General features: G+C 40.9%; 1 long non-coding RNA gene and 1 other non-coding gene across 5 annotated transcripts; both read right to left on the bottom strand.

Annotated features, from left to right (window-relative positions):
• Window positions 1-61,530: 61,530 nt before the first annotated feature.
• Window positions 61,531-110,723, bottom strand: LOC103168902. 4 transcript variants are annotated; one of them, XR_003758775.2, is made up of 5 exons: window positions 110,648-110,723; window positions 75,185-75,266; window positions 71,664-71,766; window positions 70,860-71,081; window positions 61,531-61,820 (listed from the first exon to the last, which is right to left on the bottom strand). It is a non-coding gene; the product is annotated as an uncharacterized LOC103168902 (long non-coding RNA). The 4 variants fall into 4 exon arrangements; XR_485561.3 differs by having other exon boundaries at window positions 71,664-71,763; XR_001604252.3 differs by lacking the exon at window positions 70,860-71,081 and having other exon boundaries at window positions 71,664-71,763.
• Window positions 110,724-124,741: 14,018 nt separating this feature from the next.
• Window positions 124,742-124,878, bottom strand: LOC114811548. The gene has a single exon (XR_003759244.1). It is a non-coding gene; the product is annotated as a small nucleolar RNA SNORA7 (small nucleolar RNA).
• Window positions 124,879-144,179: the final 19,301 nt, after the last annotated feature.

The raw sequence follows: 144,179 nt of genomic DNA, 5'->3' as shown, positions 1-144,179 counted from the left end.
TCTAACCTGATTATCTTTGTATCTACTCTAACATTTAGTACAGTACTTGTTACATATTAGGTGCTTAACAAATTCCATTATTATCACAAAGGGTTTTTTTTAACAGTTTGAGTGCTTTGACCATGATTTTTCAGCTGTAAAATGGCATTTTGCTCTCCGAAAACATTCTTTGTCATGTATTGGAGAGTTAATAGCACTTGAGTCTAGTTCAGTTACTTTTACCTTTCTGAAGTCTAATCCTTTCAAATTTTCCCATCTTACAACACCTTGCCTTGCCAGGAACATTTTGAAGTCTAGAATTAGTCGTGGTATTTACTGTCATTCATACAGTATTATCACCAATCAATTTCTCCTCTTGGTTCAATTTTTTCATAATTTTCTTTTTACATTTTTGTATTAAATTGACCTTTCTCTCACTCATTTATTTGTTTCCTTACTCACATACCAAAACAGTAGCTTTTGATGGATGGCCATATGGTTCACTTTCTATTAAGGAGTGGTTGAAGTAGCATTCATTGAGTACCCACTTGGTGTGGGGCACTGTGCTATTTGGGAAGTACACAATAACAGATCAATCCTATTAAATATAAAGCACCTTAATGATTATTCTACAGGAAAGCTGCCTCCAATATGGGAAAAGTCACTGAAATCTAAATTAAAAATCGGCTCCAGCACTCTTGGCAGGCTATATTTGATTGGAACAATTTCCTACAGGTATTCATAATCCTTGGTGATGAAATTATGTAATATTAATAATTATGACATTTGTTAAGTACTTCTGCTCCAAGCAGTGTTCTCGGTGCTGGGATAGATAACAATGTAAGTAGATCAGACAAAGTCCCTATCCCACATGAGACTCACAGTCTAGAGGGGAAGGAGATGAGGTAGTTAATCCCCATTTTAGAGATGAGGAAACGGAGTCACAGGACATTTCATAATAATAAAGGTATTTCTTAAGCACTTACTACATGTAAAACACTGTATTAAGTGCTGGGGTGGATGTAAGTAAATTGGGTTGGACAAAATCCCTGTCACATGTGGGCCTCAGTCTCAATCCTATTTCACAGATGAGGTAACTGAGGCACAGAGAAGCAAAGTGACTTGTACAAGGTCACACAGCAGATAAGTGGCAGAGGCAGAATTAGAACCCATGACCTTTTGACTTCCAGGCCTGTGCTTTATCCACTATGCCATGCTGCATCTCTTACGGTCAAGGAGCAGATAAGTGGGAGAGCCAGGATAAGAACCCATAGTTGCCATTGTTTTTACGAGATGTTCTTCCCCTCGACTCTGTTTATTGCCATTGTTCTTGTCTGTCAATCTCCCCCGATTAGACTGTAAGCCCGTCAAACGGTAGGGACTGTCTCTATCTGTTGCCGACTTGTTCATCCCAAGCGCTTAGTACAGTGCTCTGCACATAGTAAGCGCTCAATAAATACTATTGAATGAATGAATGAATGAACCCAGGTCCTCTGACTCCCAGGTCTGTAATTTTTTCAGTAGGCCATGGCTGCTTCTACACTGCTTTTTTGTTGTAATGACACCTGTTAAGTCAATACTCTGTGTCAGATACTGTCCTAAACACTGGAGTAGATATAAGACAATCAGGTTTGAAAAGGTCCCTGGTCCAAATGGAGCTCAAATTCTAATGACTGATTTTATACCTGACCAAGCCATAGTGGTGTTTTGGGGGGCATATTTAGATTAGACCCAGAGGCATCCAGTCTAGCTTGGACATGTGCAAAATCCATTATTTAATTGTGAAGGGAGAAAGAAAAACAAAAGGATCCCATAATTCCCTATGACAATGATAAGTAAATATTAAGAATTCCATCATAACTCTGGGTTGAAAGCAATCATTAGAATTATTTCTGACAAGAAATCCATCCATTGAAAAATATGTTTTCAAGAATAATTTCAGAAGTTAATCTTCTCTAAAATGCTATTTGCTACACAAAGTATACTTTAAATGAATAGTTTAGTATCTAAAACTGTTGACTGAGTTTGGGCCATTAACAAGAGTGGTGTCATCTTTCATCAGTGGTATGAATGTCCATTTCATTCTATGAAAACATATAATTACAAAGTCTGGAAATTTATCCCTTATAACCTGAAGGAAGCCAAATCATTGTAAAATTCAGAAGAAAGAACTGCATTTGTGCAGTCTTAATTCTCTGTTAACACTCAAACACTATATATTCCTTCTACAATAAGGGTTGTGTCAAAATGTCACCCACTCTTTAGGAGGCAGAGCTATTTAATATAGGGCTAGGCATTCTACCCTGGAGATAGTTCTGTCAGGAAAATGATGAGAGATGAAATGAAACCTCCACAAAGCAGGAACCCTATTTGAAAGGCCGGGCTGCTTCCATGAACTGCAGTGAACATCACCCTGGAGGTGATTCTTTATCATTGTAATATTGGAATTTCAGTGTTGGAGGTATAAATGTATCATTATGATGGTGTCATTTCTGTTTGGTAGACAATTCCCCTTCATATCTTACCCTTGACCTGCTATACAATATGCAATATCTCATTATCTCACTCTGATCCTGGGAAAATGTAAGTAAATGCTGAAAGTCTCTTTCTCACATGTTATTAATTGGGTTGAAAAATCAGAACTATTGTAAACAACATTGATATAGGCTTAAAAACTTTCTTCAAATAAGTTAAACTTCATAATTAAGCATTAATTATTACAATTCTGAAGACCCTTGTAGGTCATTTTAAGAAAAATTATTACATCTTTCTTGGCATCTTTTTGGAGATATCAAAAGAATTACATTAATTATGAACAACAGAATATGTATTAAAGGAAGAGGATGTAAGTACAGGGAATTATTAATACAACTGCTTCACTGGAATTAATGGCAGTGCTGAAGGGATATAAGGGAAAAAATATCTGATGCAGAAAATTCTGATTTTTCTTACTTGTTGGGCAGGTCCATATTGAAGATGTTCTCACAAATACAATGGAAAGGAAAATGTAATGCCAATTGATATTAGTAATGAACCTCACTGTGCTGTAAGAATGGACTCCATAATTGCATTTACAGTGACTTTCTGGGCCTTAACACATTTCTACTTCATATTCATTTAGCCCTGCACAGCATAAACATGGTCATATAGAGGCTTCCGACACATTGACACCACCTTGAGATATTTCCTTAACATAATCTAAAGTTTACCACGAAAGGAAGAAGAGTGGACAGCAATTATCTGCTTCTAACTCAAATAGCAGTGTGTCCCGGTGAAAAAAATATCAGGCCTGTAAGTTTGAGGAACTGGATTCTAACCCCAGTTCTGTTATTTTCTGTGGAGTGACCTTTGCAAAGCCATTTCATTTAATAATGTTGGTATTTGTTAAGCGCTTACTATGTGCAGAGCACTGTTCTAAGCGCTGGGGTAGACATAGGGGAATCAGGTTGTCCCACGTAAGGCTCACAGTTAATCCCCATTTTACAGATGAGGTAACTGAGGCACAGAGAAGTGAAGTGACTTGCCGACAGTCACACAGCTGACAAGTGGCAGAGCCGGGAGTCGAACTCATGACCTCTGACTCCAAAGCCCAGGCTCTTTTCCACTGAGCCACGCTGATTTCTCTGTGCCTCAGTTTCCTCATCTGTAAAATTGGTATTCACTAGCTCTACTTAGAGGCCCTCTCCTAGTTAGAGGCCCATAAGGGGCAGGGACTACGTTTGACACGATGATTTTGGGTCTACCTCATCATTTATTGCAGTTCTTGGCTCATAAATGACAGTAATTATGGTATTTGTTAAGCATTTAGTATGTGCCAGGCACTGTACTAAGTACTGTATAGATACAAGCTAATCAGGTTCCAAATGGGGTTTACATACTAAGTAGGAGGTAGAACAGGTATTGGATCCCCATTTTGCAGATGAGGAAGTGATTTGGCCAAGTTCCCACATCAGACAAGTGGCAGAGCTGAGATTAGAACTGAGGAACTCTGACTCCCAGGCCCAGGCTCTTTTCACTAAGTCATACTGCTTCCCATAATAAGAGATAAACATAATAAGAGCTTAACAAATACAGCTCTTTTTTAACGGTATTTACTAAGCACTTACTATGTGCCAGGCACTATGCATGGCTTAGGGGAAACGACATGGGCTTCAAAACCAGAGGACATGGGTTCTAATACCCATCCCACCACTTGTCTGCTGTGTGACCTTGGGCAAGTCACTTCACTTCTCTGTGCTTCAGTTGCCTCATCTCTAAAATGTGAATTAAGACTGTGAGCCCCATGTGGGAGACAATCTGATTACCTTGTAATTACCCCAGCACTTAGAACAGTGCTTGGCACATAGTAAGTGCTTAACAAATACCATTATCATTATTATTATTATTATTATTACTAAGCATTGAGAGATCTACAAGATAATCAGGTTGGACACAGTCCCTTGTCCCACATGGAACTCACAGTCTTAATCCCCTTTTAACAGATGAGGGAACTGAGGCATAAAGAAGTAAAGTGATTTGCCCAAGGTCACACAGCACATAAATGACAGAGCTGGGATTAGAACAAAAGTCCTCTGACTCCCAGGCCCATGCTCTTACCATTAGGCCATGTTGCTTCCCAGTTATCAATCGCATTTAATGAGTGTTTAGTAAATTCAGAGCACTGTGCAAAGTGCTTGAGAGAGTAAAATATAATGATAAACAGACACATTCTCTGCCCACAACGAGCTTACAGTCTACCAAATGTTGAATAAGGATAGGCACCTCCAGTGAAAGTGACTAGCTCTACACTGATACTGATCTTAGAAGTATTAATGATAATTTTATATTCTGGGGATTCAAACCCAGAACAGTAGGACTGGAAGCAATGCAAGTTGCCCAGTTTGGGAAATTCACAAACTCTGCTAGATCACATTAACTCTGAAAAAGCAGGGGTAAATGACTTGCCTAAGGACACATAATAAGTTCCTGGAAGAACTAGGAATGGAATGGAAACAAGGCTCAGAATATTCTCAGTCAATTAACCTGGACTGCCTCTCCAAATGAAATAAATGGTATATTTAAACCAATCTTGTCTAATTTCTAAACTTGAATTTCCAAACCTTTATTTTAAACAGAAACTCTTCTCTATGATATTTCTCTATCATCTAATTTAATTCACTAAAGCAAGTCAGGAGAGCTGAATATTCTTATATTATGAATTATATTTGTTATTTAAAAGTACTTGTAAGTAATGATGCCTAGGAGAAGGAACATGCTTAGAACTCTAATTTTTTCATATGAATGATCTCAAATACATTCTCTGTCAATCAGTTATATTTTAGATTTAGCTTTCAAATAGGAAGAAATTTAATCATTATCAATGTAATTTATTGAACACCTTTTTGTGCAGAACCATTTACTGAAGTGCTTGAGAGAGAGCAAAAAGCTTAGAAGACATAATCCCTGCCCACAGGTTGCTTACAATCTAGTATAAATTACTGAAAATTACAATTCAATGCATGGTCTTATGTGCTATGGCATTTTCTGTAAATTTAATGCTTAGATGGTGAAGAACTAGAGGGTTGGCAGTTGGGGATTCCAGGAAGGAGGATAAAAGATTGCTCAGGGAAGATCACCTGGGGATGCTATCTCAGAAATCTTTGGAGGGGGGAGAACTGTAGCCTGTTACTGTTATATTGAAGCAGCATGGTTCAGTGGATAGAGCACAGCCCTGGGAGTCAGAAGAAACTGGGTTCTAATCCTAGCTCAGCCACCTGTCTGCTGTGTGACCTGGGGCAAGTCACTTAACTTCTCTGGGACTCAGTTACCTCATCTGTAAAATGAGGATTAAGAATGGGAGGCCTATGTGGGATAGGGACTGTACCCAACCTGATTACCTTGTGTCTATCCCAATGCTTAGAACTGGGCTCGTAATAAGTGCTTCAAAAGTACCATAATTATTAAATCATATTTTCCTAAGCACTTAATGCAGTGCTCTGCAAATGATAAGTGCTCAGTAAATGCAACTGAATGTTGAGAGGAACTAATGTAAGTAAGCAGTAGAGAGTTGATTGCTTGTTTTCAAGCTAATGGTCAGGAGTTTCTGCTTGAGGTGAAGGTTTTTGAGAAGTGAGGGGATGTGTGAAAATTTCCAGTAAAAACAGCAATGATAATAATATCATTTCATTAAATAATAATTCATTAAAGAAATGTTTTTTCTAAGAAACCACAGAACTCTGATCATTTTATCTCCTTCTTTAATGGGAAAATGAATGTAAACTAATTTGAATCACAGTTTTTCCATGGGCAATCTAGTTATAATTCAAGATCATTTAAAAAAAAGTATGATTTTTGAAATTATATTTCATTAATTTATAAACAAAGTATATATGAAATTCTGAATGTCTATCTCATCTACTTTGCCGCTAACTCCTGCTCACATTCCTAACTCTTCCCCACATTCTCCCTTTTGCCTGGAATCCCTCTTTCTTCATATCTAACAGACCATCAATCTTCCTACCTTCAAAGCCTAGCGCATTTCCCTAACCATGCCCCTCATTTCCTCTTCTTCTACTTCCTTCTGTGTCTCCTTTGCGCTGGGATTTGCACATTTTATTCCCTCAGTCCCATAGAATTTATGTACTTATCCATAATGTGTTTATTCATATTAGCTGCATTTATTCATTCTAAACTATAAGCTCACTGTGGATTGAGAATGTAGCTCCCAACTCTGTTGTCCTGTACTCTCCCAAGCACTTAGTACTGTGCTCTATTTTGGGAGGGACAGGGCCCACACTTTTACCTCCAATTTTCCTGGAGCTAGAAGCCTGGATTCCAGACGGCTTCTCTCCCTCTAACCTCCCTCTTCTTTCCACCAACAAGAAAGAAAGCTGCAAAAGTAGCTAGCCAGCCTGGAATTTACAGAGGATTTAGGGGGACCAGGGAGAAAGTTCTGTTGGGAGGAGGAAGGAATCACTCTGGAGACCACCCATTAACCCTTAATTTTTCTGAAGCTAAAAACCTGGATCCTGAGCAAGTGCGACTCAGCTCGGACCCCCTCTTCTGCCCGAGGAAGCAGGATCTGGGGGTTACCTAGTATGATAGAGGGTCAACCAGGAAACAGTTCCTGGTATGTGTGGTTGAGGGAGGAAGATTGGCTGGTTGTTTAGGGGATTCTAATGTGAGAGTGAACACAAGAGGACACAAGAAAAAATGGTGCCATTTACCCTATCTGTAATTTATTACACCTCTTTCTCCATTTGGACTCTAAGATCCTTGTGAACATAATAATAATAATGTTGGTATTTGTTAAGCGCTTACTATGTGCAGAGCGCTGCTGTAAGCACTGGGGTAGATACAGGGTGATCAGGGTGTCCCACGTGGGGCTCACAGTTTTAATCCCCATTTTACAGATGAGGTAACTGAGGCCCAGAGAAGTTAAGTGACTTGCCCACAGTCACAGATGACAAGTGGCAGAACCCGGTGTATTATGTCTATTAACTTTATGGTACTGTTCTCTCCCAAGAACTCAGTACAGTGTTCCACACACAGTAAGCACTCAATACCATTGATTCATTGGAATACACTCACTCATTCCCATGACATGTCCTCCACTACTCAACCAGAGGGGATTACTTTAGTGGCTCAGGAGAATCAACAACTAGAATATACCACAAATTTGATCTGGCCTTAGTAATGGCAAACACTCAAAGGGCAGATTTGCTCACCAATTAGATCTTCCCTACGGGAAACAAACAGAGGGAATGGAAGGGTGGATCATGAGCCAATTATTAATCGGAAGAATCTGAACAGCCAAGGTTTTTTAGAAGATTCATTTGTCCTGGAAGTCACATATTACAAAGGTGCAAACCTGTGTCCATGCCTTCATCACTTCAAACTTCCAGATTTATTGCTCTGAGCTGTTTTATAAGGAGTCTAAAACTGTGTTTTTTTATGACCTCCAGGGTTGTTGTCAGGCACTTGTAATTTTAGCTAATTCTTTCAGCTTCCTCCTTTATAAAACCAACATTTTTTTCATTGTCCCCTATTCTAAAATTAAATATACATTTGAGTTTTATTTTGGCCATCCTTTGTCTTGCTCCCTAGCAGAACATAAGAGTTTCTTGAATTGTGTCACCACCTTAAAATGAATAGCTGACTGATGTTCTTTACCGCTTGGGAACATGTAGGACAAATATATCAGTGCATGAGCAAATAGAATGAGAAAAGGAGTTAGGGTCTTCTGTTCACAGAAATATGATACCCTCAGACAGGATCTTTAGAAATCATTTGTGATGTTACAAGCCTAATGCCTATAAACTATAGTAGAGTTACTGCCTGAAAAAACTGGTACCCAATTTAAAGGTAAAGTGAAAGTCCTGCTGTTGTGTTGAAGAAAAGAGTGTACTCTACAGTTATCTGCATGCTGATACATATTTTTAAAAAAGTAGTTGCCAAAGTAAGTTACCTATTTTTACAATTGTTTGCCACATTCTATGGGATGTTAAAATTAAAATTAAACTCTAAAATATGCAAATTCAAACTAGCTAGAGACATTTTACAGTATTATGTCCTTCAACAGAAGTTATAGTGAAAATGTTTTCAAAATACAGACTTCTAATTATGACTCTAAATGCAAGGTAGGGAACTATAGAGAAAAGAGAGCAAATATGATATGTATTTAAAATTGCGATTAATAGAATGTAAACAAAAGGGAGGTGGTGATTATGAATTTAAAGACAAAAACAGGGCCTCAAGAATGATCAAGAAGTTCTAACAAAAGAACCTTAAATAACAATAATTGTGGTATGGTGGTATTTGTTAAGTGTTTACTATATGCCCAAAACCATAGTAAGCACTATGGTTGAGGCAAGATAATTGGGTTAGACCCAATCTCTGCCCCACACTAGTTTCACTGGAGAAGCAGAATGGCCTAGTGGCAAGTGCATGGGCTTGGGAGTCAGAGGTGTTGAGTTTTAATCCCAGCTCTGTCACTAGTCTGCTATGTGACCTTGGGCAAGTCACTTAACTTCTCTGTGCCTCATTTACCTCATCTGTAAAATGGGGATTGAGACTGTGAGCCCCATGTGGGACAACTTGATTACCTTGCATTTACCCCAGAGCTTAGAACAGTACTTGGCACATAGTAAGTGCTTAACAAATACCATGCCATAAGTATTATTCACAGTGTAAGAGGGAAAACAATTATTGGAGCCCCATTTTTCAGTTGAGAAAACTGAGGCACAGAGAAGTTAAGTGACTTGCTCAAGGACACACAGCAGACAAGTGAAGGAGCCTAGATTAGAAATCATATCGTCCAACTCCCAGGACCCTGCTCTTTCCATTGGGCCATGCTATTAAACAAAATAAACAAAATAAACAAAATAAAGTGTTGTAAAAAAGAAAGAGCTCAGCATTTAATAATAGCTAATAATAACTAATAATAACTAATAATAGTTTCTCTAAATAGATATTATCATTGTGTTAGACTAAGGCACAGATACTTGACATACAAGAAAGTTAAAAATATGTGCCATTTCTCAGGTTCCTTTCAGGCATATGAAGGAATTGGAATCCCAGAGCCAAAATATTATATAATTGATCACATCTCAATGATTCCCCTCTTTCCCATTTGATTTTTCCATGCCTTTCACTAGATTCTTGTTTTTATTTTCTTAGTTAAGCATTTCCTCCTTGAAAGTACAGCTTGGTGGAAAGAACATCAAAGTGGGAATTGGAAAATCTGATTTCTAATCCCGGGATTGCTACTGATCTAGTCCATGACTTTGGGAAAGCCAATCTCCATACATCATTTTGACATCTGTGAAATGAGGATACATACCTTTGCTTCCTAACTCCTAGATTGAAAACTCCATATGGAACTGTCAGCTTAGTGAAAAGGGAACATTCTTCCTCACCAAATCCTCCAACCAGCCCTTACCAGCATGGATGTGAACCAGCTGGAAGGAGCAGGGCTGTCACAAGGGGAAAGCAAAATGGATGAACACTTACCTGGTGTGACAAACTAGAAGGGCCAAAAGTGTAACCACTTGTTTCCTTAATGAGCAAAGATGTACTGAAGGATGTTTCACCTGCTTCTCACCTAAGATGACCTTGGAAGAGAATATATTTCCTCCCAGTTAAATGCTTCTTACATCCTGATTACCTTCTGTATGTCCTACTGATGGTCATAACTGGGAAGGAAAAGCCTATCCTTTTAGGGAAGGACTTTCTATGGAAGAAGCTGGCAATTGGAAGTCATCATCCAACCAGGAGGCAGCCAATTCAACCAGACATTTGAGAGCCCACTCGGCCTCAACAGGCTGCTTGTCTTCATGTCCAGTCAACCAAAGAATGTGGGAAACACAGGACCTTCAATTAAATCAAAATACATGAGCCACAGCAGGAGAGAATGGAAGAAGGAAGACTTATAAGAAGCTTAAAATTCTACCCTGGATAAAGTCTTGGTTGTAAATACCAACTTGTCCTTTTCTACTTAAACTGCTTAAGAAGAACAGCTGATCAGAGGAGATATTTTACAATGTTATTTTCCAAAACAAAAAAAATGTACATTCTGGTAAAATACTGTTTAGTTATTCTAGTGAAATTTCAGACAATTTTTCATATGTCTCTCTAAACATTAATCCAAGGCATTTTTCAGAAGAACATATTTGAGTTCTCATATAGTTCATGATAAAAATCAAAATCAAGTATCCTTTGTCCTATTCATATTCAGGTATGAAGAAATTTGTCCTTTGAATATTTTTGATAGGGCTGTCTTGCAGAATTATTTCAACTATTAGATAGTACTTCAAAGTTCCTCTCAGCAATCAGTATTTTTGTCACAGACACACTCCATAAACCAAGTTCGTATAATCCATTTTATTATCCCTTCTCCCTCAAACTAATGAAAACCAAGGCTCTGCCAAGTTGATACACTCTGTCTTTCTTAGGCTGGTTTTACCTACTTTAATCATAGAACAAGCAGCTTCCAGTCTTCAGTAAGAATGAGGGGGGCTTCACCTGCCAATTTCAACAATATCAATGGGTAGGGCCATTATTTCAGTAACCCAGCAACTTGCATACTAAATAACCTGAGAATGATTCTTTTGTCTAGGAAATGATTCTTTTAAATATGCATTCCTGGTGAATCTCTCTTTAACTATTTCAGTGAATAATAAAGCATGTGGAAGTCTGCAAGGATTTTCAAAAATTCAAAAAATAATTAATGAAAAATTAAATAAGGCAAACACCCCTAAAAATGTCATAGAAACACAAAGTTGAAGCAGAAGAGTTTCATAATATCCTGGTCCCTTAACATTTTAGAGAGATTCATTTCAGTAAATAATCTAAGTGCTTTGCTGAGCCACTACTAGAAGAGTTGACTATTATTTAAAACAGATTGTGCTTGGGAGGACTCAATTGGACATCATCCACGTAGATTCTTTCATCTGCTTGGGCTCCCATTCTTTCCAGTTGATATATAATCTTACAGAAACTCCTTAAGCATTACCACAATCTTTTATGGCATCCAAAAAAGGATATAAGCCAGTGGTTGAAGCAGGTTTTGGGGCAGTGGGGAAAGAAAAAAGTCAAGATATAGTATAGTAACAGTGATACAGAAATACATCCAGAGGGATATGAGAGAAGCTGTGATAAAGTAGATATAGAAAAATACCATGTATTTAGAGTATGTAGAGCTACCTGTGTGGAGCTCTGTATGAGCACCAACTGAGATCCTTTCAGGCACTCAAAACAAAACTTAAGTGAAAATTATCCTCATTGCCATTTTATGGCACAAACCCAGGCCCTGCTCTATAGATTCCAAACCAACACCTCCATCTGAGCTAGGAAAGCACCAGGTCCTGCTCTGTGGGTTGCAAACCTGCCCCCCTACCAGAACTGGAAAAATTCCTTATCCTACCTGACCTCAGTGGTTGGAAGTATACTAACAGGTCCAGTACATCTAAGGTGGATCCCAATCAAACTACCAGCCAGGAATTTGCTAAACTGAGCATCTGTGACAAGTTCAAAGTGAAACCAAACCACCACTGTATACGGCAGAAAACTGTATTCGATTCTTCATAGTCTAATTGAAGGGGTGAACGCATACACACACACTCACACTCATACACAGATTAGATACCCATATGGCTGTTTTCCCAAAGTTCATACAGATGGACCCACATCGGAGGTGTTCAAGGAGCCTGGCTGCCTCCATCACATCATCCTGGATCGAGTCTTAATGTTCCCGATGACTGCTGTAGACATGTAGAATGTAGAAGTGAATTTCTAAGATGGTTTTGCTGCACCCTTTTTATCCACTCACAGCAGTTTTTTTGGGGGGTTGCTGCAGGGGTCCTGATTTGTTGCTCTGATTTCCTGCTGTCTCAAGCTTGTTACCCGGTAAAGACAAGGGGGATGGCTACCCCTCTCCCATGCAACCACCCCATGTGTTATCTTTGCAAAAAGCATCCAGTAGTCTTTCTCCTGTCCAACAGCAAGGCAATTCAGTTCCTCCTCAAATTTCTCATCAAAACAATTCTGTTTCTTTTCAAATTCCTCAGCAATTTAAGTCCTCCTTAAAGTTCTCAACAAGACAGTTGAGTTTCTCCTCAAATTCCTATTTTGATATTGTTGCTTACGGGTCAAAGAACAGTCTCTTATGAGATGGCTTCGGCGCTACAAGATGGATTCACTCTGGCTCCCCACAGTGAGCATGAGAAACAATGTGGCTCAGTGGGAAGAACAGGGCTTGGGAGCCAGTGGTCATGGATTTGAATCCTGGCTATGCCACTTAGCTCTGTGGCTGTGGACAAGTCACTTCACTTCTCTGGGCCTCAGTTCCCTCATCTTTAAAATGAAGATTAAGACTGTGAGCCTCATGTGGGTCAACCTGATTATCCTGTATCTACCCCAGCACTTAGAACAGTGCTCTGCACATAGTAAGTGCTTAACAAATACCAACATTATTATTATTACTATTATTATTAACCTCCTGGGAGAGTGCAATATAATAGAGTTGAATGCAATATAATAAAGTTGATAGACATGTTCCCTGCCCACAAGGTGCTTAGGAGTTTAGAGGACTGCAAAGTGTGGGTCCCCGCTTTGGAAAACTTACAGTCTAATGTGAAGAAAACCTTAAGTGTACTGGTGAAACAATAGTTGCAAGGGTAAAATAGATATGAATCTAGGCTGGGAAAGATAGGAACTAGGCAAGATAGGGATTACAGTAAGATACAATTCACACACCAACATCAGCACCTGCATCTAATTCTGTAGATTTTTTAAACTCCTCTGTAGATTGGAAACTCCTAGTGGGCAGGATTAGTGTATACCAACTGCCGTCCTGTACTTTCCTAAGTGCTTAATATTGTGGTATGCATACTAAAAATGACCAGTAAATGTCATTGATATATTGATTGTTTGATTTATTTGAAAACTGCAACAAACACTGCAAGAAGCCAAAGCATCAGCATGCTACGGTCATTTCTTAAGGTACCCAGTGTGGCTTGAATAATGAATAAGGAATGGCAAATAGAGTCCTTACAGTTGTGCCACACCCACTAAAATGAATAGTGTTTCTAGACTATAATAATAATAATGATGGAATTTGTTAAGCTCTTATTATGTGCCAAGCACTGTTCTAAGTCTCCTCCCCCCCTCCCCTCTCCCACCCTAGAACCCCACTTTACCAGCGCTACCCCTCTTCCCCCTCCCCCTACTCTTCCCCCCACCAAACCCCCTCTTCACCCCCTCCCCCCTTCTCTCTTCCCCACCCATGCCCCATCCCAGTCCTCTTGTCCCACCGCTACCCCTCTCACCTTGCCCCTACCTACCTCTCCTCCCTTCTCTCTTTCTACCGCCCACCCCGCACGCTCCGCTCCTCTGCCGCCCACCTCCTCACCGTCCCTCGGTCTCGCCTATCCCGCCATCGACCCCTGGGTCACGTCCTCCCGCGGTCCTGGAACGCCCTGCCTCCTCACCTCCGCAAAACTGATTCTCTTTCCCTCTTCAAAACCCTACTTAAAACTCACCTCCTCCAAGAGGCATTCCCAGACTGAGCTCCTCTTCTCCCTCTACTCCCTCTGCCATCCCCCCTTTACCTCTCCGCAGCTAAACCCTCATTTTCCCCTTTTCCCTCTGCTCCTCCACCTCTCCATTCCCATCCCCACAGCACTGTACTCGTCCGCTCAACTGTATATATTTTCGTTACCCTATTTATTTTGTTAATGAATTGTACATCGCCTTGATTCTATTTAGTTGCCATTGTTTTTACAAGATGTTCTTCCCCTCGACTCTGTTTATTGCCATTGTTCTTGTCTGTCAATCTCCCCCGATTAGACTGTAAGCCCGTCAAACGGCAGGGACTGTCTCTATCTGTTGCCGACTTGTTCATCCCAAGCGCTTAGTACAGTGCTCTGCACATAGTAAGCGCTCAATAAATACTATTGAATGAAAAGTGCTGAGGGAGATACAAGATAATCAGCTTGTCCCACATGGGGCTCACAGTCTGAATCCCCATTTTACAGATGAGGTAACTGAGAAACAGAGAAGTTAAGTAACTTGCCCAAAGTCACACAGCTGACAAGTGTGGAGCCAGGATTAGAATTTGTAATCTCTGACTCCTAAGCCCGTGCTCTTTCCAATACAAACAGAACTCCATAATGAAAGAACTGGGAACTGCTGCTAGAGAGTATAAGACTGACTGATACCTGAAACAGGGACTGTTATTTAACTCCACAAAATGAGCATTCTAGTATAACCATGGACAGAGCTATGGGGATCCCAAGAGCCCCCAGTTTTCCTTCTCCATCCTATTATTCCTTATCCTATGCAAACCCATCTCTACTCTCTTCCTTCCATGTGTGATTATAAACGTGCCTACTTGGAGCCTTTCTCTTAACTGTAAGTAAACTCCTCTCTAGACTGTAGGGCCCTTGTGGGCAGGGGCCATGTCTCTATTTTCAAAAAAAGTAATCAAAATGACAAAGAAATGACACATTTCCTACCCACATTTCCTTGGTACAGTACCTTCTGCACAATACATGTTCAATAAATACCATTGATTTATGGAGCGGGTAGCCATTTTCCAACAGAAAATGAGCTCTTTAAGGGAACTTTCCCCACTTGTATCTTCCTTTCTGACTTCTGAGTTTTGATTGTTGTGTCAAAAGAGTGGAGGCTGTCCCAGTAACAAATAGGAACTCATTAACAATATAGTCAACTTCAAAGCCAAGTCAATTCATGTACATAAGTGCATATACATATATAGGTATACACACATACACACACTTTCACACATGCATACCTCAAATCTCAGTCCCCTCCACTTGTTTCCCAAACTCTCTTTCTTTTTCCCCTCCCAGTTCCTCTTCCTCAACCACATATATGCTCTCTCAATCACTTGTTTATTTACTTAACCAGATACACAGAGCACTGGCACACATGTACACAATATTTATCCACAAAGAATCTCTCATCCAGAAAGAATTGGAAAATATCTGAAAAAAAAGAAGCTGAGGACTTACTTATCAGCTCTATTGATAGGCAGTGCTTCTGGGCCTACTAAATTATAAGTTCCCTGAGGGCAGAGAGTATGTCTTCTACTTATGTGTTTTCAAGCATTTGATATGGAGCTCTGAACACAGTAAGCACTCTAATGCTGCTGCTGCTGCTGCTAACTGGGTTAAATCACAGCACAGATCCCATTCGAACAAGTGTAACAACCCAGCCAGCCAGAAGTGAGGTCTGGACAGCAGCTGTGGTAGCGGGAACAACAGCAGCAGCAAAAACAATACAGACACATTTCCAATCCTGAGAACTCATGTTAACTTCTGGATCTGTCTCAGCTGTACTCCTTCACAGCCATTCATTTTCTAACTTTCAGTTATGTAATTTTTTTCTCTATGTTACTATCCAGCCCTGGTTTTATTGGACATTTTCAGTATATTTTCTGGGTCCCCTTCTTGACCCATTTGAATGAGCAAAACCTTGGGAACCAGAAAACGTTTGTTCTAGTGCTGGTCCTGCCTATAGTGGATACTATAATATTACCATCAGTAATACTAAATGTGGTATTTGTTAAGCACTTACTAAGTGCTAAGCTTAGTGCTTAATTCGAGGTAGATGTAATGCAGTCATGTTGGACACAGGCCTTATCCTGCAGTTTAGAGGAAAGGGAGGGCAAACATTTCATTCCCATTTTACAAATGGAAAAACTGAGACACTATGAAGTTAAGTGACTTCCCCGAGATCCCATAACCAGTAAGTGGTGAAGCCAGAATTACAACCCAGATCCTCTTACTCCCAGTCAATCAATCAATAAATCAGTGCTATTTTGGGGGCCCTTACTGTGTTAAACACCATACTAAAGCACTTGGGAAAATGATACATTAGAGTTGGTAAGCAGGAACCCTACCCATGAGGAGCTTGCAGTCTAGAGGGGAGGATAGACATAAACTTTACAGATAGGGGAAATGGCAAGGATATACACCTGAGTGTTGTGAAACTGAGGGTGGGTTGAGTATCAAAATTGTTAAGGAGTACATAGGTGAGTTGAGTATCAATATTGTTAAGGAGTACATACCCGAACGCAAAGACAATGAGAATAGTATGGGGAAATGAGCATTAATCAAACAATCAAAGGTATTTATTGAGAGCATACTATGTACAGAGCACTGAATTGTGTGCTTGAGAGAATATAACAGAATTAAAAGACATGGTCCCTGACCATAATTAGTTTACAATCTAGAAGTTTAGTAAGACAAGATCTCTTGGAGAAGCCCAAGGCTGTGCTCCTTCCATCAGCCCCTGCTCCTCTATTTCAGCAAGCCTGTCCTTGCACACACTATGAGCTGTAACGTAGCTCATTTATTTACTCATCACAAACTGTGTCCCAGCAAGAATGTACTAAAAGGAATTATGAGAGTTTAAGTGGTGTTGTTCAAGCCATTAGCAGTGTAATCAATTCCCCAGCCCATGTTCTGAGTCATCAAGTCCCAAGACTGAGGCTTATCTGGAGATCCAGGCAGAAGTCTCCCTCAGATTGACTTCTTCCTATGCTAATTTATCAAGGTCATCTGGAATGCTACTCTTATCCTGTAAAACTCCATCCGGCTTGGGTGATCTTTGGGTGAATCAATATTTTCCAGTAAAGGATATAGAGGATGAAAAAGTAAAAATTCAAATTGTCCTTCCGGTTCACAGATGATGCTACCAAAGGTGCGCTACATCAATGTGTATGTGTGTTGCTGATGATTCCCAACATTGCATTATTGACAATCCCTTCCACTCTGTGTGCACAGAAACATTGCCCCTGTGCTGCAGTGTTGCCTGTTTTATCTCCAGTGCTGGCAGCGCTTTCATTTCTTCCTCTAGGTATCAGACCCTGTCCAGTGCCCATGTTCTTCGGCAGCCATCCCATTTAAACATATCTAAAACTGAACACCATATCCTTCCATCCAAACTCTGTCCTCCCCTGTCTTTCCCATCACTGTAGACAACACCACTACCTTCCCTATCTCACAAGCCCATAACTTGGCACCATCCTGGACTCAGAACTCTCATTCCACCCACATATTCAATCTGTCACCAAATCCTTCAGGTTATACCTCCACAATATTGCTAAAATCTACCCTTTACTCTCCATCCAAAATGCTATCAAAGTGATAATAATAATGATAATGCTGGTATTTGTTAAGGGCTTAATATGTGCCAAGCACTGTTCTAAGTGCTAGGGTAGATAAGGTGTTATCAGGTTGTCCCATGTAGGGCTCATAGTCTTTATCCCCATTTTACAGATGAGGTAACTGAGGCACAGAGAAGTTAAGTGACTTGGCCAAGGTTATAGCTGACAAGTGGCGTAGCCAAGATTAGAACCCATGACCTCTGACTCACAAGCCCATGCTCTTTTCACTCAGCTATGCTGCTTCTCTTGATCAAAGCACTTATCCTATTCTGCCTTACTTACTGCATCTGCCTCTTTGCTGACCTCCAGGCCTCCTGTCTGTCCACACTCCAGTCTTTAATTCACTCCGGTGCATGGATATTACATCACCAAAAGCGTTGATAACAGTCTGTGTTTAACCACTCCTCAAGAACCTCCAATGGCTGCCCATACACCTCTGCATCAAACAGATTTGGCTTTAAAGAACTTAGTCAGCTTGTCCCAACCCACCTCTCCTCACTGATCTCCTACTACAACCAGCCTGCACACTCCACTTCTCTAGTGCCATCTTACTCACTGTTCACCTATATCATCTAGCTCACTGCCAACCCCTTTTCCATGTACTACCCATAGCTTGAAAATCCTTCCCTCTCCATATACATCAGTCCACCACTGTCTCCATCTTCAAAGCATTATTAAGGCCACATCTCCTCCAAGAGGCCTTCCTCAATTAAGTCCTCATTTCCACAGCTCTCTCTTTGAACTTGGATATGCTTCATTTACGCACTTGGATATGTGACCTTTGGAGATTTGATATTCACCCCATTCTGAACCCCACAGCACTTGCGTACATATCTTTAAATTATATATTACAAATTACTTACTTATTCATATTAATGTCTGTCTCCCCCTCTAGACTGTAAACTTATTTGGGGCAGGGAATGGTTCTGCTAATTCTATTGTAATAATAATTATAATGATGGTATTTGTTAACTGTTTATTATGTGCCAAGCACTGTTCTAAATGCTGGAATGAATACAAGGTAATTAGGTTGTCCCACTTGGGCTCATGGTCTTAATCCCCATTTTATGGATGAGGTAACTGAGGCACAGAGAAGTTTAGTGACTTGCCCAAAGTCACACAGGTGATAACTGGCAGACCTGGGATTAGAACCATGACCTCTGACTCCCAAGCCTGTGCTCTTTCCACTAAGCCACGTTTGTACTCTCCCAAGCACTTAGTACAGTGCTTTGCATATGGTAAGCATTCAGTAAATACACTGATTGATGGATTTCTGACTACTTCACATCAAAGTGATGTCCTCTGTGGCAGTCTCCCATGTATCCACTATTGCCCTACATCATTTAAAGTTTTGTTTCATCGTATCTTTAAATATTTCTACCCTCATTTTATATCACTATTCCATTTCAGCTCACCATAGTAATTGTTTGGTTATCCTGCTATCTTCACAGCTCTCTCTCAGGGAAGGAGTGATATACATGAATGATATGCTGGAATGCTGATGGCCAAAATGTTCTACAATATTTAACAGTGATCCTGTCTTTCAACCTTACTGATAAGTTTTTGGCTTTTGTGTTGTATTTTTGTTTTATGCTGGGGTAGAAACAAGTTTATGATCTTGGAATCAGTCCCTGTCCCACATGGGGTTCAGTGGCTAATTTAGAGGCTGGAGGATTTAATCCCCATTTTAAGAAGTAATTGAAGCACAAAACAGTTAAATGACTTGCCCAAGTTCTCACAGCAGAGAAGTGGCTGAGCTAGAATTAGAACTCAGGACCTCTAGCTCCCAGGCCCATGCTCTTTCTCCTAGGCCACACTGTTTCTCTAAAAGTTTTCTATGAAGGTGGCTTTGGGGGACCTTATCTGGAAGTCAAATGTGGTATCTCTAGTACCTCCAAGTCTTCCAACCAAAAATGAAGTTGAACCCTACAGTTCTAGTACTTCTCACCACTTCTAACTGAATCACGGCACCATGTCGACACCTAACTCCGACTTCGAATGTCCCGAAGGACAAGCTATCCTTCCTGATGGAAATAAGCAAATGTGTGCTTTAATTCAACATTTTTCCCTAGCATAGAGTAAGCTGGTGGTAATAAAAGCAGCTCTTCATGGAACCTGTGGATGTATGAGTGTACATATAAAATAGACAGATAGATGATAGGTAGGAAGATAGATGATAGATCTGTAGATAGATAATAGAAAGCGTTATGCAGTGCTAATCCATGATCTTTTGCCACATGAGGCTATTATTATTGAGGCTCCATCTGCGAGAAGAGCTGTCATTAGACATCCAGTGCACATTGTGAGTGCTGATCTATGACAGAGTACTAAGAAGCCACTTTATTTTTAATGGCTCTACTGATTCCAGGCCATTTTCCTGATTAATGCTGTTTCTTGGCACATGCTGGATCCCAGGTGTTGATAATGAATGTAGCCCAAAATCTTAGCCTTCTGAACTGGGTATGACAGTGAATGTGGCGTGAATGATCAGACCCCCAAAAAACTCAGCCAGCTATACAACACGGAAAAAAACATTTGGCAACTGCATTATTTACCTAATGATAGTTGGCTAACCCTATGTAATACCCTGCAGAACATGTTTTAATTATCTTTCCCTGCTAATGTTGTAGCTTATTCTAATGCCTGAACCTTTACTGACTACTATTTGTGTTGGATTTATTCTTTATCAGTCATTTCTCATCTGCAGTATCTCTCCATTTATGGCCAGTTAGTATCTGCATTGCTAAAATGTGCACACAGTTCTTCCAGGATGCATTTTGGCTAGATTAGAGAATGAGGGAGTGTTCATCTGACATTGTGAGCCTGTTTGGATTTAGGATGCTATGGTGATGGGAAACAATGGCTTGTGAGCATTGACATCACCTTGGACATCAGAATGTTTTCCATAGCACAGGGTTTTGCATTTTAGGTAAACTGGGTTTCTGTCAAAAGCAATTTTTAAATAAGTGTTGGTACCTAGTCTTCCTTGATTGTTCAGGTTGCTGACTTGAACAAAATGAATTCTCTAATTTTGTATTTTAATCTACATTTGTATAATGCTTCAAACACTCTCAGTCCTGCCTCATTTTAACATGGATCAAACAAAATGGCTCTCTGAAAACAATCCAAACTAAGCCTTCAATTAAGTTCACTCATCTATGTATCTGCCTATTCACGGAAGTTATTACTATTCATGAAATATATGCAACAAAACTGTGAAAGTAGCATTTTATTTTTAGTAACACATACTTTAAATTATAGAATCACAGTTTTGGAAGGGACCATGAAAGAACATGTGGATCAAAGAAGCTCCTGCTTCTGACAGGTGAAGCGTGTATTAATTGAGTGCTTACTGTGTGCAGAGCACTGTACCAAGCACTTGGGAGAGTACCATACAACAAAGTCAGTAGGCACATTCCCTACACTCAATGAGTTTACAGTCCATAGATCTTAAAAAAAAGATCTCCTGAGTTGAAGTATTTTTTTTTCTGGTTATATTTTATCCTCATAGTCACCAGTTCGCCTGACAGGGAATACTTGGCAAGCAGCTAGTTGTGACTTTTCCTTGGGAAGTGCAAGTCAAATAATTTTTTATGGTATTTTGTAAGTACTCACTATAAACTCAGGTACTGTACTAACCTAATCAGGTGTATCTACACCGTCCATGTCCCATGTGAGGTTCAGTCTTAATCCCCATTTTACAGCTGAGGTAATGGAGGCACAGGGAAGTTAAGTGACTTGCCCAAGATCACACATCAGACAAGTGATGGAGCTGGTATTAGAACCCAGGTACTTCTGACTTCCAGACCCATGCTGTATCCACTTAGAAATGCTACTTTTCTTTTGGAGACTGTACAATACTTCTGGTTGGATGCTACAACTTTGTAGTTCTTCAGTTTATTTTCAAACCTGATGCCTCTTTGATATCACAACATGTTAGCCAAAAAAAAGCATGTGCTGGCTTTGTAAGTCAATATATGATTTCCTAGTTCCTTTTCTATTTATCGAATATTTAAAAAATGCTATATAAATTGCAGGGGCTGATGTCTATATTCAACTTAATCACTGATGGAATTCTTAGGTCGTATTTATGTGTTGCCAAGAACAGATGGATGCATAACCTCAGTTTTCTTCAGACTGATTACCGATGCATGACAGTAAGCTCAACGAGATCAGGGAACCTGCCTACCAACTCCATTGTTTTGACCTTTCCCAAGAGCTTAGTACAGCACTGTACACACAGTGATCACTTAAAAAATACCACTGATTGACTGATGCTAAGAGTATAGAAGGGCCTATCGGTTTCACACTGACCTTGTCAGCCACAGGCATAGACTCAGGCACAGACATAGACATACAATGAAAGAAAGTTAAATATAAAAAAGCTATCTTTAATAGTCAAAAAAGGCTCCGGGGATGGAAAAAAGGCTACCTTCCTTGTACTTATACTAGGGCCTCCTATGCCCTATTCCCTATAGCTGTAAGTGCCAGATACTAGGTAAAAGAGGAAGAACAGTGACTATTCTGCATCCTGATAGCACTCCTCTTGGTGTAAGGGAAAATCAGGGTAGTAAAGGCTAGGATAGGATTGGTGTCAAGAGTTATTGCCAAGGGGGTGGTGCATGCTAAAAACAGAAAATTGAGAAAGACTGTTTGGGATTTGGTGAATTCCAAGGATGGGATTAGGGAAGTTTTCCACAGTGCCACAGAGATGGGGACACAGATTTAATGGTGGGAAAAGAAAGTGGCTCACCTGATGAGAGCCGGAAGTGACCAGATAATATCTGATGCTATGGCTGACAACCACAGGTAAAATACACCTATCAGACACTTGTCTGCTGTGTGAACTTGGACAGGTCACTTCAATTCTCTGTGCCTCAGTTTCCTCATAAGTCGATTAGGGATTCAATACCTCTTTTCCCTCCTACCTGTGAACTCCATGTAAGACAGGGACCATGTCTTATCTGATTATTTTGTATCTATCCCAACTACTGGTTATAGTGCTTGGCACATTGTAAGCACTAAACAAATATCATAATAAGACATTATTATTATTATTATTTTGTCACTGACACATCAATTCATCAATCAAGGTATTTGTTGTACACTTGTGTGCAGAGTACAGTTGGAAGAGTATAATACAGTTGATAGATACAATCCTCTTTGAAAATTGGTTGGTAACATTAAGAAAGGTCCATCAATAAATGGTATTTATTGAGCTCTTTCTGTGTGTAGAGCACTATACTAAGCACTTGGGAGAGTGTAAAATAGCAGAGTTGGCAGACACATTCCCTGTCCACTATGAGCTTACAGTCTAGAGGGGAAGACAGACATTAACATGATTAAATAAATTGCAAATAGATATATAAGTTTTGTGGGGCTGAGGAAGAGGAAAATTTACCTGTCAATGGACTTTTCTTCTCATACAAAGCATAGCAATTGATCTCTCTACCAAAGACTTGTTGGTTAAAAAAGATCTGTAAGCCAGGAGATATATATCGAGAGCATATCAAGGTGACACCGAAGGGAATGGTAGAAGAAGAAATGAGAGCTTAGTCAGTGAAGGCTTCTTGGAGGAGACGTGCCTTCAGTTATGCTTTGAAAGTTGGGAAAGTAATTGTCTGCTGGATATGAAGGGAGAAGGCATTCCAAGCAAGAGTCAGGATGTGGGCAAGAAGTCGGCAACGAGATATACAAATTAGAGGTATAATGACTAGGTTGGCACTAGAGGAGTGAAGAGTGCTGGCTGGGTTGTTGTAGGAGAGCAGCAAAGGGAGATATGATGGGGCAAGATGATTGAGTGCTTTAAAGCTAATGATAAGAAGTTTATTTCTGATGCTGAGGTGGATGGGCCACCACTGGAGAATTTGGAGAATGGGAAATATGGATTGAATGTTTATGTAGAAAAGTGATCCAGGCAGCAGAGTGGAGTATGGATTGGAGTGAGGCTGATACAGAGACAGGAGACAGAGAGGCTGATACACTAATTAAGGAGGAATAGTATACGTGCTTGGATTAATGGGGTAGCAGTTTGGATGGAGAGGAAAGGGTATATTTTAGCAATGTTTTGAAGATTGAACCAACAAGATTTAGTTATATATTGAATATGTGGATGGAATATGTGGGTGCTCTCTACATTGATGGGAAAATCATGGGGAGGGCAAGGTTTGGGTGGCGAAACATAAGGAGTTCTGTCATGGGCATGTTAAGTTTATGGTTTTTTGTGGGACATCCAAGTAGAGATGTCTTGAAGACATTATTAAATGTGGTACTGCAGAGAGGAAGAGAGATCAGTGCTGGCTATGTAGATTTGGAAATCATCTGCATAATAATAATAATAATAATGTTGGTATTTGTTAAGCGCTTACTATGTGCCGAGCACTGTTCTAAGCGCTGGGGTAGACATAGGGGAATCAGGTTGTCCCACGTGGGGCTCACAGTCTTAATCCCCATTTTACAGATGAGGGAACTGAGGCACAGAGAAGTGAAGTGACTTGCCCACAGTCACACAGCCGACAAGTGGCAGAGCTGGGATTCGAACTCATGAGCCCTGACTCCAAAACCCGTGCTCTTTCCACTGAGCCACGCTGCTTCTCTGCATAGAAGTGCAGTTGAAACAGTGGGAGCAAAATATAAGAAATCCTTTCATTTTCTTTCATACTGACACGTGCTCAATAAATCCTTCTGACTGATAAGATCAGTATGAGTTATTTCTGTAACAAGAACATAGGGAAAAAGTCCTTATTTGGTAGAGAATTTCTTCCTCCATTTGTATTTGCTCTAACTAGAGCTACTTATTTATATTTTTCAGTCAAAGTTGATAGTCAATAGCTAAAGGACCACTCATTTTGAGTTTCAATTTGTTTTATCTTTACAGAATCAAAAGAAGATTTTATGGAGTCTTCAAGAAACGGAGGGCGATAGTTTAGAAACATTAAGCTCAAAAGCAACCAGTTGAAAAACAGCACACCTCTGATGGTCCCCAACTCCATTTTCATCTACAGTGAACCGCTTCAATCTGTAGCAGTGACTTTCTTCCACTACAGCTTACCTGGTTATCTTTCCTGTTTGGTATCCAGATAGGTTCCAGGATAGTCTCCTCACTCTGATCATATGGAGTTTACACTGCCTTTCTTGTTCTGTATTATTATCATCTTAAATTTGTATATGGCCTGTCAACTTGCTTTGTTTTGTTTTGTCTTGCTTTGTCTGTCTCCCCTCTTCTAGACTGTGAGCCTGTTAGGCAGGGATTGTCTCTGTTGCGGAATACTACTTTCCAAGTGCTTAGTACAGTGCTCTGCTCACAGTAAGCGCTTAATAAATATGATTGAATAAATGAATGATTTAATGTTTTAAAAGCATTTTCACTGTACTCATTCCATTTTGTCCTCACAACATACCTGTAAGGTAGGGAAAACCCCAAACTGAATCTCAGCAATGTTAACTTATGTCTGCCAACTTTGTTGCATTGTACTCATAATAATAATAGTAATGATGGAATTTGTTTTAGCGTTTACTATGTGCCAAGCACTGTTCTAAGTACTGGGGGAGATACAAGGTAATCAGGTTGTCCCACGTGGGACTCACAGTCTTAACCCCCATTTTACAGATGAGGTAACTGAGGCCCAGAGAAGTGAAGTGACTTGCCCAAAGTCACACAGCTGACAATTGGTGGAACAGGGATTAGAACCCACAACCTCTGACTCCCACATCCATGTTCTTTGCACTAAGCCACGCTGCTGTACTCATGCGAGTACAGTGCTTTTGCACACTAATAAATGTGAATGGTTGATTAACTTGCTTAATAATAATGATGGTATTTGTGAAGCACTTACTACCAATGGCACACCACAAGCTAATGTCATACTGTGGATTAGAACCCAAATCTCCTACTTTCCAAAACTGTGTTCTTTACACTAAACTGTGTTGTTCCTCTCTCTGGTTGGAAAGCTGTGTAAAACTGTGTTATGTTCTGAAGTTTGTGTCTGCCATGGCTATCCAAGTCAAGAAGACCTAAGATAATATCTGAAAGTACTCAGTAAATACTGATGATGATAACTGTGGTTGGAAATATTTAAAATAAGAAAATTCCTCTTTTCAGAGTTTTCAGATGAAAACTGAGCTGTGAAATGATAAAAAACAACAATTTAAGAAACTTGAATGTCATTATATGTCTAAAATAAAATTGTAGAGGATCAGGGTAATTGATTTAGCTGGGACCAGTATAGATCTCCTGGCTAACAGACCTTTCTTAGTAGAGAGGTGAATTGCCATGCTTTGTCTGCATTAAAAGAAAGATCCACTGACAGTTAAATTCACCTATGAGTGCATGTGTGACTGAAAAGGCCAATGTGGGACCCACATTCCGGCGGCATTGTTTATACAAAAGGCTGCCATTGTTGTACTGTCATACCTGATGTTCTCAGCATCTGGTGGTGTTTTCTCTTTACCTCCCTGATTCTCTTGTTCTAGATATAGCTTTGCTCAAAAACAGTCTTTCCTGGTAGGAGTAGAGGTTGGAGATCTATTTTCAGTAACAAAATCTCTGTTTTCAGCTGTGATGTAGCACTGACTGAGGCTTTGTTTCAATATGTTCTTAAGAAACTTCCTCTGACCTTCCTGCTTTCATTTCCCCAATTCTTCATAGGGCATTTGTTGGGTGTCCCACATTCTCATTCTTCTTACATTTCCCGCCCAGCATAGCTGTGTGAAGGCAAGCACAGCTTCAGTGATAGAGAAAATGCCACTCCTCTGCCACTAACCTCCTCACGGTGCCTCGTTCTCTCCTCTCCCGCCATTGACCCCTGGCCCACCTCCTACCATTGACCTGGAATGCCCTCCCTCCTCACATCTGCCAAACTAACTCTCTTCCCCTCTTCAAAGCCCTAGGGAGAGCTCTTCCCAGCCTGAGCCCTCCCTTCCCCTCTGCCCCCCCCCTCATTTCCCCTACTCACTCCTTCTGCTCTACCCCCTTCCTCTCCCCACAGCACTTTTGCATGTTTGTATATATTTTTATTACTCTATTTTATTATTCATTCATTCAATAGTATTTACTGAGTGCTTACTATGTGCAGAGCACTGTACTAAGCACTTGGAATGTACAATTCGGCAACAGATAGAGACAATCCCTGCCCAGTGACAAGCTTACAATCTAACTAGGAGAGACACACAAAAACAAGACAAAATAAATTATTAATGATGTGTATATGTGATTCTATTTATCTTGATGGTATTGATGCCTACTTGTTTTGTTTTGCTGTCTCTCCCGTTTAGACTGTGAGCCCATTGTTGGGCAGGGATTCTCTCTATCTGTTGTCAAATTGTACATTTGAAGCACTTAGTACAGTGGTCTGCACACAGCAAGTCCTCAGTAAATATAATTGAATGAATGAATAAGGCTATGGGCCAGCTGTATTTAGTTTTGGGCTATGGGCCAGTTGTATTTAGTTTTGTGGAGGTTATTTTTAGGTAAATGATATATTTGAACATATTTGGCTTCATGGGATGGCAACAAGTGGTAAGATTAAGAATGGCCAATGTTACATTTGGGGCTAGATGAGCTTGGCAGTAACAAGGAATTCAGATAAAAATAAACTGGGATCTGAGCCTGTGCCTTACGGTGGGATATAACTTCATTCCTCTTGGGTATTCCAACTTTTGTTTTTTTCCCCTAGTCAGCAGCAGTGCTGCAAATTAGTGCTTCTGGGGTAGCATCTGTCTCTGCCCCTTTGTTTCCTGTTCAAGTATGGAGTGAGGCAGTGTTTATTGTTACTAAGGATGGAAGATTTAAGTCACAGAGAGTAGTCAGTGAGCATCACTTCTTTCCTCTTCAGGTGGAAAATTGGTTTTATTCTAGATGAACTGGTTTTGTCCTCTTCCCAATTAGTCAATCAATCAATCTATCCATCAATCAATCAATGATATTTATTGAGCAAAAATTGTATGAAGAGCACTATATTAAGCTTTTAGGAGAGTATAATAGAATAGAGTTGGTAGACAGGATCCCTGCCCACAAGGAGCTGGCAGTGTAAAGGGAAAACAAAATGTAGATAGTAGAAATGGGAAAGTACTGAAATATATACATAATTGCAGTGTGGCTTTATGGAAAAAGCAGTTAATCATACAATCACTTGACCACTTACTGTGTACATAGCACTGTACTAAGCACTTGGGAGAATTCAATACAACAGAGTTGGTAGACAGGTTCCCTGCCTACCATGAATTTACAGTTTATAGATGAACTTGCAATCTGAGCAGAAGATTGGAAGTCAGGAAACCTGAATTTGAATCTCTGCTCTGCTGCTTGACTTCTGTATGACCTTGGACAAGTCAAATACTTCCTGTGCCTCAGTTTCTTCATCAATAAAGTAGGGACTAATATCTCTTCTCTTCCCCCTCACACACAATTTAGTCTGTATGTTCCAGGTTGGGCAGACACTGTGTTTGATCTGCTTGGATTTACTCCAGCGCTTGCACAATACTTGGCATATGGTGGTGGCTTAACAAATACCACAGTTATGATTATCATTACTGGATGTATATTGAAGCAGAACCCCTACTATCCAGCATTTCATTTTCATCCCACAGCCTCCCTTAATAACAACTCATCCAGAATACTTCTGAGGCTCAGAAGTGGCACTGTTGCTTAATCCCAAACCCACGGCACTTATGCACACATCTTAAAATTACATATTATAAATTATTTATTTATATTAATTTCTGTCTCCTCCTCTATAAGACTGTTGTATTGAACTCTCCCAAGTGCTTAGTACAGTGCTCTGCACATAGTAAACATTCAATAAATGCCATTGATGATGATTGTGCTCACTCACAGAGACCTAGGAGGGGTTCCCAATGGATTTGGAGCAAGTGTCAGGAGGAGGGTCAGGTGCCTATTGGCTGAGGCAGGTTTGACTGGATTACAAACAACCCTGGGCACATTTATCTAGAAGCAGCATGGCATATTGGATAGACCATGAGCCTGGGAGTCAGAAGGTCCTGGGTTCTAATTCCTGCTCCACTGCTAGCCCACTGTGTGCCTTGGACAAGTCATTTTGCTTCTCTGGGCTCCAGTTATCTCATCTGTAAAATGGGGTTTGAGACTGGGAGCCCCATGTGGGACAGGGACTGTGTCCAACCCAATTTGCTTGTATCTACTCCAGCTCTTAGTACAGTGACTGGCATATAGAAGTGTTTAACAAATACCACAATTATTATTATTAATTATTGCTTTCCTCCAGTCAATCAGTAATGGAATTTATTGAGAATTTACTATGTTCAGTGGACTGTACTAAACACTTGGGATAGCATTCATTCATTAAATTAAATTTATTGAGTACTTACTGAGTGCAGAGAACTATACTAAGCACTTGGAAGAGTATAACAGAGAAGCAGCGTGGCTTAGTGGTGAGATTCCAGGCTTGGGAGTCAGAGGTCGTGGGTTCTAATCCTGGCTCCACCGCTTATCGGCTGTGTGACTTTGGGCAAGGCACTTCACTTCTCTGGGTCTCAGTTCCCTCATCTGGAAAATGGGGATTGTCTTTGAATCCCACGTGGGACAACCTGATCACCTTGTATCTACCGCAGTGCTTAGAACAGTGCTTGGCATATAGTAAGAGTTTAACAAATACCATTATTATTAGTATTATTATAAAATAACAATAAACAGACACAGTCCCTGCCCACAGTGAGCTTATAGTATAGAGGAGACAGATATTAAAATCAATAAATTACAAATATGTAAATAAGTATTGTGGGGCTGGGAGGGGATATGAATAAAGGGAGAAGGTCAGGGTGACTCAGAAGGGAGTGGGAGAAGAGGAAAGGACAGCTTAGTCAGGGAAAACTTCTGGGAGAGATGTGCCTTCAATAAGATTTGAATAGGAGGAGAGTAAATGTCTATTGGATTTGAGAAAGGATGGCGTTCCAGGCCAGAGGCAGGACATGGGTGAAGGATCAGTGGTGAGATAGATGAGATCAAGGTACAGTGAGAATGTTAGCATTAGAGGATCAAAGTTTATGGGCTTGGTTATAGTAGGAAAGTAGTGAGGTGAGGTAGGAAGGAGCAAGGTGATGGAATGCTTTAAACCCAGTTGTGAGAACATTTTGTTTGAGGATGTGGATGGGCAACCACTGGAGTTTCTTGAGGAGTGGGGAAACATATCCAGAAGGATTTTGCAGAAAAATGACCTGAGAAACAGAATGGCATATGGACTGGAGTGGGGAGAGACAGAAGGCAGGGAGGCCAGATACAGTAATCAAGGATGAATAGGATAAGTGATTGCATTAATGAGGTAGCAGTTTGGAGAGGAAAGGGTGGATTTTAGCGATGTTGTGAAGGTGGAACAAACAAGATTTAGTGATGGATTGAATATGTGGGTTGATGAAACAGAGGAGCCAGGGATAACGCCGAGGATATGGGCTTGTGAGTCAGGAAGGATGGTGGTGCTGTCGAAAGTGATGGGAAAGTTAGGGGGAGGACAGGGTTTGAGTGGGAGGATAAGGAGCTCTGTTTTAGACAAGTTAAGCTTGAGATGACAGGAGGAAATCCAAGTAACGGTGTCTTGAAGGCAGGAGGAAATTGCAGATTGCAGAGAGGGAGAGAGATCAATGCTGGAGATGTTGATTTGGATATCAGCCACATAGAAGTAGTAGTTGAAATCATGGGAGTGAAAGAGTGGGTGTAGATGATGTAGAAGGGGGTCCGAGAACTGAACTTTGAGGGACCACAACAGTTAGGGGGTGGGAGTCAGAGGAGAAACTCTCAAAAGAGCCTGAAAATGAGTGGCAAGAGAGATAGGAGGAGAACCAGGAGAGCATAGTGTCAATGAAGTCAAGATTGGATCATTTTTCCAGGATAAGGGGGTTGTTGACAGTGTTGAAGGCAGCTGAGAGGTCATGCAGGTTTAGAATAGAGTAGAGGTCATGGTAGAAGGGAGATGGAGTGATAACTGGAGGGAACCGTGAGGTCAAGGAGAGTTTTTTTTAAGATGGGGAGACATGGGAGTGTTTGAAGGCAGTGGGGAAGAAGCCATTGGAGAGTGAAGATTTGAAAATCACTGTAGGAAGGTAGAAGATAGGAGGCAAGTATTTTGATAAGTTGTAAAGGAATGGGGTAGGATGTGATGGGCTCGGATGCACAGGTGGAATGGGTGGATTTACCAAGCAATGTCAAGTACAATGCAAAAGAATTTGCAGACACATCCCTTGCCCAAGAAAAATGGCATGGCCTAGTAGAAAGAGCTCGGCCCGGGAGTCTGAAGGACCTGGATTTTAATCCATCTTCATCACTTGTCTGCTGTTTGAATTTGGGCGTCATTTCACTTCTCTGTGCTTCAGTTACCTTATCTATAAAATGGGGATTAAGACCGTGAGCCTGATGTGGGACAAGGACTGTGTTCAACTTGATTTGCTTGTATTACCCATCAGCTCTTAGTACAGTGCCTGGCACATAGTAAGTGCTTAACAAATGCCATAGTTATTTTCTAGACCGTAAGCTTGTCATGGGCAGGGAATGTGTCTGTTTATTGTTATATTGTATTCCCCCAATTATCTAGTACAGTGTTCTACAAACAGTAAGTGTTCAATAAATGTGATTGAATGAAGAATTAGCCTTATTGCATTTGACATTTACTGTGAGTGCATTGAGGGTAAGGGAATATTGAAGTGAAATAGCTGTTTAAAGAGTCCTTAACCTTTTAAGCCACACTGCACTGTTTGGGATTTTAGTAAGATTAGTAAAACCAATTCCAGCTTTTCTCTACTTCAAATGAGCTGTTTGGATGGGTGCATATGTAAGTGAGAGTGTGGTTGTTTGTGTGTATGAGCGTATGTGAGTATGTGAATGTTTGTTTGGCTAGGATATTATTTTTATCTGTTTAATTACAAACTCTTTCCTCTTTGTTCATGTGTTTTTCCTCTCCTCCAAAAGATCCACCTTGTACGATTTTTTTTTTTGGCCCAAATTTTTTTTCAGTTTAGGAATATTCACATAAGATGAGTGTGAGTTATTGATGAATGGAAGAGGACATTTTTCATCTTAAATATAATTCAGGCTTCTCAAGCTTGTCCATAAATCACAAACAGCTAAACAATAAAAAAAACAGCCTTAGTTTGCAGTTTGTCTATGGTGAGAAATAGTTGTATTGTCATGAGTGATGAAAATATATTTTTATTAAGAGTCTAGAGAAATATGCATTGGTTACTGAATTAACAGCAGCTAAGGAGCATATTGCCCTTCTAAATCATGGGACATAATGGATAAAGAACTGGAGAAATTCCAGCTGGGTTCCAAAAGGGTGTACCTATCTCGTGCGCCAGCCATTTCTTTCATTCATTCATTCAGTAGTATTTATTGAGCACTTACTATGTGCAGAGCACTGTACTAAGCACTTGGAATGTAAAGATCGGTAACAGAGACAGTCCCTGCCCTTTGACAGGCTTACAGTCTAATCGGGGGAGACAGACAAGAACAATAGCAATAAATAGAATCAAGATAGTAATAAATAGAATCATAGATGAATAGAATCTTCACCACAAAAGATTCAACTACTGAAGTTCATTAGAGGCATGAGGCACTGACTTTATCTGGCTATGAGGTGGCCATTAAAAACTTGAACCTGAATGTGCTAGAGAGGAAAATGCAAGGCAATGTAAGCCCTGCAGAAAATACCAACAACACTGATCTTATTTGACTTTTGTCCTCAATGTGGGCAGAGTTTCTAAGTCATGCTTATGGGTCTTAGTCACAGAGGTTGTTACACACTTTTGAGGCCTCCAGATCTCTCTTTCCCATAGACTTTCCATTTTTCCTTTGAGAGAAAAGCAACCCAGAATCAATAGTGGAAATAATTATTGGCATTTCATTTACCAAATCATCAATGGTCAATGAACCTGTAGGCTGTAAACTCCTTGTGGGCAGAAATCATGCCTACCTACCAACTTTATATGTGTTATGATAGTAACAGAAATGGAATTTATTAAGCATTTATTATGTGCAGAGGACTGTACTAAGCCCTGGGAGAAAAAACAGCATGACATAGTGGATGGAGCATGGACCGGGGGGTCAGAAAGTCATGGGTGCTAATTAATTCATTCATTCAATAGTATTTATTGAGCGCTTACTATGTGCAGAGCACTGTACTAAGCGCTTGGGATGAACAAGTCGGCAGCAGATAGAGACAGTCCCTGCCGTTTGATGGGCTTACAGTCTAATCGGGGGAGACGGATGGACAAGAACAATGGCAATAAACAGCGTCAAGGGGAAGAACATCTCGTAAAAACAATGGCAACTAAATAGAATCAAGGCGATGTACAATTCATTAACAAAATAAATAGGGTAACGAAAATATATACAGTTGAGTGGACGAGTACAGTGCTGTGGGGATGGGAAGGGAGAGGTGGAGAAGCAGAGGGAAAAGGAGAAAATGAGGCTTTAGCTGCGGAGAGGTAAAGGGGGGATGGCAGAGGGAGTAGAGGGGGAAGAGGAGCTCAGTCTGGGAACGCCTCTTGGAGGAGGTGAGTTTTAAGTAGGGTTTTGAAGAGGGAAAGAGAATCAGTTTGGCGGAGGTGAGGAGGGAGGGCGTTCCAGGAACGCGGGAGGACGTGACCCAGGGGTCGACAGCGGGATAGGCGAGACCGAGGGACGGTGAGGAGGTGGGCGGCAGAGGAGCGGAGCGTGCAGGGTGGGCGGTAGAAAGAGAGAAGGGAGGAGAGGTAGGAAGGGGCAAGGTGATGGAGAGCCTCGAAGCCTAGAGTGAGGAGTTTTTGTTTGGAGCGGAGGTCAATAGGCAACCACTGGAGTTGTTGAAGAAGGGGAGTGACATGCCCAGATCGTGTCTGCAGGAAGATGAGCCGGGCAGCGGAGTGAAGAATAGACCGGAGCGGGGCGAGAGAGGAGGAAGGGAGGTCAGAGAGAAGGCTGACACAGTAGTCTAGCCGGGATATAACGAGAGCCCGTAACAGTAAGGTAGCCGTTTGGGTGGGGAGGAAAGGGCGGATCTTGGCGATATTGTAGAGGTGAAACCGGCAGGTCTTGGTAACGGATAGGATGTGTGGGGTGAACGAGAGGGACGAGTCAAGGATGACACCGAAATTGCGGGCCTGAGAGACGGGAAGGATGGTCATGCCATCCACGGTGATAGAGAAGTCTGGGAGAGGACCAGGTTTGGGAGGGAAGATGAGGAGCTCAGTCTTGCTTATGTTGAGTTTTAGGTGGCGGGCCGACATCCAGGTGGAGATGTCCCGGAGGCAGGAGGAGATGCGAGCCTGAAGGGAGGGGGAGAGGACAAGGGCGGAGATGTAGATCTGCGTGTCATCTGCGTAGAGATGGTAGTCAAAGCTGTGAGAGCGAATGAGTTCACCGAGGGAGTGAGTGTAAATGGAGAACAGAAGAGGGCCAAGAACTGACCCTTGAGGAACTCCAACAGTTAAAGGATGGGAGGGGGAGGAGGCTCCAGCGAAGGAGACCGAGAATGATCGGCCAGAGAGGTAAGAGGAGAACCAGGAGAGGATGGAGTCCGTGAAGCCAAGGTGAGATAAGGTATGGAGGAGGAGGGGATGGTCGACAGTGTCAAAGGCAGCAGAGAGGTCAAGGAGGATCAGAATGGAGTAGGAGCCATTGGATTTGGCAAGAAAGAGGTCATGGGTGACCTTAGAGAGAGCAGTCTCGGTAGAGTGGAGGGGACGGAAGCCAGATTGGAGGGGGTCTAGGAGAGAATGGGAGTTAAGGAATTCTAGGCATCGATTGTAGACGACTCGTTCTAGGATTTTGGAAAGGAAGGGTAGTAGGGAGATAGGACGATAACTGGAGGGGGAAGTGGGGTCAAGAGCGGGTTTTTTTAGGATGGGGGAGATGTGGGCATGTTTGAAGGCAGAGGGGAAGGAGCCCTTGGAGATTGAGTGGTTAAAAATAGAAGTTAAGGAAGGTAGGAGGGCAGGGGCGATGATTTTAAGAAGGTGAGAGGGAATGGGGTCCGAGGCACAGGTGGAGGGGGTGGCACTTGCGAGGAGGGAGGAGATCTCCTCTGAGGATACTGCAGGGAAGTATGGGAAAGTAGGGGAGGGGGTTGGTGGGGGGGAGGGGAGAGGCGGAGGGGTGACTTTGGGGAGCTCAGACCTGATCGTGTTGATTTTCGTGAGGAAATAGGTGGCCAGATCATTAGGGGTGAGAGATGGGGGAGGGGGAGGAACAGGGGGCCTAAGGAGAGAGTTAAAGGTCCGGAACAATCGGCGGGGGTGACGGGCATGGGTGTCTGAGGGAGGAGAAGAAGCTTTGCCTGGCGGAGGAGAGGGCAGAGTTAAGGCAGGAAAGGATAAATTTGAAGTGTGTGAGGTCGGCTCGGTGCTAGGACTTTCGCCAGCAGCGCTCAGCAGCTCGAGCATAGGAGCGTAGGAGGCGGACGGAGGAGGTGATCCAGGGCTGTGGGTTAGTGGAGCGAGAGTGGCGGAGGGAAAGGGGGGCGAGAGAGTCGAGATGAGTAGAGAGGGTGGAGTTGAGAGCGGAGACCTGATCGTCGAGAGGGGGAAGAGAGGACAGGGCGGCAAGGTGAGGAGAGATGCTATTGGAAAGACGGATGGGATCGAGAGAGCGGAGGTCTCTGTGGGGCAGTAGCGAAGATTTGCAGGGGGAGGGAGTGTGAGAGATGAGGCAGGTGAGAAGATTATGGTCATAGAGAGGGATTTCAGAGTTGGTGAGGGAGGAGATAGTGCAGCGGTAGGAGATGACGAGATCGAGGGTGTGACCGAGTCGGTGAGTGGGCACGGTATGGTGGAGGAGGAGGTCGGCAGAGTCGAGGAGGGATAGCAGGCGGGCGGCAGAGGAGTCGTCTAATCCTGGCTCTGCCATATGTAGGCTGTGTGATCTTGGGCAAGTCACTTCACTTCTCTGTGCCTCAGTTACCCCATCCATAAAATGAAGATTGAGACTATGAGCCACACTTGGGACAGGAACTGTGTCCCACCTGATTTACTCGTACCCACCCCAGCACTTTTTATAATGCTTGGCACATGGTAAGCACAAATACCAGAATTATTATTATTATTACTACTATTACTCACAGATGGTAATTAGATATTGTCTCTATCCCTTGGGGGAGGGGCTCACAATCTAAGATTAAAAGTGGGGAGACAGGACTGGAGACAGAGATATCAGAAGTGATGAAACACTAAAACATAACATTGACAAATATGTAAAATTTAAACAAAATCAGTAGGTTCCTGAGGCTAGAGGAGCAGACTCAGAGTCCAAAGCACACCCAAGGACACTTTTCCACTAGTGTGGTAGAAGGTAGGACAGGGAACAGTCTCTTTCAAGACACTGAGGAGAGCCAGTGTGTTATGTTAGTGAGAGCCACGATAATGCAATTGAAGGGAGAGGAGGAGGCATAGTCCCCAATGCATCTTTGGTCCTGTAGCACTTCTCCTGGGGTATGCTCCTCACCCATTCAGAAGTATTCTGCTAAATATGGTCTAACCACCATCAAGGTAATTTATAATTGGTACAAAAGCTTTTACTAATATGATACTGATATGATACAATAAAAGCTTATGAAAGACATCGTGATACTTCTTTCCCTCTCTCTGTTGGCCAGCCAGTCAGGCTGCCATGGACTCTCAACAGATTCCACCCCATTTTGAAGGCCCAAGAAGCTCCCTGGGCCTCCACTCCTTCCCACCCTCAGCAGCATGTGGGGATTGACATCATGACTTTTCTAATATTGGGAAGATGTGCTCAGTCAGGTCCCAAAACTGTCATCCACTACAACCACTCTGAAACTCTGCAACCACTAAGGACAGGGACATGCCTCTAGACTATAAGCTCATCTCTAGATTGTAAACTCAACTCCACCCTGAGCTTGTTAGTGAGTTACAGAAAAATGAAACTTGCCTCAAATGGCACTTTAATGAATGATCCAGTTGGAGCCCAATTGCCATTACACACAATATACCAGCAGAAATAAATACTACTTTGGTGCATGAGTGACCAGAGATAGACAATTGAAAGGTTATCAGATAGATGAGATCAATGTGGAACCTATTTGACTATGGAATAGTGATGGAAAATTGATTGTCTTTTGAAACCAAGCCATACGTGAAGCCGAACTTGTTCCAAGGCTAACAACTAAGGTACTAACCATGGTGCTCGTTCCAGCTCCATCACTGAGCTGCTGTGTGACCTTCCTTAATCTCTCTAAACCTCAGTTCCCTTATCAGTTTAATTGGGATTATATTTTTAAGCCCTCTGTGGGTCAAAGACTAGTCCCAATCTGATAACCTGGTTCCTGCCCCAGTGCTTAGCACTTAGGAGGCGTTTGGTAAATGAAATAATTACAATGTATGGCACTCAGTGTACTTCATTTTGTAAGCTTGTTGTAGGCCTGGAATGTATCTGCCAACTTTGTTATACTGTAGTCTCCCAAGTGCTTAGTACAGTGCTCTGCATACAGTAAGTGCTAAATGAATATGAAAATTGCATTAAAAAATTACTTGAAAAATACCATGGCCTAATGGACAAGACATGAACCTAGGTGCTGGTGGACCTTGGTTCCAATCCTGACTCTGTCACTTAACTGCCGTGTGGCTTGAACAAGTCACCTAACCTCTCTGTGCCTCAATATCCTCATCTGTAAAATGGGGTTGAAATCATTGTTCTCCTTCATCCTTAGACTGTGAGACTCATATGAGAAGGGCCTGGGCCTGAGCTGATTGTCTTTTATCTACCCCAGCGCTTAATACAGTACTTGGCACATATTAAGTGCTTAACAAATGTCACAATTACCTCTATTTGCGTCTATCATTATCTCAAATTTTAAAAATCTGCCTTTGCTGTCAATGAAAATTCCTTCCTTCCAAGGGTGTAATGACAAAAGATTGCTGTGGGCACATTACGCAAGGGAATTAATAATAATTGATAATTATGACACTTATTAAGCACTCACTACGTGCCAAGTACTGGGGTAGTTACAGGTTAATCAGGTTGGCAGGTTGGACACAGTCCCTGTCCCACATGATGTTCATACTCTTAATCCCCATTTTACAGATGAGGTAACTGAGGCCCAGTGAAGTTAAGTGACCTACGCAAGGTCACACAACAGGCACGCGGCAGAGTCAGGATCAGAATCCAGATCTTTCTGACTTCCAGGCCTGTGTGTGATCCACTAATCTACACACCACATTGCAGAAAACAATCCTATCTTTCCTTATTAATGCTTGTTTTTTAGTGAAGCAAAGCATATAATACATTTGTCTTGTTCTTTATTTGTGAAGCACATTTTCAGCTATTCATCCTTACTGAGTAATCACAACTGACACTAAATCTTTGCCTAGGAATTATTTAAAAAGTATCTATCCTACTGTGGCTGTGTCCTTTCATTTGGTTTTCATCAATTCTATGGGGATTCTATTTTCATCAATTAGTTCCAGATATTTAAACCATTTAAGACTTGATCTCTTAATCGACTATTACGCAGCCAGATTATCAACGTGTCACTAATTACATTTGTTTGGCTCCTGTTGGCTAATTCTATGTCTTCTGGCTCTTCTGCCGCTTCTATCTCCCTCTTCTATGATATGGGTTTAAATGGTGTGGAAACAGGTTTCACATATTCAATAGGTTTGCTCCCAGCATTGTCTTTACATTAACTGAAAATTGGTTTTTTTTGGAATTGCAGTGATGCCAGGTGCCGCCTATCATGAACAGATGAAATGTGTTCGTTCTTTTCATAGTTCTTCAGGGAAAGAGCTTCCTCCAGTGGTGGGCTCTCTTCAGATAGAAATCAAGTCTTGGCACCAGGAAGTTTTTCCTTTTACCTAATAGGAATTGTTCCTGTTTCAGTGTAAATCCTTTCCCTGCTCAGTGGAGATGGCAAACTGCAGGTCACCTAGATTTTTCTTTCTGTTTCATCAGCACAGAGGATTGGAGCTGGGAAAGCAGCAGGAGTTGGCAGTGAGGCGGGACGGAGCACTCCGTTTCTCAGGCAGAGGTGCTTGTTCTATTTCTATATCCATCAAGCTGATTTAGATGTGGCCCAAACTCTGTTTTTATGTGATTCAGTGGTGACTGAGCCCTGGGTTGAAGAGAAACTATTCACATGATTTCCCAAGGCATCCAAGTAGGATGCAATTAAAAATAAAAATAGAGGGGCCAGTCTTTCACCATCAGTTTGATCATTTAAGTCAGGAGGAATGTGAGTAAAGGCTTTGGTCAGATGATGAGTCCAGGAAGCAGAATCAAAAATGGTGTCACGCACTGCAGGTGGTATTTGCCAGCCTGCAGTAAGAAAGGAACGGTTGGTTACTAATTGGTCTTCTCACCAAGATTTGCCTCATAACCTTTGAAAAGTACAATTGAAAAAGGTTACATCGAAAAAGCTTGTTACCTAAACTGCACATCTCAGGGATCCATAAAAGTAGACAAGTATAGATTGCTTCCAAACATGTCCTCGTGTCCCTGCTTCTCGGGAGTCGTGGACTGTTTCACTTTAAAGTTAGTGAATTTTCATCAATTAAATGAGCATGAAATGTTTTTCCCAGAACTGATTTTTACCATTTCATATGACATAAATTAACATTTAAAATACTGTTCAAGGGAAAGAAACATCAGGTTCTTCACAAATTGTGTGGTGCAGGGCCAGATGTCTAAATTGGCTTTGAAGAATACAGCCCTGTGGATGCACAGTTGGTAAATACATGAAAACCCAGACACACAGTGAAACAAATGGCACTAGTTAGGTTAAAGTAAATACTTTTCATTCATAACTATATGAATATATGTGTACATGTAAGTGTGTGAGTGTGTGTGTGTTTGTGTGTGTCTGTGTGTATGTAAATGTAAAATTCAAGCCATAGGAATCATTTCAAAATGAACAGTGAGACTACATCGCTACCAAATATATTTAAATTAATGAATGCCCATGAATTGTAAAATAAATAGATGAGGCCATTAAATGAGAGTTTATTCTATCCTGGAGTCATCGATGGAATATTCTGTTGCATTCTATAGGAAAAACAAGACATCTTCAAGGAAAAACATTGCAATCCTATGGTTGATTAGTCAAGCTTTCTGCATAAATGATGACTTGGGAGAAAACATATTGGACATATTTAATCTTGGTTCTTCCATATAAATCTGGGCTCTCATAAACAGACAAGCATATCATGTGTTTTTCCATCTCTTTCTGGCTAATGCTTAGAATTCCTTAACTCCCATTCACTTCTGGACCCCCTCCAATCTGGCTTCCGTCCCCTCCACTCTACCGAGACTGCTCTCTCTAAGGTCACCCATGACCTCCTTCTTGTCAAATCCAATGGCTCCTACTCCATTCTAATCCTCCTTGACCTCTCTGCTGCCTTTGACACTGTTGACCATCCCCTCCTCCTCCACACCTTATCTCACCTTGGCTTCACAGACTCCGTCCTCTCCTGGTTCTCCTCTTATCTCTCTGGCCGGTCATTCTCGGTCTCCTTCGCAGGCTCCTCCTTCTCCTCCCATCCTTTAACTGTTGGAGTTCCTCAAGGGTCAGTTCTTGGCCCTCTTCTGTTCTCCATTTACACTCACTCCCTTGGTGAACTCATTCACTCTCACGGCTTTTACTACCATCTCTATGCAGATGACACGCAAATCTACATCTCTGCCCCTATCCTCTCCCCCTCCCTTCAGGCTCACATCTCCTCCTGCCTCCAGGACGTTTCCACCTGGATGTCGGCCCGCCACCTAAAACTCAACATGAGCAAGACTGAGCTCATCATCTTCCCTCCCAAGCCCGGTCCTCTCCCAGACTTCCCTATCACCGGGGATGGTACCACTATCCTTCCCGTCTCTCAGGCCCGCAACCTCGGTGTCATCTTTGATTCGTCTCGATCCATTACTAAGACCTGTCGGTTTCACCTTTACAATATCGCCAAGATCCTCCCTTTCCTCTCCACCCAAACGGCTACCTTACTGCTACGGGCTCTTGTTATATCCCAGCTAGACTACTGTGTCGGCCTTCTCTCTGATCTCCCTTCCTCCTCTCTCACTCTGCTCCAGTCTATTCTTCACTCCGCTGACCGGCTCATCTTCCTGCAAAAATGATCTGGGCATGTCACTCCCCTTCTTAAACAACTCCAGTGGTTGCCTATCCACCTCCGCTCCAAACAAAAACTCCTCACTCTAGGCTTCAAGGCTCTCCATCACCTTGCCCCTTCATACCTCTCCTCCCTTCTCTCTTTCTACTGCCCACCCCGCATGCTCCGCTCCTCTGCCGCCCACCTCCTCACCGTCCCTCGGTCTCGCCTATCCCGCCGTCGACCCCTGGGCCACGTCCTCCCGTGATCCTGGAATGCCCTCCCTCCTCACCTCCGTCAATCTAATTCTCTCCCCCTCTTTAAATCCCTACTTAAAGCTCACCTCCTCCAAGAGACCTTCCCAGACTGAGCTCCCCCCTTTTTCCCTCTGCTCCCTCTAGCCCCCCTTCACCTCTCCGCAGCTAAACCCTCTTCTCCCCCCTTTCCCTCTCCTCCTCCCCCTCTCCCATCCCACCCCCGCAGCACTTTACTCGTCCGCTCAACTGTATATATCTTCATCACCCAATTTATTTTTTGTTCAATGAGATGTACATCACCCTGATTCTATTTATTGCCATTGTTTTTATGAGATGTTCTTCCCCTTGATTCCACTTATTGCCATTGCTCTTGTCTGCCTGTCTCCCCTGATTAGACTGTAAGCCCGTCAAAGGGCAGGGACTGTCTCTATCTGTTGCCGATTTGTACGTACAGTGCTCTGCACATAGTAAGCGCTCAATAAATACTATTGAATGAATGAATGAATGATGAATATGTCACTCAAGTCTTTTACTCTATACTGTGCTATAAAACCATCTTTTTTCAAGCTATAATACCAAATCCTACATTAGAAACCTTTCTTCCACCTAAAATAAGACTATTCACTATTTGTTACAACTTAACATGTACTGTGGCTTGAGAAGCAGAATTTAAGGCTCCTCACCTCTCAGAACCCGGTCAAAACTGCAGCCACAGTGATTGCTATAATGGCAGCTACCACAGCCTTCCATAGGCTTTTTAGGCAGTGGTGCTAGGCTGTGTCTGTCTTTCTCTGCCCCTTCGCAGTAGAGTGAGACAGGTTGAGATGGAGGGGCATCAGTGAGCCCTCAGGAGAGCCATGAGGAATTTTAGGAGGGCAGTGTGGCTGTCTGACCAGTCAGTCAGTGACTCAATCACATGTATTGGGATTGTCTCTATCTGTTGCTGAATTGTACATTCCAAGCACTTAGTACAGTGCTCTGCACAAAGTAAGTGCTAAATAAATACAATTGAATGAATGAATGAATGTATTGAAACTTTACTCTGTGCAGAGTACTCTACTAAGATCTTGGGAGAGTACTAAATAACAGTAGACACATTCCTTGCCCACACTGAGCTTACGGTCTAGATGGGGAGACAGACATTATAATTTAAATGAATTACGGATATGAACATAAGTAATCTTGGTCTCGGGGGGGATGAATAAAGAGAGCAAGTCAAGGTGACGCAGAAGGGAGTAGGAGAGAGGAAAGGAGGACTTAGTCAGGGATCATGTTGGAGGAGGCTGCTAATGGCCAAGTCAGCAGTGTTGGGAGGGTGCTGGAGAAAGATGCACATGGAACATCCAGAATAGGCTTAGGTCCGCATGACTGGCAGTGCATGGGGCACTCTGGGGCTAGAACTCTGGGAGACCCACTGTGTGGCTCTGGGAGTGCATTAGCCCCTCCCATCCTCTAACTGCACCCCTCCCATCTTCTCACTGTAGGGGTTCCTCAAGGGTCAGTTCTCGGCCCTCTTCTGTTGTCCATCTACATTCACTCCTTTGGTGAACTCATTCGCTCCCACGGCTTCAACTATCATCTCTATGCAGATGACACATAAATCTACATCCCCTCCCCATTCTCTCCCCTCCCTGCAGGCTCGTATCACCTCCTGCCTTCAGGACCTCTCCACCTGGATATCTACCTGTCACCTCAAACTCAATATGTCCAAAACTGAGCTCCTTATCTTCCCTCCCAAGCCCGGTCCTCTTCCTGACTTCCCTATCACCGTGGACGGTACGACCATCCTTCCCGTCTCTCAGACCCGCAACCTCGCTGTCATCTTTGACTCGGCTCTCTCATTCAACCCACACAACCAATCCATCACCAATGCCTGCCAGTCTCACCTTTACAATATCGCCAAGATCCACCCTTTCCTCTCCATCCAAATGACTATCTTACTGGCACAAGCTCTCATAATATCCTGGTTGGATTATTGTGTTAGCTTTCTCTCTGATCTCCCTTCCTCCTTTCTCTCCTTCCTCCAGTTTATTCTTCATTCTGCTGTCCGGATCATCTTCCTGCAAAAGCATTCTGGGGCATGTCATTCCCCTCCATAAAATCCTCCAGTGGTTGCCTATCAACCTGCGCAGGAAACAAAAACTTCTCACTCTGGGCTTCAAGGCTCTCTATCAACTTGCCCCCTCCTACCTCTCCTCCATTCTCTCTTTCTACTGCCCACCCTGCACACTCTGCTCTTCTGCCGCATACCTCCTCACCATCCCCTATCCCACCGTCGACCCCTGGCCCACGTCCTCCCGCTGTCCTGGAATGCCCTCCCTCCCCAGCTCCACCAAACTAACTCTCTTCCCCTCTTCAAAGCCCTACTGAGAGCTCACCTCCTTCAAGTGGCCTTCCCAGTCTGAGCTTCCCCTTTTCCCTCTGCTCCCTCTGCTCCCTCTCTGCCCCCCTCCTTCACCTCCCCTTAGCTAAGCCCCCTTTCCCCCCTTTCCCTCTGCTCCTCCCCCTCTCCCTTCCCCTCCCCTCAGCACTGTGCTCATTTGTATATATTTTTATTACCCTATTTATTTTAAAAATGAGATGTACATCCTCTTGATTCTATTTATTGCGATTAAGTTGTCTTGTTTTTGTCCATCTGTCTCCCCTGATTAAACTGTAAGCCTGTCAATGGGCAGGGATTGTCTCTACCTGTTGCTGAATTATACATTCCAAGTGCTTAGTACAGTGCTCTGCACACAGTAAGCACTCAATAAATACTATTGAATGAATGAATGAATTAGTTTGTACTAGGATTCACAGTTAATGCCTTAAGTGATGCAACAGTGTATATTATGTTGTGAAATCAGAACCAGAATGGCTTAGTGGGTAAAGCACGAGCCTAGGAGCCAGAAGGTTCTGGGTTCTAATACCGGCTTCAGCACATGTGTGCTGTGTGACCTTGTGCCAGTCATTTAAAGTCTTTGTGCCTCAGTTCCTTCATCTGTAAAATGGGGATTAAGAATGTGAGTGTCATGTGGGACATGGACTATGCCACACCTGAACACTTTCTATCTACCCCAGAGCTTAGTACAGTGCCTAGCACATAGTAAATGCTTAACAAATGCCACAGGAAAAAAAAAACATGTGTGCATGCCTACCTTTGTGAGCAATGGATAATGTCTTGCAATGGCAACATCTCCAGGACTTGGCATCCCAGCTGGGAACACCTGCCACTCTGATTGCCCCAGAGCTCCCAACCCAACCTCCAGTTCAATTGCAACCCAAGCCTGGACTAAGTTACTCTTTCCCTTATAGCACCCACCACATCTCTGTGTTTCAGAGGGACCTGTGGCAACAGTGGCGAAAACCTAACACCTTTATAGCTCCTGAATTCATCTACATTCTGGAGCTAGGAGTGGCTGTTTCTCTTTTTCTAGCTGGGAAGTATAGAAGGAGACTTGCATTTACTGTAGCTGAATAATGGGAAAACTAGAACAAGGTGCATATGATTAGAAATTCTCTCTCTTTAAGAAGCAAAGACAATTAATATATGATTTAGTGATATGTCACACTTCAACTGAGGGGATCATTAGCTATTTTTGTGTTAATTTGCTTAGCAGGCATGAAGGATAAGAAGGAATTTATAGGTAGACTAAGTGGTTCATTATAACTTTGAATATACTATTAAAATAGAAACTGTAGGTGTTTGTCATTTCAAGATGTGTTCTACTTCTCAGGAGACTGTCTGTGGAAACATTCTTTTTGACATTTAATCTATGGAAAACTTTTTTCCTGGTAAATTAGGGGAGTTCACTGTGAACTCTAAAGTAGTTCGAAGGCATTCATAGCCTTTTCTAGGGAATCATTTTCTTTTAACACAAAGTATTGAAATTCTGAATCTAATTGTGCAATTTCCTCTGTGCCTTAGTGGAAAGAGCAAAATGCTGGATATCAGAGGACTTGTGTTCTAATTTTAGTTCTATCACTAGCCTGTGGTGTGTCCTTGACAAACCAAGTCACGTAACTTCTAAGCACCTCCATTTCTTCACCTGCTAAATGGGAATTTAATATCTGCTTTCCCTTTCAACTTCGATTTAGTTCCATGTAGAAAAGGGATTGTGTCCAACCTGATATATCTTCTATCCCCTAGCATTTAGTACAGTTCTTGGCACATTGTAAGAGCTTAAAAATATCACAATTATTATTACTAACATTATAATTATTAGAACTCTAAGAACTAATAACAAAGCTGATAAATCCATATAAGGATCTAGAGTTGAGTTGTAACAATCACTGAAGCCCTAGCCTTTCTTGAGTTCGTACTCTGTACAGAGTACTGCATTTAACACTTTGGAGAGCACGATTAGTGCTCTGGTACAATAAATGGCACTTGAGTGACCTGGAAAAAAATCCCTTAATATCTCCAACTGCTATGAATTGGCAGGAGAGAAAGTCCCTGCATTCTTCCTAATACAGCTAGCAAATATCTATTTTACTGAAGCACTCTGGACTGGCAATACAGCATCTGTGAGACAGAATAGAAAACCGAATTATGATAATAATAATTACAATATTTGCTAAGGGCTTTCTACATGGCAAGCACTATTGTAAGTGCTGGGGTAGATAGAAGGTATTCAGTTTGCCCCATGTGGGGCTCACAGGCTTAATCCCCATTTTACAGATGAGGTAACTGAGATACAGAGAAGTTAAGTGGCTTGCCCAAAGTACACAGCAGGTAAGTGGCAGAGTCAGGATTAGAACCTACATCCTCTGACTCCCAAGCCCATGCTCTTTCCACTAAGCAATGCTGCTTGGCCAGCCCATCCTTTGCGGGTCTTGTGAGGTAGAGGACAGCGGCCAAATGGTTAGGCTCTTGTCTTGTCTTATGCTGTGAGTTGCCTCCAACCCGTAGCAACTCCAAGGACACATCTCTCCCAGTACGTCCCACCCTCTATCGGCAATCACTCTGGTAGTGTATCCAGAGAGTTTCCTTGGTAAAAATAAAGAAGCAGTTTACCACTGGCTTCTTCCACGCAGTCAACCTGAATCTCCACCCTGTACTCTCTCCATGCCACTGCTGCCCAGCACAGGTGATTTTTGACTTACAGGAGGTCGTCTTCCACTTGCTAGCCACTGCCCAAGCTATGATGAAATGGGTATACCTTTGCTTGACTCTGTCTCCCATGGTTGAGATTTGTAAAGTATGGGAAACTCTCCAGGTACAATCCTGAGAGGAGGGTTGGGTTCTAGACCCCATTAAAGGTCTTTAGAGCTGTAGTCTCCCCCGACCTTCCATATGGATGTGACATCTGACTCAACACAGCTTCACTGAGTGGGACATGTTTTCCTTGGCTATCACTGTTGCCTCCACTGCCACTACTGCAGCCTCCATCAGAGACTATGCCTTTCACAGACCTGTGGATCCCATTTTCTGGGTCTGAAAACCACCATGGTAGAAGAGGGGCTGATATGAGTGGGGTGGGTCTGGCAGAAAGAGGAAAGGAGGAGGAGGAGAATGAGAGAAGGAAGAGGAGCAGGAGGAGGAGGAAAAGGATGAGAAAGAGAGGGAGAAGAAGGAGATCTATAGAGGAGAAAGTTCATGGTGGCTGCCTCCTCAATAATAATGATAACAATAATAATAATAATAATGGTGTTTGTTAAGCACTTTCTATGTGCCAGGCTCTCTACTAAATGCTGGTGTGAATACAAGCAAATCTGGTTGGACACAGTCCTTGTGTCACGAGGGGCTCTCAATCTTAATCCCCATTTTACAAATCAGGGAACTGAGGCCCAGAGAAGTGAAGTGATTTGCCCAAGGTCACACAGCAGAGAAGTGGCAGAATCAGGATAAGAGCCCATTATCTTCTGACTCCAGGCCCGTGCTCGTTCCACTAACCATATCCTGTTCCAGTTCCCTGGGGTCAGAAAACCAAAAATTACATAAAGGGCCTCCAGCAGTTAAAACAGTGGGAGCAGCTGTTAAAAAAATGAATAGAAGTTAAAAGAAAAGAAATAGATTAGAAAAGTCCCAGGTTAGGAAGGTTATATGGTTCACCAAAAGACAGGACTGGGGAGAATAAATTCAGGGTTTGGGAAGCAGGGTTGGGTAATCTTAAAGCAGCTAACCAGGAAGGGATGGACAAGGTGGGTTGAGGGAAGGAAAGAGAGAGGTTGTTTATTGACCAAGCTATTCAGGTGAAAATCTAAGGAGACATCACTTTAACAGATATGATTATTACCAGGTTAATGTAGGACCTCGACAAAAAGTCACCCATTAATAAGCGTCTATATGGGAGGGGCCTTGGTTGCCCTGCTGTCCACTAGCCTGTGGCCACATTAACTGACCTCCTTGATGAAATAATTGGAAAGGCAAGGTTAATGAATTAGTGCTCAGGTTGGTTAAATGCTTCCCTTCCACTGATGTTCGGGGTGCATAGGCTATATCTCTGCTAAGCTAACTTTGGAAAGGGCACTAGAGAGCAACCAATGTCTTGAACAGATAACTCACCAGGAAAAGATGCTCCTCATACTCAAAGCCCAGTAGGGTTAATAAAGCCTTCAAATTGAACAGCTACCTCTTCCTTCAACAAAATTAAACTCAATAGTATTAATAGTATCAGTATGTATTAAGCACTTACTGTGTGCTGAGCAAATATTTTATATTAATAATAATAGTATTTGTTCAGCTCTTATGTGCAAAGCACAATACTAAGCACTGGGGTGGATACAAGGAAGTTGAGTTGGACACAGTCCCTGTCCCATATGGGGCTCACAGTCTCAATCCCCAGTTTAGAGACAAGGCAACTGAGGACCAGAGAAGTGAAGTGACTTACCCAGGGTCACACAGCAGACAAGTGGCAGAACTGGGATAAGAACCCTGACATTCTGATTCCCAGGCCCATACCCTATCTACTAGGCCATGCTGCTTCTCTACTATTTTCTATTTTAAAAAAATAGTGACCAGTTGAAATAATATCATTACCATTCCTTCATTATTACCATCTCTTCATCATCTTATGATAACAAATTTTAGAGTTTGATAAGATATCCATCTTTCCAGTTATTTAGCTGGAAATATGTTTCTGCCATAAAAATATGCATGCACTCAACACTTTAATAACCTATGATTTCACTGGAGGCTTCTAAGAGAATATTATTAAAGAATTAGGTGATATCTTCCTGCAATGCACTTTTCTTCAAACTTATCCTCAGTAATGATGTACATACATTTTTTAAAATCTATATATTATATAGATTTATTTGTTCATTCAATTATTTGCTCAGTTTTTCATCCTGACCTGTTTGTATGCTTCTAAGTTTGCACTTGATCTTCCTCCAGCTTTCAAATTATGTAAATCCTTCTCCCTTTTCTCCCCGGTTAGATTGTAAGCTATTTGAGAGCAGGCAACATGAGCCTTGCAACTGCTGAACTCTCTCAAATAGTTTACAGCCAAATGGGGGAAATTACTGCACTTGTCCTTTATGTTGCTTTTGTGATTTGTTGTTGATTAATTGGATAGATGTAGTGCTAGGTACAAGAGTTGTGTACCTGCATATGGGGTCACTCACATATCATAATGCAAGTTTTTTTAACACAGGGTTCATCAAGACCAAAACCGCACATTATAACAAAACTAAATGTCCTCTTGGTGCCTAGGGAGAGCAGAAAACTGTGCATTGATTAATAATACCTTCTAATACATTTCAAGTGTGTGCAGCAAACACCATGGCAAAAGTGAGATGGAGAGAGACATTCTATGTGTAGTTTACAGAGTGAAATAAAGGCCACTTAATAATATCAAGAGATGAACTGAAATTAATTTAGCAGAAAATTGGCTGAGAAAACCACTACCCATGACACATGATGCAGAAAACAAATTGTTATCAGTAGTATGTGGGACCATCGGGGAAACTTTGATTTTTCATTGCCAAAAAGTTTAAAACACATCACAAAGCCATCCAAACTAAATTCTTAAGGACACTAAATCAGCTTTTCAAAGGCCAAGCTACCCACTGGCCTGAGGGAAAGGCTCTTCCTGATCAGTAAGAGTGAATTCAGGAGATGTTGCATTTATGGGTTATGGAAAATTAACTACTTACAGTCTGGCTGGAGCCCCTTTAATCCAGGAAATCTGGGAACTTTGAAGTCACACAATTCTTGGACCAGTTTTGTTGTTTTCCGGAAAACCAACATGGATGGTGGCAGCATAGCATAGTAGGAAGAGCATGGGTCTAGGAGTGAGAGGATCTGGGCTGCAATCCCATCTCCACCATTTGTCTGATGTGTGGTCTTGCAAACATCAGTATCTAGCACAGTGTCTAGCACATAGTAAGTGCTTAACACCTACCATTAAAAAAGGCCCCATCCTGGTCTCCCTGCAGCCATCCAGCACTTAGATCCTCCTCACTCTCTCCTGGGAGATCAATTCAGTATGGAAGTTTCAGCAGAAGCTTTTTTAGGTGTTCAACCCTCTGCCCAGTGCCCAGAGTGATGAAGAACATAAAACACCCCTAGCCAAAATGCCCTACAAACCTCACAGCACTTAGCCACAAATATTTACTGTACATATTATGAATTACTTAGTTATATTAATGACTGCCTCCCCCTTGAGACTGTAAACTCACTGTGGGCAGGGACTGTGTCTGCTAACTCTTGAATTGTATTCTACCAAATGCTTAGTACAGTGTTCTGCACATGGTAAGTGCTCCAAAAATACCGCTGATGATGATGATGATTCTTATTGTTTTGATCACTGCCCTTGTCCTTTATGTCTTTTTTTGTGTGTGATTTATTTTTGTGTCCATTGCCCAACCTATCACTTCTTTCAGTCTTAGATCCTGATCTCCTTGAAGGTCAGGGACTCTGTCTAATTCTCACCCATGTATTTTTTCCTGTCATCATCAGTGGTATTTATTGACTGCTTCTTTTGAGCAAAGCACTATACTAAGTACTTGGGAGAGTACCATTTCCTATCAGTACAGTGCTCTGCACATAATGGATACTTAATACATATTCTACTATTACTATTACTACAACTTCTACTGCTATCATTATTCATTCATTCAATTGTATTTATTGAGCGCTTACTATGTGCAGAACACTGTACTAAGCTCTTGGAATGAACAAATCAGCAACAGATAGAGACAGTCCCTGCCGTTTGACGGGCTTACAGTCTAATCGGGGGAATTAATTAGTCTAATCATTAATTACCTAAACCTTGAACAGAGTAATAAAACAAGTATTTGGGAGGATTCAGGGGGAAGGGACAACATGAGGGCTGGGGAGGGTTGGAGGGGAGTGAGCGGATGGTGGGCAGAGTGAGGAGAGGGAGTTGGGAAGGAACTGGGGTGGCATAACAGGGATGAGTTTTGGGGAGAAGAGTGAGGGTAGCACAGGAGTGGGAGGGGTGGATGGGGTGGGGAAGAGAGAGGGTTCTGGGAAGGGAGGACAGGGATGGGTTGATTGGATGGAGGGGATTCAGGGGACATAGTTCAGGTGACAAAGTGGGGTCAGAGAAGTTTAAGGGTTGTAGGTGAGTTTGTCAACAGCAATAAATGCTTAATCTAATGGCTCCATGTTTAATTGCTTAATTGAATGCGGTTCCTTGGGTCCTTGAGAGTGAAGAGGCAAATGTTTAGAAGTAAACAGAAGGCTGGGTTGATTAAAAGGCAGGCAGCTGTTAATATGTAAGAAGGCAGCTGGTTGGCAACAGGGTGTCAGACATCCACATCTGTTTTGTGTTCTTCACTATGCATTTCAGGCTGGGATGCAGGGAGAAGCAAGGTGAAGGAATGGCAGCTTCTTGGCTGCCTTAATTTTTTGTAGCAAGACCTATGTGTCCTGGAAGACATTGTAATTGTGGTATTTGTTAAGCACTTACTATGTGACAAGCACTCTACTAAGTGCTTGGGTAGATATAATCAGGTCCCAAATTGGGCTCACAGTTTTAAGTAGGAGGGAGAACAGAAATTGAATTTTCATTCTGCAGATTAAGTAGCAGAGGCACAGAGAAGTTAAATGACTAGCCCCAGGTCACACAACATGTTCGTGACAGCCAGAATAAAAACCCAGGTACTCTGATTCCTAGGCACTTAGTACAGTCTCTGCACTTAGTAAGCACTTATAAATATCACTGATTGATTGACTGATTCATAGGGAATTCTAAACCTTTCAGCAAGCAGCTGGAAAGAGTGGAATAGCATTTTCTGGGGCTGCCAGGCCTAGAATTTGGAGGAATGGGAGAAGAACTTTTCTTCCCCTCCTCTTCTGCCCACCTGGACCCTCCACTTCATACACAGTCTCCCCCAACCCACCTTAGTTCATTCATTATGGATATTTCCCCAGCCCCCACTCCCTCCCCACCCAACCCAAATGTAGTTTTGTATGACATCCTCTTTGGAGCAATATAATTTTGATAATTATGGACGTTCCCTCCCTCCCAAAACTCTGACTCAAAAAAATGTTCATTTGTAAATTTTGCCAAAGGAGGTGCTAAATGTTCTACAACTGGTTAGAAAAGTCTGGGTGCAGCCCTGAATGGACCATCCATGAAAATTCCCTTAGAGGCAGCATCCTTTCTAAAGAAAAAAATCATAATTCTCTGCCTTCTGACTCCTCCCCAGAGTTATACCTCAAGAATTTATAGCCATAAATACCCAATGGCTTTTTAATCTGTCCTATTCTGATCAGCCAGGATCCCAGTGTGCAAGATTTCTATTGGTTAAATGTATAAAAGCAGAGGACAGCCCTCCTGAGGCTGTGTTCATACTGACAAGATGCCCTTCCCAAACCTTCCACTGGAAAAATAAAGATCAGCTTTGCCAAACAAATATGCATGAGCTCATTTATCTCCCCAAGATCTCTCTGAGGGAGTGATAAACCTCTGTGGGAAAGAGAAAACTGCCACTCAGAGAGTAATTTGCCCCAGGTCACCCAGCACATCAATTAGGAACCACATCTTCCGTATCCTTCAGGAAAATTGTGCTCTTGCTCAAGGTCGGCAACTAGGGGTGAAAGGCTGCCTGCCCTACCCCTGCCAACATCTTCGCCTGTCATGTGTAGGTAAGAGAAATGAGGTGGCATGAAAGACCACAACACCAGCAGCAATAGTTTCTGAAAGGAAATCACAGATCCTCCTCCATATCCTTTTTGCCACAGCCCCTAGTCTTGAGGGCACTATGGAGAGGGGTAGGCAGGAATATAATGGATAGAGCATGGGCCTGGGATTCAGGGCATGGAGTTCTAATTCCATCTCTCCCATTTGCCTCCTGTAAGACTTGGGAAATTCACTTAACTTCTTTATGCTTCAGGTTCCTCCTTAATCAATCAACCAGTGGTATTACTGAGTATATAAGGTGCATAGAATATTATTTTAGTTATAATCTAACAGAGATGGTAGAGAAGTTTCCTGCTCACCAGGAGTTTACAATCAAGAGTAGGCAACAGACATTAAAATAAACTGAGGATATGTATTTAAGTGCTATGGGCTGAGGATGGGATGAATATCAAGTGCTAGAAAGGGACAGGTCCAAGTGCACATTTGACGCAAAGGCTCAGGGAGTTGGAGAAATGGGGGCTCTTGGAGAAGATGGGATTTTAATCAGACTTTGTAGGTGGGGAGAGTGATGGTATGTTTTATAAGTAGGGAGAAGGAGTTTCAGGCCAAAGGGAGGATGTGGGCGAGGGCTCAGTGGTGTGATAGTATAGGCAGTGAGCTGGGTTGTAATAGGAAATCAGCATGGTAAAATAAGAGGTGGGAGCTGTTTGAGTGCTTTAAAGTCAAAGGTGAGGAGTTTCAGTTTTATGGGGAGGTGGATTGGAGGTTCTTGAGGAGTGGGAAGATATGGACTAAACAGGTTTTCAAAAAAATGATTCAAGCAGCTGAGGGAAATACGACCTGGAGAGGGGAGCAGGAGGCAGAGAAATCAGTGAGAGGGCTGATGCAGTACTCACGGTGGATTATAAGTGATCAATTTAGATGGAGAAGAAAGTGCAAATTTTAGTGATGATGTGGAAGTTGAATTGACAGACTCTGGTGACATTGAATATGTAGGTTGATTGACAGTGATGAGCTGAGGACAATGCCAAGGTTATGTGCTTGCTAGACAGGGAGGCTAGAGGTGTTGACTACAGTGATGGGAAGTTCCAGGGGAGGACAGCATTTAGGTGGGAAGAAGAAGAGTTCTATTTTTTACAAGTTTAGCTTGAAGTGTCTGTGGGACATTCAAGCAGAGGCAGTGTGAAGGAAAGGTAATGCAAAACTGCGGAGAAGGAGCAGTCAGGGCTTGAGGTTGTAGTTGAAGCCAGGGGAGGAAATGAGTTCTCAAAGGGAGTGGATTTAGTTGGAGAATAGAAGGGGATCTAGAACTGGGCCTTGATGAACTCCCACAGTTAGATGGTGGGAGGCAAAGGAGGATCCTGCAAATGAGATTGAGAAGGAACATCCAGAGAGATGGGAAGAGCACCAGGAGAAGACAGTACCAGTGAAGTCAAGGTTGGTTAACGTTCCAGGAGAAAGGGATCATTGACAGTGTCAAAGGCAACTGAGAGGCCAGTAAGGATTAGGATGGAGTAGAGGCCATTGGATTTGGCAAGAAGGAGGTCACTGGTGACCTTAAACATAGTAGTTTCTGTGGAGTGAAGTGAGCAGATGCTAAATGGGCCATGGAGAAAACTGAAAGAGAAGAAATGGAGGCAGAAGTTGTAGACCATTTGTCTACAATGAGTCTGGAGAAGAAATGGTAGAAGGGGTATAAGGATAAGTTAATTGACAAATCATTCACCGAGTTTCATATAAAAGTACACTCCTTTTAGCTACTTAATTATGTTGATGAGTTATGCAGCGATTCTTTAAGGTTTATATTTGCTAGGAGGTTACCAAGATCAAGTACTTAAATCTGATTCATACTTAGCTCCTCACATGCAAGGAAATGTCTAATGAGTTTGTTTTACTGTGCTCTCCCAAGCACTTAGTATAGTGCTTTGCACAAAGTAAGTGCTCAATAAATTCCATTGATTGATTTTTAATAAAGGGGAATGTGGAGCCTACTGAGTACTGTGTGAAAGATAGCTGATGCCAGCAGTCATTCATTTCCTTAAATGACTAAAAGTTTAAAATCAAATCCACTGAGTGCAAAAAAGTCACCTAACTTCATTTTCCATTCTCTACCCTATATGTTCAATAATTGTGATTGAAATAAGCCTTTTCAAAGACTTTTTTCTGTTTAATGAAAGCTTTCTATTTTGTTCCTCCAATTTTATCAGAGTATAGGACTATTTCTATTTGTAGAAATCGAAGTTGACTTAAAATAGAAAACAAGTTCAAAAACGAGTGGGTGATCAAAGTAATGAACAGATATGAAGAAAAATGAAATTCTTTCATTCTTACTGATTGAGTGGGATGATACAATTTATAAGACTTGTTTAGAGTTTAATTCTACCAACGCCTGTGCTACTCCTTATTTGTGCTTGTGCATTAACTTTTAAAGATATTTGCAGCAATTCAACATAACACTTCTGTGAATGAAATTGCACCCTCCAGTCTTGAAAGTCTTAACACAGCTGGAAGCACTGAAGGAACTGTAAGGGACAGTTTCAAAGACAATGGGCTATCATCTTTCTTGGGCTTTTACCTCTTCCTCAGTACTAGATACAGGCTCCCTCTTCCAGCTCTACCTGATGAACTGAATAACCCACAAATATGTTAATAATGGAAGTTGTCTTTATCAAATTGCCTCACATGATTGTTAGATCCTTCAAACAAATCAGATCAGAGTGTACTTCATTAGCAGATCATAAATCAACCTCTTCAGAAAGATTTTGTCAAAATGGCAGCTTGTTCCTCTATGAACCTCACTCTTCCAGTGCTTAGAACAGTGCTTTGCACATAGTAAGCACTTGACAAATACCATCATTATTATACCATCTTCCTGACCATTGGCACCAAGGCTCTCTGTAGTTATCTCCTTCTTGCATAACTGCTCTGTACCCCTTCATCCTAGTGGAGGAATATCAGATAGGAGAGCCAGGAATCCTGTAACGCAATCAAATGCACTTTAGGCTATTAGCACCCTGCAGCAAACCAATCCAGATTTCACACTACTGATGTAAATTTTAGTATTAGCTCTTGGTCTTGAACCAAATCTGTTGCATTGCTTTCAAGCTTGAGGGCAAAATTTCCAAAACTATATTAGAATTGTTTACATCTTTTATCTGTCCCATCAGATTACAGCAAAATGGCCCACTCAGAACAACAAATGATTAGAATGAGCTGCTTTCATTTTTCCCTCATCTTCCATTTCCTTATGAAACCTTTGGTCAAAAAGACCTGCTCTTTTCTTTATAGAAAGATTCCATATTGGTTTTTCCTTGGCACCGCTTGGTTCCCAGTTTTCAGGCTGGAATACTGCATTGACTAAAGCTGTGTTTTACTGTAGCTTTAAAATATTTTTCCTTCCTTTCCATCTTGGAATTCTCAATTTAATAATAATAATAAGAATGTTGGTATTTAAGTGCTTACTATGTGCAGAACACTGTTCTAAGCACTGGGGTACATACAGGGAAATCAGGTTGTCCCACGTGAGGCTCACAATCTTCATCCCCATTTTCCAGATGAGGTAACTGAGGCACAGAGAAGTGAAGCGAATTGTCCACAGTCACCCAGCTGACAAGTGGCAGAGTGGGATTTGAACCCTTGACCTCTGACGCCCAAGCCCGGGCTCTTTCCACTGAGCCATGCTGCTTCCCCTGAATATGGGTGGCAACTGCTTGTTGTTCACTCTCTCCACATTTTCCATCCAGTGTAGTTTTATTGAGGTGAAACTAACTTCAATTAAAGAAGACTTATTTCATTATTTGTTATCCTCCCCTGATATTTGATATGGAATGTGGCCTGTAAAGTTTTATGACATCTCACTAACAGAACTCTTATTTCATTGTAAATTTAATCATTACTTCCTAAATCTACTTAATTACTGAAGCAGTTTTACCCAGTTTCATTATTAACATTAGTTGCCATAATTGTTGACATAAATTACTTAACCTTGGATCTTCCTTTTTTACCATCCTAAATTGTAAAAATATTTTTTTCCCCCTGGCTCAAAGCCTGACGCTCCACTAATTATGAATATGCAATCTGCAGATCGCATAAACTACTGTGTCCCGAATTGACAGTAACTGTATAATTCTTTCAGGTCATCCTTATACCATGGTGACTTGTCTGTGAAAAATAAGATTACTTATTAGAAATCATGATCTATCAATAATTGTCACATTTGTTATGTGCCAAGCACTGTTCTAAGCGCTGCAGTGCAGCATGGCCTAGTGACAAGCACAGTCTTGGGAGTCAGAGGTTTTGGGTTCTATTTCCAGTTTCACCACTTGTCTGCTGTGTAACCTTGGGCAATTCACTTAAATTCTCTGTGCATCAGTTACCTGATCTGTAAAATGGGGCTTGAGATTGTGAGCCCCACATGGGACAATCTGATTACCTTGTATTTACCCCAATACTTAGAACAGTGCTTGGCACATAGTAAGTGCTTAACGAATACCATAATAATTATTATTATTACTAAGCAGCGTGGAGAAGTGGATAGAGCATGGGTCGGGGAGTCAGAAAGTCTTGGGTTCTAATCTCAGCTCTGCCACTTATCTACTGAGTGACTTGTCTAAGGTAATTTGCTTATATCTACTCCAGCGCTTAATACGATGCCTTGCACATAGTAAGCAATTATCAAATACCATAATAATAATCATAATAATAATAATACAAGCAAATCGGATTGGACAGAGTCCTTGTTTGAAATAGGGCTCACAGTCTCAATCCTCATTTTGCGAATGAGGTTAACTGAGGCATAAAGAAGTGAAGTGACTTGCTCAAGGTCACATAGCAGACAACTGACAGAGTGAGAATTAGAACCCAGCGCTATCCTCTAGGCCATGATTGTTAAACTGCTGGTGTACTCTTTTATTCATTCAATCATTTTTATTGAGTGCTTACTGTGTGCAGAGCACTGTACTGTGTTTGAGAGAGTACAATGCAACAACAAGCAGACACATTCCCTGCCCACTACGAGCTTACAATCTTGTGGGGGAAATTCTCTCAAATTCTTAGATTATGCTCTGAACACAGTAGGGCTCAATAAATATGACTGATTTATTCTCACTTAAATTCTTGGTAAGTTAGGTGAAAGGATTAGGCTATTAGAATTTTAAGTCACTAGAATAACTTTTGGGGTACTACACCATTACCCTAAACACTCTACTTATTTCCAGTAGAACCAGAAGTCCTCTGAATCCCGGACTAAGGGTTAGTGAAAATAAGGGAACCAAATTAGGGGTGTTCAGAAAGGTTTTGTCAAAATGGTAGCTAGCTTCTCTCTCAAGCTAGCTTGTATAACATCCTCCTGACCATTGGCACCAAGACTCCCTGAAGTTATCTGCTTCATGCACAATCCTCTTTATCCAAGCTTCTACATTTCACTCCTCCCAAAATAACTTCCGAATTATCCGTCATTCCATTGTTCATGCTGTCTCCTGCCAGTCAGGAGCTCCCTCATTCTTCATATATGTGACACAATCCACTTTATCTATCATGCCTCCTCCAGGAGGTACTCCCTCCTTTCAAAGCACTACCAAAGGCACACCTCCTCCAAGAGGCCTTCCCAGACTAAGCCCCACTTTTCCTCATCTCCCACTCCCTTCCACTTCTCAGTGTCTCACTACCGTTGCTCTTTCCCCCTCTTTTCACCCCACAGTACACACACATATATATATATTGATGCCTGTTTACTTGTACTGATGTCTGCTTAACCCCCACCCCAAGACTGTGACCTAGTTGTGGGTAGGGAATGTCTCTCTTTATTGCTGCATTATTCTTTCCAAGCACTTAGTACAGTGTTCTGGACAGAGTAAGCGCTCAATAAATATGATTGATTGAATGAATGAATGAATTTCCTGACTAATTACAACTTCCACAGGTCTTTATATTCTAACTCATTTCTGATTTCCCTTTTCTTCTCAACTTACACCCACTTCCCTGAGGAGCTTGTCACTGCCATTGCTTCAGCAATTATCTTTATGCATGTACTTTGTGCTCAACAAATACGATTAGTTGATGGATTGATCTCTCTCCTTCTCTGTGCTATTCCAACTTCTTCTTCCAGGACCTCAAATTCAGCAGGTCATAAATTGAATTTCTTACAGTCCATCCCAATCCTCTTCTGGAAAGATCACCACTATCCTGCCCTAGGCCTAGTGAAAAGAGCAGGGGCCTGGGGGTCAGAGGACCTGATTTCTAATTCTGACTCTGCCATTAGGTTCCTGTGTGATCTTGGGTAAGTCACTTTATTTCTATCAGCCTCAGTTTCCTCATTTATGAAATGGGAGTTTAATATCTGTTTTCCTGCTTATTTAGACTGTGTGGGACAAGGACTGTGCTGACCTGTTTATCTTGCAGCTTCCCCAGAGTTTAGTTCAGTGCTTGGCACATAGTAAACACTTTCCAAACACCATTATTATTATTATTTTTCAAGTCCATTATCTTACATTCTTCGACTCTTCCCTTTACTTCAACTCCCATATTCAGTTTGTTACCCAATCTTGTAATTCTTCTTAGAGAAGCAGTGTTGCCTAGTGGAAAGGGCATAGGCCTATAAGTAAGAGGATATGGGTTCTAATGGCGACTCCATCACTCACCTGTTTTGTGCTTTGGGCAAGTCATTTAACTTCTCTGTGCATCAGTTCCCTGCAGAATGGGAAATTCAACACCTCTACTCCATCCTACTTAGACTATGAGCACCATGTGGGCCCTGATTATCTTATAGCCAACCTATAGCTTAGCAGAATGTTTGGCATAACATAAGCACTTAAATATTTTTATTAGTAGTAGTAGCATTGTTATTCCACAACATTCCAGAATTCATCCTTTCTCATCATCCAAACTGCCACCATGTCGGTCCAGCACTTGTTATATTCTGACTCAGCTACTGAATCAGGCAAGGGCTTCCCTGACTTTAGTCTTCTCCTTCTCCACTCTATTCTTCCTCTCCCGACCAGGTCATTTTTCATAAACATCATTCTGCCCAAGTCTTCTCATTCCTCAACAACTACCCATTTCCCTCTCTGCGTTAAACAGAAACTGCTGACCACTTACTTTAAGGCATTCAAATGGCTCTCTTTCTACTTGTCCTCATTCTTCTCTCATTACAACCCAGTATGTCCATTTGTTCCTCTCAAACCAAACTCCTCACTGTACCTCAGTTTCATCTTCCCTCCCACTGATGACCTCTTACACACATCCTCCCTTCTGCCTGGAACTCCATCCCCCTTCTATTCTGACTAACCACTGTTCTCTCCATATTCAAAACCTTTCAGAAATCATATCTTCTCAAGGAGGTCTTCTTGATTAATCTCTCATCTTCTCACTCTATATTCCCCAAAACTGCCACTTTAACACTTCCACATCACCAAATACCAAATACCACCACTTAATACTTATAATATTAATAATTATGGCACTTGTTAAGTGCTTACTATGTGCCAACACTGTTCTAAGTGCTGGGATAGATACAAGTTAGTCAGGTTGGACAGGGTCCCTGTCCCACATAGGGCTCACACTCTTAATCCCATTTCACAGATGAGATAACTGAAGCCCAGAGAAGTGAAGTGACTTGTCCAAGGTCACACAGCAGAAATGTGACAAAGCCAATCTCACAAACAGTACAATGTTCTGCATACAATAGGGGCTAAGTAAATGCTATTGATTAGCCACATTTACCACATCCCTATTTATTCAATCATTTATATAAAGTATCTATTTAGTTTTTGTCATCTCTTTTCTCAAATGATTTGTACACTCCTCAAGGGTAGAGACTATGTCTTTTACCTTCTTGGGAGAAACAGCATGGCTTAGTGAAAGTCAGATGACCTGGATTCTAATGCTCTGCCACATGTCTGCTCTGTGGCCTTGGGTAAATCACTTAACTTCTCTGAGCCTCACTTCTCTCATCTGTAACATGGGGATTCAGAATGTGAACCATGTGAGTCATGTATCAACTCCAACCTGACCAGTTTTTATCTATCCCAGTGCTTATTACAGTGACAGGCACATAATAAGTGCTTAACAAATACCATAACAAATATCCTTTCCCAGGCACTTAGATGACTGATCTGTATACACTAGGCACTCATTAAATATACTGAAGAATGAATGGTAAAAAGCCAGAGGCAAGTCACTTAACTTCTCTGTGCCTCAGTTACCTCATCTGTAAAATGGGGATTAAGACTGTGAGCCTCACGTAGGACAACCTGATTCCCCTGTGTCTACCCCAGCGTTTAGAACAGTGCTCTGCACATAGTAAGTGCTTAACAAATACCAACATCATCATCATCATCATAATGACAATAATAATAATATTTGTTGAGCTCTTACTATGTGCCTAACACTGTTCTAAGCACTGGAGTAGATACAAGGTAATCAGGTTGTCCCAGTTGGGGCTCAATAGACTTAATCTCCATTTTACAGATGGGGTAATTGAGGCACAGAGAAGTTCAGTGACTTGCCACACAGATGATAAGTGGTGTGCCGGGATTAGAACCCAAGTCCTCTGACTCCCAAGCCTGTGTTCTTTCAATTAAGCCATGCTGCAGCTTTTGTTAGTTAGTTTTTAAATCCTGGACTGGCATTTGAGACTAAATCAATCTAATCATCTCTGTGTGCTTAGTTGGGCATGTCCATTCTTCCCACTCTTCCATTTGGAAGTTCATGGACCTGCTCAGGAATTGTTGCAAGAGTTAATTCTGACATGGCAAGTGTCCTCTTCAAGACATTCTATGAAGCTGTGGGTTAAGCAGTGTTTCAGTTGCCCCTTCAATACTACCATTTTTATTCATATGTAACCAAATCTCTTGGTTACATTAAACCCGTATGCTTTAAATGATATTAAACAGGATATTGTCATTGCATATGTTAAGTGATTTTAAATGATATTACAAAATCAAAAAACATTAAAGAAGCAGTGTTGCATAATGAATTGAGCATGGATCTGGGAGTCAGAAGGCCATGAGTTCTAATTCCGGCTCCTCCACTTGTCTGTTGTATGGCTTTGGGCAAGTCACTTAACTTCTCTTGCCTCAGTTACCTCATCTGTAAAATGGAGATTAAGAGTTTGAGCCCCAAGAGGGACAGGGACTGTTTCCAACCTGATTTGCTTGTATCCAACATAGTGCTTAGTACAGTGCTTAGCACGTAATAAGCACTTAAATACCACAGTTATTATTATTATTATTAATAATAATAATTAATTTGCTGCCATTGCCACTTCAAGAGGCATTAAATATTCTCCTTAGTAAATCCTATGTAGTTTGGTTATCATATTTCATGAACTATATCTTTCCCTATCTAATGATATGGCAGCCATTATTTACTGGGATATGGTTACTCACAGTCTTTATAGTCAAAATTGAAAGTATGGTTAGGTTGGCATCATCAGTGAAGTGAGACAGCTTCTATTTTAGAATGTCTTTCCGCTTGAGTTGATGAGCAGATTGAGTCTTTGCAAGAAAAAGGGGCCTGATTGATGGAAAAATCTTGTGTTGAATTCTCTAATGGCTTTTGTGTTTGATGTTTTATTTCCTCAAAAGTTATAATATATGAATATTATTTTGTATTTCTCTTTCAATCAATCAAACCCATCGAATCAGTGGTGCTTGTCTTCCCTAGCTGAGAATTGAGATACAGCATGAAGAGATTTTTATGATGTACATCACAAACTACCCATATAACCTTGTCAGTTCAATTTTTCATCCTCTTGTTTTCAGCGTTGTACATCTCTGGGAAACTCTCATCTTCTCAACATACCGCCATAGGCTACTGGTCTTGAGCAAAACACATCTGAAATTCAAACATAATGAAAATGAGAATTCACAAATGAGAACTGGTCACAGTCATCTTTGCATGTTAAGCAAATGGATTCTGCAGGTTCTGGAACATTGACCTTTATGATTTCAAAGAATGAAACAAAAATAGAAATGAGGACACTATTTCTACTAATTAATAACTTTGGAGTTATGTCTAGAAATTTCTGACCACATTAGTAGCTGGGTCAAATCAGTTATGAATTGGTGGTCTTTCCACAATGGGATCAATCAATAAATCAGTGGTATTTATTGAGTTCTTACTGTGTGCAAAGCACTTTAGCAAGTGCTTGGGAAAGTACAAAACAATCGAGTTGGAAGATAGAATTGTTACGCACAAGTAGCTTACAGTCTATACTGAAATAAATTACAGATAAAGAAAAACGAAAAGTAAGCATATGCCTAAGTACTGTAGGGCTGTGGTGAGTGTCAAAGTGCTTATGGGGCACCTAGACAAGTATATAGGTGATGCAGAAGGGGAAGGTCTATAGGGGAACTGAGGGCTTAGTCAAGGAAGACTTATTGGAGGAGATGTGATTTTTGGTGGGTTTTGAAGGTGAGGAAAGGGATGTGCTGTCAGATGTGAAGAAGGAGGGCGTCTCAGGCCAGAGGGAGGACATGAGTAAGGACAAGATACCTGGATATACTAGTTTGAGGTACAGAGAGTAGGTTAATGTCAGAGGAGTGAAGTGGGCAGATTGGGTTGTAGCAGGTGATCAGTGAGGTAAGGGAGAAGGGCGAGAGCTGATTGAGATTCTTAAAATCAATGGTAAGGAGTTATGTTTGACATAGAGGTGGATGGGCAAACAATGGAGGCTTCTGAGGAATGGAAAGATATGGACTAAATGGAAAGAGAAGGCAGGGAGAACAATATGGATGATCAGATAAAGTTATCAAGGTGGGATATAATTGCTTGGATCAGTATGGATAGCAGTTTGGATTGAGAAGAAGGGGTGAACTGTGATCATGTGAAGTTAGAACAAAAATGATTTGGTGACAGAGTGAATAAGCAGATTGAATGAGAGAGATGAGCTGAGGATAATGTCAAGGTTAAGGGTTTATGAGATAAGGAGAATGGTAGAATAAGTGGTGATCAGATGTTCTTTGCAAAGCTTTTGAGAAAATTAGTCTCTATTTAACAAAGATACCTGGGTTCATCTTGATGGCATGGGTATCTCCTCTTTGGCACATAATTTCATATTATTGAAATAGAGCTTTGGTGTAAGCTAAGGGAAAAATTTTTCCAATACTATTTTCTCTCCAAGAGATAACTTCATGAATAAAAATTAAAGAGCTCACAGTGGTAAATTAGATGTTTTGTCAAGAATTGTGAAATGCGTAATGCAGCAGTCTTCTAACACATTAAATAACTGATAAAAGGAAAATAATGGTATGGTTTTTAACAGGGGAGTGTCCTTGCTGATGCATTCATTCATTCAATAGTATTTATTGAGTGCTTACTATGTGCAGAGTACTGTACTAAGCACTTCGAATGTACAATTCAGCAATGGATAGAGACAATCCCTGCCCAGTAATGGGCTCACAGTCTAAACAGGGGAGATAAATAGCAAAGCAAAACAGAACAAAAAAAAAAGACAACATCATCAAGATAAGTACAATCATGGAGATATACACCTCATTAACAAAAATAAATAGGGTAATAATAATAATAATAATAATAATAATGTTGGTATTTGTTAAGCGCTTACTATGTGCCGAGCACTGTTCTAAGCGCTGGGGTAGACATAGGGGAATCAGGTTGTCCCACGTGGGGCTCACAGTCTTAATCCCCATTTTACAGATGAGGGAACTGAGGCACGGAGAAGTTAAGTGACTTGCCCACAGTCACACAGCCGACAAGTGGCAGAGCTGGGATTCGAACTCATGAGCCCTGACTCCAAAGCCCGCGCTCTTTCCACTGAGCCACGCTGCTTCTCGGGTAATACATAATACTTACAGATATGCACAGTGCTGAGGGGAGGGGAAGGGGGAAGAGCAGAGGATGGGGAGGGGAAGTGAAGGGGAGGAGGAGCAGAGGGAAAGGGGGGCTCAGTCTGGGAAGGCCTCCGGGAGCAAGTGAGCTCTCAGTATGGCTTTAAGGAGGGGAAGAGAGTTAGTTTGGCAGATGTGAGGAGGAAGGGCATTCCAGGACAGCGGTAGGACATGGGCCGGGGTCGACGGCAGGATAGACATGAACAGGGGACAGTGAGGAGGTGAGCGGCAGAGGAGCAGAATATACAGGGTGGGGAGTAGAAAGAGAGAAGGGAGGTGAGGTAGGAGGGGGCAAGGTGATGGAAAGCTTTGAAGCCAAGAGTGAGGAGTTTTTGTTTCATGCGAAGGTAGATAGGCAACCAATGAAGGTTTTGGGGGAGGGGAGTGACTTGCCCAGAGTGAATTGCCATGTAGGAAGATGATCCGGGTAGCAGAATGAAGAACAGACTGGAGTGGGAAGAGACAGGAGGAAGGGAGATCAGAGAGGAGGCTGACACAATAATCCAGTCAGGTTTACATGAGAGCTTGTACCAGCACGGTAGCAGTTTGGATGGAGAGGAAAGGGCAGAACTTGGAGATACTGTGAAGGTGAGACTGGCAGGTGTTGGTGATGGATTGGATGTGTGGGGTGAATGAGAGAGCAGAGTCAAGGATGACACCAAATTTGGGGGCCTGTGAGATGGGAAAGATGGTCGTGCCATCCATAGTGACAGGGAATTCAGCGAGAGGACAGGGTTTGGGAGGGAAGATAAGGAGCTCAGTTTGTATAAACACTAGCTTTGTCCTATCCTTGCTTTTTCTTTTCCTCTAGAATGTAAACTCATTGTGGTCAGGGAATGTGTCTGTTTATTGTTATATTGTACTCTCCCAAGCTCTGCACACAGTAAGCACTCAATAAATACAATTGAGGAAATTGAAAGAATAGCAGACCTAGAGAGTAAATTAATTTGGGGGGTGTGAAGGAAGGAGAATTTAACCATTCAACATTTGGTAGACTGCGTTAGAACATATTGATCGATTTTGAAGTGAAACCACATGGATTTGTATCAGCTATATGCAGTTCAAGGGGAAGAAGAATATTAATAATACCATGGTAACCCTGAGACTTTGAACCCAACTTGGACCCTTTCATGTTTTACAGTCACAAATGCCGTAGCTATACTTAGGAAGACCAGGTATATATCTCCATCTACCCTTCCAGGAGGAAAGAACTCTGCTGTACTGGAGGGACAATAAGGCAATAGCCATGACCCTGGACTCCCTTCCTCCTGTCAGCCTTGACCTTCCAGCCCTTTCAAAAATAGTTAAAGCATGTTTCAGTAAGCATGAGTAGGGTAAGGACCATGAAAATTTGAGGGGTAACCAAGTTCAGCTCAAGGGAATTAACTACTAGTGCTAGTGTCTTTGATTTTACTTGGATTTAGTTAGTTATATACTGTTAAATTCAGGCACAATATTTGAGTGAAGGCATAGAGCAACCACTTTCCCACTGCCTCTTGTTGGCAAAGATAAACAATTTGGGGATTTTATCTTATTTAAATCGCTCATGCTTGAAGAAAAAAGATTGGCATAAATTTAAGAATTTCTTAAGTTTAATTCTCTCTTCTTCCACAACTATCTGTGGTAATGCATTCCATATTTTTGCATCCCACCAAATGAGAATGTTTTATCCTTGATTTGCTTAGAACATTAAACCTTCAGGCTACAGTGGGTACCCCCTAAAAATCAGTCAATCAATTATTCAATGTTATTTAGTATGAGCCTAGTGTTTGCAAAATGCTGCATCTAACCACTTGGGAGAATACAATAGTATAAATAAATATGTTCCCTGCCCACAAGGGGTTGGCAGCCTATAAAGGGAGATAGATATTAAGATAAATTACTAATAGGAAAATGAAGAGTGTAAGGTTATATAGCATTCAAACTCCTTCTAATCTCCTCCATGATATTGTAAACATAATCATTTCCCCTCTCAGCTATCTCCTTTGACTTAGGCATCCCAAGTCTTTCAGTTATAAAGAATGCTTTATTATTTAAAACTGTCAAAGGTACTAGTAGAAGTGGGAGGAAAATGAAAAGGTGTTAGATTGTCTTGCAAATATCTTCTAGTCAAAAGCAATCCTACTTTAGATTGCAATTATATGTTTGTTTTTGTGGATCAAATCATAGATGAATATGAATGGCTACTGTTCTGTAATATTTCCAGATAAATTCTGGAGAAACAGAGGAACTCAGTAGGAATACTACAAACTACATGAGCAATGTTATGACACATTTTTTTTTTTGGTCAGGATTTTGGTCAGAATTTCATTTTAATTTTCTGTTTTAAAATCTATATTTTATCCTGGTAGTTTCAGTTCATACACTACTACTGATCAATGTAAATCAGAATCTTTATCACATCTTGAGAAACTGGAACACCAGTCAGTGAAATGGCAGATTTAATAAAATCTCTGTCTAGATTTGCACCATGAATTCCTAGAAAAAGTTGTCAAACTCAAAAGGAAACTGCAAAACTAATCCAAGTTCGTGTGCAGTACAATTTATTGGAAGGCAAACACTTTGGGGGCTATAAAAAGGGAATGGAGAGCAAACTCTAAATGGTAACAATTTGTGGTAAATGTCAAGGAATGTTATTCTGATAAATGTCATTGTAATAATTAGATGGAAATTGTTCTGAATATTACTCACTGTATAATCAGTTTTGATAGAGGGATCAAAGGAGTAAATTTTATGACCATACAATGAAGAGATTTGTCAGCAGCTCTACAATTCTGTATCATTACTTCCTACCCAATCTGTTCCTGGAGATTTCATTTTATTGTAAAATGTAACTACTGGGCTGAAACATTTACTCAGAATATCTCTACTTGAAAAACAGTGTGTTTTCCTTTTCAAACATTTTTGTGGGAAATTTGTCATATTTTAAAATGATTGACTGACTGAAAACAACAAATGTCAATAGAAAGCAACCCATTCATATAGTAGTAGTATTATTTATTGAGTGCCCATTTGGTACAGACAATTTAATATGCACCAAAATGCACAAAATAATTTCACTTGTGTTTCCTCATTAATATATACAGCATTTCTGCAACAGAAAGGACAGGTGTATTTTAATTTCTCAGCTGGGAAAACTGTAACATGGAAAAATTCACAGAGATGATGAGCTGGAATTCAGTTGTCTAAAAGTTCTATTTTAGAACTTTCTCATCTAAATTGTCCTAAATAATTTTGGAACAACTAAACATTCCTTCTTATTAACTAAAGGTTATGAGTTATCCTAATTTGGTATTTTTCTAAATCATATGCATTTTTAAAGAAAATTAAACTATGTAGAAATGAAAAAAAAAATCCCTGACCTCGCTTCTAATATTTACACCTTGAACAACCCATTAATGACTGTATAAGAGAATGAAGTCTCCATTTGAGTCAAGGTCAGGAAATATACCTTCTGTACTGTTAACAAAACAGAAACTGAAGAGGTATTTTTATAAATATTATCAAAACAGGAACCAAAGAGGTATTTTCAATGATGATGCTTTGTATTTATATAGTGTTTTCTATTTTCCAAAGTGCTTTCATGTGACACCTAATTTTTACCTCACAACATCTCTGTTAAGTAGGGAGAGGCAGGTATTTTCATTTCTATCATAGCAATGCCTGGAATCTTAAATAACTTGCCTAAGTTCACAGAACACACAAATGGTAGACTTGGGGTTAGAACACAGCTCTCCTGAATCCCAGATGCATGCTATTTCTGCCTTATGGTTTACTTCATTTTCTGAATGTATGTTGATAAGTGAGTGTGGGTATATTGCATGGTCTTTAGCTTTCATTTCTGAATACTTAAATGTATTATTCTTTGTCTTTTAAATCTTTTTCTAGAGCACCTGTGTTCAAAGAGTTGCCTTTGCCCCTGCTGGCTAGCTGCTTCTGTCAAGGAGCCTCTATGGACAGCAAAACCTTGGTTTCATTTCTTCACCTGGCTTCTTTTGCTAGCCATAGAAAGAGTAAACCTTCCTCCCCTCTCGCCCCGCTCCGGTCTATTCTTCACTCCGCTGCCCGGCTCATCTTCCTGCAGAAACGATCTGGGCATGTCACTCCCCTTCTTAAACAACTCCAGTGGTTGCCTATCCACCTCCGCTCCAAACAAAAACTCCTCACTCTAGGCTTCAAGGCTCTCCATCACCTTGCCCCTTCCTACCTCTCCTCCCTTCTCTCTTTCTACCGCCCACCCCGCACGCTCCGCTCCTCTGCTGCCCACCTCCTCACTGTCCCTCGGTCTCGCCTATCCCGCCGTCGACCCCTGGGTCACGTCCTCCCGCGGTCCTGGAACGCCCTCCCTCCTCACCTCCGCCAAACTGATTCTCTTTCCCCCTTCAAAACCCTACTTAAAAATCACCTCCTCCAAGAGGCGTTCCCAGACTGAGCTCCTCTTCCCCCTCTACACCCTCTGCCATCCCCCCTTTACCTCTCCACAGCTAAAGCCTCATTTTCCCCTTTTCCCTCTGCTCCTCCATCTCTCCCTTCCCATCCCCACAGCACTGTACTCGTCCACTCAACTGTATATATTTTCGTTACCCTATTTATTTTGTTAATGAATTGTACATTGCCTCGATTCTATTTAGTTGCCATTGTTTTTACGAGATGTTCTTCCCCTTGACGCTGTTTATTGCCATTGTTCTTGTCTGTCCGTCTCCCCCGATTAGACTGTAAGCCCGTCAAATGGCAGGGACTGTCTCTATCTGCTGCCGACTTGTTCATCCCAAGCGCTTAGTACAGTGCTCTGCACATAGTAAGCGCTCAATAAATACTATTGAATGAATGAATGAAAGAGTAAAGGCAGGGCTCTCCCAAGCTTCAGAGCATCATTTTCTTAGGGACGCTTCATTTACTGGATCAACTGCATAAGAAAATTCCATAATTGTTCAAGTTTATTTTAAAATTTGGAGGTATGGCATAGTGGATAGAAGTTGGGCCTGAGAGTCAGAAGATCATGGGTTCTAACTCCACCTCCACCATTTGCCTCCAGTTTGATCTTAGGCAAGTCACTTCACCTCTCTTTGCCTCAGTTCCCTCATCTCTAAAATGGAGATTGAGACTGTGAGCCAATTTGCTTGTATCCAACCTAGAACTTAGTACAGTGCCTGACACATAGTAATTGCTTAACAAATGTCACAATTATTATTATTATTATTATTATTATTATTATTAAATCAAACATAATGGTTTTCATTTTTTTTTTGGTGTTGGCTAATTGTACAGGGTCACTTTTTGAAGATTGATCTGGGGAGGTAAAATGCTTGAGACTGGACCTGGATAAAGAGAGGAAACTGCATTTAAGCATCATGTCTGAACTGTGAAGATTTCCACTTCAGCAGTTCTGAATTGATGTGGTTTCACTGCACTGTGGTTATATTCAAATCACTCCTAAACCTAATCATTCAGCTATTTTACAGAATCATAAATAAAGCTAGGAAGTGCAAGTTATTTTAAAGCATAGACAGGTCTGGAGGATATTTTGAAATATTTAGATCATATTTTTTCCCATAATGGGAAATGGTATATGGTTGTATCTATAGAGGGAACATACTATGGGGAAAAAGACCATTACCCTTTGAATTAAGGGGACATCCCCAAAGAACCAAAGAGGAATCTGAAGCAAGTTCAATATCCCTGTGATTTTTTTCTTGACTCCATATTTGCAGAAAGCAAGTTTCCATGCTGGAAAAGAGAATTAAGCTCCATAAATGTAAGTGTAAATATGTCGAAGGTCTGCTGATCTTCAACTTGCACCGTCTTGTCTATACATAGATAGATATATAGAATAGATAGATGGATAGAGATAGATAGATAGTGGCATTTCCTATTCAAAGAAGAAACCACAGGTGAAATTCATCTGTGTGTGTGTATGTGTGTGTGTTTGATAAAAACCATACAGGACTCACAATCCCAACCACATTAAGTTTTTTCCTTATAGTGTCATTATTTTTGATGTTCTTTCTTCAATACAGTAAAGAATTGTTACCTCTGCAGGTGTTTTAATCATTTTATCTTGCCTTATGCACTCATTCCCAACCTTCCTCACCTTAATTTGCTACCCTATGGGTACCAGAACTGTCTGATTAATACCTATATATAATTTTTCCCTGAACTTTTGCACACATTAGGTACATCATCCATACTACACTTTTATTACCACTAGTACATAACAATGATAATGTTGGTATTTGTTAAGTGCTTACTATGTGCCGAGCACTGTTCCAAGTGCTGGGGTAGATACAGGGTAATTAGGTTGTCCCACGTGAGGCTCACAGTCTTAATCCCCATTTTACAGATGAGGTAATTTAGGCACTGAGAAGTTAAGTGGACTTGCCCAAAGTCACACAGCTGACAGGTGGCGGAGCTGGGACTAGAACCCATGACCTCTGACTCCTAAGCCCATGCTCTTTCCACTGAGCCACACTGCTTCTCTAACTGTTTTCTGTTTATGTTTATGAGTGTTTAAAGAGACAGAGATTGTTAGGGTATACAATTGTTTTAGATTGATTCAATCTCAGAACTCTTCACAGTTAATTTGAATTCCATCATGTTTCATACCACTGTACTTACACTCTTAAAAAAGAGAAGGGACTATTTAGTTCAGAAAGTCACATTTTCTGGCTTTAAAACCTATTTTCTTATCTTTGGATAAATTGTGGACACATTCATTTTTATGTGGCGACAAGTCATGTTGCAATTGCCTTTTGCAATAATATGATTTAAAAAATTGATTATTAAGAAACTTGTAAGGCTTTACCTTAAATAGTAAAGCATTTTCTATTTGAAACCATTTATAGAAGTATAGGCACTGTAATGTCCCTTTATCTAAACAATAAAGCAAATGCCTGTTTACACTGAAAAAGTTTCCTTTCCTATTTAAATTCTTATATTTCCCCAAGAAGCCGTCAAACTGATAACAGTAGATAATTTGTTTTGTTCAGTGAATTCCTGATTATTGTGCAAGAAAAAGTTCTCTCACCTTTCAATCAAAGATTTGTCTTCCTTCACTGCTTTACTTTGCTCTGTCTAGCCAAACTTTATGATTTGTAGACACAGCATTTCTTTCTTGGAATTGGTGGAACCTCAGTTTACGCAAGACTGTATTAATTTGATATAAAGCCCAATTTTTCTGTTTTTTGCAGTCAGTTGAGATTTAAGGTTTTTTGTTTTCTTTTTCCCTTCTTTTTCCCAGCCTACATCCCTACAGGAAGTAAAATAAAAGAAGTGAATCTAGATGAAAATGAAAATTTAGGAGTGTCATCGATGAAATGGATTTTTGTTTGGAGAGAAGATCATTTTGATTTTTTTTCTGAAAACTGTTGAGACTTAATCTCTCCCTGAGTAGAGAGAATAGAAACTTTCATACATTCATGGAGAGATCCATCAGCAGCAGCATTTTTTGAGTGCCTACTGTACTAGGCATTTGGGAGCAAAGAATAAAAGTAGAAAGCAGGATCCTTGGTTTTTTTTGCTATTTACAGCCAAATTCGTGGTTGGACTTAAATAAGGGCAGGAGAGTCTATCTCCTCTTTTGCAGTCCAGTGCTTAAGGATGCTACCTGGTCTTTGAATTAGTGCACTAAACATTTGCTTGTAGTTAGGTTAGGGAAAGCCTGGGAACTGAAATGTCATTCATTCATTCATTCAATAGTATTTATTGAGCGCTTACTATGTGCAGAGCACTGTACTAAGCGCTTGGGATGAACAAGTCGGCAACAGATAGAGACAGTCCCTGCCGTTTGACGGGCTTACAGTCTAATCGGGGGAGACGATGTCCACAGTACCTGCTATCATTGATCTCCTCCTCTCATCTCCAGAGGTTCAGAGAAACATGTACTGGGTAGGTGAAATTGGGAGGTGATGCAAACCACATCTGCTGAAGTTCTACTGGAAGGAAAAGATGGGGGGGAGAAGATGGAGTAAGGCTGTTTCTGAAGCTGGGTTGTTGTGCTCTTTGAAAGTTGATAGCAATAATGTGGCCCACTATGTTTATATATTACAAAAATACATACAGCCTTCAGCCTTTGTCATGATAACCTTCTTAGTGAGTTTCCTTCCTAGCAAGGATTTCCTTCTTCAGAGGTTTGTTTTGATACAGTGAGATTCTTTGACTGTGGAATGCCCTGCCTGAATGATGATGAGGCAGAAAAGACACCCACAACAACAATGTTCTTTGTTCTGTGTTCTTATGTGGTTGTGTCTTTCTGAACTGAATATTTTCTCATGGACCTTTAGCCAACCTCCCAGCACTCAACATTCCTTCCTGCTCCCCTTTTAGAATGCAAGTTCTCTATGGCCTGAGGGCTAAGTCTTATTTATCCTTCATTACATTCTTTCCCAGCACAATTGATCAGTAAGAGCATCAGCACACAAATAGGTGCTGAATAAATACGAACGAACGAACGAACGAACGAATGAATGAATGAATGAATGAATGAATAATAACTGCTTTAGAGATTAAGATAGAGATTAAGGCTTGAAGCAGTGATGACTGTTACTAATAATAATAATTTTGGTATTTGTTAAGCGCTTACTATGTGCCGAGTACTGTTCTAAGTGCTGGGGTAGACAGAGGGGAATCAGGATGTCCCACGTGGGGCTCACAGTCAATCCCCATTTTCCAGATGAGGTAACTGAGGCACAGAGAAGTGAAGTGGACTTGCCCACAGTCACACAGCTGACAAGTGGCAGAGCTGGGATTCGAACTCATCACCTCTGACTCCAAAGCCTGTGCTCTTTCCACTGAGCCACGCTGCTTCTCTGTCTTATGATTCTATCTCTAAAACAGTATGAGGATATTATCATCCTTTCTAAGTTAGTAAAGCTTCTTGGCTCAGATTATATCCACAGGATGAACAGCAGTAAAATGCAAACGGTGAGCATGTGTGGCAAGATGGAGTGGACTATGGAACAAACATACAGAATGAATCCCAATTTGAAAGGATTCTGCCTAATGGTGATACTGAGAAATTCATTCAATTGTATTTATTGAGCACTTACTATGTGCAGAGCACTGCACTAAGCGCTTGGAATGTACAATTCGGCAACAGACAGAGACAATCCCTACCCAATAACAGGCTCACAGTCCTGCTATGTAGAAATATAATATTGGGCATTGCTTTTAGAAAAAAGATATCATGAGGTTCATGAGATGAAAGAGAGATTTAGAAATGACAAGCTCTGTAAAACAGTGACATTGACTGGATCCTAAAGGAGCAGCAGACCCCAAGTTGCCAAAGACTCATGGCCACAGGTCCCAGCCAGTTAAAGCATTCTCAAACAGTGATTCTAGAGGGTGGTTGACAAGGCAACAACCTCTCCCTAACATTAACTAAATGAAGGATCTAGAAGTATTGGTATGCATCAAGTAGCAATTCTCCAGCTACACCTAGTGTGGCTCTCATCCTTGATAGAGTTTAGTGTCTGCTTGATCACTGTGTTTTAGAGAAGGATGTAGAAGTTCTGAAGAGGATTCAGAGGCAAGGAACAATTAGGACCATCTTTACTCTCAACAAGTATTTAGAGATTTTAGAATAAGAATTAGACCAAGAAAAAAAAAGAAAAAAGAAAATAAGCCAGGAGCTTCTAACTGTTGGCAAGTTTTCTAAACATTATATCAACATAAACATGTTTAGAAACATTCCAAATGCACTCAAGGTCCACTGCAACTAGTTCTCCTCTCTCATGGTCCACAGAGGCCTTCAGTCAGTAATCATATGGTGTCTAGTGGAGGGGACCTTTCCAATTAGTGATGATGATGACATATGTTAAGTGCTTCTACATTCATGTGACTACTGAAGTTCCCAAGGATCAGTTTAGGAATGGAGACAGATTGAAGGAATGTGGGAATGGGATCAAAATGGTTTGGAAAGTTGGACATGAGGCCTGGGAGTGGTAGATGATGTGACAAATAATAATAATGCATAGTAGAGGTGAATGATGTGTATTTTGAAGAAAGGGAAAGAGAAAGTGGGGGAGGAATGGTGTAAAAGCAACACTGGAGGTCAAGACGGAAGGAAACACCTCCCCCTTTCCCAGTGAGTCTTGGGGAGTGGAAGAAGATGAGTCCCCCTCCCAAAACAGCAGCCAGGAAAACAGTGCCATCTAGAGAGAACAAGTTTTCAGTTACAAGATAATGGACATTTTTTTAGATGTCTGCTACTTGAGCATTTCTCCAAAAGACATCTTATATTTTTGTCAAATTATATCCAAACTGAACAGACATGTGTTCTCACACACCTTTTAACTTTTGCCTCTGTGGATAAAAAAGAGCACACAGAATGCATTGCTATACTTACACTGGTACTCATGGTGATAGTCATGGTCACTGCAGTTTGACAGGACTGGAAACTAGTGACAGAGTATGGTGGAAGTACTCCTCATCATAGTCTGTCAATTCCCATAAATGTAATTCCTTTAATGTCTATCTCCTCTTGCAGACTCTGAACTCCTTGCATGCCTGGAACATTTCTAAGAACTCTGTTGTATCGTACTCCTGTGCTAAACGCTGCTTAGTACAGCGCTCTGTATGCAGTAAGGACTCAATATATATCATTGATCAATTGTTTGATTGAGGGACAACTTCGGGTATGGTTCAAATTAAAATTGAAAAACAAAGGAAAAATTATACTGTGGAGTCCAAAGATAAGACAGGAGGTGAGGAGGCTTGGCAAGCGATTGGGTGAGACCAGGAAGACAGAAACAGGGGAGAAGGAGTGGTAGGAGCAGTGATCAAAAAGAGTCCTGGGGCTAGGTGGATGTATGCTAGAGAAACTCCCCAATTAATACAGGTTTAATTTGGTTATGGTTGTATTAAAGGATCGTGTATAAATATGTACATATAAACACACACACCCACTTCCCATTTAATAGATAAATGGAATGTAAAGCTTAGAATGTAAAGCTTAGACTGAGAGTTTTCGATAACAATCACTCAGTAGTATTTATTGAGCACTTCTGTGTGCAAGGCACTGTACTTAATGCTTGGTTGAGGAAAACAGAGTAAAAGTCATAAACCCTGGCCTCAAGGAAAGAATAGTAGAATAGATTCTTGATTTCTCCTTGCTCACACTCTCCACCCTTCCATGCTTTTCTTTCTTTCTTATTCCTTTCCTTTTTCTTCAGCGTTTTTTTTTCCCTCAAGTCACATATTCCTATGTCGACAGTTGGGCTATTGTTGAAAAGGAAAGTTCCTGCTTTCAAAATTGTGTGTATAATGCCTTAAGCTATTTGGAGACAGTAGAAATTTAATAAATTGAAATTTTCAGTTTAGGAACACTTTACTTTCAGTTTAGGAATACTTTACCATTATGTCTAGAAATTGTCCTCACAGAGTCTGATGAAGATAGAGTCAGTCGTCACTCCATTGTGAACTCCAGAGGCTGCTCCTACTCGGGAACAATTAATCAGTGGTATTTATTAAGTGCTTTCTGTGTTCAGAGGACTGTACTAAGTGCTCAAAAGACTACAGAGTTAGTAAACTCAATCCCGATCCACAAGGAGCTTACAGACTATAGGAACCCCTTGCCAGCCCATCACCTGGGTAACCAGTCTCTCACCACCAGGCAGGACCCTGGGCCAGCCACCTTTTCCAGCTGTTAGAAAGAAGACTGGGAAATGGAAGCAATTTGGCAGCAAAGACTGAGGAACATCAGTCCTGTTCCATCCTATTATTTCTCATCTTTATTTTTGTCCTTTACCTCTTATTTATTCTATTTCCTAATGATCCCAATGTCTGTAATGTGGTAATTTTTTCTATGTGTTTGTTCTCCCCTAAATAGGTTCTCCCCTAGATTGTAAGCCCCGGTGAGGGATAGGGATCAGCTCTGGACTGTTCATCTTGTATTCACCTCAGAAATTAGCTCCGTTCCTGGCATATAGTCAGTATTTACTAAATAACATAAATAACTGCTAACATTAATCTCATCCTTTCACACAACATAAAGTAATGCTTGTTCTCTGCTTTCCAAACTCTCCAAAAAGGCTCATCAGTTTCAACATTTTGTTGCTACAAGTGCAAAAGCTTCTGGGCATCTTTTTTTCTTTATTGAGTATTTCAGGTCCTTTGTAATAACATAAAGACATTAACACTCTCTTTGTCTTGTTCTTCTATTAGATTTATTCCATATTCTTCTTTAAATTGTATTTTTAAAACTCCTGTCAGAATGTCTAATTTATTTCCCTCCCCATTTTCAAATTGCCTTAACAATAAATTCCAATTTAGTATCCTTTTGGCCACTGCGTAATTCAAACAATTACTTTTAATCAGAAGAGTCATCCTATCAATTCTAGCCTCTCCATACAGTGCCATCAATAGAGGAGCATTCTTATTATGTATATTGCATTCAGCAGTAAAAGGGAATGACTTTTCTTTACAGCAACTGTTGTTTTGTGTGGTGTCCTTAGAAAATAAGGCTACACTCACTAGGCTTATTTTTTTCAGTTCCTTTAAAAACATTTGACATCTTAAATTAATTATTTTATTCTCCCCTATGAAAATAATAATAATAATGATAGAAGTGTGCTGAGGTAGATGTAAGATAATCAGGTCAGACAAAGTCCCTGTCCCTCATGAGGCTCACACTTTAAGTAGGAGAGAATACAGGAATTGAATTCTCATTTTCCAAATGATGAAATGGAGGCACCAAGAAGTTAAGTGACTTGTACAAGGTCACATAGCAGGCAAGAGGCAGATTCAGGTTTACAACCCAAGTCCTCTGGTTCCCATGTCCACATTATTTCAACAAGGCTACCGTGCTTCTCATAATTATGATTTTCCTAATATGGTTGTGATTACCTGCTGGATAATAAATACTTTGAGAGTGGATTATCCCAAAAATATATTCTTAAATACTTAGTTATACTCTAATAAATGTTTGATCGAAATATTTCTTTCACACCTGAAAAACTGAGAGAATTTCAGACAAAATATCCTCCTACATGAATAGTTTGGCTCCAACTATATATTTATAATCAGAAGGTCATAGGTTCTAATCCCAGATCTGCCACTTATCTGCTGGGTGACCTTGAGCAAGTCACTTTACTTCTCTCTGCCTCAGTTATCTCAATTATAAAATTGGGATTGAGACTGTGAGCTGCACAGTCCTACAAATACTTAACAAATACTTAACAACCCTAACAGCCATAACTATTATTACAAACTTTTCTTTGGTCCCTCATTTTTACTAAACTCTTGTCTGCTTCTTAAGGGAATTATACAAACCTTTCTGGTTCAATTTTTGACTTTTATATATAGCTGTGTATCACTGGATTGTGTTCTGCTTAGGTAGATGAACTTCCCAAGGGCACTGAACTCCATTTTTCAGACAAAAATATTTGATTATTTTTTTAAAAATTTCTAGTTGCAAGTGGAAACAAAACGACATTTTCTTCAGACTTTTTGTCAGTTCAGAGAACTTTACAGAATATGGGAAAACTTCCTTAATCACTTGCAAAGCCTCCTCTGGGTTGGGTTTGTCCCACAGCACTGATGTATATATTTGTAATTTATTTTAATGTCTCTTTTTCCCCCTTCATACAGTAAGTTCCTTGTGAGCAGAGAGCCTGTCTACTAAATCTGCTCTATTGTACTCTCTCAAGTCCTCAGTACAGTGGTTTCAACACAGTGCGCGCTCAGTAAAGTCATTGATTAATTGATTGATGGATCACTGCCAGAGTCATCATCATCATCATTTAGCACTTCCCAGAAGATGATCTCCAAGACTTTCGATGAAAAAATAATGACAATAATAATAATGTTTAAGTACTTCTATGTGCCAGGTATTATACTAAGCACTGGGTCAGATACAAAATAATCAGCTGGATACGGTCCCTGTCCCACATGGGGCTCACAGACAATCCCCATTTTACAGTTGAGGAAACTGAGCCCCAGAGAAGTGAAGTGAATTTCATCAGGTCACAAAGTAGACAAGTGCCAAGACTGGAATTAGAACCTAGGTCCTCTGACTCACAGGCCCAAGCTCTTTCTACTAGGCTGTGCTGATTCTCTAAAGATCACTGATGTTAAACTGGAAAAGTTAGCAGTGGACCAGCAGCTGTTACTCTACCCTGTCTCCCCACTCCAGCCATACAGTTCCAAATTGCATAAGTGCTGCAGTCATGCCTCTCCGAGCCAGCACTGTACTAGCCAGAGTTTCAACTCCTAAAGGTGAGGCTTCTAAGTTCTCATTCCAATAAATCAGTTATTCAATCAATCTATCTTATTTACTGAGTGTGTATTGTGTGTGGAGCAGTGTACTAAGTTCTTGGGAGAATATATGTGGCCTGGTGGAAAGAACATGGGCCTGGGAGTCAGAGGACCTGGGTTATTTTTTATGGTATTTGTTAAGTGCTTACAATGTGCCAGGCACATTTCTAAGTGCAGGGGTAAAAACAGGCTAATCAGATTGGACACAGTACCTATCCCACAGGAGACTCACTATCTAAATTACCATTTTATAGATGAGGTAACTGAGACCCAGAAAAGTGAAGTGATCTGTCAAGGTCACACAGCAGACAAGAGGAAGAGCCAATATTAGAATGCAGGTCTTTCTGACTGCCAACTCTAATTCTAACTCTGCCACTTACCTGCTATGTGACCTTGGGCAAGTCTCACTTTTGCTCTTCCTCAGTTCCCTCATCTGCAGAAGGGGCATACAATACTTATTTTCCCACCTACTTGGCCTACCCAATGTGGGACCTGATTATCATGTATCTACCCCAGTACTTAGAACAGTGATTAGCACATGGTAAGGGCTTCAAAATATTTTATCATTATTATTATCGTAACAATACAATACAGTTGGTTGACATGATTCCTGCCCTAAAGGAGCTTACAATCTAATAAGAAAGGCAGACATTGAAATCAATTACAGATAGGGAAGTAGGAGTATAATTATATGTACACAAGTGCTGTAGGTATTGGTAGGGGTGGAGTGTCAAAGTGCTTAAAGGGCACAGACCAAAGTGTGGAGGTGTCATAGAAAGGAGGGGGACTAGGGTGGGAAAATGAAAGAGTTGTCCAGGAAGGCTTCTTGGAGGAGGTATAATTTTAGTAGGACTTTGAAAGCGGGGAGTGTGGTGGTCTGTCACATATGAATAGGGAGGGAGATCTGTGCCAGAGGGAAGACATGGATGACGGTTGAGAGACAGGCGAGTTCAAAATATGGTAACTAAGTTGGCCTTAGAGAAGAAAAATGTAAGGGCTAAGTTGTAGTAGGCAATTAGTAATGTTGGGTAGCATGGGGAGAGAGGTTTGCTCCTCTGTACACATTTCTAAAACTGTTGAAGAACTGTGGGGGCAACTTCTGCTTTAATATGCCAACAGATATTTTTTCTCAGACTCCAGCCTGACAAGACATTGGCACTATCTGAAGATAAAACTGGAATTGTAACCACCCAGCTTTCTTCCCTCATCCTCCTGTTCAGAGCCCAAGTGGGGGGACCACCCACTGCAGATGATTCTCGGTACTTGGGCATTCACCTTTGCTCTAATAAAGAGATTTCTCTATAATGATTTCATAGCGATTGTCCTTTAAAGTTAATTCATTTTAAAAGTACTACTGAAAACAGAATCTTCTTGATAGTTTCTGCTCAGTATAACACTTCTTCCATGACCCCCTCTAATAACTTCTTTAAGAGATATGGCCTATATAATTTCTGCATCCTAATAGCCTATAAACTGCTTGTTTTTCTCTACTGTGTTAGGGTGTTTTAATTGGAAATTGTTAGCATGTTATGCAAAACATTTAGCATTGAATAACTACTTCAGATGAACCAAATCTGTAGGATACTTTTTCTAATGGGAGAGATATGTTCATTAAGAAAACAAATTAAGCAAATTCACATTAGGGTGTATTAATGTTATCAAAAAGAATCAATAGCTCAACATTCCTCAATATGTCAATATTCCTGATATGGAAGGAAATATTTCTCTCTAGGTATCATAAGCTCACTCACTAAAGGGCTGATTCAGGAAACAGGCTCTATGAAGAGCTCTGAATTCACCAAGACAATTCAGGTCTATTTCAGAGTAAAGGCAAGAAAATGTTACAGAAGAAGGGGTCATCGCTTTATGTGATTACAGTAACTTGTCAAAAATGATATCATCAACACTACACTTGATTCTGTTTTAAAGGTTAGTTGTAAAAGGATTATCACTGTTCTTTGAAAATATCAAATATAATGCTACTTTTTGAAAAAAGTGAAGCACTATAAATCCAAGAATGGATATAAAGGATATAAAGAAAATAAATTGAATACATGTTTTTAAAAAAATGCGGGATAATATTCCTTGAATGTTAATATGTCATTCATAAAACGTGTAAAGTAGAATGAAAATCCATGTACATTATTCCTACAGGCATTGATTATACCCTAAAAGCACTGGCAGAGAAAGAATAATGAAATAGCCTCACAGCTACAAATTCAATGAAAATAAAAATTCCCTTATTTTAGCCATAATGGAACAGTTACAGATAAGCTTATTGGAAAGAAGACTGATTAAATGATAAACTGAGATGTTCTGAAAGTGAGAATAGAACTTATCATATTGAATTTTACATTAAGCTTTTTCTTAAGAAGGACTAGTTCCAAACTGAGTTTAATATAGTGGTTAGATTTAACTCCAGGCAATAACAAAAGGAGCTCAAATTCATATTTCTTTTCTGAGGAGGTTTTACTGTAATTGAATACAACTGCATGCTTAGAGGCAGCTCCTATATATCCCCCAAAAAGGCAGATATTAATTCACCATAATGATATCCTAAGAAATCTAGCCCCAAGAAAATAATTGAGCAAAAATTATCTGTAGTATTTGATTTACTTAGCATTAATTATTTTTTAAGTCTACTTTTCCATTTCTCCTCCCTCTTGGCAACTCCATAAGGTTGGGTAAGATGTTTTGGATACATCTGGAGTGAATGATATGTATTCTGTAAATAGCATTTGTTAAGCACTCATATGTTCCAAACACTGTATAAGTTATACACACTTTTCTCCTGTTTACTATACTATTTTCAGAATGTTGATAAAAATTTTACAAAGCAGAAATATTGAAAAATGTGAATTGTCTTTTTGAAGGTGCTTATAAAGATAGGCTTCATGCATGATTTAAGAATGCTTTATTGTCATCTCTCTAATTAATGATAGTAGTATTTTTGTTGTTGTTTATTATTAATGGTGTTTGTTAAGCATTTACTATGTGCCAGGCACTAAATTAGCACTGGGGTAGATAAAATATAAACAGGTTGGTCACAATCCATGTCCCACATGGGGCTCACAGTCCTAATCCCCATTTTACAGAATGAGGGAACTGAGGCACAGAAAAGTGAATTGACTTGCCCAGGGTCACACAGCAGACATGTGGCAGAACTGGAAATGGAACCCAGGTTCTTTTGACTTCCATGTCTGTGCTCAGTCCACTAGGCCCTGCTACATCTTTACTTTCACTGCTTTTTAGACTACTTTTAACTCAGTGACAAGAGTACAGGCTTGGGAGTCAGAGGTCATGGGTTCTAATCCCAGTTCTGCCACTGGTCAGCTGTGTGACTCTGGGCAAGTCACGTCACTTCTCTGTGCCTCCGATACCTCACCTTAAATGGGATTTAAGACTGTGAGCCCAACGAGGGACAACCTGATCCCTTTGTATTCCCCCAGCACTTAGATCAGTGCTTCTCACATAGTAAGTGCTTAACAAATACCATAATCATACTACTAGTCCCACATTATTTTTCTATGGGCAAGCATCATGGCCTAGTGGAAAGAGCACAGGAGTGGGAGTCAGGAAACCTGGCTCCTTGTTCTAGCTCCATTCTTGGCTGCTATATAACCTTGGGCTTGTGACACTGAAGCACTTCTTTATGGATGAATTTTAGCCAATTTGGTGGTCTATATCCTTTTCAGTGTATTTTTAGTTTTCCATAAAGTTTACGATCCCATCTCAAAGTCTTTTAAAAATCAATTTGAAATTGAATAGTGGAAAATGAGGCAGTGATATTTTCTAGATCCTTGTGATAGCAGACTGAATAATAGTCAATCAATCAATGGTATTTTTTGAGAACCTAGGGTGTGCAGAGCACAGTACTAAGTGCTTTGGAGAGTACAAAAGAGTACAAGTAAACATGCTCCCTGTCCACAAAGAACTTACACTCTACAGTCTGTCAGGAATTTGAGTTCTAAACACATTACCAAAGAAAATGTGGCTTTTCAGAGCTCACACAGTGGAAAATGTGCTTCTGGTTGACCTTTCCAACCAGCCAACATGACACCTTTCTATTTTCCACACCGGAATGACTGATGAGAAGCAGCATAGTCTAGTGGAATGAGCATGGGACTGGGAGTCAAAGGACCTGTGTTCTATTCTCGACTCTGCCACTTCTCTGCTGCATGACCCTGGACAAGTCCCTTAATTCTCTGAACCTTGGTTACCTCATCTGTAAAATGGGAATTAAGACTGTGAGCCCCATGTGGGGCAGAGTCTGTGTCTAACCCAATTATCTAGTATGTACCCCAGCACTTAGTACAGTGCCTGGCACATAGTAAGCACTTAACAAATATCATTAACAAAGAACAACACCACAATAATATTAATTATGACATTAATGGTAAAGTATTCTTAAATCATCAATGAAGCCTTTTTATAAACACTTTCAAAAAAGCAATTCAAGCTTTTCAATATTTCTGCTTAGTAAGCATTATCACCTTTCTGAAAATAGTACAGTAAATAAGAGAAAGATGTTTATAACTTAAACATTGCTTGGCATATATTAAGTACTTAATACCATAAAAAAAAGCCTCATTTCTGAGACTTCAGGACCAAGAACCAGAGTAGAATATCCGATTGTGCAGTGTCACTGACTTTCCAACAGTTGAGCAAAGCAAGTGGTAGCTGCTATTTCATTTCCAAACATAGGCCCCGTGTTCCCAATATGTTATGTGCACATTGGCCTGTAGGTATTTAAATTGTGTCAGTGCATTGTAAGCATCCCCCTTCTCCAGATATCAGACATGGTGTTCCATCAGGAATCAGCACTGGCTCCCCTCCACACCATCAAGGAGCATCCATCCCAATGTGCCTTCCACCACCCTTTCAGGAAAGAGAACTCACCATGGCCCAAGACCTCCACAAAACCCTGAGAAGACTGGTGGCTGCTGCTGTAGTTGCTATGGCTGGGGGGTGCTTAGACTTGATGCCACAAGGAGCCTGGAATTCTTCTCTAGCCATATCACCCTGCAGATTTTTTTGATGTTGTATGTTCATCCTTGTCTAGTATCTTTTTAATGTTTCATTGTTTCAGCACTCCTGATGTGACTAACTCCCATGAAAGCATTTATAGTCTTAGATTTTCTGTCCTAGTCTTGGCTAGGGACTAATTCTCTCCCAACCCTTACTACAGTGTTCTGCTCATAGTGAGTGCTTAATAAATATTATTATTATTACTACTACTACTCTTTTGGGTTCCAAGGTAGGTTGATGCATTTTGCATTACAAACCATTAATCAGGACAAATCATCCAAGATGATAGGATAAATAGGAGGTTCATAACGGTTACTGATCTATAGTCTCAGCTGAAATTATTAGCTTGCCCAATCAAGGACTTTCTGTGAAGTCCCACAGAAGGTAGGACTCAGATATGGGGAGAAGATTGTCCACTGAAGGCACGTGTGATGTGGTTTCCTGCAAAAAAAAAAAAATATGTGGGCGAAGGGGTAAGTGTTTGTGCATGGCTTCTACCACTGGACCAGGGGACAGGGTTAAGGTGGAGGGCTGTGTGGGTGAAGAGGGTTGCAAGCATGTAGCTTCCACCAAAATGGAAGTTGGAGCATGAAAAGCGAGAAAGCACCTGTGGCTCCTGGTCAAGTCCTTATAGTGCTATCTGGGCCAGGGACCACTGCCTGGAATCCCTCCACTAGACTGGAAGCTCACTATAGGCAGAGAATGTTTCTGTTACATTGTTATATTGTACTCTGCCAAAATCTTAGTACAGTGCTCTGCATTCAGTAAGTGCTTTCTAAATATAATTGACATATCAGATTGTGTCAGATGGGTGGGGGTGGAGGCGGTACCATGTTTGATCATAGTCAAACCCTTTTCCTTTGGGATTGGTAGAACTGATAGGACAGCCAGATAAATTTGTAATCCAACCAAGCACCTCTTATGCAAATCACACTCTTGTACATTCAATCGTATTTACTGAGTGCTCACTGTGTGCAAAGCACCGTACTAAGCACTTAGGAGAGTACAATATAATGATAAACAGGCACATTCCCTGCCATCAAAGACCCCTCTCTTGTCAGTCATGTTCCCACTGGGGATGAGAGTGTAGTGAGTGAGCAAACTATCACGAGTGAATGAGTGAACGAGTGAACTTTGCCCACATCAGCCAGCTGCCAGCAGAACCAGGTCTGGAACTCGGGCCTGCTAAATAAGAAAACAGATTTTTTTTCCACTGGACCATCATGGAACTATTCTCCACATTAAAGAGACACCTAAATAACCACCAAGAAAATGGAAGAAAATGCTGCAATCTTACAAAATTACTACTTTGACCCATTCTAGAGACCCTCTTCCAGTTCTGTAAGCTACACATGTCAAACTCAGAGAAACTCAGAAACTAGTGGTAAGATTGGCTCCAAAGAGTTTTGTATTCGTTAACGGACTGGTAAACAAAACTTTTCTAATAGGATATGTAGAAATAAAATCCTTCTAGTAAATGAAGTAGTTGAGGGGGGTTGGGAAACAAAGTGTCATTCTAAGTGTAGATACAAAAAGAAATACCCTTGGGAAGACTTTAGTGATTTAGGAAAATTGCCTATTTCTTGATGTTCATTTGTACAATTTCTTTACAAGTTCATGAAGTCAAATACTACAAATCTATGCATAGTCCCTCTTCTCTTTTTGAGAAGAAATGTAGTTACACCCAATCATTTTCCCTAAACTTTAGCACTTTGAACGAAACCAGCTCATGCAGAGAAACCTCTTGGCACTTTTAATTAGAAGGTAATTCAGTTGTCATTGTTGGGAGAAAAAAGCACTAAATTGAGAATGACAAAAAAAAACAATAAAAAGCTAGACAATGACCTTGATTGCAACCTAGATTTTTCACTAAACATTACACAAATCTTCACAAGTGACTGATTCATGAATTATTTTGGCATGCATAATAAAAATTGAGTTAGATTTGCTGTCTTGTGTACAAAATGAGATGAAAACTTTTTTAAGATAATATGCTAACAGTTCTTCCTTATTATGAAATTAAATGTGTCATTTACCATTGAGTATAAAATATCAGAGGTGTAACAATAAATCATGTCATTTGCTTAAAATCTCTCATCAAGGATTCATAAAAATAACCACAGAATGCTTCATCAAGCCATGCTATGGAAAATGATACATTAAAATGGGGCTTTACAATAATCAATCAATTAATAGTATTTATTGAGCACTTGCTCTGTACAGAATGCTGCATTCAGCAGTCAGAAGAGTACAGTACAATTGGTAGACAAGAACCCTCTCTCAGGGAGTTAACAGTCCAGTGGGGGAGGAAATGTAGATTTGTTGTACTTGGAATATTTTTTTCTGAAGCAGTGGGGCAGTTTCTACATAAAAAAATCACAATTGGATTTCAAAAGTATTAAGAATTCCATGTAAATATTTAAAATCTTACCTAGAAAACCAAAGTCACACCACAGAATCATAGAAAAGACATGTGCTCTGAAGTTAACTCTGGCATTGTCATTAAGTGCTGTATATGCTTTTTCTCCCATTGAGATCAATCAAACAATCAGTGGTACTTATTGAGTGCTTTCTAAGTGCAGAGGATTGTATTAAGTAAGAAGCAGCATGGCACAGTGGAAGCATGGGCTTAGGAGTCAGAGATCTTGGTTTCTAATCCCGGTTCCCCCCTCTTGTCAACCTTATGACTTTGGGCAAGTCACTTAACTTCTTTGTGCCTCAGTTGCCTCATCTGTAAAATGGGGATTAAGACTGTGAGCCCCATGTGGGACAACCTGATTACCTTGTATCTGCCCCAGTGCTTAGGACAGTGCTTGGCACATAGTAAGTCCTTAACAAATACCATCATTTTCATAATACAACAAAATTAGCAGCTATGTTCCCTTTTCATAATGAGCTTACAATCTAGATGAGGAGAGTGACATTAATATAAATAATCTATAATATATAATTTAAAGATATGTATGTGATGCTGTGGGGTGGGGATGGGGTGAATATCAAATTTTCAGGGTCACAGATTGAAGTACATAAATGATGCAGAAGGGACAACAAGTCAGGGAAAAGATGGCTTAATCAGGGAAAGCCTCTTGGAGGAGATCTTAACAAGGGGATGAAAAGATATCAATCATCCTTAATCAATCTATTGCATTTATTGAGCACTTACTGTCTGCAGAGTAAGACAGTATTTGGGTGAGTACAATATAACAGAGTTGGTAGACGTGTTCCCTGCCCACAATGAGCTTAAGTCTGGAAGAGGAGTCAGACGTTTATATCAGTAAATGAATTACAGGTATGTACATAAGTTCTGTGGGGCTGTGGGAAGGATGATGAATAAAGTGTGCAAAACCAAATCCAAGAGTGACAAAGGAAAAGAATGGAAAAAGAGGGAATGGGGGTTTAGTCAGGGAAGATCTCTTGGAGGAGATGTGTTTTTAATGAGGCTTTGAAGATGACAAGAGTGAACATTTGTTGGATATGAAGATCGAGAGAGTTCCCTGACCAAGTCCTCATTTCCTCTTCTCCCTTTTTCTTCTGCATCATCCTTGAACTTGGATTTTCTCCATTAATGATAATGATGGTATTTGTTAAGTGCGTACTATGTGCAAAGCACTGTTCTAAGTTCTGGAGGGATACAAGGTGATCAGGTGATCGTCTCCCTCGTTCGCCCCACACATCCTATCCGTTACCAAGACCTGCCGGTTTCACCTTTACAATATCGCCAAGATCCGCCCTTTCCTCTCCACCCAAACGGCTACCTTACTGCTACAGGCTCTCGTTATATCCCGGCTAGGCTACTGTGTCAGCCTTCTCTCTGATCTCCCTTCCTCCTCTCTCTCCCTGCTCCAGTCTATTCTTCACTCTGCTGCCCGGCTCATCTTCCTGCAGAAATGATCTGGGCATGTCACTCCCCTTCTTAAACACCTCCAGTGGTAGCCTATCAATCTCCGCTCCAAACAAAAACTCCTCACTCTAGGCTTCAAGGCTCTCCATCACCTTGCCCCTTCCTACCTCTCCTCCCTTCTCTCTGTCTACTGCCCATCCCGCATGCTCCGCTCCTCTGCCGCCCACCTCCTCACCATTCCTAGGTCTCACCTATCCCACCGTCGACCCCTGGGCCACGTCCTCCTGCGGTCCTGGAACGTCCTCCCTCCTCACCTCCGCCAAACTAATTCTCTTCCCCTCTTCAAAACCCTACTTAAAACTCACCTCCTCCAAGAGGCCTTCCCAGACTGAGCTCCTCTTCTCCCTCTACTCCCTCTACCACCCCCCCCTTCACCTCTCCGCAGCTTAACCCTCTTTTCCCCCCATTTCCCTCTGCTCCTCCCCCTCTCCCTTGCCATCCCCTCAGCACTGTACTCGTCTGCTCAATTGTATATATTTTCATTACCCTATTTATTTTGTTAATGAAATGTACATCGCCTTGATTCTATTTAGTTGCCATTGTTTTTACGAGATGTTCTTCCCCTTGACTATTTATTGCCATTGTTCTTGTCTGTCTGTTTCCCCCGATTAGACTGTAAGCCCGTCAAACGGCAGGGACTGTCTCTATCTGTTGCCGACTTGTTCATCCCAAGCGCTTAGTACAGTGCTCTGCACATAGTAAGCGCTCAATAAATACCATTGAATGAATGAATGAATCAGGTTGTCCTACGCGGGGTTCACAGTCTTAATCCCCATTTAACAGATGAGGGAACTGAGGCACAGAGAAGTTAAGTAATTTGCCCAAAGTCATACAGTTGACAAGGAGCAGAGCTGGGATTAGAACACATGACCTCTGACTCCCAAGCCTGGGCTCTTTCCACTGAACCTCACCCCTCCCTCAGCTCCACAGCAATTATGTACCTATCTGTAATACATTTATTTATATTATTGTGTGTCTCCCCTTTTAGGCTGTATGCTTTCTGCATACTTTCTTACATTTTACTCACCCAAGCGCTTAACACAGTAAGCACCAATAAATATAACTGATTGATTGCAAGAGGTTCAGTGAGTCAGTTGGTATTAGAGGAGCAGTGTGAAGGCTCAACTATAGTAGGAATCAGCTCCTCCTCCCTTCCATGTCACTTTAACAAGCTCCCTTTGTTTCCTCCTCCCCTCCCTGCCCCACAGCACTTATTTATATATGTATATATCTATAAATCTATTTATTCAATTTGATATCTGTTTACTTGTTTTGATGTCTGTCTTCCCACACCCCACCCAGACTGTAAACCCATTGTGGGCAGGGATTATCTCTCTTTATTGTTGTATTGTGCTTTCCAAGCACTTAATACTGTTCTCTGCACACAGTAAGCACTCAGTAAATACCACTAAATGAATGAATGAATGAATGAAAGCTGACAGGTTGAATACGTGGGTTGAATGAGATAGATGAGTCGAGGAGAATACCAGTGTTACGGGTTTGTGAGAGAGGGATGATGGTGGTGCTGTCTACACTGATGGCAAAGTGAGGGAGTTGATAGGGTTGGGGGGGGAAGATAAGGAATTCTGTTTTGGACATGTTAAGTTTTAGGTGTCAGCAGGACATCCAGGTAGACATGTCCTGAAGGCAGGAAGAAATTCAAGACTACAGAGAAGGAGAGATCAGGGCTGGAGATGTAGTTTTTTTGTATCATTCTTATAGAGATGGTAGTTGAAGCCATGGGTGCAAATGAGTTTGCTGAAGTACTGAATGTAGATAGAAAAGAGAGGGGGACCCAGAACAGAGCCTTGATAATAATAATTATAATAACAACTGTGGTATTTCTTTAGTGCTTATTTTGTGCCAGGCACCGTGTAAGCACTGAGATATGAGACAAACAGAGCCTTGATAATAATAATTATAATAACAACTGTGGTATTTCTTTAGTGCTTATTTTGTGCCAGGCACCGTGTAAGCACTGAGATATGAGACAATAGGGTCAGACACAGTCCCTGTCTCACATGGCGCTCACAGACTTCGTTCTCATTTTACAGATGAGATATATGAGGCACAGATAATTTAAGTGACTTGCCCAAGTTCACACAGCAGACAAGTGGTGGAGCCAGGATTAGAACCCAGATCCTCTAACTCCCAGGCCTGGGTTCTTTCCACCAAGCCACACCGCTTCTCTAACTAAATCTTGAAGTACTCCAACCATTAATTGGTAGGAGACAGAGGAGGAGCCCATGAAAGAGACTGAGAATGAGCAGCCAGAGAGATAGGAGGAGAACCAGTAGAGGACATTGTCAGTGAAACCAAGGTTGTGTAATGTTTCCAGAAGAAGGGTGTGGGTGAAAGTGTCAAAGACATTTAAGAGGTCAAGAAGGATTAGGATGGAGTATTCTTAAGAAAGATTTTCAAAAAATGCAGTTATCAATGTAATTTACAGTAAAGTAGGAGAATACGATAATGAACATTCAAATTTCCTCTCTTGAACAATCAGGGACCTCACATGGCAAGTGGTATTTGGGTCACTAAAATAGCTGGAATTCAATCCAAACTGTTAAGATACATCAGAGTTTCAAAATAGACATTCTCCCTGTGATCAAACAGGCACTAATAGTCCAGGCTTCTACTACATAATTCAATTATCAAGGCATTTAAAATGGTCAGGATCCAATTTCCAAAAACACAGATGTTTTAGGAATTTTAGTATTTTGCTTAGGTGTGGAAAAATTATGATGCAAAGGAAATGCATTGTGATGCTTATAAAGCACATACTAGGAGCTAAGCTCGGGGGAAGATGCAAGATAATCAAATTGGAGAGAGTCTCTGTTCCAAATGAGGCAGTTCCTGTTTCAAGATCTATTCTATCCCCATTATATAGATGAAGAGATTAATAATCAACAGGTTAAATAACTTGCCCAATTAAGTCAACCTGTCATTCATATTTATTGAGCACTTACTGTGTGCAGAGCACAATGAGTTTACAGTCTAGAGGGGGAGACAGACAATAATATAAATTTTAAAAAATTACATATATGTATATAAATGCTGGGAGGCTGGGAGAGGGGATGAATAAAGGGAGCAAGTCAGGACAATGCAGAAGAGAGTGGGAGAAGAGGAGAGGAGGACTTAGTCAGGGAAGGCTTTATGGAAGAGATGTGCCTTCAGTAAGGCTTTGGAGAGAGGCAAAGTAATTGTCTCTCAGATGTGAGGAGGAAGGATATTCTAGCCAGAGTAGGGCATAGGCAAAAAGTAGGCAGTGAGATAGAGGAGATCGAGCTGCACTGAGAAAGGTAGCATTAGAGGAGCCAAATGTGTGGGCTGGGTTGTCCTAGGACAGTAGTGAGGTGAGGTAGGAGGAGACAAGATGATTGAGTGCTTTAAAGCCAATAGTGAGGAGTTAACATTTGATGAGGATATCAGTGGGCAGCTACTGGAGTTTCTTGAGGAGAGGGGAGTCAGTCATTCAGTCACTCTGTCAGTCAGCCATTCAATCATATTTATTGACTGCTAACACTGTGCAGAGTACTGTACTAAGCATTTGGGAAAGTACAATACAAGAATAAACAGACACATTCCTTTTCTCCTCAAGGACCTTATTGCCTAGAGTGGGAGGTAGACATTAACATTAACAATGAGAGAGTGGCAAAACTGATATCAATGAATCAATCAATTATATTTATTGGGCACTTACTGCACTTACTATGTGCAGAACACTGTACTAAGCACTTGGAAGAGTACAATAGAACAGAGTTAGAAAACATGTTCCATGCCCATAACAGTTTGTTTCCTGAATAGCAATCCCATGCTTTTTCCACTTAGCTACATAGAGTCCTTGCCTTTTGCCCACTAAATTCTGGGAGATCCTTGAAATTCTAGCAGTACTGAGAATCACCAAAATGGTGTCACTTCATATGCTAGTGTCTTAAGACTAGAATTTATCACTTGATATTGTTCAGTTCATCTCATCCAAAAAGGATTTCCCCCTTCCCAAATATCTGGTCAACTATTGTATAGAAATGAGTTCTAGGAACACAGATCATGTTGGCAAATAATTAACCAGTCTGATTCACAGAGGAAATATGGTATTAATCGTTCCAAGACAGGAAAAAGAAAACTGAGCTGACTTACTTTATTTAAGCAACTTAGTTTAACTGAAGCAAGAAAAAAAAAGTAAGAATTTTCAGAAAAATGAGTACTGCAAATTTATTCCTGTAAATGCTTGGGAGAAAATACAATCATTTGGTGGCCTCCTAATTGAGCTTTAGCAATATTACATCATCAGAACAATCTTTACTTTTTAATCACCTACCAAAGACAGGATAGATAGTCATAAGTCCTTACCAACTATCTTTGTTCGAGAACCTGACAATAATAACGTGTCAGAAGAAAAGTACTATCTTCTCTTCAGTCAGCCACAGATATTTCTGCAATCAATTAATCCTATTTATTATGCACCTACTGGATGACCACCACACTAAACATTTGGATGCATGACACAGAGGTAGAAAACACTCTGATCTACAGGTGCTCACAAAAATTATTTATAGATAATAGAGAGAGGAGAAATGGTGCTGATGCAACTGGAATAATAAAAGTAAGTAAAGTTGGATAGGGGAATAAATAAGTCTGTTGGCCAAAATGTGCAGATGCATATTGATACATATACATCACAGTAGGAAGATGTGGTTGGATCATAAATGCAGGCCAGAAAGGACATAGGCTCTAAACATCCAGAAGACAAATTATAGGGAAAAGACAAACGTGCCTTGATAATTTATAGGAAGGAGAGATCGTTTGTAAGGACATTGAAATTACTGTGTGGGAAAAGAAACTGTAGTGCTCAAGAGAGGGAAATCATTTGTTTATAAAATATGGAAGTGGATTTTTGTCAGAAGCCTGAGAATCATGGCAGAAAAATACAGGTTTTTGGTTTGTAAATACCAAGCAAGCTTGGCCAGCGAACAGTTGGGGTTTATCACTTTAAGGTTTCCAAATATTTTCTCTACCTCATCTGAAATTAATAAGACTTTTAAAATGTTGATTGGAATTATGAATCTGCTACCTCAATTAAAGTGCCCATGTTCTGTCTGACATTTTACTGAGAGCTTTAAAGTCACCTTCATTAATGATTCCTACCAAATAAATCCCGAGATGAATTGATAGCCTATTACAGACATTTCAGAGATTACACCAATCTTCACAGCAGTGTCTTTAGCCAAAAAAGACATAGAATGATAATAATCATAATACTAATAATGGCATTTGTTAAGTGCTTACTATGTGCCAAGCACTGTTCTAAGCACTGCGGGGGCGGGGGGGAATACAAGGTGATCAGGATGTCCCATGTGGGGCTCGCAGTCTTAATCCTCCTTTACAGATGAGGTAACTGAGGCACAGAGAAGTGAAGTGACTTGCCCAAAGTCACCCAGCTGACAAGTGGGGGAGCCGGGATTAGAACCCATAACCTCTGTTGCCCAAGCCCGGTCTCTTTCCACTGAGCCATGCTGCTTCTCTGATAGATAGAGTGAGAGAGTGTTCACCCAATCCCAACCTAAACCTTATTTAAAATATGCTGCTGATTGTTATTCCTATGTTATATATAGTATATTATCTGAATTCTGTATGTAATTTATTTACATTAGTGTTTGTCTCCCCCTTTAGACTATAAGCTTGTAGTGGGCAGGGAATGTGTCTGTTATTGTACTCTTCCAAGCACTTAGTACAGTGCTCTGCACACAGGAAATGCTCAATAAATATGACTGAATGAATGAATGAATGACTATTTAGAGATCAGATTTAAAGAGACAAGGCTGATTTATCAAGCTATTGCTTTGTTCACCAAAGCTTTTGGATTCTGTGTCTCTTCCCAACTTAATTATCTCCCTCATCAGATGTTAAGGTTTTTGAGGACAGGAATCATGTCTTCTAAATCTATTTTCTCTCTCTGATGCCCCTCTGCTTCCTGATTCTGGGTCTTGTTTTATTATCTGTGGTGTACTAGCTCCACATAGGATTCTTGATATGTGCATACTTAAAAATTCTTCATATATGCATTCCATTACCTCCAAAACTGAATTTTCCAGAGATTAAGTTGAAGCAGCAATAGAATTATAAATGGAATATTCAAATAAAAAGAAAATATATAGCCCCCCAAGTCTTTCTAGGTTTTTGTTGTTGTTTTTGTTTTGTTTTGAAATGGTATGTGTAAGGTGCATTCTATGGATCAAGCACAACTAATCACTGGGGTAGATACCAGCTAAACAGGTTGGGCAAGTTCCACAAGATATTTCCTTGTAAGGGTTAATGTTCCTTCTCAATTCCCTACCAGTGGCCTTTTCATTTTCTGGGAGAACTATAGGAAACTGAACTTCCTTCAGAAAACATTCAGAACAACAGTACATTCTGTGTACCTAACCTGTGCACAGCATTAACTTAATTAAGTGCTCGGATTAAAATAAAAGCATTGTATTTAGACACTGGATTGTCATGCACAATTTTCTTCCCCCACATCCCACTCACACTCTCCCACACACAATACAGCAAACAGCTCTCCATTTCCTCATGCTCCATTTCCTATTCCCACTATGTTTCTCTTTCCCATTGCCCCCCTGCTCTCTCTTCGTGCCACCTCTGGGAAAGAACTGGTAATATAAGCACAAGGAAAAACCGATATGATGATATTTACCCATGGTTGGACCACAAACTAGAATAGTTTTTGTAGGATCAGATTCCTCAACAAAGCTCCTAAATTCCGCAACAAACTTTGTTGCATAGTCAGAGCTGGTTGGAAATACATAAGAAAGGAAGAATAATGAGTCTGAGTATAAGCACTTAGTACAAGCAGCAGCATGGGAGAGAGTTGAAGGCAGAGAAGGAGGCAATGGTAATCCAATTCCATTTTTTTTAACCAAAAAAACGCTATGGATATACTAACAGAACAAATGCAGATGGACATGAGGCATTCTGGGAGAGATGTGTCCAAGGTATCTCTGTGGGTCAAAGACAACTCGACAGCATAAAACAAGAGGAGAGAGGAAAGCAACCTAAAGGACTCTTCTGGGTCACAGGCCCACACAGTCTACTCATCAAGAATCAGAATCTCCATCCCTCCACAATGCACGCACCCCCACCCACGACACACACACAGTTTTCAAATCCCCAGGGAGTAAATTAGTTTGCCATCAGAGGCAGAATCCTACATGGCCATTTCTGAGAATTTCTGCTTCTTGAGGAGCAAAAATGGAAGGACTGAAAAAAAAACCCTTTGTAGCTGGTGGAAACCAGATTAGAATTCTCACAAGAATTCCGAAGGCAAACATTAGCATCAAAATCACCTGGAGTATAGCAATGCCCCCGGTTATACAGAGAGGAACATATTTTAAATACTCTGTTAGACAAAGCCAGGGAAGGAGTGGGAGGCAGAATGGGAGGCATAAGGTGAAGACAGGGGTCAGCAATGTAGGTTGGGGGTTATGCCATCTACATGTCCCTTGGTGCCCCACCATACAGAGCCCAACTGTACCCCTAATAGGGTGTCTCCTGCTTCTCTGGAGGTCACTGAGAAACACCTCTACTTTCATAAGCCCCTCCTGCTGAATTCTTTTCTTCTGGCTCAATTAGCACTCTGAAAATCGGAAACCCTACTCACTTGATAATTTTTTTAACTTCTCCAAAATGTAAATTATTTTTCTATACTTCTTATGGTGGAGGAGGAGTAACTCTTGTTTCTGCTTGCATCTTCTTCATCCCCTAAAGCCCACCGGCCCCCGAGAAGGCTATTAGGTGATACAGAACACTGGCAACAGCAGGACATTTTGGGGGGGTGGGGGGGGCATAACAGAGCTCTGAAAGGAGCAGGAGGAGGAGTGTATGTAAGATTCCCTCCTTTCACTCTCCCTCAGAACCCAGCCCCGGGCTGCGCCTCACACATGCATTGAAAATGGGAAAAGAGCACAATTTAAGTATTTGTAAGTGTTCTTCGTGTTCGTCTTTGTTCATCCTCCTCCACCCAACCTGTTTCTCCACATCCATCTTCCCCCAGAGCGAAACAAGGAGGAGAATCCTGTTGGGCAGAGCCAAAAGCAGGACAGCTATCTATTATTTAATTCCTAAAAAAATTGAAAATGGGAGAAGAACATAAATGAAGTCTTGGTAAATTATCTCCTCTGCCTGCTCCCCCACCCCCATTTCTCCATCTATCTTGCCTCCAGAACAAGGTTCATCCTCCAGCATCCTGGCCTGGCTCAAAAACACTATGAGTCTTCCTAGGTCTTGGATGAATCTGTACTGCATCACATGACTGGTGTTCTAATTAGTGTCAGATTGTATCACATGACTGGGAAAGAGGGAAGATGGCACCACGATGGACCATAGTTCAGCCCCTTTGCCTTATGAACGGTAGAATTGATCAGTAGAACTGACAACTTTGTAAGCCAATCAAACACCTCTTATGCAAATTAAATTTCATTCACAGCACTTCGTGTAATAATAATGTTGGTATTTGTTAAGCACTTACTATGTGCAGAGCACTGTTCTAAGCGCTGGGGTAGACACAAGGGAATCAGGTTGTCCCACGTGGGGCTCACAGTCTTAATCCCCATTTTACAGATGAGGGAACTGAGGCTCAGAGAAGTTAAGTGACTTGCCCAAAGTCACACAGCTGACAAGCGGCAGAGCTGGGATTCAAACCCATGACCTCTGACTCCAAAGCCCGTGCTCTTTCCACTGAGCCACGCTGCTTCTCACCCCACCTCTCACCTCACTCTGTTTCACATTCAAAAATTGAGCAGAAGAAAGGAAAGCAGACACAGAGGTTAACGGCATGAGGGAAAGAACAATGGAAAGATAGATGGATTGATAGATTGATTGATAGATAGAAGATAGCAAAGAAGTGATGTTACCTTAATTTTTACTATCTCTAAGTGAAATCTCTTAAGGGCAAATATGTTTTATTAAAAGCTTTTTCTTAGTTTTTGAGAATATCTGACATATCTCTTTAAATATGCTTAAAAAGGGAATTTTTTTTTCTGTCTAGGTTTTGCTTATTTAGAGATTTCAATGTATTCCCAGAATATATTCACATCACTGGGGTAATATATTTAGTAATGGAATGTCATACCAAGTAGATGAACAATTTGGTAAAGTGATTGACTGTGAAAATGAATTAATCATGGTCTGCTCATTTGAGTTGTGTTATGCTAAAAAAACTGCAGTTAGGTTAAAATTTAAAAAAAATAGAATAAAATCTTTACTTAGCAGTGGCTAGAAAGCTAATGCCAAGATTCAGGCTGCCTGGGCATGTAGGAAAGTCTTTTCAAATTATTTTGAGAAAATTATCAATAGAAAAATATTCAAGGAACTTGAACTAGAGATTCTGAGATGCAACAATTTACTGCCATTCTTAGAAAACTGGAATTTTACTAAAGAGACATTTCAAATTAAGCTGCCAGAGAGAAATAGTTAAAAATGCAGTTAATTCTTCACTTCTGAACAACAAAATTTGTAATGAATTCCCGGATCTCCCAAACTGGGCATAAACTCACACAGACACCTACATACACAGACACATTCAGATGAACCCTGGTTCCAAATGACCATAATACAAAAAATCCAGAGATAGGTAATGCACTAATTGCTGTCATAGCCCATGATCCTAAGCTCCACAAGTTGTAATGTCTCGGGACTGCAGGAAAGACAATTCCTTTCTGGACCTTTCTAATTCTCTCCCTGCCTCTATCCCACATGTCTTCAGCCTATTATTGCAGGCCGGGTCCTATACTTTGAAAGGGACCATTAGCTAACCCTGGCTCCACTGACACTTTCCTCTCCTGGCTCTCCTCCTATCTCTTTGGCTGCTTCTTCTAATAATTATGATTATGGGATTTGAAGTCAGAAGGTCAGAGGTTGTAGTCCTGGCCCCTCCACTTGTCTGCTATATGACCATGGACAAGTCATTTCACTTCTCTGTGCCTCAGTTATCTCATCTGTAAAATGGGGATTGAGACTGTGAGCCCCATGTAGGACAAGGACTAGGTCCACCCCAATTGGCATGTATTCATTCAATAGTATTTATTGAGTGCTTACTATTTGCAGAGCGCTGTACTAAGCACTTGGAATGTACAATTTGGCAACAGATAGAGACAATCCCTGCCCAATAATGGGCTCACAGTCTACATTAAGAAGCTTTCAATGGCCCAGGTGAGAGTTGACCAGAGTCTGAATGCAGATCTAGTGATGAGGATGGAAAGGAAAAGTCACATTTCAAAAGTCAAAGGATCTATGCCAGCGCTTAGAACGCTGCTTGGCATATCGTAAGCACTTAACAAAAAATTTAATTATCATTATTTGTAAAGTGCTTACAGTATGGCAACCGCTATTCTGAGTACTGAAGTAGATACAAGTTAAGCAGGTTGGACACAGTCCCTGTCTCACATGGAGCTCACAGTCTAAGTAGAAGGGAGAATAGGAATTTCATCAGGGAACATTACTGCTAATTCTGTTGGATTTTACTCTCCCAAGAGTTTAGTACAATGCTCTGCACATAGTAAGCACTCAGTAAATACCACTGAGTGAGGGATATTACATAATGAAGCAAATGAGTCACAGAGAACTAAAGTGACTTTCCAAGGTCATATAGCAGGCAATTGGCAGAACCCGGATTAGAACTCAGCTCCTGTAACTCCCAGGCTTGTAATCTTTACACGAGGCCATGCTGCTTCTCAGTCTCTCAGGCTCCTTCTCTGCATCCCTCAAGGCTCAGTTCTGGGTCATCTTCTGTTCTGCATCTACACTCATTCCCTTGGAAAACTCATTCACTCCCATGGGTTCAATTACCAAACCTAAGTAGATGATTCCTATAACTACCTCTCCACCACTGGCCTCTTTCCTATTTTTTCATGTTCTTTATTAAGTGTTTGCTATGTGCTAGACAGCGAACTAAGTGCTGAGGTAGATATATAAGGTAATCGAGTTGGACACAATCCCTGTCCCACATAGGGCTCACAGTCTTAATTCCCATTTTACAGATGAGGCAATTGAGTCTTAGAGAAGTTAAGTGACTTGCCCATGATCACACAGCAGATGTGGCCTAACCAGGTTTAGAACCCAGGCCCTCAGACTGTCATGCCTTTGTTCCTTCCACTAGAACATGCTGCTTCTCTGCAGTCTCACATTTCCTCCTGTTTTCAGGACATCTCTACTTGGATGTTCCACCTACACCTCAAACTTAACATGTCCAAAACAGAATTCTTCATCCTCCCATCTAAACTCTGTCCTCCCCATGACTGTCCTATCATTGTAGACAACATCATTATCCTCCCTCTTTCACAAGTTCATAATCCTGGCTTTGTCCTTGACTTATCTCCTTCATTCAACCACATATTCAATCTGTCCCCAAATTTTGTTTTTTCTACCATCACATCTCCAGAGAGTTCTCCCTTTCCTCTCTTTATTCAGAGTGCTACCACACAGATCCAAGCCTTTATCACATTCCAATTTGACTACAGAATCAACCTCCTCTTTGGCCTCCACTCTCCAATCCATTCTTCACTCCACTGCCCAGATCATTTTACTAATAAAGTTTAGTCCATATCTCCCCAGTCCTCATAAACTTCCAGTGATTGTTGATCCATCTCTGCATTAAACAGAAGCTCCTTGCCTTTGACTTCAAAGCACTCAGTCTGCTCTTCCTTGCCTCACTTATTTCACTGATCTCCTACTACTATCTTACCTGCACACTTGACTTCTCTCATGTCAATCAACTCTCTGTACCTCAATCTCATCCATCCCACCACCAAAACTTTGCCCGCAACTTCTTCTGGTCTGGAACACTTTCCACCTTCATATACAATAGAAGGTTCTCCCTACCTTCAAAGACCTCCTAAAAATCATATCTCCTCTATGATGCCTTCCTTGACTAAATCCCCATTTCCCCTACCAATCCTTCCTTCTGTGTCACCTATGGACTCAGAGATGTATCTGTAAACCCTTGATTTTCACCCCACTCTTAGCCCCCTAGAACTTATATACATATATATACATCAATCAATCAATCATATTAATTGAGCACTTAGTGTGTACAGAGCAGTGTACTAAAAGCTAGTGAGAGTACAATATAAAAGAGTTGATAGATATGCTCCGGGTCTTACATTCTGCCATTTCTTCCAATTATAATTTATAATAATAATTATGGTATTCATTAAGTGTTTACTATGTGCCAAGCACTGTTTTAAGTGCTGGGGTAGATGCAAGGTAATCAGGTTGACCCACATGGGGCTCATAGTCTTAATCCCCATTTGACAGATGAGGTCACTGAGGCACAGAGAAGCTAAGTGTCTGGCCCAAGTCACACAGCAGCAGACAAGTGGTGGAGGTGGAATTAGAACTCACATCCTCTGACTCCCAAGCCCGTTTTCTTGCCACTTAGCCACACTGCTGTTTGTTAATGTCTGTATCTTCAAGTCTCTAAAGCTCCATCAAAGAATCAATAATATTTAATGAGCACTTACTGTGTGCAGATCATAATAATAATAATAATAAAAATGTTGGTATTTGTTAAGCGCTTACTATGTGCCGAGCACTGTTCTAAGATCTGGGGTAGACACAGGGGAATCAGGTTGTCCCACGTGGGGCTCACAGTCTTAATCCCCATTTTACAGATGAGGTAACTGAGGCACAGAGAAGTTAAGTGACTTGCCCAAAGTCACACAGCTGACAAGTGGCCGAGTGTAAAGTACAGATCACTGTACTAAGTGTTTGAGAGAGTACAATGTAACAGAATTGGCAGACATGTATCCTGCCTATAATCTAGCAGGAGAACAGCTTCTTTTTGGAAGGTAATATGTCTACTAACTCTATTGTATTTTATTACCCGAAGCACTTAGTGCACACAGTGCACACAGTAAGCACAGGTGTGCAGAACACTGAACTAAGCACCCATATCTACCTTACTGGTTTCCTATTACAGAGTAACCCACACAGTTTACTCCAACCTACTTACTGTAGTTCAATCTTTTCTATCTTGCCACTGACCTCTTGCCCAAGTCCTGGAACTCCCTCCCTCTTCTGCTGGGAAGCAGCATGGTGTAGTGGATAGAGCATGGGACAGGTAGTCAGAGGGCCATGGGTTCTAATCCCGACTCTGCCACGTGTCTGCTGTGTGACCTTGGACAAGTCATTTAACTTCTCTGTGTCTCAGTTACCTCATCTGTAAAAAACGGGGATTAAGAGTGTGAGCCTAATGTGGGAGAGGGAATATGTCCAATCTGATTAATTTGTACTACCCCAGCACTTAGAACATTGCTTGACACATAGTAAGCACTTAACAAGTACCACTATTATTATTAATAATAAAATAGTACACATGATCCTTGCCTTCCTGGGGTCTAAAATCCATTAGAGGATGGCAGATATTAAAATAAATTTACAGGCAGGGGAAAGCAACTGAGTTTAATAATAATAATAATGTTGGTATTTGTTAAGCGCTTACTATGTGCCGAGCACTGTTCTAAGTGCTGGGGTAGACATAGGGGAATCAGGTTGTCCCACGTGGGGCTCACAGTCTTCATCCCCATTTTACAGATGAGGGAACTGAGGCACAGAGAAGTTAAGTGACTTGCCCACAGTCACACAGCCAAGTGGCAGAGCTGGGATTCGAACTCATGAGCCCTGACTCCAAAGCCCGTGCTCTTTCCACTGAGCCACGCTGTTTAAGGATATGTACATAAGCCCTGTGCTTTGTTGATGGAGAAAGGTGGTTCTTAACAATGTGTATGTTTTCTTATATTTGTACTCTAAAGCTCAGTCAGCAGCATGTAGCAGTTTCTATTTGATTCAAGGACTTCTAATGAACTCTCTAGTGTTGGAAGATTTTCTCAGAACACTTGAAGTGCTTTCTAACCCCAGTTTGCAAATTTCTTGTTTCATCTTCAAGCCTAACTATGCAGATTAGGTTGAATAGGACTGGGGCAGACACAGAGTCCAGCTTTGCTCCACTGGTGATGGAGAAACATCAAAAAAGTCCTCTTCAATTCTGACATAGCAAGCTAAGTAATGACTTTAGAATTCCTGTAAACTCCTTAGGGCAGCTAAATGTGTGGAATAACTGCTAGGTCCTACATCTTCTGCTAATTTCAAATGCCTTAGCTGTATATATGAGCACCATAAAAAGTTGTTGTTATTTCCCATCCTTCTCTTATGCTTGATGTCTTGGATAGATCCTGTCCATTGTGACCTGCTATTCTCCCTCATTAATAAATAGTAATAATGGTATTTGTTAAGCACTTACTATGTGCAAAGCACTGTTCTAAGTGCTTGGACAGATACAAGGTAATCGGGTTGTACCACATGGGGCTCGCAGTCCTAATCCCCATTTTACATATGGGGTAACTGAGGCACAGAGAAGTTAAATGACTTGCTCAAGGTCACACAGCAGACAAGTGGTGAGCCAGGATTAGAACCCACGTCCTCTGACTCCCAAGCCCGGTCCCTTTCCACTAAGCCACGCTGCTTCTCCCATTCCTATTAGAGTGTCAGACCCATGCGGGACCTGATTATCTTCTATTTACCCCAGTACTTATTCCAGTGCTTGGAAATTAGTAGGCACTCAACAAATACCGAATTAAATGATATTAAAGAACAGTGAGACCCTGCAGCTGATGGACTTCTGATCAGGTTTTCTGGGTGAATACAGTGGTGAGGTAAGAGATGGAATGATTCTCATTTGGTGTAAGGACCAAGGTAGGAGAAAGGATTTACTAGAATGTCAAAGAAAGGGTGTGTGCCTGGGGCAGGCAGGCAGAAAGGGGGCATGTTTTGGTGGAATTATGTATGTATCCATAACATTTATTTGTATTAATGTCTGTCTCTCCCTTTAGACTGTAAGCTCGTTGTGGGTGGGGAACACATCTGCTTATTATTATACTGTACTCTCCCAAGTGCTTAGTACAGTACTCCACACACAGTAAGTGCTCAATAAATATGTTTGATTGATTGAGTACAGAAGTCAACGAACAAGTATTCCACCTGCTACCACTGTAAGGGGAGTCTTGCAGAAAGAAGGCCGCTGATTGGGCAATATCTCTCAATGCTTGTCTGCTTTATTCCATTCATGCATACGCTTTCTAGTAAAGACTTTAGTTCTGCTAAATTGATCTCTGAATAGTTTGTACTATTCTTGGAGGTGTCAGTAGAATAAGAATTCAAAGGTGTGGCCCCAGATTTGCAGGAGTGTGGAGGAGCTTATTAGAAGACTGCATGATTGACATCTGGGCTTTAGTACATCCTTTCCCTTTCCCCCATCCCTCCTTCCAGCCTGGAAAGCTTCAGAACTGTTTGTGGGTTCCAGGTAGGCTGGGGGCACAATAATTAGAGATGTCTAAAGCCTTCACTTGAGGAGACACTGGACCAATCTACATGCCTTTACAAGGGCAGACAATTTTAGAAAAGCCTTGTCCAATTGGAACAAGGCTTTTCATCCTTCCAATTGGAGCACAAAATTTCTAGCTCACCCTCCTACTCAGAGAAGCAGTGTGGCTCAATGGAAAGATCTCTGAGGAGTCAGAGATCATAGGTTCAAATCCTGGCTCTGCCGCTGTCAGCTGTGGGACTTTGGGCAAGTCACTTCACTTCTCTGTGCCTCAGTTACCTCATCTGTAAAATGGCCATTAAGACTGTGAACCCCACGTGGGACAACCTGATCACTTTTTATCCTCCCCAGCACATAGAACAGTGCTTTGCACATAGTAAGCTCTTAACAAATGCCATCATTGTTATTGCTATTATTACTGTTGCCTGGTTAAGAAGAAAATTTCATGAGGCCTATCAGTAAAGACCAGGCAACATATTTTTCGTTCCCCATACAACTCATCATCTTGAATATCCCTAGGGCTTTTTCTCCAAATATCTTTATAAATAATATACATTATATATGCATATTTATATTATATATTTATTTTCATTCAGTCATTCAATCATATTTATTGAGTGCTTACTGTGTGCAAAGCACTGTACTAAGTGCTTGGAAGAGTATAATATAACACTTTCTCTGCCCACAGTGAGCTTGCAGTATAGAAGGGGAGACAGACATTAAAATAAATAAATTATGGATATGCATATAAGTGATGATGATGAAGGTATTTGTTAAATGATTACTATGGCAAGCACTGTTTTTAGCACTGGGGCAGATACAAGCTAATCAGGTGGGACACTATACCTGTTCCACATGGCACTCACAGTCTTAATCCCCATTTTACAGATAAAGTCAATGAGGCCCAGAGAAGTGAGTTAACTTGCCCAAAGTCAAACAGCAGACACATGGCAGGGATGGAATTAGAACCCCAGTCCTTCTGACTCCAAGGCCTGTGCTCTATCCACTCTCCCCCCTTCTAGATTGTGAGCCCATTATTGGGTAGGAATTGTCTCTATTTGTTACCAAATTGTACACTCCAAGTGCTTAGTACAGTGCTCTGTACACAGTAAGTCCTCAATAAATACGACTGAAAGAATGAAAAGTACGATTGAATGTATGAATGAATGAATGAATGAATGAATAAATGAATGAACGAACGAACGAACAAACAAACAAACAAACAAATAAATAAATAAATACCCACTAGGTTATTCTGTGAGATGGGAAGGGGATAAATAAAGGGAGCAAGTCAGGGCAACACAAAAGGGAGTGGAAGAAAAGGAAGAGAGGAATTAGTCAAGGGAAGTCCTTTTGGAGGAGATGTGCTTCTTTAAGGCTTTGAAGATGGGGAGGGTTATTGTCCATTGGATAATAATAATAATAATAATAATGTTAGTATTTGTTAAGCACTTACTATGTGCAGAGCACTGTTCTAAGTGCTGGGATAGACACAGGGGAATCAGGTTGTCCCACGTGGGGCTCACAGTCTTAATCCCCATTTTACAGATGAGGGAACTGAGGCACAGAGAAGTTAAGTGACTTGCCCACAGTCACACAGCTGACAAGTGGCAGAGCTGGGATTCGAACTCATGAGCTCTGACTCCAAAGCCCATGCTCTTTCCACTACGCCACGGGATATGAAGAGGGAGGATGTTCCAGGCCAGAGGCAGGATGTGGGTGAGAAGTTGGTGGTGAGATAGATGAAAATAAGACACAGTGAGTAGGTTGGCATTAGAAGGGCAAAGTGTTTGGGCTGGATTGTAGTGGGAGAGTAGCTAGGTGAGATAGGAGGGGGCAAACTGATTGCTTTACAGCTGATAGTGAGGAGTCTCTGTTTGATGCAGAGGTGGATGGGCAACCATTGAAAGTTCTTGAGGACTGGGGAAACATGGCCAGAAAGTTTTTGTAGAAAAATGATCTGGGCAGCAGAGTGAAGTGTGTACCTGGAGTAGATAGATAAGGGGCAGGGAGGTCAGCATGGAGGCTGATACAGATATCAAGTCTTATTTCCCTCCCATTATTAATTTTCCCTCCCCATGACTTTCCCAACACTGTTGACAATACGTCCAATCTCCCCATCTATCCAGCCTGCACCCTAATCATTGGCCTTTACTCCTCTCTCTTTAAATCCCCAAATGCAGCCTATTACCAAATCCCATCAGTTCATTCTTCACAAAATCTCCAGAATTCACCCTTTCCTCTCCATTCAAACTGTCATTATGCTGATTCAAATACACATCAGATCCCAACTCTGCTCTGTGACCTTGGCCAAGCTACCTAACTTCTCTGTGCCTCAGTTACCTCATCTGAAAATGGGGATTAAGACTGTGAACCCCATGTGGGACAACCTAAATACCTTATATCTTCCCCAGTGCTTAGAATAGTGCTTGGCACATAGTAAGCAGTTAAGAAATACCATTACTATTACTATTATTATTATTACTACTACTACCTCAAAATTCACACAGACCTCCCTGCTTCCGTCCTGGATCATTTTTCTAAAATTTCATTTTTCTCCTTGTCTCCATAATCCTCCAATAGTTGCCAGTTCCTCTCTGAATTAAGCAGAAACTTTAAAACACTCAATCAGTTTTCTCCCTATACACATCCTGCCTGGAACTCCCTCCACTTCCTGTTCAGAATACCGATATTTCCCTCATCTTCATAGCCCTTCTTAAATCTCATTTCCAGTTAATTTCTCATCTCCCCACTCTATTGTCCCTCCTATTGTTACTTTCTATCACTTTTGTTCTTCAGTCCTCATTCTAAATCACCCTAATTGCACATTGCACTAACCTATCTTTCTTTAAACTCTTGTTTCCCCCTCCTGTAATTTATTTTACTATCTGTCTTTCCAACTAAATTGTAAGTGCATTAAGTCAATTTTATTCTTTTTCAAGAGCTTACTATAGTCCACTGAAAAGAGTACTTAATAATTAGTACTGATTGATGATTAGTACTGGTAGGATTAAGGCAGAATAAAGTATGGCACTGCCTTCTCCTAGCTGCTCACTACAGAGTTGTTACAGCATCCTTTCTCCCTCTTCTTCCCATCATCTCCCCCTACATATTGTAATAATAACAACAATAATAATAATGATGATAATTTTGGTATTTAAGCACTTACTATGTGCCAAGCACTGTTCTAAGTGCTGGGGTAGTTACAAGGTAATCAGGTTGTCCCACGTGGGGCTCACATTAATCCCCATTTTACAGATGAGGTAACTGAGGCACAGAGAAGTTAAGTTACTAGCCCAAGGTCATACAACAGACAAGTGGTAGAGATAGGATTAGAACCCATGTCTTCTGACTCCCAAGCCCATGCTCTTTCCACTAAGCCACTCAAATACTCTTAGAGGTATTTCATCTGCCTCTACAGTGTCCTGTGGGAACTTAGTACAACATACTGGGTAAGGTATAGCTCTTTGGGTCCAAATATACAACCCATAATGCAATATATGACTGTACATGTAGGACTGAGGGACTTGGAAATCAACTTGCTCCCTCTGTTCCTCCCTCCTCACAGTGCCACAGCACTTATGTACATATCTGTAATTTATATATTTATATTAATGTCTGCCTAACCTCTTCTTGACTGTAAACTCATTGTGGGCAGAGAATGTGTCTATTATTGTATTGTACTTTCCCAAGTGTTTAGTACAGTGCTCAGCACACAATAACTGCTAAATACATACTATTGAATTAATTAATTAATTAATTAATAACCATCATCATAATAATAATGTTGGTAGTTGTTAAGCACTTACTATGTGCAGAGCACTGTTCTAAGCACTAGGGTAGATACAGGGTAATCAGGTTATCCCACGTGAGGCTCACAGTCTTCATCCCCATTTTACAGATGAGATAACTGAGGCACAGAGAAGTTAAGTGACTTGCCCACAATCACACAGCTGACAAGTGGCAGAGCTGGGATATATGGTATTTGTTAAGTGCTTACTATGTGCCAAGCACTGTTCAAAGCACTGGAGTAGATACAAGGTAATCAAGTTGCCCCATGTGGGGTTTAGAGTCTTCATCCCCATTTTACAGATAAGCTAACTGAGGCACAGAGAAATTAAGTGTCTTGCCCAAAGTCACACAGCTGATAGGTAGTGGAGCTGGGATTAGAACCCACCACATCTGACTCCCAAGCCCTTGCTCTTTCCACTATGCCACGCTGCTTCTACTACTCTCGAGAAATAGCATGGTCTAGGGGATAGAGCTAGGGCCTAGGAGTCAGAAGGACCTGGATTCTAATCCTGGATACTCCACTTTTCTGCTGTGTGATCTTGGGCACCTAAGGATGTGGCTTAGTGGAAAAAGTGTGGGCTTGGGAGTCAGAGGATGTGGGTTTTTTTTCCACCTCTGCCACTTGTCTGCTGTGTGACCTTGGGCAAGTCGCTTAACTTCTCTGTGCCTCAGTTACTTCATCTGTAACTTGGAGATTAAATGTATCAGCCCTACATCGAACCACCTGATTACCCTGATTATCCCAGCACTTAGAACAGTGATTGGCACAGAGTAAGCACTTAACAAATACCATAATTATTATTATTATTATTACTTCACATCTTGATGCCTCAGATGCTTCATATGTAAAATGGGGTTAAATAATAATAATAATAATAATGTTGGTATTTGTTAAGCGCTTACTATGTGCCAAGCACTGTTCTAAGCGCTGGGGTAAACACAGGGGAATCAGGTTGTCCCACGTGGGGCTCACAGTCTTAATCCCCCTTTTACAGATGAGGGAACTGAGGCCCAGAGAAGTGAAGTGATTGCCCACAGTCACACAGCTGACAAGTGGCAGAGCTGGGATTCGAACTCATGAGCCATGACTCCAAAGCCCGTGCTCTTTCCACTGCGCCACGCTGCTTCTCACTGCGCCACGCTGCTTCTTGAGAAGCAGCGTTAAAGAATGTGAGCCCCATGTTTGACCTGGATTGTCTCTAACCTGATTAACCTATATCTACTCCAGTACTTAGTACAGTGCTTGGTACTCAGTAAATGCTTAACAAATCCATAAAAAATTCTTCATATTGGCTTGTCCACTCCCTTTTAGAATGCTTTGCAATATTAATTAAAATAACACAAACAGACCTCCAAAAAGTCACTTTTCTTTCTTCCCTTTCCCTTTGTCCTTTTTACCTTCAAACTCCTCCACACATATATTACAACCCTTCAATTTTGAAGTCTCCATTTCAATCAGTCAGTCATATTTATTGAGCACCTTCTCTGTGCAGAGCACTTGGGAGAGCACAGTCTAACAGAGTCGGTAGTCATGATCCCTGCTCAAAAGGAGTTTACAGTCTGGAGGAGGCTACAAACATAAAATGAATAACTGAATAAACAAATAAATAAAATTACAGAGAAGTGCTGTGGGAGTGAGAAGGGTAAGGGTGACACAGAAGGAAGAGGGAATAGGGGAAATGAAGGCTTAGCCAGGGCAGGCCTCTTGGAGGAGGTGTGGTAACTCTATTAACATGTGCATATTCATCCATTCATTCAATCATATTTATTGAGCACTTACTGTGTGCAGAGCACTATACTAAGCACTTGGGAGAGTACAATTCAGCAACAAATAGAGACAATCCCTTCCCACAACAGTGCATAAGTGCCTGAACAAACGTTACTTGACCAACAATTCCTTCTATATAGGAAGGATGTGATGGTGGCCCTATGACCTTCAGGAAGCTCCTAGTCTTGAAAACCTCTGTTCCTTAGACTTTTAACTTACCTTGAGCTTAAAAACAAAGCAGGCTCATGGCCCTCACCTTAACTATAGCAACAGAAAGAGTTTACATATACAGTTTGGATAGTAGTAGTATAGCAATACTAATAACAATAATTGTATTTGTTTTACTATGTACCACTCACTGTGTAAATCACTGGATAGAGACAAAAGATAGAGCTGGGATTAGAGCCTGTGCTCTTTCCATTAGTCCATGTCCTTTGTGAGATTCAGTAATGCAATGAAGAAACCTCAGGTTGAAAAGCACATTTCAATATTTTATAACTGGCAATTGGGCATCTCAAGGTTATTAGGTCATTGTGAGCAGGGAACATGGCTACCAACTCTGTTATGTTGTACTGTTCCAAGCATTTAGTGCAGTGCTCTGCACAGAGTAAATATTCAATAAATATGATTGATTGATTGATCATTCTACATAAGCAGACTGCTACAGAGCCACCCCTGACCCAAGGACCACCATTCACTGCCCATAACATTTGATGTTGCTGTGGAAATTGCATTAACAACCAGGCACCTGAAAAAACTACAGAATTTATCTAATAAAAATGATCATCAACTCTCTAGAAGTATACATCGTAAACAGTAAAACCTATTCTACTTCACTTAAATCCTTTCCTTACCCTGCCTTCTCTACCTAGCAAGGCTGTCAATCTAGAAATTCCTGTGTTCTGGTTTTCTTATTGTATTATAAATGGATTGGTGTGTTGTCCAGTGAGACTACTTTGATCTGACTGCCATTCTGTTTGGCAACATGGATGTTTTTTATGACTCTCCTGATCTCTTCCTTGTACTATGGGTATTGCTCATGCTTCAACATCAGTGTTGCTTGGGACCCTTCTAGTTTCTTCGATATAATTTGGTGCTTTTCTAAGCCTTTGGTTTATGACTCTTCTGTTTTTTCAACTACTTCCTAACAAAAATTGCTCTATTTCTGTTCACTTGCAGAAGTTGGTCTGTTTGGTACCATTTCCCAGTAGTCAGTAACTGTGCTTGTTATTTGAGGTAGTACTCTGCAGAGATTGTAAAGCATTTTCATTGTCCACTGCCTTGTAGTTATCCCATTTCAGCTCCTTGTGCTGCCTGGGTACCCTGCTGTCACTCATTCTCCTGACGTTTCACCCACTGGAATTGTGAGAGAATGAGATTCACTTCTATACTCACTGATATCTTAATGCTAAGGAAGAGTTGGATAGGTGAAAGAATGTAGGGGAAGAGTAATGAGAGTTCCTGTTTGGATTTGTTCTTGTTTTTTTCTGGAGTGGGGATTGATTTTAGCATTAATTTAATCTTGAACTAAGGAAATTAGTGCAGTGTCAGAGGTGAATTGGCCCACTGGGTTATCGGGTACATCTTACGGACCTGTGTCCATGTAGATTCACCAGGGAACTGCTCCTTACTTGCTTGGAGCTTGAAACCATTAAGCCCTGGAGAGTTAGGAGCAGAGGAGATTCTTTCCCCTTTCCTCCACCTCATTCTCCACTACCTTTTTCCCTCCCGCCCTACTCCTAAGCATCTTTGCCAGGATTTCCTGGGAGTGATTTGGGGTGAACAAACTGTTTACTCAGATAAAGCCTTTCCATTTAGCTCCATTATGTCTTCCACCACCATGGAAAAATTTCCAACAGGAAAGAATAAAATCTCAGAATAAACATATGTCATAACAGGGTTTAGCAACCTGACAAACTAATCAGTCCATGACAGGGTGATTTCTCTACTTACAATTTCATTTGTAGATCAAAAAAGTGGGACTAAAGATTGTACACTCCTCAAGGGCAAGGAGAGTGTGCTGGACTTTTGTGAGATGCTACAAAGCCTGTTATGTAAAGCTGGAATTAGATGCTATTGCCTGAGAATGATGGAAGTCTTATGCCTTCTTCTGTCAAGTCTTATGCCTTCTTCTGTCAATTCACTCTCAATTTATGGACCTAATCTGAGATACCAAGAGTACCTGCAGGCTGGAGTACTCATTTTTGGTTGAGAAAACTTGAAATGGATCTTAGAAATCAGCTGATTTCAGGATCCCAGAAGTGGGCTTGGATACAAAAAAGTGGTTTCCAAAGTACTTGGCTTGTCTTCAACATTAATGTTAGATTTGTTCTCATTGTGAAGTTTCAGATTTGGTTTAAAAATGGATTTTCCTCCCAAGAATTTATCTTCAAATACCACGCTTGCCGTGGGCAGACACAACCTATACCTAGCCCCAAGCTACAAGAGACGGATCCAACTCAAAAATGCTTTTTACAGCAGTATGTTTCAAAAGCTTGAATAGTAATCTAAATGTTAGGTCAAAGTATTTGCTAAATATAGGTAAACCATTTTGGAAGTGCACATGTACTTAAAATGGTTCTCATGGGCATTTTTGAGTCCTTGAGCAGGATTAAGAAGCTCATCCCCATGCATATTAAATGTGGTATATTTAAGAGCATGTTTCTGTAAGTGATTAGCTTTTGATTATTTCTTTCTCACCTTGAAGAGAATGCAGTAGTTCCACTTGTCTCCAAATTGTTTGAACCTAAGTGTTACGGGTTCCATGGTATCCATGGAAACTGTGACACTCTAGTTGAACACTGAGGATGTTCTTTGTTACGGACGTTAGCACAGCCAACTGAACGACAGGCCCAGATAAATTGAAAATATAATCTGCTGAAGCAAGTATTTAAGCATGAAGGCATTTCTCTGCCATAACAGCTCTGCCTTCAAACTGATTTTGAAGGGAAGGGGCATGTTCCAAATAATCTTGTTATTCTAGCCTTATATTAGAAAATGGTCTATTTTTCTCTAGCCACATGCTCATGTTTGTCAACCTGCCTAGACCACACTGAAACTCTTGAAGTATGTAAACAAGATGATAGTTAAATGGGAACCACTCAAACCGTTGGTGTTAAATACATTTTCCTGCCTAGTATTCAGACCCACAACCCCCCGGCAGGTTTCTTGTTTTCCTGGCTTTTTGAAGAGTCACCTAACCTTAGATTGAAAGTTTCAAGGACAGCTGGCATTCAGTTTTCATTTTCCTGATAGCACCGTATCGTTAACAGCCATAGCTGAACCACTGATGATGAAGTTCTGCTGTTTTTCTTGAACCTCTAGAGTTGTATAAACAATCTGTCAACATATATTTATGCAGGAAAACTCACTTTGAGCTCTACCTCTTGCTTTCCACAGCAGCTTGACAAAATTGGACCATAGGAAATCTGCATAGTTTTCACCACATTGTTTCTTCTGAAAATCATTTTTACAATGCCTAAATTTTACATATATTTCATTCTTTCAAGGTCATGTATGGGTGGCCAATTTGAAATTGAAGTCAAGCATCAGTGAAACAAAATTAATTTTGATTTCTCTTGTAAAGAAATACCTACTCATACTTTTTCTCCTTCTTCTTGTGTCTGTATTAATTGTAAGCTTTCCAAAGGCAGGATTGTATCCTTTACTTCTATTATACTCACCCAAACATTTCCCAGTGAAATTATCCACACATAGACAACTCTCAATAAATTCTGTTGAATGAATGAATGAATGAGTGAGATGGAATATAGTTCATATAGAAAGTGAAATATCTGAGCAGACTCAATGGGAATTTTCAGGTTTTCTGTGGCTTGAATAATCAAACCCACCTTACCCCACATCAAATGTTTTCCTGAAAGCACTAAGAAAAAATTCAGAATGAATTATCTTCGTTTGGTCTAGAACTAGCGGTCAATACTTTTGACTCCTTTTTGGATTTGATCTTAGAATTACTCTTTATGCATCTCTCTGGAAGTTTTTTTAAATTGTCATTTCAACTAGGCAGATATTCTACCAGTTTAGGAGGGTTCTGAACTACTTTTAAGTCTCTCAGTAATTATTTATTTATTGTCATTTATTTATATTAATGTTGGTCTCCACCTCTAGACTGCAAGCTCATTGTGGACTTTTGTATAAAAGCAGCATCCAAGAACTTGCCTCTCTTGAAAGGGGCTTTTAAAAGAGGTGAATGAGGGAAGTATTTGAAGTGAGACTATGGACTTTGGAACTGATGACATTCAATCAATCAGTAAATCAATCAATTATGTTTACTGAATTCTGACATCTCTGATAGCTGACTGATATAAATCCAGGATGGATATAAATCCAGTAAGATGGTGGGAAAAACATGAAAACATAAATAGGGAGACAATGACAAACTCCTTGTGATCAGGGAATGTGTCTACTAACTCTGTTATATTATACTCTTCCAGGTGCTCATTGCTCTGTACAAAGAACTTAATAAATATAATTGATTGATTGATGGATTGAGAAGGTAAGTCTATACAGAGTTTTTCCATTAAGGATAGGAAGTTCATGTCAGAGGATCTGAGGAAAAAGTTGTATGACAGGGGAGGAAAAACGAAGCCCAGATGGAGTTCATGGACAGCAGAAGGACCTTAGAAAAACTTAAGAACTTGATTCTGATTCAGACAAAGTATAGAACTAGAGAAACATATGTAATTTTTGAATTGAGTTAGTTTCTGTTCTTTTGAACATGTACTGCTACAGCCTTGCTATTTTCCTATCTTGTTCAATATCCATTTCTACTTATAATTTTGCTAATGCCCATACTATCATAAACCTTACATTCATGTTTTTAATTTTTCCTTAAGTAAATAGAACATGTGTGTGGGGAAGGTTAGGGCTCAAAAAGCTCATCAAAAATGATTATGCCCCAAGGCATAGAACAATCAGTGAGTGGAAGCAGGTTTTTTCCACCCATGCTCGAGTTGGTTCCAAATTTAAGTCCCAGGAAGCTTAGTATGTCAGTCGAGATCTAGATGCTTGGCCCATTCTGCTGTGGTGATATAATTTGTCCTTTGCCTATCAATAATGGTTTCCCAGTGTCCTGCTAGGGATATGAAGAGAACTCAGGAGTTCCATAAAAAGCAGTGGTTCCAACACAACTATATTCAGCAGTTTCTAAGGCAAAAGACATCCTGGTGGTTTAATGAGAAAGTATGTTAACATCTTCCCAGTTACAGAAACATGTTCCATCCTACCCCACCCCTGAAGTCACAAAACGTGGTCATAGATATGTAATCAGAAATTTTTAAGCTGCTACTCACCATGTTCGGCCCCTTTTAAGGGAAACATTTTGATTTTTAATAAATTAATGCAATTTTATGGACTAAAGGACATAGCTTGCAGGGAAAAAAACCTTTTAATTGATTTTTTTAATAGAAAATGAATTGACTATTGCTCTTATTTGGGATATGTGGTAAAGTAAGAAAAGAGAGAGGTGCATATTATAATTGCATTTAACTAATGTAAAACCTGATTGCTTTTAAGCCAGTACTGTTTAGTATCCGAACAGAACTTCAGAGAAAAGTGTAAAATGAACATAGTACTTTCCTTCAAGAATGAGTTTTGAAATATATAAGGAAATCAGGTATGATTCCCATCTATCTTCCTCTAATTTGCTCTCTCTCTGTCTCCCTCCTTTCCTTTCCCAACTAACCAGAGTTATTTTTTCACTATATCAGAACATTCTGTACCTTTCCCCCTAAAACCTTCAACTTCCTCCTAATTCCCCAATGTAAGGCTTATGGGCTATATTTACTCTCACCTCCCTATGCTATTTTGACTTGTATTTATCAGTGAAACTCAACAACTTCACACCCTTCATACAAAGTCTTTATGGCTAGTTCTGGCTTTCATCTTGAGAACTCAGCAATCTCTGAATATGTCAGTTATTTGGTGATCATGAATGACGTGATGTGTATGTAAGCCACTGATTTCTTCCCTTGAGGTATACAGATACAAATTATCCCTCAAGTGTTACCTCCTGAATTTCAGGTCATTATTTACATCAGCATCGCCAAGAGGTCCCCTCTGTCAATTGCTTTCATTTTGCAATTGCTTGCTGGGTCACACTGAAACTCTGAAACTTACTTTACAAAATCTGCTAATAGCTGCAAAACAACAGCAAGAGAATTCTCACTGACTGATATTGTTTCTGTCCAAATCAGTTCTCTGGTGGTTACACAGCAACAGTTGCTGCTGTTTTCAGGCTTGACTCTAAGCCTCAACCTAGACAGTGACTAAGCTAGTTGGGTTCATTTCTCCTAATGATGCATTTATTGAAATGCATCTTGACCTTAAATCTCTGGAGTCGAGCTTGGGTCTTTCCCAGTAGCCCAGTAAACCAATTCTGTATGTCATCCAGGAGAGCTGTAGCCTCAAATTGAAGCATTAAATGTTTGTAAGGCTGCATGACTCCTAGGGGTGAATAGGTAATTCTTTCTCCTGGGATTTCTAAAATGGAACGCTCTTCTGGATTGATCTTTACTAAGGAAAATTGAATAGGAGGCAATTGCAGGGACATGAAAATCCTCTTGATTGCTTTGGCCAAAATACAGAAAGCTCAAATCCATCCCAAGTCTTCCATCAGAATATTTACCACTCATCTTTCACTGAGAAAATGTTCCTAGTAATTTAAATGTTCAATATCTGTAATAAGCACATGGAACATATGCCTAAGAATTAAGTGATTCAAAGCATGTATCCATGACATACTTAAAAGATATTAATACTCATTAATATAAATATTAGTATACTATTCGTTATACTTTTCTTGATTCAGGCTTTAGAAATGTGTTAGACTTATCAAGAGGTGATGACTTCACCAAATCTATATTTGATCAGTGGCTTTCCAGTAAAAACATTGACACTCTTTTCAAAGTATGTTTTAAAATAGGAAATAAGTGCCCAGGTTTTGTCATGCAGATGTTAAAAATGCAGCATGTACTCCCTGCTGGGATCAAACAAATGGTTGATTTATTTCAACTCTAAAAGATGAGTTGCATGCCACTTCCTTCATTTATGTTTCTATGGAATGAAAACATTGTTCTCTCTGCCATGCCCCAAAAGACTGTACAATAGAGTTTGTCATTCTGAGAAGCTCATTATGGCAATGGCCCTCTTAGAAATGTAAATGCAACTCATATTTAAATGATACTGTCTACAATGATAATGTCTACAATTTGTGATGTGGTCTGACAATTCTCTTTTACAATGACAGGTAGTTCTCCATCTTCATAGTTTTCCACTTCCAGCAGGCAGCTCACAGCTCACTTTCATCACCCCTGGTTGGATCTTCCTTGCAGCCAGCCTTAACATTAATTGGCAAATTAATTATGTTTATTATTCATTTATTATTTTTTAAATTTACTCAGTTTCCAACCCTTTGCTATTGAATAGGTATCAAACAATTGTATAATTATAAAATTCTTTTCCCTCTTACTCTCACTCTGCATTCAGTCAATGTCTGTCTGACATAGCCCACTGGATTGGAAGCTTATTATGGGCAGGGAATATGTCTGTTAATTGTATTGTACTCCCTGAAGCTCTTAGTATGGTGTTCTGCACATTGATGGATTGATTGATGGATTGATTGACAGGGATTATGTCTTCTTCCACTTTCATTATACTCTCCCAAGTGCCTACCACAGTGCTTGACACACAGCAGAGGGTTAATAAATATTATTGAATGATCTGTTACTGCATAATGAGAAATAGCACTCAATAGAGATAAAAGTAGTGTATTGATTGAGCCTCATGATTCCTTATTTTATTCTTCAAATGTTAGTAAAAGAGCTGTTTACTTATTATTTTTACTATGTTTCCCAAAGCCTTTAAAAAAGAAATAAATTAGGCCAAAAAATCGTATTCAAAAATCTAAAATGAACGGTAAACTGACTCAGGTATGATAGAAAACTTTGCAACCAGTAATTCAACTTTATACATTACCCACAAATTATATTTTCATCAATGATTGAATGCAATTCATCACATTCATCCCAACATATGCAAGTGTTCCAGATTTGTGCATTTATTCTATCTTGTCCAAAATTTCAGGAGAAAAATATTTAACTCTAAGGAAGATATTTTATGTCCTTTTACCCTGCCAAATGCAAAGAACTTCCTGATGGGGATTAAAGCAGAAAAAAAGCTTTATTAAACTACTTTGGAAATACATAAGCCTCTTAAATGCATTAGATAGGCAATGAATATTAATGCTTTGGGTGATGGGTGACAGACAGTAATCCTACATATGATTAGGTCCTTTTAATAATAGTAATTAAAAAAAAACCTCTCACAAAGTAAGAAACATTTGATGACAAGTAGATTAGGATCTGACAATATGTCAAACATTCAAAAGTGCCTTTCCAGATTAAATAATGAAGATATCTATTTTTCCCAAAAAACATTCAGTCCTATTCCCCCCACCTCAAGAACGTACAGTGGATCCCCATCATCACTGCATCAAAGAGAAACTCCATATTGTTTACTTTGAAACATCCAATCACCTATCTCCTCAAGACTCTCCCCCTCTAAACTGTATACTCATTGTGGGCAGGGACTGTGTCTGTTTATTGTCATACTCTAATCTCCCAAGTGCTTAGTTCAGTGCTTTGTACACAGTAAGCCTTCAATAAATAAGATTGAATGAATGAATTCTCCTATCTCACCTCACTGACTTCCTGTACCTCTGTCTCATCTGTCTTGTGACCAACCCCTTGCCCAGATCCTGACTCTGGCCTGGAACTCCCTCCCCCTTCATATTGACAGACCCTCTCTCTCTCCACCTTCAAAGCCTTATTAAAAGTCTTTCTCCTCCAAAGAGTACTTCCCCTCATTTTCCCAGCTCCCAATCCCTTCTGTATTGTCCCTGCAATTGGATATGTACCCTACAAGCATTTGATAGTCACCCTATCTTCAGCCCCACAGCACTTATGCACATATCTGAATTTATTTTACTGTCTGCCTCTCCCCCTACACTGTAAGCTCCAGCAGGGAACATGTCTGCTAAAGCTGTTAAACTGCACCTTCCAAGAGCTAAAATTAGTGATCTGCACACAATAAGCACATAGGAAATACTACTGACTGATTGATTCTATTATCCCAAAACTAATATCAGTCATTTCTTAACTTAAAGAGATTAGTTCTGCCTTCACACGTGTCTGGAACATGCTGCTGAAAAGATCACCCATTTGCTCCTATAGCTTCAACTACCATCTCTAACCTCTGGACTCCCAAATCTATCTCTCCAATCAATCATTCAATGATATTATTGAGTGCTTAATGAATGCAGGACACTGTGCTGAGCCCTTGGAAAACGTTGTGTATAAAGAGAAAGTCTTTACATGCTCTTCATTCTGATGTGAAGAGGAGAAGAGTATACTTCGAATTGTGAATTCCTCAACCTGACCACTCACCCTCAAGAAAACTCAATAGAAGGTCATTTTGAATCACAACAGAACACAACGTTAGAAGGCGGCCTAGTGTGGCCAGAGCAGAAGTGCAAATGCTCTTAGTACAGTGCTCTGCACACAGTAAGTGCTCTCAATAAGTATGATTGAATGAATGAATGAAATACAATGACAGAGGGGTTGAGGGTGATAGCTTGGGTGCAGAGACAGCAAGCTTAAAGGACCCAACCTTGAACCAGAAGTACTGCCTGTGATTACAGGACTTTGGGAGGGACCACAGAGGCTCTGGAGTTGAGGGGCCATCACGTGAGTTGTTTACCTCCATTGCCTTCACCTTCTCCAGTCCAACTCTCTTTGACCTCCAGCAATCTGGCTTCTACTCCTCCCATTCCATTTAAACTGCTTTCTCAATATCATTAATGACTTTCTCCATGCCAAATCCAACTGAATTACTCCTTTCTAACTCCACTAGATCTCTGAGCTGGCTTTAATACTGTAGACCACTCCCTTTTCCTGGAAAAACAATTTAACCTTGACTTCACTGGAACTGTTTCCTAATGGTTGTCCTCTTATCTCTCTGGATGCTCCCTTTTGGTCTCTTTACTGGCTTCTCTTCTGCCTCACAACCCATAAATGTGGGGGTTCCTCCAGACTCATTTATGAGTCCCCCTCTATTCTCCATTTTCATCCACTTGCTCCTATAGCTTCAACTGCCATCTCTAACCTGCTGACTCCCAAATCTACCTCTCCAATCAATCATTCAGTGATATTACTGAGTGCTTACTCAATGCAGAGCACTGTGCTTAGCACTTGGAAAACATTGTATATAAAGAGAAAGTCATTAAAGCTAAAATGGTTATCCACAAACAGCTGGGAGAAGAGTCAGAAACTAGGATGTATGACAGAAGGGAAGAAGCATGTGGAAAACGATGACTATTAAAAAGACACGTGACCTTATAATTAAGAGAAAATAATGCTAGTATTTGATCCTAGCCTACTCAGGCCAAAAGACTGCTACTCCTCTATGAATAGTAGTAGCAGTAGTAATATTAATATTTATTAAGCACTTATTATATGTAAAGCACGCACAAAGTGCTGGAAAAGAAAGAGGTAGATGTAATGTAGACATAGTTCCTGAGCTGTAAGGGGGTCACAATCAAAGATTAAGGAGGGGAGGGAAGAGGAGTGAGGAGGGAGTTGACCACACACACATAAGGGAAGGCAGAGAAATAAACCAAAAGACAGAGATCATGACAAAGCACTTAGAACAGTGCTCAGCACTTAGAGCAGTGTTTGGCATATAATAAGTGCTTAACAAATGTCATTATCATTATTATTATTATTATATGAAAGGAGTAGCAGAATTTCAATCTCCCCTCTGGTAGAAAATTCAGAGCAGGAGCCATAGTTATGACCTTCTCAGCATTCTACAAGAAAAGAAGGAATGCTAATGCTGGTCAAGTCAGTCAATCAATCAATAAATGGTATTTATTGAGCACTTAGTGCAGAGCACTGTACTAAGTACTTGGGGAATAAAATGTTGTAAAGGTGGTAGACACATTCCCTGTCCACAAGGAGCTTACAGTCTAGGCTGTGAGCTTTCTGAGAGTTACAGACCATGTCTTATTTATTCTTTATCATATTGTTCCCCAGCACATAGCAGAGTTCTTTGCATAGAGCAGACTCCCTATAAATACAATTGAATGAATGATACAAACTGAAAGATGCATTAACTTTATTAAATATTAGTATTTTATTAGTATCCAGTCATTATTAATTGTTGAACACTGAGAAGCAACATGGCCTAGAGGAAAGAGTATGGGCTTGGGAGTCAGAAGACTTGATTTCTAGTCCTGGCTCTAGTCCTATGTGACCTTGGGCAAGTGATTTTACCTCTCTGTGCTTCAGTTTCCTCATCTGAAAATAGGGATTAAAGACCTGTTCTCCCTCCGTCTTAGTTATCCCTTTGCTTATCAGTGAGAAAGGCACATAGTAAGTGCTTAACAAATACCACAGTAATTATTATTACTTACAGTATAATTAGAATATCTTTTGTTAAGTGCTTACTATCCTCTGTGACCAGCACTGTATTGAGTGCTGGGATAAATATAAGATAATTAGGTTGGACATAGCCCCTGTTCCATATAGGACCCTAAATCTAAGTAGGTCAGAGGAGGATTTAATCCCCATTTTACAATCCTCTAGATTGTAAACTCATGTGAACAGGGAATGTTTCTGTTTATTGTTACAATGTACTATCCCAAGCTCTAGTAAAGTGCTCTACACATAGTAAGCACTCAATAAATACTACTGAATGAATGAATGAGGCTCAGAGAAGTTAAATGACTTGCTCCTGGTCATACAGTAGGCAAAAGTTGAGGCCCAGACTAGAACCCAGGTCCTCTAACCTTTAGGCCCAAACTCATTCTACTATGCCAAGTTTCTTCTCTAGAGAGATATGTTTGCTGAAAAAATCATTTGTAGTTCACTATGAAGCTTTTAAGATAGGAGCCACTCCTCTCATGTCACAATGTCAAAACATCATGAACATCAAAGTTAAGGAGTGGCATAGTTTACAGACACAAATATTCATTCATTCATTCATTCAATCATATTTATTGAGTGCTTACTGTTTGCAGCACACTGTACTAAGCACTTGGGGAGAGTCCAATATAACAATAAGCCAACATATTCCCTGCCCACAATGAGCTTACAGTCTAGAGGGGAGACAGACATTAATTTGAATTAATAAATTATAGATATGTACATAAGTGCTGTGGAGCTTGGAAGGGGGGAATGAATAAAGGGAGCAAGTCAGAACAGTGTAGGAGACATGGGAGAAGAGGAAAAGAGGGCTTAGTCAGGGAAGGCCTCTTGGAGGAGATATGTCTTCAATAAGGCTTGAAGGTGGGGAGAGTAATTTTCTGTGGGGTTTGAGGTAGGAGGGTGTTCCAGGCCAGAGGCAGGAAGTGGGTAAGGGGTCAGCAGTGAGATAGATGAGATTGAGGTTCATTGGGAAGGTTAGCATTTAAGGAGCGAAGTGTGTAGGCTGGGTTGTAGTAGGACAGTGTTCGGGTGAGGTAGGAAGGGGCATGGTGAATGATTACTTGAAAGCCATGGTAAGAATTTTTTGTTTGATGCGAAGGTAGATGGGCAACCACAGGAGTTTCTTGAGGAGTGAGGAAACATGTCCTGAATGTTTTTGTAAAAAAATAATCCAGGCAGTTTAGTGAAGTATGGACTTGAGTGAGAAGCAGGAGGCAGTGAGGACATCAAAGGAGACTGATATAGTAATAAAAAAGTGTGATAGAATAAATGACTAGATTTACATGGTAGCAGTTTGGATGGAGAAGAAAAAGTGGATTTTAGTGATGCTGTCAAGGGGGAACCTACATGATTTAGTGATGGATTGAATGTGGGTTGAATGAGAGAAAGGAGTTGAGGATAACATCAAGGTTATGGGTTAGTGAAACAGGAAGGATAGTGGTGTCATCTACGGTGATGGGAAAGTGATGGTGAGGAAAGAGTTTGGGTGTGTAGAAAAGGAGTTCTGTTTTGGACTGTTATGCTTGAGTTACAGGGGGAGCATTCCAAGTATAGATGTCTTGAAGGCAGGAAGAAATGCAAGACTGTAGAAAGAGAGAGAGAGAAGTTAGGGCTAGAGATGTAGATTTGGGTATCATCTACATAGAGGGGGTAACTGAAGCCATATGAGCAAATGAGTTCTTCAAGGGAGCGAATGTAGATGGAGAATAGAAAGGGACCCAGAAATGAGGGACATCCACCGTTAAGGGGTGGGAGGCAGAGGAGGAGCCTGTGAAAGAGACTGAGAATGAATGGCTCAAGAGATAAGGGGCTCACAGTTTTAATCTCTATTTTACAGGTGAGGTAACTGAGGTATAGAGAAGTAAGTGACTTGCCCAAGGTCACACAGACAACTGGTGCAGCCAGGATTAGAACCAACATGCTCTGACTCGCCAGCCCTTGTTCTTTTTATTGGGCCATTCTGCTTCTCGACACTTATATGGGGCAATCTTAAGAGGCATTGATGATTCTATCCATTACATATTTCTCAGCATTTCAGATCTCGAAAAGTGTCAACAAATTAGAGGGAATTGGGTAGTATATGAAAAATAATGAAAGGATTGAAGGAAATGCCTTGGTAATTTATGATTTCTTTGGATTTGCATAAAACATTCATTATAAAAGTGCATGGGGCACATTTACAAATAAATAGTACTAATTTGGTTACTGAATTCCCTCAAAAAATCACATACATATATCTAAGGCAGAAAAAAAAAGATGTTTGGCTATAGTTCTTCAAAATACAACTATAGTGCCCTGTTGATCATTAAATTATGGGGTAAAATTACTGTTCCATGCCTGAATTAAAATCTGCAAAGCTCAGCCCTAGCAGAACTGACAAGGATTTTCTTCATCACTCCTGTTGCAATACCTAGGGACATTTCCATTTTGTGGAAAACAGCACAGGTCTGTGATAAAAATGCAATATAATGAAAGTTTATTTGGTGTCTGAAACTTGCAAATCCTTTAGTATCAGTGTTTTCAGCAAAACAAAGACATACTTCTTTATTCTGGGATTCTGAATGTGGGACAAGTGAAAGCAATGTCTGAACAAAATTATGAATTAGGAGTATTAGGATTAATCTATCCATCCAGCAATTGTATTTATTGTTTACTGTAATAAGATAAAATCTTTCCCTGATATATATATATGTGTATAGCCTAACAGGCTGGGCTCCCACTTGTACCATCATTCTCCAACACTTAAATATTCCCCACTCCTTCAAAAACATTTTTTAAATCATAAAATAAAAGCAATGAAGTTGTTAGCTTTTCTCCAAATTTGGAGTTGTCTAAAAATTTTCAGTGTTTATTGATGAATAAAATATGAGGATAGTATTGTTTACTGAGTGCTTACTGTGTGCAGAGTACCGTCTTAAGCATTATGTTTCTGTGTGCCAGGTAAGGGATTTTGATAGGCTGTACTCCTGATGAATGAGACAGAATGTTGGGAAGGAGGAAAGAAGGTAGGATAACTGGGAGGAGTTCTGGGGTGATGATAGGAACAGACAGGCAGACAAGAAAAGGATGCAGACAGAATGAAAGTAGCTTGAGGACATCAAGACAAAAATAGTTTGGGAACAATCAAGAAGGGAGAGTACAATACAACAGACCCATTCCCTTCCCTCAGTGAGCTTACAAGTCTAGAGGAGGAGGCAGACTTAATATGAATAAATAAATTATGAATATGTAATATGCTGGGGGGTAGGAAGGGGGGAATGAATAAAGGGAGCAACTCAGGGCAATGCAGAAGGGAGTGGAAGAAAAGGAAAAGAGGGCTTAGTCAGGTAAGACCTCTTGGAGGAGATAATAATAATGATGACACTTGCTAAGTGCTTACTATGTACCAAGCACTGTTCAAAGCACTGGGATAGATACAAGGTTATCAGTTTGTCCCATCTGTTGGTCCCAGTTTTAATCCTCACTTTTCAAATGAGATAACTGAGGCACAAAGAAATTACATGACTTGCCCAAAGGCACACAGCTGACCAGTAGCGGAGCCCGAATTTGAAACCACGACCTCTGACTCCCAAGCCTGTGCTCTTCCCACTAAGCCACACTGCTTCTAAAACAGACTGTTTATGAACCTGTGAAGACCCAGAAACTGGATATTTCACCCAGAAACTGGATATTTCACCCAGAAAATCAGAGAGAAGTTAAATGCCTTGTTCAAGGTCACATAGTTGGCAAGTGGCAGAGCTTAGATTAGAATTTAGGTCTTCTATTTTCCAGTCCCACGGTCTTGCCACTGGGCCACACTGCTTAGTATCAAAGGCAGGAATGTGCACATAGGCGTTCTGTTCTCTCTGACTTTGGGTTCGAGGGGCTACTCTGGTGTAAGCTTGGCACTTCCTAATCATGACACTCACAGGATGGCAAATACATCTTACTGGAGCTATCTGGGATGACTACTGACTTAATTCAATTACTGAGGTCCATCACGGTTCCTGGAGTTCTTCACAGCTGTAGCTAGGGCACTTCCTCTGCCTCATTTCCTTGTGCAAATCCAGCAGGCTGGCTACAGAACCAGCGGCAGCTGAAGCAGACCAAATGGTGACCCAAATCAGAAATCCTGCCTTCATAGATTCCATTGTCTCATTTGAAAAAGAAACATGGGAGGGTTTCTGGGGAAGTGGGAGCAGGTGAACTGGTGAGGAGCACAAGATTGTAAGTTCCTTGAGAGCAGGGATCATGTTTACCCAAATCTATTGTTTTATGCTCTCCCAAACATTTGGTACAGTGCTTTGCACACAGTAAGCACTCAGATAAAAGGGAAGCAGCTTGAACTAGTGGAAAAAGTCAGATTACGAGTTCTTCTAATCCTGACTCCTCCACTTGTCTGCTGTGTGACCGGCAAGTTACTTAACTTCTCCGTGTCTCCGTTTCTTCATCTCTAAATGGGTATTACATCATATTGTCACCTACTTAGCCTTTTACTTAGTCCCTGTGGATACAAGGACTATATCCAACCTGCTCATTTTGTAATCTTCCTCTGAGTTTAGTAGGTTGCTTGGTACGATAGTAAGAGCTTTATTCATACCATACTAATAAATAAATGAATGCCACTGATTGAGTGAGCAAGCAGCTCTGGTAGAGCAATGTGGCAGACTGATCTTGTTTGAGATCTTTATGGTTGCAAAACTGAGGATGGAAGTCCATTCTAGAATGCTTTGGGGTATCAGTAGCTGCATCTCCTTAGCTGGAAGCCTGAGAACACTGATCCCTAGATGGGCTGAAAGGAGGAGGAGAAGTGAGAAAGGGAGGAGGGAAAGGGGGTTCAGTGGCCAGATTATGAGAGAAGTTAAAGAAAGGAGAGGGAGTGCAGTCACTTCTAGCCCCTTGAGCCCAGGTTCAGTCACTACCTTGCTGATCATTTGTCCAGAGGCCAGTGGTGCCAGATCTTGATCACTCCAGCCACATGGGTGGGGGAGGAGTTCAGAGCTGGACCCAGGGCAGAAACTCAGAATGGATGTGATCACTGTTTGCTGTGCAGAAACCCCCTTCTCTCAGAATGAAGAATGAGTTCCCACATTTGTCTTGTATTATGCTGTCAAGTCGTCTCCGACCCTTAGTGACTCCATGGATACATCTCTCCCAGAAAGTCCTACCTCCATCTGCAATCGTCCCCGTAGTGGGTCTATAGAGTTTTCTTGGTAAAAATACAGAAGTGATTTACCATTGCCTCCTTCCGCACAGTTGACTTGAGTCTCCACCCTCGACTCTCTCCCATGCTGCTGCTGCGTGAGTTTTGACTTATAGCAGATTGCCTTCCACTCACTAGCCACTGCCCAAGCTAGGAATGGAATGAGTATACCTCTGCTTGACTCTCCCTCCCATATTCGAGGCTGGTAGAGACTGGAAACTCTCCAGGTGCAACCCTGAGAGGGGATCCCACATTAAGGGTGGGTGAATTATCCCCTGATCCCTGTTCCCTTCCTCTTGGGAGCAGAGAGACAAGGTACAATCCAATGACATCATATTCAGTGTGATATTGTGATGCTTTCAGGTGCACTAGTATTGACCTCAAGGGATGACAAACTTGGTGGAGCAAAGCTACTAAGATGTTTCTGTTCATCAATTATGCAATACTTTGCTCGTCCAATAGGAAAAGTCACTATCCTGCTATTCTCTCTTTCAGACTGCATGGAGCCTAATCTTTGCCCTCTCCTTTCTCTCCATTTCCCATTCCCAAGAGAGCATTGGCAAGGTGATCTATGTCATCTTTTCTCTAGCTGATACCTATGTCCTCATTTTATTAATACTATTATGTAAATGTTTCCTTCATCATTGAACACTGAACAATTTTAGACAACTCCAAATTTGGAGAGAAGCAAATAGCTTAATTGATTTTATATATGAATGAAAAACAAAATTCAAAGGGGTGGGGAGTACTTAAGGTGAGAGATATTGGTGCCTTATCAAACATAAGAAAAAATTTGTAAAGGCTGATTGAGGTGTGTGTGCAAGAATGCTAAACTTTGTTTTGATAGAAGTGCTGAAATGGATTGAAGAACATATTTCAAAAAAGAAATGGCTTCCTTAACTCAGAATGCCCTGACAGAGTCTAATTGGCATTTGAAAATATCGAGTAGTGCTAAAGTGATCTTTAGTTGATTTCATTAAATGAATTTGAATGGCACTACTGAAAGCTAATGTCAACCTGGTTGCAGACAAGCACCTAAGGGATTTATCTGAACAATCATTTGTTATTTCTTTACAAGCATCCTATGGCAGTGTTCTAATTCAAATTGTTTAGAAGGGGATTGTTATTTTTGCAGCTGTGTTTTGACTGTCTGTGAAATATGATGGAATTATAGTGCTTTTTTTTATTTTTGAAAGGATGAATATCTCATCTTTCTATCAATGGAAATCAATGTCATTCTTACCCTGTTGAGCAATGATAAACATTTTCCCAGCAATAAGAAGTAGTTCATCTGCACTAGCTTTGTTTGTTGTTATAAAGTCAGACCTAGAATCCTATAATATTTTATCCAAGGAGTTCTTTTGAATTTAAACATTTTCTTTTCTCACTAATAATCATAATAATAATAATGGTATTTGTTAAGTGCTATGTGCAAAGCGCTGTTCTAAGCACTGGGGTGGGGGGAATACAAGATGATCAGGTTGTCCCATGTGGGGCTCATAGTCTTAATCCCCGTTTTACAGATGAGGTAACTGAGGCACAGAGAAGTTAAATGACTTGCCCAAAGTCACTCAGATGACAAGTGGTGGAGACAGTATTAGAATCCATGACCTCTGACTCCCAAGCCCATGCTCTTTCCACTGAGCCAACCTGCACTATCCCACGCTTTATTTGGGAGCAAGAAATACAACTGGACTTAAATCCCCAGAACATAGAAAAGTGTTTGTAGTAAGTCAGTGTTTTTGAAGAACAAGTTACAGGACCTTATTGGACACCAAACCACTTCCTATGAACTCTTCCCTGTGATTTTTGAGTTTTTTGTTTGATTTTTAATAGTATTGGCTGAGCATTTACTATGTGTCAGTCATTGTACTCAGCACTGGGGAAGATACAAACTAATATGGTTGGACATAGATCCTGTGCCACATGAGGTTCATAGTCTGAATCCCCATTTTACAGATGAGATAACTGAAGCACAGAGAAGTTAAGTGACTTGCTCAAGGTTACACAGCAGACAAGTGATTGACTCAGGATTAGAACTCAGGTCCTATGACTCACAGGCCGGTGTTCTATCTATTAGGTCATGCTGCTTCTCAGACTATGTGAGTCAGTCTCATCTGGGTCTGGCTCCAAGTGACTCCTTCCTTGTTAGGAGCTTAGAGTAAACTGTCACTCAGAGGTAGTTATGAGAGGTAGGAATACCAGACAGAAATGCAGGAGCATCTACTGCTAAAGTCCCTCCTTCCCAGCTCAAACCTCACACCAAAGCTGAGATTTCCTAGTGAAGATACTTGAAACAGTTTGGTTTTGCCTGTTAATAAGGGTATTTCTTTGGTCATATCCCTGAGACTCCAGAGTTATGTATTTTGGATCTGAAATAACTTCAAAAATTTGCCAACCTCTGTGGAAAAAAATGTCTTCAACTGAAGGTAATAGCAGCAATATTACTTATTAAGTAAAACATTACTTGTTATTAACAATTATTACTTATTAAGTGCTTACTGTGTGCAGAACACTGTACTAAGCTCTGGCATAAAATACACAGGTGGGAATTAAACGTAGTCATGTCCCTCATGGGGCCTCAAGATGCTACCACTACTTTCTCTAGGTTTGTAATTCTTCCCAACCAGAGCAAAACACGTGGTATTATTTGGACAGGCTCAATCTGCTTCCATCTGGACCACTAACCTAACATAACTTATGAATTCAATACATCCTTTTACTCCTAAAACATGTTTTCATTTTTGTTCATTAACTGAGTCTTTAACTGTACGTTTTCTTAAACATATTAACTGGAGAACTAAATATGGCTTGTAACATTTTTAAGCGACAGCGCAACTCTGATCACAAATACTGGAAAGTAACAGACTCTCAGTTAATCATGGACAGAACAAAGCTTCCAACTAAACAGTATTTCCCTTCACAAGTTTGTAGAAAAGGTGATGTGGTTCCTTAGGTCTGGACCACAGAAGAAATTCACTTAAACTTAAAGGTTTGAAACTCTTTTACAGATTATCATTTATTGCATTTGTTAAGAGCTTACTCTGTGCGAATCATTGTACTGAGGTCTGAACACTTCTCATTTTATCTTCACAAGGTTCCTATGAAGTAGAAATTATTCTCCCCACTTTACAGATGAGGAAACAAGCATAAGGAAGTTAAATGACTTGCAGAGCTGGAACTTCTGGCTACCATAGTGTACTCTTTCCACTAGACCATGTGGCCAGTATATTAAAGTTCTATTCCATGTAAGGGTAGAGGAATCTTCTTCTTGTTAGACAACTATTTTGCTATCTACTCATTTACTAGGGACGTATCCAATAAGTGAAATTCCCCTAATTCCTGGTAGCTATTTTTCATGGGAGTTATTACTTTCTTCACTCATAACCCATATCATTCTTTTTTACTCTTTTCTTTAAATAGCTGTTATGACTGCAATGTACAATGGATTCATCATATTTATGCATGTTCATATAATTAAGCTGACTTTTATTGGGCTGTGTAGAGTTCATTCCAACTAACTTCATGATGAGAAGAAGGCCATTTTATCTGGGGCCATTTTATCAGTGCCTTATGTGTCATTAAAGTGTAACCATTCAGAAGGAAAGATTGGGAAAGTAGAAAGATCAGGGAGTTGGATCAGAGGACTCTTGGCCATTTTGAAGTTAGAAATGGGGAGCCATATTTCTGGGAGAGCAAGACATAAGGAGGTCTCTTGTTATGACCCTGGATGGACACAGGAAGCATGAGATGATCCCCAGTGAGAGTTAGATTCCTTGGAGGTTAGGAGTTTATCAGCTAGGTCTCTGGAAGAGTAAACCTTATGCCCTGAGAGAGAGAAATGACACAGAGCTGCTCCTGCATCCAAAGGACTTGAACAGGCCAAGACTAAAATTTGGGATGACCAGAGAGGAGAGGAGGAAGGATCAGTGGAACATGAACCCTGGGACATGTATAGGAAGGTTCAGAGGGTTCTGAGATGGCAAGTGTGAGGGGAAAGGGGGAAACATGAAGGAGTAGAGCTAGGAAAAGGTGGTTTGAACAGGAATTCTGTTTGACTGCTAAATGATTAAGAACACTTGCAAGAATACTATTGAACATTTTTGCGATCCCTGATCTTGGTGTCTGCCTGTGATAGGGACTGGAGGAGACACTCCGGGTGCCAGGGAGTCACATAGATGTGGAAATCTGCTAGACAGGGACAGAGAACATTCTCCACAAGCTTCCTGTAACCAGCTCGGGAGGAAGTTGGTAGGATAGTCTTGAATATTTTCCTTGACCTTGGGCAGATGCCTGTGCTTCAGATGGTGGGGAGGGGTGCAGATTTGCATGCAGGGACTTGGAGAACACTAGGCAAAAGTCCCCAACCTGTTGGTCCCGAGAAGAGAAGAACTAGAGGACTTTTGACACAATGGAAGTTAACAGGAGTCCAGGTGCTCCTAAAGTGACATCAGGGGCTACTTGAGGTGAGATTTAGAGCTGGGAACCCCTGCTTACTGAGAAATGTGTTTTGCTTGGTGTTTTGGACAGAGGACCCTGCCATGTCCTCTTCATCCTATTTCTCCTTCTTCCAGGTCTATATCTGAGGAAGAGAAGAATGTCCTAGTTGAAACCTTGTGGCTAGTAAGCACTTACTTCTGGTCCCCAAACACACTTTGGCCAGGGAGTAGTGAGGAGTAGAGTTACATCTGTGCAGTCATTTGGTCATCGTAGACAAATCCCTCTCCAAGAAAAAAAGTTGTCAGAAAACCCAAGCAAAAATCCGGTGTTGTCCTGTTCACAGTATTCTTTAATACAACTCTTCTTTCAAGCCAAGCAGCATGGCATAATGCATAGAGCACGGGCCTAGGAGTTCAACAGTCATGGGTTCAAATACCAGCTCCTCCACTTGCTGCTGTGGGACCTAGGGCAAGCCACTTAACTTTTCTGTGCCTCAGTTACCTTGTCTGTAAAATGGGGATTAAGACTCTGAGCCCCAAGTGGGACAACCTGATTACCTTGTAACTACTCCAATGTTTAGAACAGTGTTTGGCACATTTCGAGTAGTAAGTACCAAATACCATTATTATTGTCGTTATTCTTACTGTCTGCCTTGGACAAAGTCACATCACTTCTCTGTGCCTCAGTTGCCTCATTTGGAAAGTAGGGATTGAGATTGTGAGCCCCATGTGATTTGCTTGTATCCTCCCCAGTACTTAGTACAGTGCTTGGCACACAATAAGTGCTTAACAAATGACACAATTATTATCAATGATAAGCCATAACAAAAATAATACTCAAATTTTAGTGTAATTCTATTTTTCTTAAGCACTTTCACATGATAGATTTCATTTTGTCTTTGCAAATGTTTTAGGTGGAGAGAGGCCAGAATTATTTTCCCCATTTTATAATCAAGGAAACTGAGCAGCAAAGATATTAAATAACTTGCCTGTGGTCACATAGCAGGCTAGGGGCAGATCTTGTAGTAAAACACAAGTTTCCTATTTCTATGGTTCCACAAAAGAAATTAGGATTTTTGGAAAACAATTTTTCTATTTGGTGAATTTTATTGGTGAATTTTCTATATGTTGGCCATGAGGCCTACTTAGCAGACTTTTTCAACACTTTACCAAGTGCTTTAAGCCTTATATTAGCCAATATAACTCAATATAACTCTCTGCAGCTTAACCCTCTTTTCCCCCCATTTCCCTCTGCTCCTCCCCCTCTCCCTTCCTATCCCCTCAGCAATGTACTCATCTGCTCAACTGTATATATTTTCATTACCCTATTTATTTTGTTAATGAAATGTACATCGCCTTGATTCTATTTAGTTGCCATTGTTTTTACGAGATGTTCTTCCCCTTGACTCTATTTTTTGCCATTGTTCTTGTCTGTCTGTCTCCTCTGATTAGACTGTAAGCCCGTCAAACGGCAGGGACTGTCTCTATCTGTTGCCGACTTGTTCATTCCATTCATGCTCTGCACATAGTAAGCGCTCAATAAATACTATTGAATGAATGAAAAGAGGGGTTGGGGCAGGAGAAGCGAGCAGAATGAGACTTTCCATTTACCTCCCACTTATTTCCCTCTAGTTCCTCTTGGGTCCTGCTGCCTCCCCCTACATCCTCTCATCTCTGATCTCCCCCCATGTCTTACTGCATTCCCCCTCATTTCCCCCATCTCCCCATATCTCTCCATCTCCTGAAATATCTCCCCCATTACCCTTTGTATCCTTCCATATCTCACCAAGTCCTTCCATCTCCCTCTATCCCTCTTCACCCCCCAGCCTCTCCCCATGTCTCCTGTGTCCTGCTGCATTCCCTCCACATCTCCCCATCTCCTTCAAGGTACCCCACATCTCCCTCTTCTTACCTCATTTTACCCCATTGCACATCATTAGACATGTATCCATTGTCCTTTGTTGAATAGAGTTGTTGGTCAGTCTATGTAAGTCAGGCCATATACAAACCACTATAAATTAAAATATAAGGCAATTCTAGTAGTTAATAATAATAATTACGGTATTTGTTAAGTGCTTAACTATGTTCCAGGCACGGTACGAAGCACCGGGGTGGATAGAAGTAGATCAGATTGGATACAGTCTCTGTCTCATATGGGGCTTACAGTCTCAATCCCCATTTTACAGATGAGGTAACTGAGTCCCAGAGAAGTGAAGTGACTTGCGCAAGGCCAAACAGCAGAAAAATGGAGGAGCCAGGATTAGAACCCATTACTTTCTAACTCCCAGGCTTGTGGTCTATTCACTATGCCAAGCTACTTCTCTAACAATAACAATATGTCTGTTGAATTTATTATATAAAGCCAAACATCATGCTAAATGATTTTGGTAAGCCTGGGCATAGATTTCCAATCCACCTAATACCACTCTGCTTTCTTGTGTGACTTCAAACTCCTACTCTGGAAATGCAGCTGAAGTCATGTAATATAAAATTAACTTAGTACATGTGTAGAAATTGTGCCAGTGGGACGGCCACTTGGGACACAGGGTGAGGGAGCCTAGCAGTCTGTGTTTGTGATTGCTGAGACTCTACTGAAAGGGAGAGTGGGATATATAGAGGTAACAAGGAAGATTATTAGCAAATAGACAACTTCTTTATATCGCGAACAAAGATGATGTCTATTATTGTAGCTCCTTGAGGGCTGGGATCATTTTTGCCAACTTTACTTGCCGCCTTTATTCAACCCACCCTCAGCCCCACAGCACTTATGTATATAGTAATTTACTTCAATGTCTGCCTCTCCTTTTAGACTGTAAGGTCCTTGTGGGCAGGGAATGTCTACCACCATTTTATTTTTTTTTAATTTCATGGTATTTGTTAAGAACTCACTATATGTCATTCATTCATTCAATCATATTTATTGAGCACTTACTGTACTAAGTGCTTGGAAAGTACAATTCAGCAACAAATAGGGACAATCTATACCCAACAACAGGCTCACAGTCTAGTCAGGAACTGTACTAAGTGCTGGGGTAAATACAAGCTAATCAGGTTGGACACAGTCTCTGTCCTACATGGGGTTCACAGTCTTAACTTACATTTTACAGGTGAAGTAACTGAGGCACAGACTAATTAAGTGACTTTCCCATGGCAGTCTGGCAGAGCTGGAATTAGGACTCAGGCCCTGCTGACTCCCAGTCCTGTATTCTTTCCACTAGGCCATCTGCTTCTCAACTCTGATATATTGTACTCTCCCAAATGCTTAGGACAGTACTCTGCATATAGGAAGTGCTCAATAAATATGATTGATTAATTGATATATGGTATTGTACCCCTCCAAGCATGTAGTACAATGCTTTGCACTTAATAAGTGCTCAATAAATAGCATGAATTGACTTAGGAATGGCGCTTTGGGGTTTGCAGAAAAGGCTGGAGTTTAACTGCATCCATTCTTCAGTCCTTTGAGTTATGCAATCAGTTTGTTTCCCAAAACAGTTTTATGTTTCTTCGTGCCCAAACTACATCATCTTATTTGTATGTTCAGAATATGGAAAATGGAAAAAAACCCTGCTATTTCCACATGAGATAAAATATCCACCCACAGGACAGGGTAGCCTATATAAGCTTTTATGATGGGGAAAATGAAATGGTAATTTTTTTCTGCCCATTTTCAGTAAGCCTGCCAACTTCTTTTTTGATTGCAGCTTGAATCTATTATCTAAGAAGAATATTTATTTTGGGATCAAGTAAATCCTACCCGGTTTGAAGCCTGAAAAACAATTTTCAGCTTACTCCAGATATAGGAAAATGCTTGGCAAAGCAAAAAAAAAATGTGTGGATTGGAAATTTTTCTCATCCTCTAACTCTAATAGGAAAGTTGATCAAACAAAGCATTAGTTTCATTTTTACGCTTTGACCACACATCACCAAAGAACCTCTGGATGAAATAGTTCCAGGAGATGTAGGAAACACCTCTGAACATTTGTTTTCCATAGCAGTAGAAAGGTACTTTATGGTCAAGGTTGGAGGGTTTCATGCAAGGAGCAGGCCTCCTATCCTTCTGAAATCCAGCCAACTATGCCTCTCCTCTTCTCCGAAGCCCTACTAAATAATTTCCTCCCCTCAGAGGACATCTCTCACCTCCATGCTCATATCATCCCATCATCCACCTTTAATGCTTTCATGCAGGCCTAAAAGATGCAGAATCAGGAGAGGCCTCATGGACTAAAGCCGATGAGCTCTTGTATCCATTAAGGCCCACCTGCTGTTATCTCCAACTGTTGTAGGAAAGACAGTTCCCTCCCCACTCCTTCCTCCTCTTGCCCTTACTTCTCCTTGATGCTTTCAACTCCATTGCTTGCAAGGCCAGTTTGTCTCTTTTGGCAGGGGTTCATTCATTCATTCAATAGCATTTATTGTGCACTTACTATGTGCAGAGCACTGTACTAAGCTCTTGGAATGTACAAATTGGTAACAGATAGAGACAGTCCCTGCCCTTTGATGGGCTTGCAGTCTAATCGGGGGAGACGGACAGACAAGAACAGTAAGGGTTCAGTAAGGAGATAGCATAGGAATGAAAGGGACAGAGTGAACTTCTCTCCGGCTCTGATTCTGTGCTGCATGTGGCTGAAGCAAAGAAACCCATTCAGCCACTCTACTCTGCTCAGTTTTCCATTCTTTTTCTGCTCGATGGGATTTGGTGGGAAATTGCTTTTCTTTATTTCATCTGGAAATGTCTTGGGTTAAAGTGAAAGGTCTTTTCTGAGAAATTTCTGTACTATAGCCTTATATTACTCTGATCAGTATTTATGAGCTCTTGCTGTATGCAAGACACTGTACTAAGTGCTTGGGAGAGTATGACACAGAACTATAATAGCCACATCCCCTGCCTAAGATGAGCTTTCATTCTAGATGGAGAGACAGACAATAATATAAATGGATAAATTATGAATATGTACATAAGTGCTGGGGGATGGGTGGGTGGTTAATAAAGGGAGCAAATGAGGGTCCTGCAGAAAGGATTAGGAAAAGAGGAAATGAGACCTTAGTTGAGGAAGCCCTCTTGAAGGAAATATGCTTTCAATAAGGCTTTGAAGGTGGGGAGAGTCTGTCGGATATGAAAGCGGACGGCATTCCAGGCCAGAAGCTGGACATGCGTGAGAGGGCAGCATCAAGATAGATCGATGTATAGTGAGTAGGTTGACATTAGAATAGCAAAGTGTACGGACTGTGTTGTAGAAGGAGAAAAATAAGGTGAGGTAGGACAGGGAAAGGTGATTGAATGCTTTAAACCTGATGGAAAGGGGTTTCTGTCTGATGAAGAGGTGTATGGGCAACCACTGGAGGTTCTTGAGGAGTGGGGAAACATGGACTAAACATTTTGGTAGAAAAATGATCTGGGCAACAAAGTGAAGTGTGGGCTGAAGTGGGGAGAGACAGGAGGCAGGGAGGTTAGCAAGGAAGCTGGTAAAGTAATCAAGGCAGGATAGGATAAGTGATTGGATTAACATGGTAGAAGTTTGGATGGAAAGGAATGGGCAAATTTTAGTGATGTTGTGAAGGTTAAACCAACTCAATATAATGACCAATTGAATGTGTGGGTTGAATGAGAAAGAGGAGTCAAGGATAACACCAAGGTTATGGGCTGTGAGATAGGAAGGATAGAAAAGTTAACATGAGGACAGGGTGTGAGTAGGAAGATAAAGAGTCTTGTTTTGGACATGATAGGTTTGATGTTATGGGAAGACATCCAGGTAGAGATGTCTTGAAGGCAGGAGGAGGTGTGAGACTTCAGAGAGTGAGAAAGATAGGCTGGAGATGTATATTTGGGAATCTTCTGCATAGAGGTAGTAGTTGAAGCCATCAGAGAAAATTAGTTCTCAAAGGGAGTTAGTGTTGATAGGGAATAGAAGAGGACTCAGAACTGAATCTTGAATGACACTCAGAGTTTGAGATGTCAGTGGGACATCCAAGTAGAGATGTCTTAAAGGAAGGAGGAAATGCCAGACTGCAGAGGAGAGATCAGGGCTGGAGATGTAGATTTAGTAATCACCTGCATAGAGGTGGTAGTTGAAGCCATGAAAGCGAAAGAGTTCTCCTAAGGAGTGGATATAGATGGAGGATGAAAGGAGACCTGGAGTGAACCTTGAGAAACTCCCAGTTAGGGGGTGGGAAGTAGACGAGGAGCCTGCACAGGAGGCTGACAATGAGTGGCCAGAGAGATAGGAGAAGAACCAGAAAAACCAATGTCAGTGAAGCCAGGGTTGGATAATTTCTCCAGGAGAAGGGGTTGATCAACCATGTTGAAGACAGCTGGGAGGTCGAGGTGGATTAGGATGGAAAGGACCATTGGATTTGTCAAGAAAGAGATCATTTGTGACATTTGAGACAGCAGTTTCTGTGGAATGATGCTAATGGTAATCAGACTGAAGGAAGTTAAGGAGCAAACTAGAAGAGAGGAATTGGAGACAGCAGGTGTAAACACCTTGCTGAAGGAATTTGAAGAGGAATGGTAAGGAGGGAGTTGTGGGATCAAGGGAAGGTTTTTAAAAAAAACATAGGTAAACTCGAGTATGTTTTATGCTCAGGAGATGTTAATTGACACCAAGGGAGTCAAGAGGTTCTCCAAGGGAGTGGGTTTAGATGGATTATGGAAGGAGACCTGGAACTGAACCTGGTGGGACTCCCACAGCTAGAGGGTCAGAGGCAGAGGAGGAGTCTGTAAAAGAGCCTGGAAAGTAACAACCAGAGAGATAAGAGGAGAATCAGCAAAGGACAGCTTTTGTGAAACCAAGGTTAGATAGGTTTTCCAGAATAAGGGAGCCATACACAGTGTCTAAAGTAGCAGATAGGTCAAGGAATTTAGGAAGGGGTAGAAGCCATTGGATTTGGTAAGAAGGAGGTAACTGGTGATAAGGGAATATATGGGCACGTTTGGAAGCAGTGGGGAAGAAGCCTCTGGAAAGAGTTGAAGGGGGCAGTCAAGGAGAGAAGGAGGATGAGGAAATTGGAGAGTAGCAGAGGAGATTTTAGAGAAACCATGCTTTATAGCAAAATATGTGGCCAAGCCTTTTGGCAAGTTATGGGGAAGAAGAGAGTTTGAGGAGGGTGTGTAAATCTGAAACAGCTGGTGCCAGCATGGAAGTCAATGGGTATGGAAGTCAATATATATTAAGAACTATTGTTGCTAGGGAAAGGGCAGCGCAGAGCTGAAACATGTAAGAATTAATTCGATTTGGACAAGGTCAGTCTGGTGTCTGGGTTTTCAACAGTAACGTTCAGCAGCTCATGCGCAAGAGCAGAGGAAGCTCTTTAAAAATCAGTGCTGTTAATGATGACAGTGATGATTAAATCTTTAAAATGGTATTAGAACATTTAACTCAAGGTGTTTGGTTCTTCAGGGAATTCTCTGTCATGCAATGATTTATTATAAATGCTTCAGAAGCTTCTGTGTATTTGAAGGATTATAATCTCTATTGCTATTGAGGAGAGAACCAAAGGAAAATTGCTGGAATTGCAAACTGCTCCTTTTAGGGAGGCTTTTCAATGGATTCCTGAGGAGCACAATGAAAATTCCTTCCAAGGAAATTGTCTGCCATGGTTAGATGGCATCTTACATGCATAGAAGGAGATAGACATAGTAGCTTCTTGATTTCCCTTTCAGTCTTTTGTTCGGGTTTCTCCAGTATGAGTAGGGTCAAATTACTTTTGTGATTACAGTCTCATTAGGTCAGCTGAGCTGAATGCCCTAGCATGTTGGTAACATTTGTTTGATATGACAAGTTTCTTCGTAAAACTTAACTTTGCACTCTGGGTTTCAGTGAGAAAAATCCCAGTTAACCTGAGGCAACAGATGATGTTGTGTCCTACCTGGTCAAGGGAAAAACATGAGAGACTCATGATGCTTCCATGATTCTACAGTGTAGAATTCTACAGGGAAGGGTGACAAGAAAGGAAGAAAATGATAATAATAACTGTAGTAATTGTTAAATGCTTACTTTGTATAAGTAAGTAAAGTATAAGTACTTTGTATGAGAAGCAGCATGGCTCAGTGGAAAGAGCACGGGCTTGGGAGTCAGAGGTCATGAGTTCAAATCCCAGCTCTGCCGCTTGTCAGCTGTGTGACTGTGGACAAGTCACTTAACTTCTCTGTGCCTCAGTTCCCTCATCTGGAAAATGGGGATTAAGAATGTGAGCCTCATGTGGGACAACCTGATGACCCTGTATCTACCCCAGCGCTTAGAACAGTGCTCTGCACATAGTAAGTGCTTAACAAATACCAACATTATTTAAGTATTTAGCCTCTAGAATAAGCTCCCTTCTTTCTTGTAAACTCCTTGTCGGTAGGGTAGGTTTCTCAACTCTGTAATACTGTACACTCCAAACAATTAATACACTGTTCTGCATACAAGTGCTCAATAAATATGATTGATTGATGAATTGACTATGTGTCATGCTCTGGGGTAGATTCAAACCAATCAGATTAGGTGCAGTTCCTGTAAAACCTGAGTCTCAAAGTTTAAGAGGGGAGAACACAGATACTTAATCTCCCTTTTACAGATGAGGAAGTTTATGCACAGAGAAGTTAAGTGACTTGCCCAGGTCACACAGAAGACAGGTGGCTGAGCCTGGATTAGAGGCCAGGTTTCCTGATTCCCTGTCCTGTGCTCTTTGCTCTAGGCCACAGTGCTTAGCATAATAATAATAATAATGATGTTGGTATTTGTTTAGTACTTATTATGTGCAGAACACAGATCTGCCAGTTTAATCTCTCTGGCCCTCAATTTGGCCAATAAAAGTAAAAATAGGTATAACGTCATCACTGCATATAGGAAAACCCATATCAAGTTTATTAGCACATTTCTACTTAAATATATTCAACTGAGGTGAATGGAAGGGTTCTTTATACAATGATTACTACAACCCAATCTGAACACTCCACTTTAACAACTGATTAAGAGTCTGTCCCTCAATCTCATCTATCTCACTCCCAACTCCTTTGTCTTCATCCACCTTCAGGCCTGGAGTTCTCAAAGTTTAAGAGGGGAGAAGACAGACACTTAATCTCCATTTTACAGATGAGGAAACTTAGGCACAGAGAAGTTAAGTGACTTGCCCAAATCACACAGAAGACAGGTGGCTGAGTCTGGATTAGAACTCAGGTTACCTGGAATTTTCTCCCCCTTCATGTCCAATATTCCACCACTCTCCTCACCTCCAAAACCCCCTAAAATCACATTTCTTCCGAGAGGCCATCCCTGAATAAGCCCTTTAATACTTTAAGTGCTTAAATAAATAGCCCTTGCCCCTAGATACATAAGAACATATTCTTATATTCAATAGTATATATTGAGCGTTTACTATTTGCAGAACACTGTATTAAACGCTTGGACTTATAGACTACTATTTCCCATAACCCTAATCTATTTTAATATCTGTCCCTCCCTATGATCTGTCAGTTCCTTGTGGGAAGAGATGGCATCTATAAACTCTGTTGTATCAGACTTTCCAAATGCTTAGCACAGTAATCTGCACATGGTAAGTACTCAGTAAATACCACTGATTGATTGATTGACTGCCACCCATTTCATGGGTAGGGTTTTGGAATTTAGAGCACTTTAATATATTCATCTTACTAGATGTGGCCACTCAGCTCAAATAACATATCAGCCTTTCCCATCTTTGGAACTGCAAGAGCACCGGGTCTTGGACAGACTGCTTTTTCTTCACCACTGACGCTACTCCTCTTGACTTTTTGAAACCCAGTTTTCACAGAGATTCACCTCCATGTGGTCCTCTATTGTCTATCTCCAGTGGACTTAATTCTTTGAAATTCTTGTTCTTTTAATCTTTTACTCTGTATAATAACCTCCTAAATGGCCAAACCTTCAAAGCATTGCAATGAAATTGGTTCGGTGGAAAGAGCCTGGGCTTGGGAGTCCGAGGTCATGAGTTCGAATCCCAGCTTTGCCACGTGTCAGCTGTGTGACTGTGGGCAAGTCACTTCACTTCTCTGTGCCTCAGTTCCCTAATCTGTAAAATGGGGATTAACTGTGAGCCTCACATGGGACATTCTGATTACCCTGTATCTACCCCAGCGCTTAGAACAGTGCTCTGCATATAGTAAGCGCTTAACAAATACCAACATTATGATTATTATTAAAGACTTTTGTATAAAGCCCAGACCAATCTTCTTGAATTTTGGAAAAAAGGCCTACCAAATGACTGTATCTGGAAGAGTAAAACCAGTAATCCTCTAAATGAGAAAATCAGATTACATGTGCTTCTTAATGGAACAAGTAATTGCTGCCTTGTTTTTAAACCCAACAGAGGGAATTTTTAACTATTTTTTTAATCATAAAATGCATGGCCTGGCCAAAAAATCTGAGGTAATTCTGAACAGATGAATTTTATTTTTCAGTGAGCTATGTCCTTGAGCATGGCTCCTAATTGGCTCAGCTCTGAATTGACAGCTGCTGCCTGGGGACTTTTTTGTCCCTTTCATTAAGAAAATAAAATATTGGAAAACTCAAGTGTTTGTTTCATTGTTGATTTTGTCATTCAAAAGTTCCTTCTTTGTTGGACTGACCATCCCTATCCAAAAGAACCTAGAAAGAAGAAGTTAAAGGTAGGACAATGGGTTTCTATTTTTAATCAGTGCCAACCGGAAAAAGTTTCTACCTTGACTTGTGTTCTGATAATTCCTCTTTTCTGCTTAGTTCAGGTCACATTCACCCTACCCTCGAGCCTTCATACAGAAAACAAACACAAAATAGATGAATCTTTATCTAATAAGACATTAGAAATAATAGCCACCTCACAGACCTTCTATTTATTTTTTGTTGCTATTTAATCTACAAAGAAGCCTTTCCCCAAATCAAACAAACCTATATAAACAGAACCCTTATCTTTAAAGCACTAACCCATTTTACTGCTAGTTGCTTTGCATGAATCATATGTAAGTTTACTGAGAAGGCATATGTGCATGTCTAAAAGTTAGGATTAACCAATAAATGTTAAAGTATTACACTAAGCCTCATTTACTGAGATGAATTTTAACTAATGCTGACACTTAGCAGTGTTCTGGCAGTCTACACACAGTCCCTTTAGTTAGAGTTGCTCTCTCAATGTCCTCCTATCACAATTTGACACACTCTTTAATTTTCTGAAGCAGTTTTACAACATTTGAAGTAATTGTCCAACTGTCAAGAGCATTCACAAAAGAGCAATCTCTGCAGAAATTCCAAACACATCTGTGGAGTTTCACAAAATGCAAAACAAAGAAGCAACTAATAAACCAATAATTCACAATACCATGAAAACATTCCTAGTTGAATGATGATTATCCTGGATTTTTAGCTCTTTTCTATGACATCTGTGCTTGTTGGATGGTCTAGGCTTTTATGCACTCTAGCTCTAAACATAGTACTGATGGAAAAAGCTAGAAGATCTAGTCAGTATGGGAAACCTGATGTTTTTTGAAATTGTTTTGCCTTAATCAGGAGTAAGAGAGAAGATGGAGTGTTAAGTTTCCAAAGCTGTATTTTTGTTTGTTTGGGGTTTTTTTATGATTTTTGGACAAATATTTAACTTGAAGATTTAAACCAAATGAAGGAAGGAGAGATTGACAATGTATTTGTATCTTCTTTTTTCACAATCCTTGTTTTCTTTATCTGTCTTTTCACTTCATTACTCAAACACTGGTCCCCTGGCTCTGACTCCATGGTTACTGTCCAGTTTCCTGTCAGCACATTCCTAGATGTATTGGTGCTGCTTTGAGGGTGTGAATGCTGAGCTTTCTGGGACATGGCAAGTCCTTTACATTTGAGGACCTCGACTGGACGGAAGCAAGTTTCTTCCCAATCCACTGAAATTAGAGATAATTATTCAACAGGAGTTACTTTAAGAACCAGTAAATCAGGCCAATTGGCAAATTCATGTTCACCTTACCAGTTCCTCTCAACGATGTTCTTCTTAATGAATGGCAATGATTTCCTTCCTTTATCAGTTATGCAATATTTCCATCACTTGAAATTTGGCCAGAGCCAAATCAACTATTGCAGAAGCTCTCTCATGACAAACTACAAAGTTGTTGTTGTCTTATGCTGTTGAGTCTTGTCCAACCCGTAGTGATGCCATGGACACATTTCTCTCAGAATACCCCACCTCTATCTGCAATCATTCTGGTAGTGTATCCTAAGAGTTTTCTTGGTAAAAATACAGAAGTGATTTGCTATTGCCTCCTTCCGTGCAGTAAACCTGAGTCTCCGCCCTTGACTCTCTCCCATTCCGCTAATGCCCAGTACAGGTGAGGTTTGATTTGTAGCAGATTGCCTGCCACTTGCTAAGCATGGCCAAGCTAGGAATGGAATGGGTAGGCTCCTGCCTGACTCTCCCTCCCATAGATGAGACTGGTAGAGTCCTGGAAACTCTCCAGATGCGACCCTGAGAGGGTGAAACTACAAAGTACTCACTGAAAATATATATTGTACCCTATTTATCTCTTTCAGGAGCCTCAAGGCTAAGGGACTGGGGAGGCAGAGTGGCATTAAACCCCCTACACTTCTGAGTTGGAATTATGGGTGTGCAGTTCACAAATGCACCGCCATGTTATTATGGTCAGGTTTAGCAGTCCCATTTAGCCTGCCTCTTGATAAAACTTAGGAAACCAAGTCTTGGCAAATTAATCTTATATTGTCTTATATGAGAAGATACTTCACCATCATTATCATTATAACTATCACAACCACCACCACCACCATCACCATCATCATCATCACTATCGTCACCATCATCATCATTATTTACTTTAGCCCATTTCATCTGCAGAGTTCTGTATTAGGTGTTTGGGAACATATGCTGGAAGTCATAGCCTCAGTCCTATTATAGTTTACTATCTAATAATGGAACCAAAATTGCAAACACATAAATAGGGGTAGAATAAAAGTGCATGCACACCTACTAAAAACAAAAGTAGGCCCAATAAATAAGTAAACGAATACAGGCACACCCAAAGTTGTTTAATGTGTTTCTTGAAAATGTGGGTATATTCTGAACCACCATATAGTGTGATACATTTTCCTTTTGACTTAGATGTAACTGTTACTTTCCCATTCCAGAATCCACTCTGATGTGATAACTAAAATCTTTCAGTGAATTAAAATTTACCCTGTAGCACACTCCCAGCTACACACTTCATTTCATCTATTCATCTCCACTATTCCTAGGGACTTTCTTCATCCTTATTACCCTAAACTTGGCCTCCTCAACTCATATCCCTATATACCAACCACTCTAGCCACCAGTCAGGAAATTACATTTAATTTTAATTTTTTAACCAGAAATTTCATAGCTCCCAATGTCTGAAAAACTAAGTCTTGCCTCAAATAAGGTCATCTGTTTTTGTGTGACTTGGCTATGTTCTCACTTGCTGTTTTGCAAGGGTTTTTTTTTTTAATTTATTTGTTCTTTTTTGTTTTTTAATGGTATTGGTTAAGCTCTTACTCTGTGTCAGACACTATAGAAAATGCTGGTGTAGATACAAGCTAATCAGGTCGGACACAGTCCATATCCCACATGGGGCTCTCATTTTACAGATTACAGAGTAACTAAGGCACAGAGAAGATAAGTGATTTGCCCAAGAACACATAGCAGACAAGTGATTGAGCCGGAATTAGTATTCATTCATTCATTCAATAGTATTTATTGAGCGCTTACTATGTGCAGAGCACTGTACTAAGCGCTTGGGATGAACAAGTCGGCAACAGATAGAGACAGTCCCTGCCGTTTGACGGGCTTACAGTCTAATCGGGGGAGACGGACGGACAAGAACAATGGCAATAAACAGCGTCAAGGGGAAGAACATCTCGTAAAAACAATGGCAACTAAATAGAATCGAGGCGATGTACAATTCATTAACAAAATGAATAGGGTAATGAAAAATATACAGTTGAGCGGACAAGTACAGTGCTGTGGGGATGGGAAGGGAGAGGTGGAGGAGCAGAGGGAAAAGGGGAAAATGAGGCTTTAGCTGCGGAGAGGTAAAGGGGGGATGGCAGAGGGAGTAGAGGGGGAAGAGGAGCTCAGTCTGGGAACGCCTCTTGGAGGAGGTGATTTTTAAGTAAGGTTTTGAAGAGGGAAAGAGAATCAGTTTGGCGGAGGTGAGGAGGGAGGGCGTTCCAGGACCGCGAGAGGACATGACCCAGGGGTCGACGGCGGGATAGGCGAGACCGAGGGACGGTGAGGAGGTGGGCGGCAGAGGAGCGGAGCGTGCGGGGTGGGCGGTAGAAAGAGAGAAGGGAGGAGAGGTAGGAAGGGGCAAGGTGATGGAGAGCCTTGAAGCCTAGAGTGAGGAGTTTTTGTTTGGAGTGGAGGTTGATAGGCAACCACTGGAGGTGTTTAAGAAGGGGAGTGACATGCCCAGATCGTTTCTGCAGGAAGATGAGCCGGGCAACGGAGTGAAGAATAGACCGGAGCGGGGCGAGAGAGGAGGAAGGGAGGTCAGAGAGAAGGCTGACACAGTAGTCTAGCCGGGATATAACGAGAGCCCGCAATAGTAAGGTAGCCGTTTGGGTGGAGAGGAAAGGGCGGATCTTGGCGATATTGTAGAGGTGAAACCGGCAGGTCTTGGTAATGGATAGGATGTGTGGGGTGAACGAGAGGGACGAGTCAAGGATGACACCGAGATTGCGGGCCTGAGAGACGGGAAAGATGGTCGTGCCATCCACGGTGATAGAGAAGTCTGGGAGAGGACCAGGTTTGGGAGGGAAGATGAGGAGCTCAGTCTTGCTCATGTTGAGTTTTAGGTCGGGGGCCGACATCCAGATGGAGACGTCCTGGAGGCAGGAGGAGATGCGAACCTGAAAGGAGGGGGAGAGGACAGGGGCGGAGATGTAGATCTGCGTGTCATCTGCGTAGAGATGGTAGTCAAAGCCGTGAGAGCGAATGAGTTCACCGAGGGAGTGAGTGTAAATGGAGAACAGAAGAGGGCCAAGAACTGACCCTTGAGGAACTCCAACAGTTAAAGGATGGGAGGGGGAGGAGGCTCCAGCATAGGAGACCGAGAATGATCGGCCAGAGAGGTAAGAGGAGAACCAGGAGAGGACAGA

This window comes from Ornithorhynchus anatinus, chromosome 4 (genome assembly GCF_004115215.2).
Source record: "Ornithorhynchus anatinus isolate Pmale09 chromosome 4, mOrnAna1.pri.v4, whole genome shotgun sequence".
Classification (NCBI taxonomy): Eukaryota; Metazoa; Chordata; class Mammalia; order Monotremata; family Ornithorhynchidae; genus Ornithorhynchus; species Ornithorhynchus anatinus.
The sequence above is the reverse complement of the archived record's forward strand: the minus strand, read 5'-3'. Positions and strand labels throughout refer to the sequence as shown.